Source organism: Anguilla rostrata, chromosome 3 (assembly GCF_018555375.3).
Source record: "Anguilla rostrata isolate EN2019 chromosome 3, ASM1855537v3, whole genome shotgun sequence".
In the NCBI taxonomy this organism is placed as follows: domain Eukaryota; kingdom Metazoa; phylum Chordata; class Actinopteri; order Anguilliformes; family Anguillidae; genus Anguilla; species Anguilla rostrata.
In genome coordinates this window covers 37872376-38016554 of record NC_057935.1, presented here as the reverse complement: position 1 = coordinate 38016554, position 144179 = coordinate 37872376, and the positions used below count along the sequence as shown (strand labels likewise).

Sequence of the window (144179 nt, the reverse complement as noted above, 5' to 3'; positions counted from 1 at the left end):
TGGGTTGGTCAAACCAGATGCACTGGCTCAAGGTCATCATCGTACTGCACTTGCAGGGGTCTTCTCTCTTTTTTAGGGCGACGGCATTATGTAGCACAAGCAAGGACTAAGTCACAAGCACTGTCAGGTGCAACCCTCAGACCAAAAATACGCTAAAGTCCTGCCTTTAGTTGGCCAAAGGTCATTTCAATTCAAACCCTTGTGTGGGCTTGAGCTGAATTTTACTGCATTTGTGTGTCGAGGAATGGGGTCATGGGGTATGGCCTGCAAGTGCTGCCCCTGTCATCAAATAGGATCCCATCATTATGCCCTATAAGAGGAAAGTGAAATTAATTTGACACTTGAATGCATTGAAGGCCCTTCAGGCTACCATGCTGTCTGCTATTCTGTAATTAGGAGCATGGGCTGTATCCAACCTTCCTGAAATACAGCACACAGTTTGACTCTAGAGCAGAGGCTTTCTGATACAGGGGCCCCCACACAGACTCAAAGGCATCCAGGGAACCCCACCATAAGTTAAAAAGGGCTATCTATTCTGTTTTATATGTTTAAATATTTTTTCCAAATCTACATCTAATTATTGCATATCAAGTCTGGCCAGGGACCCCTCCTACAGTACATTCAAAGACCACTAGAGGTCTGCGGAACCCTGTTGAAAACCCAGGTTCTATAGTTGTGCACAGAGTCTGGCTGCAATGCCTCAACCTTGGATATTAAGGAAGTGGAGTCACAGATTATCTGAAAGGCTTAATCAATATAGATTACGTTATGCAAGTAGAGAACCAATATAGTCCATTTGTGGATTTGAATTTACCTGCACATTAATGGTGAGGAAGCTCTTTCTTTATTCGGACCAGCTGGGGCCTTAACAGTGATATGTGTGCAATCCACAGCACCAATGACATTAGAAAATGCTCAACTCTCTTCTAGCCTCTTCTAAAAGCTGTCCTTACTGCCAGTGCACCAATATCAATTGATGTCTTTCAGAAAAGGCGCAGCCATTGTTGTAAATGAATTCAAGGATAGAATAAGCTTAAATAGCCAGGATCAGTATCCAGCTGACTGGATATCCAGACTAGATAGAGATTTGCAGGTTTAAAATAAAGTAGCTGTGAGGTGGTGGCACCTCTCTCTCTGATTTCTGTGGGTTAATTGACCCTGACGAGGGGCAGGTGTATGAGTTCTATGGTGAGGTGATAGCACCTCACAGGTATTTGTCTGAGCTAATTATCCCTGATGAGGGTCAGGTGTAGGAGGCCTATATGTAGCCCCTGATTTCTGGGGTTCAGCGCAGACTCATTGTTTGTCAGACTCTTAGTGTGTAGGGGTGTGAGAATCGGCAGAAGTTACCGTGTTGATCCTATCTGCCTGATTTGATCACCGTTTAGTTTCTTCTCGAGTTGGTTATCTCTCTGCGCTGTGGAGGACATTTTGCCCTTGTCTCTTAGTTTTCTTTTTGTTTTCTACCCGCCGGGCTGTGAATATCCTTTTTCTTTTGTAAGTGACCCCACTCTGTTTTTTCTAGTGGGGGTTTTCTTTTTGGGCAGCTACGCTGCGGCGGTGTTTAATTTCTTTTAGGTTTCTGAGCCCGCTGACAGAAGTTTCAGTGAGTGGAGAGAGCGATTACTTCGCTCTTTATTTGTTTTTTCCCCTTCCCTTTCTATCGCTCAGCGATTTGGTGGTTATCCCTCAGGGTTAACTTTTAGATCCCCTCGGTCCGCAATTGCGTCCCACCCTCCTCAACCGTGACAGTAGCTGTTCCTCTGCTGACGAGTTCAGCAAACTTTTGAGCTTGGGTCCAGGAACAGAAAATTCTGTGCTGATATTAGTTATCCACAATTAGTATACCAGCGAACCGAGTAATCCACACACAAGGAACAGGGCCCTGGTAGTTTAAACCCACATAACATAAACCACAAGGGCAAGTAAGAGGGTATATGATGCATTGACACTGATGAAGCCCTGATGGGTAATAAGTCTGTTAAAGTTACAATCTCGAAGATTTCTGTTTCTTTCTCTTTGGCGGTACCAATGGCGAAAAGCAGTAATTGCAGGTGTTTTTGGACCTCACTTCCCAGAGATCCAACCGGGTCCAGCCAGTGTCGCCTGTGTGACGTCAGTCATTACTATTTACTGAATAAAAAATGGTTGTTATAACATTCATTGTCTAACATTTGGTTAACTTAAGCTGCCTTTACACTGCCGAGCTGGGTTAAAATGCTGTAGCAGACCTGGGGTAGAATTAGTGATGATCAATTTCCACAGACGTTCTTTATCCACCTTTTGCCCGGTATGAACATCTTTACACTGCAGAGAAGAATTTGCGGTATTCGCTGCGGCTGGCACAATTATGTATCTCGTGCACACTAAACAGTCTTTCTCGTGAATGACTGTTGTGTGATATTTTTGAAACAACTGCCTTGCAAAATGTTTCTGGTTTTGCTAGCAAACTGTTTGAGAATAAAGCGGAGCTGGGTGTTAACAAGAATAATAAAACAAAAACAAAGGAGATTTCATCAAAAAAGGGCAAGGCTGAAGGACCATATGAGGAAGCGTAATAAAATAATAACGCTAATCCATACTGCTGTATTCTTTTATTTAGTTTTCTCCGGTTTGACATTTTACACTGAAATCAGACCTGGCTCTGCTCCACCTATACCCCTGGTTAATAAAGACGGCTTTATTCCGATCATTATAATATATTGATGAATTTGATGGCAATTTAAATAACGGTAACGTTAAGGCCAATTCAGATCAATGATTCGCAACGAGACGAAACAGGTTTAGAATGTTACCGAGAAAATTGCAGTGGTGTGAACTGGTTAGTTGCAGAGCGCCTGAAGCCGTTGCCTGGGGTCTCAAAAGACCCACCTTGTCAAATCGTCAAGTGCAGTTAGAACGTTTACAATCAGACGTCTTGGAATTTTGCAAGTTGCATCCAGTCTCGTTGCGAATCGTTGATCTGAACTGACCTTTAGTTAGCTACATTGCAATGTTGCAACAAGGTAGCATTGCATTCGAGAGACGTTTTGCGAGGTCGGTACCAGTCGGTAGCATTAGCTAGCGTTTTTTCTAATTGTTAGCTGACATTAAATTGTGTTAATTACATTAGCTAGCTAGCTAACGCAACGTTACCTGATATGAGAGATGGATACTGTGCGCAACGTTGTCTAAACTAAACTGTTGCCTTTCTTGACATGGTCCGGCAGCTAGCGTTAGCTGTGCAAATAGCTAGGCTATGTAATTTAGTAACGTTACATTGTCATCAAATGTAATACGAAATCTACATCAACAAATAATATGACCTCTCATGTTACACAAAAACATTTTAGGGTTCCATAATCCCCCCCCCCCCTTCTCTGTTATTGTAACGCTAGCAGACACCGGAAAAAACAGTACACCGCTCACACAAGTGAGTTGAAGAGCGAGCCTGTTGCATTAGCTTCGCCTACCCTCTCTGGCGGACCAACCACTGATGGGTGATGGAAAACGCGTCACTAACTATGCGGCGCTTGTGATTTTTTCCCGGGAATGTCGCCACAGACACCCAGTTCTTTAATCATAAATTATTATATTAATAATAATATAAATTAATAGGCTCAATCACCATTGTGTTACCTAATTCGGCGATAGATAGTGACTTAACAGACATTTATTTTAATGAAAATCTTCGAGATTATTACTTTAAATAAATCTGACTGAATTACATCAATGGTAAATTGACTGCATTTATATAGCACATTTATCCAAAGCACTTTACAATTGATGCCTCTCATTCACCCATTCACACACACACTCACACACCAACAGTGAAAGGCTGCCATACAAGGTACCAATCGGCTCGTTGGGAGCAATTAGGGGTTAGGTGTCATGCTCAGGGACATTTCGACACTCCCAGGGTGGGGGATCGAACCGGTAACTCTCCGACTGCCAGACAACCGCTCTTACCTCCTGAGCTATATTCCTCAGTTTATTGTATGTCACTCAATAAACTATTCAGAAGAAAAGTAAGTGCATGAAGTTAGCCCCAATTTTATATTAAATTTTTATTATTCAATCAGAACACTGTACTGCTGAAATTTTACAAGGTAAGCTCCTTAAAGTTTTATCTTCAGCATATGAAACGTGTTAATTAGAATTCAGATTGGGTTACTGACTAGCTTTATTGGCTTTGGAAAACTCCTTTGTTGATTAAGCGGTATGTCTGGGATCTTGCTGTAGGGCGAAGCACCATCCAATGAGTTTGAAGGCATTTGTGTGAACTCGAGCATACTCCTACCACCATGTTTCACAGATGAGGTTGTATGCTTGGATTTTGAGCAGTTCCTTTTGGCCGCCACTCAGTGCTCTTGCATCACTCATCTGTTCAGACTTTTTCCAGTACTCTACTCTTTCTAGATACTCCTTAGAAAACTATGAACTGGCCATCCTGTTTTTGTGGCAAACTAGTGGTTTGCATCTTGCAGTGTACTACCTGTAGTTTTATCTGTGGACAGTAGTCACTGACATATCCATGCGTGACTCCTGAAGAATGCTTCTGATATGTCGGACAGGTGTTTTGGGGGTTGCCTTCATTATGGTGAGAATTCTTTGATCATCAACTGTAGAGGTCTTCCTTGGCCTATCAGGCCCTTTGCAATTACTGAGCCCACCATTGTTCTCTTTCTTCTTAATGGTGTTCCAAACAGTTTATTTCGGTAAGCCTAAGGTTTGGCCTATGTTTCTCACTGTTTTTTTCTTATTTCTCAGCCTCATAATGGCTTGACATTCATTAACACAGCTCTGCTGACACATGCTAATAACAGACTCCAAGGGCAACCAAAAGCCAAGATTGAAGATTAGGTACTGAAAGCTTTCTTATACCTGCACCAAGGCAGCAACTGAACACGCCTGACTAATCAGAAACACCTGTGAAGCCATTTGTCCAAAACATTGTGGGGCCCAGAAATGGGGGACTATGTATAAAAAGTGTTATAATTTATATATGGAAAAATCAAAATGTATAGAAATATCCTTTAATAAAACCAGAGAATCTGCAGTTTAACCAAATGTGGATTGTTTGATTCTATCAATTGTTGGATAAAACTGTGAAGTATAGCACCAAATCAAGAGAAACATTATGGTGCTCACTATATATATTATCGCAAGCCAAACAGGAAATATTTATTGTTCTAAGATAGATATTCATCGAACTTTGATATACTCTATTTTTCCCAAAGTATGTGGACACTTGAACATCACACCCATTTTTCGAGTTATTCTGTGAGTGGGTCGCCGAGGGACCAGGAGGGACAGTTCCATCAGCAAAGTTTCCAAAGGCTTGATGACACTCTGAACAATGAAAAATATTATAATCATATATTGATATATGAAATATTATTATAATATCCTTATAACAAGTGAAAACATTGTGAGTAGCGGTGTTATCTATATCTATACCGAAGAATGACAATTCAAAAGCAAACCACCTTGTGTCATTTTACGCTATCAGAGAAGCCGTAGGCCTATTTTTGATTAGATGAGGCTGACTCTAACGTTCAGTAAAATTTCATTTCAGTGATGATGTATGTGTACACATAGAAATCTGAAAGTACTAGCACCACGAAGAAAAGCATACAGTACCACTGACAAGACAGCTGTGGCTTTTGAAATAAAAAATAACAGCCCATCAGCTGGCATTGTTGGTCTAATAAAACAGTAGCACTGTCTAGCACTGAACTTCCGTCACAAAGACTGCTCAACTGGCTAGGGTTTCAATAGGAATAGTGACTAAAGTGACATCTACATTTAGTTCTATGGGAGAGACATTAATAAATACAATCAGAAATTGTGGTCGAAAGCATACATTTGATGACCGACGTATTGTACATTAGTGCAATACGTAAGGAGAGCAACTTTTCCTCAGGTTACTGAGAATGTCAATGCAAGTCGTGATCAGACTACGTCAACAAGTATAGTCCGTCGACATCTACTTAGAGAGGGATATTATTGTTGGGTTGCCGTGCATAAACCCGTCATTACGAAGACAAATGCACATCAACAGGGCACAAGTGGTCACTGAATGGTTTGATGTGTATGAAAATTAAGTGAATCATAATTATGCTATGGCCTTTGCAGTCACCAGATCTCAACCCAATTGAACACCTATGGGAGATTTTGGACCAACGACAATGCTCTCCACCACCATCATCAAAGGGAATATCTTTTAGAAGAATGGTGTTTCATCCCTGCAGTACAGTTCCAGAAACTTGTAGAATCTATGATGAGGTGCATTGAAGCTGGTGGCTCGTGGTGGCCCAACACCTTACTAAGACACTTTATGTTGGTTTTTCGTTTAATTTGTCACCCGTCTGTATGTGTGTGTGTGTGTGTGTTTCTTTCATTTGATTTGCTCCTTTTTCAGGTAACAAGTTATTTGAGGACCTGGTGTTTCTTCCTTCCAATTTGGTTGTATAATTGCTCGCAGTGTGTCCTTTTGAAAACAATAGATGGTAATGGATAGCAATTCAGTTTGAGTTTCTCCTTTGAGGTTAATGAGGGGAGAGCTGGTTTCGTTTTCAGTTTAAGATCCTTTTCCATGAATATCATGTGTCCCAGGCCACATGCCTTACCCGAACCATGAGTATTTTTTACAGCGTACTTATTTACCTTTCTGCTTATTCCTGCTCAAATCAGTCGATCCCCACTGGTGGTATTCATCCATTTTGGCTCTTTTCTGACATAATTTAGCATAAAAAAGCATGTAGAATAGAATGACTGTGCCCACTGTGAAAAGAAAGTAGCAGGATGACATTTATAATGGTGACATTTTGACTAAAGGGTGATTATTTTTCTGCACAGAGCCATCCCTCCCACTTGGCAGGTCAGGCACTGCGCCTAGGGCCCCACCTTTTTTATTATTATTTTATTTAACCTTTATTTACCCAGGGTAGGTTCGCTGAGCACAGATGTTCTTTTGCAGCAACACCCTGCTCACACTCATACACATTCACACCTGGGAGCTGCCCAGTACTACCACAATCCTCTGCTGTTGGCCACTGAGCAACTCCACTGGAGGGAGAGAACATTTTTTAGCCAATTAAATCAGGGGATGAAAGTGGCAAGTTTTTTTTTTTTTTTTTTTGCGAGAGTTTTGGGATGTATTAAGCCTTGTCGAACATCGACCGGGAGACCCCCTTAGCTCTCTTTGCGATAAGTGTCATGGGATACTGTTTTAATGTATTACCACAGTGAGTCAGGACCTCGGTTTAATGTCTCATCCGAAAGACGGCATCTCCTACAGCACAGTGTTCCCGTCACTGCACTGGGGCTTTGGGGTTTATTTGACCAGAGGGAAGATTTCCCCCAGCTTTTCTGTGTACTTAGCAATTAGTTCAAGCAAGCACTTGGGTCAGCTAGCTATTATACAAACAGCTGTGTTTATTCTTTAAACAGGGTTATGTTACCATCAATTGGTAACATAACCCCAAAATAATTAGTCAGTTAACAGTGGTAGTATTTAATTTACGCTATGACAATATAGGGAAAACCTATTTCAGAAAAGTTATAGATCAAATTATGTTTTATGTTATAAGCCCCTATGGGGTTTCCCTATGGCTGCTTGTCATAATACCTAGTTATGTTATTATGCTTACCTGAATCCTACATTTCTAAAGAATTCAGAGTATGATTTGACCAAACTATGAAATATGTAATAATAATGATGATAGTAGGACAAATAATGACAACATGATCAATAATAATAACAATAATAGTAATCATAATAATGATGATCTTTTCATAAAAAGGCAGCTGTTTTGGAGGGGCCCCTAAATTATTTTTTTCCTAGGGCCCCCAAACGTATAGGGATAGCTCTGGTGCACATTACAGGATATGAAGCAGTGCACAGAAATGACTAATTTTGAAAAAACACACTAATAATTTTCATATTGCTATTAATTTTAATCAAATGTATTGGAGTAAGGACAGGAAGTTGAGAACTGGCTGAAGAGGAAAATTGCACTTTTGAGTTCAAAGAGCGATTGCATGTACTGATCCATAATTTCCACTAGAGGGCTGTATCAACCTATCCTGTTATGAAAAGTGCTCCACATGCAGGCATGGTGTCAGGCACCAGAGGATGACTAAATTTTGTTCAACCTAAGTTCAATTTTAGAAACATATTCTAGATACATACAAAATAACCACAAAACACATTCATTTATTTATTTCATGGTGTGAAACTATAGAATGTGTGAAAACTCTGTAGAAGCTACAGGCTGGAAGCAACTGATTTCCAATGTAAATTCTGTGTTCAGGTGGGCTTGAATGAATATGGTCAGCCATTTTCCTGGATAACATTTTATCCCAAAAAAAATAACGCTGGAGAGAGGAACCAGACAAGGTAGCCCCCTTTCTCCACTACTTTTTGTCTTGACAATCGAACCTTCAGCCAAGAATTTCCTTTAGCCAATCTGCCAAGAGCAGAACTGTAATCTCTTTGCTGATGATCTTCTTTTATATTTGACAAATATTGAACAAACCATGCCATATCATCTATCAATTTTTAAAGAATATTCTAAGGTATCTGGCTATAAAATCAATAAAAAACAGATAATGCCAAACAAAAATAGAAAGATATTTCAGAAAATCTGAATACATTCAGATGGGTCCCAGAAAGTATTACATATTTAAAATAAGTGACAACAAAAAGCAATTGTACAAGGACAATTTTATTCCATTACTGAATAATATGAAAGATGAAATAATATTAAAAATAGAAAAATCTCCCTATAATATTTATTATATTATTATTTAATTACTTTTTTCAAAATAGCTTGGCTGCCAAGTTTTTGTTTGTATTTTTTATGACTCCTTTGACCACATCAAAACAATAGATTAAAAAACCATAGATTAAAAAGACAAATCCTTCATCTCTGAAAATCACAAGGAGGGTTAAACCGTCCAGATCTTCAATTATATTTTCTGGCCTCTGGACTTTTTTTCTACCATATAATCCAAAGTACTGAAGAGGAACGGTGGATTTATGTTGAGAATGCTGAAGTGTACCATCATAATTTGTTTTCATGTTTATTTTCTAAACATAAGTCCCATAATGTAAACAATGCAATAATGAAGACTACATCTAGAGCACGAACTAGAGAAATGAAGGAGCTGGTGAATGAACTGATAAGTATACCTAGCAATACAGAATTATGGATTACCCCATAATGATGCAGAATACAGCTATAAAGTGGCCAACACTGGAAATAAATGGAATCCACTTCATAGAAGACCATGTGAATGAATGCCAGTGGATTGAAAGATAAATTAAATTTGTCTGATATGGAGACATTCAGGTACCTTCTAATGAAGAATTTTGATTTAAGCAATTTTGGGAAAACAGCCTCATAATGATATATAGTCTGATTCTCATAATAGTGTTAATTTAATAGTAAAATTATACAAAGCTCTAGTGGAATCATATTCTAAAGGTAAACTTCTGATACTAGCTAAGAAATAACAGATTTGGAATAAAAATGGATAGCTGGAGTGTGTGCATAACAAATGATATTACAGTTGATGACAATTTGAAATTGATACAATATAAACTCATGACAAGAATGTACTGTACTAGAGATATGATACAAACATTTGATCATAGCACATCAGACGTATGTAGTAAATGAAAAGCTAAAGGTGATTCTCTGCTACATTCCTTTTGGTAGTGCAAGGTTCAAAGATGGTGGATGCAAGTAAAAAGCCGGTTATGATCTGCTCTTAAACTGTACAGGAACATCAGCTATCGGCCTGTCTCTGCCCACTTCTCAATTTTAAAGGACTTGAATTGGGGTCAAGAGTGAGAGCACAGAGGGGGAGGAAGGAGAGGCGATAGAACCTGTTGGTAATGTATCATGGGCATGGAGGCGGAGCCAGGGAGGGGGTTATCAATCCCACATCTGTTAAAAAAGAGAAAAAAATCCCATGTCTCTCACTGTTCTGAACAGGGACCTACTGTAGATCAAGCAAGCAGCAATTGCTCTTTCAATATGTCAGCAAATTACTTTGAATCGTTGTTTCCTAAAGACCGGCAACGGTAGTGTAGCAAAATAAACCAAATATGTCTAATTGATGTGCTTATGCCATTACAAAATAGACAAATGTTTCAACTGTCTAATTCCCTGACATCTTCTGTCTTATTTGATCCACCGGTATGGATCCACGTCAGCTAAACTATGATCCATGACCATGAAAAGTAAACAATCTGAGCCAACTGAATGGTTTCATTTTGAACATGATTGAATGGCTTCATGTTGAACTTTCAATTGCAAAAGCAATCTTATTCTTAATGACATAATTTTTTGAGTAACTTAGTCATGTCCTGACAGCCATGGATGAGTGAAACCCATTTTAGCTATCTCAGCTGAAATTAAAAAACAGTAAGACTTAACCTACATGCTGGAATTGAAACTAAAACAGGAAAATATTGAATTTATAATAGACTAACATTACAATTAAAACAGCACTGTACAATTATTAAAACTAGACTAGCTACCAAGTGTGTCTTAACAGTGAACAAACTATAAAATACTGAAGTTGCTACTAGCTATTAACCATACTAAACAAACTATTAAAATGACAAATATAGAGGTAAAATACTATTTAGCATATGGAATTGGAACGGAATGACTAAAAAGCTAAACTAATCTAGCAAATATAGCATTGTCCAGACTGTCATATTTTGACAGCAGGCAGTTTGAAATGAGCTGGATAATGTGTGCTGTCGTATTAGATTGGTTTGAATATATAATACTTATCCATCAATCAAGAATATGGGCAGAGATGGGGCATTGACTTGCTTATGTAGGAGCACATGTTTACCTACTTTAACATCTTGGATGTGGGCTGGGCTCCAAACTAAACTTTTCACCTTTGGGTGGCAGTGCAGGGCTATTTTCATTTTGCACAAAATGTGCTGGCAGGGCTACATGAGATTTTTTCTTCTTTACAAATGGAGACAGGATACTAGGCTTTAGAACCCAAAAAAAATGTGATTTGGTGTTTATTACCCCTTTAAATGTGATATCATCACAACTCTTTTTATGACATGACTCCTCTTATGACTGTTCGCTGAGATGTCCTATGAGTTGGATAATCTTTCAATTAATCCATAATTCTAAAGAACCTCTTGTAAAAAGAAAAAAAAAAAAAACTTAAAATCAACCGTGATTCAATGTGTAATGTGCAGTGAGTAATATTTTCACAATTTTTTTCTTTTCTCCTTATTTTTCTCCTTTATCTCCTCATTTTCTCTTGGAAATGAGAGTGGGAATGGTATGGGAAGAGGACAGCCTGTGTATTTATTTACATATTTATTTAGCCTTTTTTTGGGGTTGTTTGTCAGTGAGGGGAATACATTCCCTTCCAAGGGGCACACCCACCAGTCAACTCAACTAGAAAAACTAGAAATTAGGATATTGCATTTTAGAAAGGAGGTAATATTAGTGGTGGTACTTTTCATTTTATTTTTTTTCTCTTAGAGAAGGTGATAGCAATTGATAATAATCAGAATGAGAAGTGAAAATGAATGGTTCATCCTGGGGTCATTTTTGTTTATTTATTAATTTATTTATTTATTTTGTGTGTGATTGAAAGTTTATGCATCCAGTTATATACTCTTGTTTTACATCATAGTTTATGCAACACTCTTTTGGAGGGTGTCTGTGATTTGTCTTTTTTTAATTGTGTTGTTGTGTGTATTTGAGTCAAAAATACTAAAAATAAATAAAAATGTACACAACCTTTAATCAATGGAGTACTAAGTAGCTATTATACACTATTCTCACTTTTACTAAGTTTGCAGGGATGAAAACTATTATACAAACAACACTGAATGTGTGACACCACCATCCTTGGTTCAAGGCAATCAAGTATATAGAAAAAATACAATGATAGCTTACAGTATGGCATTTATTAACTCTGACTGAACACTGGTGATAGTTGTGTGGACAGATAGACAATAGTACAGAAGGGTGAAACAACAGCCCTTCATCATCAAACTGAGAATAAGAGTAGTATTCCGGTTGCAACAAACTTAGAGCAGGAAGCAGAATGCCAGAATCTTGACACAGCTTACATAATTCAAAAATATGTGTTTAGTCACGTACATTTTGTCTTAATGTCCATTAATCAAGATGATGATTTGTTTTAACAACTACCGTCATTTTCATAATACATTGTCCCATGCTTTGTGTTGGGTGATCCGTAGCCACATGTAATAACAGACTACACATTTTAAACACATCCATCATCTTAATTATGTCAGTGCTGCATTAGCATTAAAACCTTGGTTATTCATATGTACGCCAACGTTTTGCACCAGCTATGATTTGCTGTATCACTGTGAGGCTACATTTCCAACATTAGGCTGCAAATCGTATACCTTGTTACACTGTCCATTTTAAACTCATGGCTGAATTATTTATTTATTTATTTATTTATTTATTTATTTATTTATTCTAACCTTTATTTAACCAGGAAAAACCCCATTGAGATTGAAATCTCTTTTGCATGGGGTGCCTGACATAAAACACAAAGATACAATGTTACATAAGACAGCAGACAAACAAGTTAAAAACATCAAATGATGATCATTGAAATGTGAAATGTGTCTTTGGAATTAAGTTTGTGTTGCATTGGAATCTGTATGAGCATGTATACATTACCAGTATCAGGCTGGTCTTTGAGATCACTACAAGGCTATATTATGGTGAACAACTGCAACCACCATGCCACATCAGGCACATCATTTTTAGTTATGGCTTCAAAACAATGTGCCACTGTCCCTATTCGACTTCTGGGAGATAGTCACTAGGTAACTTGTCTGTGGCAGTATAACCACGTCTTTAGGTCTTCTGCTTTAGGTCTATATTGTGTCAAGGTTTAAACTTCCTTCAATTGTATGAGCAACCATATTTGTTTAAAGTGGGTTCTGTAACATCACTGGTAGGACACGTTAGGGTTGCAATAAACTGCAGCCAACATACCATGCCAAGTTTCAATTTTCAATCCATGTTTTGCGAAAGATGTGGTGATGCCTCTTTTCAGCTTCTGGGAAACAGCTTTGTTACGCAAACTTGCATGTGATGGTGTCAGCACATCTTCTGATCTGATCTTTTAGGTCTATATTACGTTGTGACTTAAACCTCAGATCAAAAATGTAACCAATATGGAACAGGTGATGGGTAAGTACTGGTATTAATCATAGTAGTTACTGTAAGCTGGTGAAGAAACAAATATTATTTTCATATTTACCCAGAAACACCAGGAATCAGTTGACCAAATCAATGCACTCAGTGAAGGATTCTGGGATGGGATGTTTAGAGGTAATGGAGGCCTTGAAGTGTTAGGATTTAGTAGTGTAGGTCTGTCTTGGAAAGACCTAGTGAAAGAATATAACTAGTAGCAATGGAAGCAGCAGCTGTAACAGTAGTAGGAATCGCAGTTCTAGACATAATAGCAATAGCAGCAGTAGCACTAGTAAGTGCAATCTCACTTCAGGACCTCCAACAGATGTGGTATCAGTCATGATGTTGAATGCAATACTCCCAGCGAGTGAGTTTAACAGGACGCACACTCACATTCACAGGGTCCAGGGGTTGAGAAGACATTAAACTGAAGAACAAACGGCAGAATTTTCCTTTCACTCTGTCAGGGGTCTATCACTGCAGTGCATGTTTAAAGGGGAACAGGTAAAACATGGATAAGCCTGCCTCTGTTAGATGTGGAGGTTTTGTGGGTGGACCCTCATCCACACACAGTAGTAGATTACAGAGCAGAAAACTTTCATATCACACGTGTGCATTTTTGCTGGGCCAACATCCGGAAATACCATATGCCATGTTCCATTTGTGCGCAGTTTTTAGTATATGTACTGATAAGTGTTTGTTTATTTTAACATAGTTTTATATAAAAGTGTACATGATAATTTGGTAGACTGTCAGTTCTCTTCCTAAGCATGTGTTGCTGTGCCACCATTCCCTGCTTCATTTCAGTACACAGTTCCCCTCTGTCATGGCACAAAATCAAATTCACATGCAGTTGGCACAGACCCAGGGAGGTCAGTAACATGCAAAGAAAATCTTACCAAAGTCGGTTCTGCCACGGTCAGAATACACAAACAGCGTGATTCATCCACACACTGCAACTGTACATTAACACGATGAGCCAGAATGATTTGATATGCTTCATAAAATGATAATTGCCATTTTAAGGGGAGATAAGAAGGCATGATGTTATGTTCAAAACATAATAAAATAAAGGCCTGTGGCATTTCATTTGAAAGTCTGTATTCATTTGAAAGTAATTTAAAAGAATGTGTTGTGATACAATTATCAGTTAAAATAATAAAACTTTGCATTAACTTTTATCATGCAACTCCTCTCTCTGTGTGGACCAACCATTTTGGATGTCTCCCATATTCACTTCAATAGCAAAGACAATAGAATGGGAAACCTTTGGAAAGTTCAGGGTTCAGTAAACTTGGGGATCTAATTAACAGACTAAGCCCCCAAACCATACACTGTACATAGATCCTTTCAAACTACTTATACATATGTTACATGTATCCTGAATGTGTTGGCAGGATATAAGACGCCAACAAAACAAAAATAACTTATGTGGATGGTCAGCAACCAGGGTACAACCTGGGAGAAGAAAAGAAGCAAAGTCAACAGAGTAGAGCTGTGGCAAGTGGAGGTAGCAGGGCTGGATGTGACCGCCACCCACCCCGCACCCCCACAAAAAAATTATATTTGAATATTCAATTATTTTCACCTACCCATAGTTCAAAAATACTATACTTTTTCAGGTTAATATTCTGACTTTGTTTCCTACCCTTTCTCTGCTCAGGAGCCAATCATGATGATCTTTTAAAAATAGCAAATTATATAATTTAACTACATACAAAAACATATAAGGAAAAATACATTTAAAAAAAAAAACCTTTTAGACATTACCTTGGTTTTCACAGTTCTTGCTGAGAACAGTCCTGTGGTTCAGTGTAATAGCTTTCATTGATTGACAGTGATAGGTATCCTGTCCCTTTTATGGATAGCCATTCCACTGTGCTGCCATCCTGCATACACTCAGCCATGCTTTAGAGTCTGTGAAGCATAGTGGAGGTTATGGCATGGGCATGTATAGCTGCTACTGGAACCGGCTCACTTCTTTTAATGCTATCAGCAGCAGGATGAATTCTGAAAAGTAAACAAATCTCTTATCTGCTCAGATCCAACCAAATCCCTCAAAACCCATTGGATGATGCTTTACTATACAGCATGAAAATGAGCCAAAACATATTGCTAAAGCAACCAAGGAGTTTTACAGGGCCAAAAAAATGTTCTTGGCTGTCAGTCAATCACCCAACCTAAATCCAACTGAACATGCATTTCACTTGCTGAAGACAAAAATCCCCTGAAACAAATAGAAACCAAGGACAGCTGCAGTACAGGCCTGGCAGAGCATCACCAGGGAAGATATCCAGCGTCTAGTGATGTCTATGGGTCGCAGACTTCCGGCAGTCATGGAATGCAAGGTTTTGCAGCCAAGTACTAAATATGACAGCTTTATGTAAGATTATGTTACTTAGTGCAATTATGTATGGTCCCCTAACATGGGGGGGCGGGGGGTTGATTTATAAAAATGTTGTAATTCCTACACTGATCACCCAATATGGATGTAAATGCCATCCAGTCAGAGCCAACAGTCTGTGCTTCAGCCTCATTTTCATTATTTCATTTCAAATCCAATGTGCTGGAGTACAGAGTCAAAACAATAAAAATTGTGTCACTGTCCAAATACTTCTGGACTTCACTGCATGCAGCACACATTGTAGCATACAAGGAATGAAAAAAGTATATAAACTGTATGGCAGACACTGTGCCACGAATAAAAAGTGCACCTCAATTAGAGCAGTCTAGAACCAGGGCTGTGTGGCAGTAAACCACACTGGAATCTAAGGACATTCTGAAGGAACATAGAGTAGTTCCAAAGACATATGGCATATGCATGTCAGGTGGAAACTGTGAACTCCAGAGTAAAATATTGACAGTAAAGGCCCGCTCCTCTTGCTATTTTATTTTATTTAGTTGTTTTTATTTTTTGCTTTGTTTTTTGTTTTGGTCTTGTATTATTTTATTTTGTGTTGATGTAGCGGGTTGTAGTTTGGAAAGGGATTTTGTGTTTGTGGGTCTTCATTTTATTTTTGCAATGGACTGAAGGTATAGAGTGAGCCTCAGAAGCAAGACGGCACTTACCTGGCGGCAGAAAGCAGATTGCGTGTGTGGGTGTTTGTGGGATTTGATCTTAATTTGGGTTGTTGTTAGGCCTGGCATAGTAACACAGGCCATGGCTACATCCCACTGGATTTTTATCTTTTTCTGTTCTGTTTATGTGTACGAGGTGAGTGGTTGCCTGAGGATCTGCTGCTCAGTACAGAAGGGTTTCACTCCTAGAGGTGAGTTGTACTGCAAGGGTTGGAGAGGGATTCACCATGTGCTATATAAGGGTGTGCTGTGAGGGTAAGCGTGGGATTGCACAATTTAGTTGTTCAGTAGAACTGATTTTTGTGGAAGTCAGTGCCTGATTGTCATTGGGTTATTGGTGATGGAGGTTACCTCTCTGAGCTTCTGGCATGCACAGTGACAGGGATTTGTGAAACAGGGTGTATTTCATTACAGAGCCATTACTGGACCGAATTGCCATTGTTCCCCACAAGCTGGGAAGTCATAAGTGAACCAGGGGTAATTATTGCAGGAGTCAGGGTTTATTATTAATTCTGAATGTAGTTATGTGGAGCAGAGAGAAGAGTGGGCCATGACTACATCCTAACAGCTACCTGCCATGCACAGGCTGCAGCTGCAGCGCCTAAATTGCAGCCTGATCAAGGAGGAGGTGCCCTGTCTGGGACACATAGTCAGAGGTGCAGGTGGCCACAGACCTGGGGCCTCATTTATATCAATGTTCCTCACTTATAACAATGTTCAAATTTAAAGGTGATCTTCCCAGATAGATAGTTAATTTCCCAGGTTGTCAGTAGGTTTGATTTATAAAAATAAGTGTGACCGAATAAAGTTGCTTACGTTGCTTCAAGGTGGCGTATCATCGTTGCATGCACCTGTGATGTTTAAATCTCAAATCAACTTCGATTTGAAGCTGAATGTCCTTTATAATGACCCTGTCTAGTAAATGCAGCCATTTTCTCTAAATAATGTTGCATTTTAACATTTATTGCACTCTTCATGCCTAAAATTGATTAACGATTTAATGTTATTCTTGAAGCGCAAACAAAGCCCACTTCAGGGATTTGTCCATGTGCAGTACCGCTGCATAATCAGCTGGTAATTAACTTACGTCTCGTATTTCACATAGAGATGTGATCATATCAAAGTCGGATTTTAGAAATTACTGCTTAGTCATGGTTTCCTGCGTAAGCCACTAGTTAATACAATTTGAGAGACTGTAAGGCCGGTTTATCAACGAGGCCTCAGGCGAAGACTCAGACTGGCTGGAGCCTGGGACAGTGATGCAGGTGAAGATGTTTCTAGGGTTCCCCAGGTACCACAGGTGCTTCATCCCTGCTTCCGCAAAGACTGCAGCCCCACTTCATCAGTGGCTGGTGGGGACCATGGTTCAGGATGAACAGACACAGTGGGTAAAGTGGACGTGGGCATTCAATTATTCAAGACTTTAAAATGTGCCTTTCTCACCACCCAGTGCTCACATATGGGTGGTCTGGGAGCATTATGGTCATTTGATAGGGTATTTATATGCTAATGGGATCCAGGCAGCCCTACAGTGGTGGTTCTTCTGGCCAGGGATGGGGGCAAATTTGTGGAGATGGTCTAGGGACAGCGAACAGTGCGTTGTGCCCAAGTCTGCATCGGAGGTAAGGCCCCCCGATTCCACTTTCCACTTCTTATCTGTTGGAGGTTGGCGGCTATGGACCATCTCGCTTTGGGGCACTCTAGTGACCAAAATCAGATGGCAGTGATCACGGTGAAGGTCCTATGGGGCACGGTGGTGTAGCACTGGGGTTGCCCTGGGCAGCATTTCAGTCCATAGCCTCTCTCTGTGACCTGTAGGGCTGTGCTGAAATGTGCACTACCCCCATCATCCACAGGGTAAAAGAGCCTGCAAACCATTCAGTCAGACTCTGCTGTTGCTGGTTGTGGGGGGAGGGGCACCCAAGTAGGCCTGAGCATCTGCTGACCCCATGACAGGCTTTTTATAACACCATTCACAGCAACACGAGGCTGGCGCTACATTCTGAGGACGGGATGCCGAGCCTGGCCCCCGGTGAAGGTGCTGCCCCCGGCACAAAGAGGGACCATGGAGGGGTGTGTGAATCCCCATTACTGTACCCTTCCCTGGGCCTACCAATAGGTGGTGGCCCGTGCCCAGTGGCAGCAGCAGTAACAGAAGGATAAAAGGAGATACGGTCAGACCTGTGCCCAGTGGCAGCAGCAGAAGGATAAAAGGAGATACGGTCAGACCTGTGCCCAGTGGCAGCAGCAGTAGCAGAAGGATAAAAGGAGATACAGTTGGACTGTTGCCCATGCGCAGGCGTAGCAGAAGGATATAAAGGCGTACACGGCAGCTGGACCCAGTGGAGTGCATGTTCAGGTAGCAGAAGGATAAAAGGAGATACAATCGGGCCTGTGCCCAGTGGCAGCAGCAGTAGCAGAGGGATAAAAGCAGATACAGTTGGACCTGTGCCCAGTGGCAGCAGCAGTAGCAGAGGGTTAAAAGCAGATACAGTTGGGCCTGTGCCCAGTGGCAGCGGTAGCAGAGGGATAAGAGGAGATACAGTCAGTGAGCATGTAATCTGCCTTCATTGCCAGGTGCTGTCGAGGAAATTCAGGCTTGTGCATGGTCAGCTGCCAACCCCTAATGGATGTTGTTGTTCAATGGGTTACAAAAGCAATAAATAAACCTAGCTTTAAACAGCAATTCCTGGGTACTTTCTAGTAGAGGTAAAACCAAACCTGAATATACTATTGAGAAATGTATAAAAATTGCATTTTATAGAGATAATTTGTTCCAGTAGCTGACCAAAGATATTTTCATTCTATGTTAATTCTGTACATTTCATGTTACAACACACAACAAGTTCTGATTCAAGAAAAAGTTAGTATTAAACAGTTAGTCACATTTTAGAATGCTAAAAAACTGTAAATACAGCTCACTCTGTTACTGCATGTTGGGTTCAGCTAGAATCAGCAAAGTCCAAGGGAACTGCATTATCAAAAGAAAACAACAAATGTTTTTGCACACAATAAAATTTAAAAGAATTTCTTAACACATTGACAGATGCATGTGTTAATTGACAGTGCTAAAATTAATTTAAGCTGAGCTGGGTTGTCAGAAGCCACCTCAGCATCTGCAGACTGCTTTTCAACTTTCAATGTTCCCTCACTGACACCTGGTGTTTTTTGGCATGGTAAGAACCATCCCTCACTTTATTTTGATCTAACAGTTATGACCTATGTATCCTTCCAGTGTGTTTCTTAATAGCATTAAGTTGCTCTGTATTTGACACACATATTTTCTATGACATTAACTAATCCAACAGTTTATAAATATTTTAAATTTTGAACACTCAAGTATGGTAGCATTCTCGAGCAGCTATGAAATATAAATATGTTTATTATCATGTGGTGTCTTAAAAATAATTTGTTTCCCTATGAGATCCCACTTTACAGCTTGTTTGATTAACTTAATATTATTAATTATTATTTTAAAAAGGTTTATAACTAGACATGTAAGGCCAGAGTAATACAAGCAACCATTCAAATAAATGGCTTAAAAGAAAAATTATTCTAATTTTCACTTTACTTTTATTGATAAAACTGTAATAAAATAACTGCTCTTTCCAATGGTTTCATATATCTGAGGTTACACTGTAGAAGGGAGCTAAGAGCAGATCTGCTGTAAGGACATAAAGTACACAGACAAGAAGAGGTAGAGGGACAGGCCTCTGTGAAAATCTGCTTGGTTACATTCACATGCTACCAAAAATACAGTTGGCTATTGGTTAGTTTCTCTAAACTGAGTAGTGTTTTTCTGTCTACTTTTAGTATACAGTAGTTCAGTTATATACAGTATATACTCTTGTCTTGAATCATCAATATCCGCTGTAAACATAATCTGTGGGAGAGAAGACATGTTAGTGAGATTAGTGGTATTACCTAGCTTGCTTGCTTTCTTGCATGGCTATGTATCTATCAGTAATCTGGTAGCTACCAAGCAACAGTCTAATATCGTTCTTTTTTTCTGACTGTTAGCAATGTGCTCCCACAGGAACTTTTATTGTCTGTTATGGCTAGAGTGGCCATTAGTGCTCCTCAGATATAGACTATAATGAAGTTATAGTTGTATTTAAGGGGTAATCGCTTAGAATAGTGGTACAAACTTGGTCCTGGGGGGACCACTGTGTATGCTGGCATTTGTTACAATTAAGATTTCTGAACACATGTGTTCTATTTTTCTTAAACTTGCTAACATAATGGAGATTTGGCTTGTTATCATTTGCTTTCTCTTTGAATTCATCATTGTCTGCCATATGGTTAGTTTTAGTGGCCATGTGTCCACACTTTCACTAATTAGGAGTCTATTCACCTCAGTCTTTAGTTTAATCAGTTAAATTGTTCTTACGCATGGGCACAGTTATTGGCTTAGAGAGTGGGTCTACAGGGCGTGACTGTTGAATGTTGGACTTCTTGTGACCAGATGCGAGGAGCGCATAGCAGATAGCACGCTGTGCTGCTGGAAAATGGGCTGGATTATGCTGAATATATTATCAACTGGATAATAGTGTTGCAACTGGGTTCAGTCATAGCCAATCAAATTATCTCTTTTCATTCCCTTTAAAAGCCGTGTAGGCCGTGCTGCCAATTTCTGTTGGAAGATGTGAATCGGGATAAACTAATCTGACATTTTTCCCAAGGCATTCTTTTGCGAAAGGTGCAGAGTTGGGGTGTCACTTTTTTCAAAAATTGAATTTGACCAAATCTAATAAATCAGGGAAGTTCATTTCATGAGATCGCCTCCAGACAAAACAATAACATGGCTTGTTATTTACCAGTCAATTTGAAATTGAGCACTACCACATGATGTTAAGTTTCTTCGCGAGGAGATAACTAAAGCAGTGAATGCATGCAGCTTGCAGATACAGTCATGGCACAAATTATGGAAACACTGTGCAGGTTATTTTTATCAGTGCCCTTTCTTCTGTAAAATGTATTTGAAACAGTAATCTTCTTGACCACAAGTGGTAATGACATTCTGGGATCATCAGTAATTTGAAACAAACACAAGCCAAAAATGTGTCTTTTTTTCTTTGCAGCAATATTATAGTTTATGTAGAAAAATACTGGACAAAGAAATGCGTGTTCAAGCTAATAATAAAATGTCCATCAGTAAGATGCACTAGACTGCTCAATTATGCTGCTATGAACTAATAAATATAGGAAGTAATTATTATTTATTTTAATACAAATGCCAATCATTTCTTCATTTTTGCTTTATATGTTGATATTCTATTCTATTTATTACATATTACAGTTATCATGGCAAAAAGATTAATTGCATGCATTGATCATCCAACTTTATTAACATTTATATGAAAAGGCACACCAATATAGTATTGCCCTCTTTTGAAGGAACTATAGAATAAAAATAATACTCATATAGAGTTTGTTCCAAACATGCTGTGCATTATTGAAGATGGCAGACAATGTAACCTGGCGTACATCACTGAATCTCAAGTGCTTATAGATGATAACTGGGACTTTGCTCCAGTAGGAGATCTGTAAAATTATGTATAGACAGGATACAAAGTCAGGCTTAAAAAAGAAAGGAAAGGTATGAAGTGTATTGATAGATTGAATGACCCTAGCTATGTAACGCTTCACTAGCTATCCAAGGCTCTCTAAAGTACAGACTGCTAATAGTATAGTGTACTTTTTTACGCTTACACTATAAGTGCCCTTACTACCAAATGAGATATTACTGTGATCCACCTCTTCAGTGAAGGGACCAAACAGCAATCCCAGAACACCCCTTCACAGCAAAGGCACTTCACAGTGACAACACTTAAATGGTTTTTATAGGCTTGTAAACATATTTTTCCACATTACCAACTATAACAATTGTGCCATTAACAAGCTGTAAGCCTAAATACTATTAAATTGTTGTAAGCCTATATGCATCTAAATAGTTTGAATGATTGTTTTTGTGACTACATGACACTGAAACTAGTCATTTTGCATAAAAATTGCTCGCATGGTAGAGGGGCAGCGTGATGATATTCAAAAGGCTCAAAAATGATGGGGGGGGGGCATTAAAAGTTATGAATGACTTAAGTTACTCTAAATATACTGATTTCTCTAAAGTATTTTATTTTGTTTCATGTTTCAATTTAATTCTCCAAATATATCCAACTCAGTTTTAGTTCAATGATAATTTGGTTCAATCTGTGTATTGTTAAGAGCTTGTATTTCCTTGGCAAAAAATATCTGAAGTTCTCAAACTTCCAAAAACATGATCTGCTGAAGTATACAGGCCATAAAAATGTAACATTAAGATTAAAGTATCTGCTAATTATTATTATTATTATTATTATTATTATTATTATTATTATTATTATTATACAGAACCTTAAATTATATAGGCTCTGTACATGGTTCCAAAATATGTGGTCCAAGATATCTTAACAGCAGACGGTCATCAGTCTTCAAGACTTCAGAGAAAAATAAATACACTACTGGTTTAGAAAACAATCATTTTGATGGAAAGTAACTCAAATCTGAGCAACGCGTATGAATAAAAGATTGGCAGCTTTTTGACACAGCATCACCGTGAAGCAATCTTTGTGGCAGCACTGCCTGGGGTCGGACAAGGACGCACATGTCACACCTGGAACTGGATCCCTCGGTCATCAGTGCAGATTATCTTGCGAGTGTACATCCAGGGCTAATTTAGCCCTGCTTTAACATCCGATACAAACTGTGTGACTCGCACGACTCCAGCTGATAAAGAGGTTCCTGTGTCCAATGGATTGACAGCTGTTGTAATTATGTGAGGAGTAAAATGTTCGCTGTTGCTCTGTTGGTAGGGGTAATGACCCGAATGCATCCACCAAATAAGGCCATGAAACAAGATGAGAGAAAATCATGAAACTTCATACTGCGTAGGTATATTTGCAGTGTCTACTTGATACATTTAGGGACGTTTGAATTACAGGGCACCATCTGTATGTAGTTTTCAGATATCAAGCTTCAGAAATCTCAAGTTCGATGCCATTGACTTGACTTAAAAAGTTACAGTTAAAGTTTTAAAAAGCTCATAAACCATTCGTAGGCTAAATTAATGGGGTTTATGAACTATTTAAAACTTTAACTATAGCTTTTTTTGTCACATTTAGTAACACTTAAGCAATATTCCATTAGATCTGCTAATTATAATCTCTGCTCTAAGGCGATTGCTATCATTTAATAACTGAAAAGCAGGTTTAATTACATTTCCATGGCAACATAATGATTTAAGTGACATATGCAGTTGAAGTTTAAAATTAGTTTGGGGCATTTGACTTCTAGACGTATGTGAATTCATAATGCCTGTCTTTTGACTTTCAAGCTCACACTTACCTTTGAGTGCACTCCTGTTTATGGACATAAACATCAGGTGACAATTGGAGCTCACCTGAAAACAAATGGACGTGTACTTCTGTATTGGAAGCAAAGGCCATTGTCTTGTGCTTAATATGATGTGAGCAAGGACAGTATATTAATGCATATAACAATGAGTTTGGTGTTTCGGTGGCTCTCTAGAGGCCTATGTTGCCCAGACAGGCTCCGCACAAAAGATTCCCTTGAGTGGACAATGCCTAGCAGCCAGACTGAGAGAGAAAGAGAGAGAGAGGGCTTGTCTGTGATAGCACAAACCTTGCTGTGATACAAAAATGAAGGCTCAGACCAGTCCCCTCTGTTTCACCATCATCTCAATTCCAGAGTGACTGAATCCCAGTAATGTCTGAGTTTATGGTACATTACCGCCACAGTGCTACTATTTTGAACCGGCACCATGTTCATATCAAAAACCTCGCCGCCTATTGATAAGGGCTGCGCACGCCAGCCCACGGCGGCGGCTGTAATAACTGAATCGGAGCTCGTTAGTGTAATGTAATGCCAGGTCCTGGTGCACGCAACACCAGGCCAAATGTAAAACCAGACTAATGGGGCATACAGAGACGGGGAATGCATTAAACTCTGAGATGGCTTCACATTCAGAAAAAAATAAGGAGAGGGTCCGCAGGGATAGGCCAGTTTCCATGGTTACATCAAATCACACTGACTGGCTGGAGAATTTAATGAGGTAATCTGTCCATCGAGTGCTGCCAGCGGTTTGACAACAGTGGCTCATGAACTGGTTCTCTGGACCTTCTGAATAAGAATCTTACACTCAAAGCTCTGTTCCATTTTTGTACCCTAGCATGGAATTGAAAATACTGTACTTCTGATTGGCGGCGAGAATGGAACTGACCGAACATCAGTTCAAACCTGCCCTCTGCCCATCTCTGAGGAAACCAGATTCTTCTATAAATTTCTTCCACTCAGAGTGAAGGAAGCACCTTAAAGCTAAGTTGAAATAGAAGACGGCACAACTTGGCATGCTTGATTTTAATTTTCCTCCACTAAAGTAAACTCATTCATCAGTTTTCTATCTGGGGAATAAAGCAACCCAGCATGTAATTACATGGGCATCAGCAACACATACAGTTTGAAATATGAGGGCATCTCCCACAACGATAACGGTGTTTCTAAATGCATGCCTGCTTCATTATTATACAGTCTTTCGATTGCTTCATTACTATATAGTCTACCAATGAATATTTTTAATGTGCTTACTGAGAAATTTTCTGTAACACTTGAGAATATTTTCTGCATATCTAGGCATTCAATAGAATATTTATAACTCCACTAGTTACTATTAACAAGTTCACTGTTGAGCTTAACTAACAAAAATGTTACAATAATAAACGAATCAAATAAAATTAACGAATTATGAAACATCATGATATGTTGTTTTGGAGGATGGCAGGGTTTCTAGACGTCTTCCGAATATGCGTTTTATCAATTCTAACTGTTCAACATTTATCTCCTGCACTATCTGCTTTTGTAACAAGTGGCAATAGGCAGAAATCGATTCATTCAAGGGCAAATGAATCCAAACTGTGACTGATGTACTGTCAGCAGGCAGCCCAAAACGCTTACACAATGTTTTCACCTCAACGGCACGTTTTGCTTGTGTGGCAGTCCTGGCAAGGTTTCAAAACACTGGGGCTTCTAGCATACCCTTCCCATGCCAGCTTCACACTGCGCACCAACAATAAATAAAAAGGTGTCTCACAGGGCCTGGTGACGCCTCCTGTAACAACGAGTCAATAAAATATGGTGGCGGTTTACCTGAGCGTGATGCCCCTATGTGCGAGAGGGCTATTGCTATTGCACAAGACTGCCTTCCCATGAGCCCCCTGCCCGGTTTCCTGAAGGAGGTGACGCTGGATGTGTCCGTGGAGGTACTTCTGGTCCAGAAGTCGTATGGAAAAAATAAGAAGCTGGAGGTGTCTCTGAGCCCAGCCTCAGATAGCAGGCCCTAGGTGGATGGAGAGCTTTTCACCAGGAGGGCCCAGCCTCTTTGTCCATGCTTGTGCGAGAGTGCACTATCGTTCTCAAGCAATAGAACCACTTTTAGGCCTATTAGGATGTGACAATCAATTCACCTACTGTTGTTCTGCTGGAATGAGAAAATCTATCCAGCAGTAAGTTTTCATTTCACACAGCTCTCGAGATTCATTACAAAGGCTGTGAGTTTCAAAGGTACAAAAGACTGGCTCACAAGAAAGGGGTGGGGGGACTTTTATCAGAGGGCCAGAACCTTTGAAGTCACTGTATGTCACATGAACAAACTCATCTGACAAAAGGCCAGGACTAGTGCTGTTTTCATTTTGGGCAGATGGTTGTATGTGTGAGTGTGAGACAGAGAGAGAGAGAGAGAGAGAGAGAGAGGAGGGGATATATATATATATATATATATATATATATATATATTAGGGCAGTCAATTGATTCAAATATTTAATCGCGATTAATCGCATGATTGTCCATAGTTAATCGTGATTAATCGCACATTTTTTATCTGTTCAAATTGTACCTTAAAGGGATATTTTTCATGTGTTTAATACTCTTATCAAAATGTGAGTGGACAAATATGCTTGCTTTATGCAAATTTATGTTTATTTATTATTGGAAATCAGTTAGGCCTAACAACCCAAAACAATGACAAATATTGTCCAGAAACCCTCAAAGGTACTGCATTTAGCATAACAAAATATGCTCAAATCATAACAAGGCAAACTCAAGCCCAACAGGCAACAACAGATGGGCATATTGACCTGCTAAATGTAACATTACTTAGTAATATGAGTACTCACACAATGTAGTGTGTCCAACTTTACACAAAACGATGGACCTCAATGCATCGCAACAACAGACATGTTGTACAACAGGTACATTGGTCAGCAAAATTTTCCATTACTTAAAGATCATTCCCTGGATCCCTCGCACTTCTATAGCAAATCACACAATGTAATTGTGTCCAACCTCACATGGGGAAAATAAAGGCTCACAAAAACATCCCCTTCTACTATGTGGGATCAAAACAGGATGATACAAAATAAAACAAATAATAAATAAAGTGAGCAGGAAACAGTGGAAAGGGAGTATAAAAAAGAAACTAGGACTCAAACTAGGATATTGCAGTTAGGCTATACTTCCATTTCTTTGGATACAACAGTTAGGCTATACTTCTATTTCTTTGCACCGAGCCAGTTGCTTAAACAGACAAGCCTGTTTACATTGTCGGACGACAGGGCAGCTCTGAACAATATGCCCAGACAATGAAGAACTGCGTTTGCGCTGTTTTACTCGGGAAAACATGGATTCCCACAGAAAACGCTGCTTTATTTTATTGTTAAGGAGTATATTAAATGAGTAGCCTAAATAGAGTGAAAGCGCGAAACTTACGAAACTTTCATTACATTTTTTTTTACTTCAACAATTTGTGTTTGTTTCTTGTTTACTTTGGCAATACGTACTATATGTATTTCATGCCAATAAAGCTCATTGAAATTTAAATTGAATTGATAGAGACAGAGAGAGAGAAAGAGAGAGAGAAAAAAATCTGGGGTAAGTGCAGCACTTTAGTTTGCTGTATGTGCTGGTGGATTATTTTCGAGCTGGGACAGTAATGGTATGGGTGGGAGTAAGCTCTCTGCTCTGCTGCTTTTGACAACTGTCAAGGCTCGCCCGAAACATGAACTGTGAGAGAGAGAGAGAGAGAGAGAGAGAGAGAATGCCGTGAAACCTGGATTACAGTCTGTTCCCAAATCACTGACAGATTAAGACAAAAATGAATGGATAGAGAGAACACTCCACAGTGCTCATTCACATTATACTCACTTTTTTGTAGCGTTCTGAAAATATTTATCTCCATTTGGAAGAAACAATGTGTCGAGTAATAACTAAGGTAACAATTTGAATATATACACGACACAATCTAAATATAATCTACATATTAAATGTGCTGAGGAAATTGAATATGTTCTCTCAGATTTTCTCCTGGGTTCCAACAACATTCAATTTTAACTCAATTAATTCTAATTTTACTTTTCTATTTGCTAATAGGTGAATTCAATCATCAAAATGAAAATGATGTAATTGTAATGAAATAATATTTCCAGTTATATGAGAGTCAAAACTAAAGGAAATCCTCATCAGTTCAAGACAATAAAGACTTAAATAAAACATTTGCTCTTGTGAATAACTTTAAACAGTCTTGTTATCAGTAGTAATTGAAATTACAGCATATGCATCCCAGAAGATTATTTTCCCAATTGAACTGCCATTTATGAGTTCAGTGGATATAATCATAGTGATCTGCTTACATCTCTCTCCAAGCTGTCAGTGACAAAAGCTTTTCAATGCAAGCTTTAATATCCTGCACATTTTGTGATTGAGTAACTCTACTGAATGAATATGTCAAACTCAGATTTGTATTAGCTTCTGCAGTATGTCATGACTTGACTGGGTCCAATTTGAGATCAGAACTGCTAGGTCTATCATGTTTTTAACATAGCTGCACGTGCTATGAGCATGTATGCACATAAATGCACACACAAACATTTTGACAATCACAATCACATATGCCCTTGGATTTACTACTGATCTTTCAATTATCTCTTTATATTACCATGGATTCACTGTATTGTACATACCATAAGGAGCACTTGTCAGTTTATCAGGCAAATCCAGTACCTTCACTCCAACAAGATTACAACTGGATCAGCAGAAAGTACTGTCATAACCCTTTAGTGACTGACTCATATTCTACCAAGCAGCACAGAAATTGTACATTCAGTTAGGGTCTGTCTTGATAATGGTCACTATGTGACTTAAAATATATAAATATGCATTCTATAGATATCAAAGCTTAAATGCCATGATGCATTACTTCCTCAGTAGCTCGTCTTATATGCTCTACTGAGAACCTTTGAATATTTTAAAACAAATGTCTCTGGATCAAATATGGGATTTCTTCAAGCAGCTCCAATGTCATTAGCTAAGGTGATTTCCCCAGATGAGCAGATAACATTGCATTAGGCACATCTAAGACATGCAATCATTCCACGGGAACTCATGGACTCACCTTGACAGTACTCATATTACTGTAACATATCCCCCAACTGGATATTCCCCATTGGCCTGCACTGATCATTCTGGCTTCATGCACGAGCTACTTAAACCCCACTGTAGCACTTAAGGATTAAGGACTGGCACTTCACTGATAATGTTGCAAGGGTGAGGTCTGGCTTTGGGGTCGCGGGAGGTGACAAGAGACAAGGTTTTCTGGTTCGCTCTTCCAGACAACTAGGCGTCTCGACATCTTGATCACCTCCGCCACCTGAAAACAGATGGAATGATGCAACTGTGTATGTGGAGACATTCCTCTCTAAATTTAACATGAGTAAAGTGTCACTCAAGGAAAATGGTTGTTCTTCGCAGATTAGCAGATGGCCAGAGACCTGGCAGATTTATCCAAAGAGATATATTGCCATCTTGTGTGAATGCCAAAGCCAGAGATGCCATATCTGGTATTAAATTCATCAGAGCAGTTTGAGACCTATGATGTGGTTTGTTTGTTAAATGTAAAACCACAGACAAAATATATAACCTTTCAGTTCAGGTATCCCAAAATGTTCTTTCCAAGAAAAGGGTTCAAATGAGCGATGCAATTAAACACAAGATATTCAGTTCTGAGTATATTGTTTCACACATTTTGTACAATTTTAAAACTTCAGTCTTGATGGTGATTATGATTACTAGAACTCATGCTATGATCCATGCCAGTGCTTAAGTACTTCATGTTATTTGGCTTTATTTAAGAGTCGTGTAAAACAGCCAGTAAATTGTGAGATTACATTTAAATATTTATTACAATCTTTTTTTTAAATAATGACAACTAAATAGTTGAGTTTACACAGTTTTGTTGTCCCACACAAGATTCTGCTTCCATAAATCAACCAGTGACTGGTTTCACAGACCTATCATAAACTGGCATGTGGCAATGAAATTGATTACATGGTTTTCAGCAATCCAGATGCATTAAACAAAGCTTTTAAGTCAGGGTAGATAGCATTACATCTGCACCAACAAGCACAAACATTAGGGAAACCAGGCCCTGAGATATATCAGGAAATGTTTTATATAAAGTTACCAACTGGTTTCATTTAACCATTGCACATTAATTTTTTTAATCACCCCAGGAAACACTGACAGATGCATAAAAAATATTTTCCTTTCTATTGCAATTTTCCATAGAAAATCTATTGACAGTATAGTTATATATTATTAACATGTATTTTATTTAACAGTTTCACTCTTTCACTCTAGTATTTGGGGCATATTACAGTATATGCTAACCATTTAAATATCATTAAATTCCAATGCAAATTCCAAAGCTAGCCATTTTCAAATGAATCGCTTAATTATATGAAGTGACACTTACCTATCTGTGTTCAATAATTACCACAGTGTGGTGATAAGCAGTGTTGTTCAGAAATATTCAGAAATTTCATTGGATGCTCATCCAGATGCTGTTACAGTTTTTTACAATTTCTTTGACTCATTTTGCACAGCATAATTTCAATGTACAAAACTCAAAATGCAAAGTGCCAAACTGACTTTTAAAATTCATACTCTAAGACATTACATCCTATGCTGCCATACAAAGTGTAAAACTGTTTACGCAAAGTGCTAAACTGACTTGCAGAATTCTTACCTTAAGACACTACATCCTATGCTGACATACAAAGTGTAAAACTGTTAACGCAAAGTGCCAAACTGACTTTCAAAATTCATACTCTAAGACACTACATCCTATGCTGACATACAAAGTGTAGAACTGTTAATGCATAGTGCTAAACTGACTTGCAGAATTCTTACCTTAAGACACTACATCCTATGCTGACATACAAAGTGTAAAACTGTTTACGCAAAGTGCAAAACTGACTTGCAGAATTCTTACCTTAAGACACTACATCCTATGCTGACATACAGTGCAAAGTGCAAAACTGTTAATACAAAGCGCCAAACTCTAAATCATATGCTCCATTCGCAGAATACAGCCACCTAATATTACAACAATGTTCAAATGCTTATTAGTACAAAAGCAGATCACTAAATCAATTCAACAGGTGTCTGTAGTCTTGTCTCAGTACTTCCAACAACCTTGCCCAGGTGAGTAGCATTGCAACACAATTGATAATCTCTTCGCCACTACATAAAAGGCTGCTTAGAAACCTGAATGGCAGTTTTTGACAAAATGGAGCAGGTCGGTGAGGTTGAGGTTGGTAACGAAGGACAGGTCCGTGGACGGGGTCGTGGTCGTGGACGGGGTCGCGGTCATGGCCAAGGAGGCAGAAGAGCAGTTGTGTCCACCTTACTCCCCTTTTCTGAACCCCATCGAGGAGTTTTTCTCGGCCTGGAGGTGGAAGGTATACGATCCATGTGAGCAGGCAACGCTCCTTCAGGCCATGGATGAGACATGTGATGACATTACAGCCCAGCAGTGTCATGGGTGGATAAGGCACTCTAAAAGATTTTACCAGTGCTGTCTTGCCAACGAAGACATCAGATGCGACGTCGACAAAATTTTGTGGCAAAATGCAGCGGAGGGGCAAAATGCTGCTTAAGCACCAAAAAGCTGGGTTTTTTTTTTTACTTCACAGTAAAGTTTGTTGTTACTGTAACTGTTTTTGCTTTTACTGTTGTTTTTGTTTTTACTGTACAATACAGTTGAGTTTACAGTACTGTAAACTCAATGTAAAGTATAATGTTTCTTTAATGATTAAACTTCATATAATCTAATCTAATATTTTGTTTGTCTTTCATAAAAACATAAGCGCTATACTGCAGTCTATCACAGGGGATGCTTGCTGTACATAATTTCAAGTACTTATGAGGAAATTACCATTGCATAGTCTTTTTTGCTAACAAGTATTTTGTGTTTGACCGCATTATTTGATAATGGCCATTGTATTTGAAAATACATCAATAATTAAACTTCAACGATGGACATATCCACTGTTCTGACACTATGATAAACTTTAGCATGAAATACAATCTAATTTGGTTCAGTTGTTTCTATTGTGCATGCTATATATGATTTTGAGCCCAAGATTAGGAGTATAGCATATTGCATTATGACCAAAGAACACTTTCAAACTCTTTTTTGATCAGAAGGATTTTGTGTTTGGCAGCATTACTTGATGATGACTGTTGTGTATTGAAAATCCAGCAATGATTTAACTTCATTGTTTGAAATATCTAATGTTCTGGTGCTGTGATAAACTTTTGCATATAATATTCTCGGATTTGACACTGGTATTTTTATTTTGCATGCTATATTACATTTTGAACCCAAAATGAGCAATATAGCATTCTGTGTTAAGAGTTTTGCACATTGAAACTCTGTTGTGCAAAATGAGTCAAAGCAATCGTAAAAAACCGTAAGAGAGGGAGGGCCAAGAGTGATGTATGAAAGATCAGATGTAATTTCTCCCCATACCCAATGGCATGGGAATCATCTGAGGAGATCATCTGCCTTCAATTATGTACATGACAGGGGCCAGTAAATATTGCCCTTGAACTTTCATTACTGGAAACTTGAGATATAGCTACAAATAGTCAGCATATTGAAGTTTTCAGCATATTGAAGTGAGATTTATTCGTATGGACCATTTCATTTAAGGTCTCTGATCCACTGATATCTGATGACAATTTCTTAAAAGACTTTTTAATGATTGCCTATCCCCAGTAAATTATAAAAGCATGGACGTTTTCACAAAAATTGTAATCAATAGAAAGCAGAACTAGATCTTAATATTAAAATAGATTAGAACAGGATATAAAATAGTATTTTTAAGTAGATATTTATTATCATCGTATTTCTGTCATAGTATTTTAGCTTACTATGATGTTTTTGTTTCTTTCTCTCCATTTTCATTACAGATGAACCAACATCAAGAATATTTATTAGTTTTAAGATAACTTATTCTATGTAAAGTGAAACCTGCATTTGCCATTGTTCAACAAACTCTTTAGTTTAAAAATGTTTTATATTTTAAAATTACTTACAGGTTTTTACGATTGCTTAAGCACAATTTTGAAAACCACACAACCACACACACAAGTAGCAGAACACCTCAGATCTTTTGCAAAATGAAACACTGTGTGTAGTGTTTTGCAAAAAAGTGTGAGGCTGAGAATGTGCTTATAGTTGTGCAGATTTGGGCTGAGGTTTTGCTCCTTGAGTGTCATGTTATTGGCACTGTGTGTTATTTTTGTTAACTGTGTGTTATTTTTTATTTTAGTGTGTAAGCAATCGTAAAAAACTGTAATAGAGGAAAGGAATTGAGAATGACGGGTCTTGCTAATTTTTCATTAACTCTGTAAATGTGTTCCAGTATATTGAATCAGCCTCATGCTCATGATTAATTTCTGCCATGTTCTATGAGTGATGTAAGTAGTTTGAAGCCTTTAGGTAATTCTGAAAAAAAAGAACTATTATATAAATTATTACCATTCAATAGCTTCACAGAATGACATATCCTGGGGCAAATTACATGTTTCACATCCTCTCCATTTTTACAGCAGTTTATTAAATAATCAGTATGCCTTGCTGAAGGCTATAACGGTGCAGTTATAATTCAAAACTTGTAAAAATCTAGTGTGTGCGGTGTGCGTCTATGTGTGTACGTGTGTGTGTGTGTCTATGTGTGTGTGACATGCAAGTACAGTGAACTCAATAAATATAAAATATTTGGGACATATTTTTTTCTTTTTTCGATTTGGCATAATGTTTGGGACATATTAATGTTATGTAAATTTAAATAGTCATGTTTAGTATATCATTTACATGCAATGACTTCATGAAATCTGTGACCCATAGACATCACTATGCATTGAGTATATTCTCTACTGATGCAATGCCAGGCCTGCACTGCAGCCAGTTTCTGCTCCTGCATGTTTTAGGGGTAGTTGCCTTAAATTTTCTCTTCAGTATATGAAATGCATGTTAAATTGGATTCAGACTGGGTGAATGACTCCGCCTGTCAAGAATTTTCTAGTTTTTAGAAGGACTCCTTTGTTGCTTTAGCAGTATGTTTGGGATCACTGCCTTGCTGTAGGATGACGCCCCGTCCAATTAGTTTTGGTTGAACTTCAGAAGATAAGATGCTTCTGTACACTTCAAAATTCATTCTGCTGCTGCTATCAAGAGTTACATCAGCAATGAAGACAAGCGAGCCAGTACCTGTAGCAGCCATAAATGCCATACCAAACCATAATACCACCAATATTTCACAGGTGGGGTGCTTTGGATCTTGGTCAGTTCCTTTTTCCCCCCATACTTATCTCTTGCCATCTCTCTGAAACAATTCACCTTGAGCCGCGTTTCCACCGCAGGAACTATACCCCGGAACTAGGAACCTTTTGAGGAACTCAGTGCGTTTCCACCGCAGGAACTAGGGTCTAAATTTAGTTCCTGGGGCTTTATTTTACCCCCCAAAAGGTTCCTGCTCGGGGGGTAGTACTTTCCGAAAGTACAGGAACCTTTTGGGTGGAGCTTGCAGCGCTGAACATTTCTGATTGGTCGAGTACTCGCAGCATTTTTTTGTGTTTTTTGTTTTCAGGCGCCATGTTTAAAAATAAGCAGGCGCAAACCAATTTATTTTCATAATAACTTCAAATCAAACTTGTATGTTATGCGGCGCAGTAGCCTACTTTTGGTTATAGCCTGCCAACGTCTTGGAATTATAACGTGTGCTCTTCTGCTCTTTTCTTGCTTTAGTATTCGTTTTATAAAATGCTAAGCATTCGTGCTGGGACAGCATATTACGTACTAAAACATTCAAACGGATTAATTCGGTTGCTGAATATTTTCTTCCGGATTTTCTTTGTTAGCCCGTTGTAATTGACTCAAAACGTTTGATACAGTTACGTGAGGTATGCGGTAGTTCTGCGTAATTAACATTGGTGATACAGTAAAAGCAAACTGGAAATCACCTTCCGCACTTTTTGTCAGGGTAAAATAAAAGGTTAATTCTAGTAACCGTCCCTTTAGCTTTTTCAGACTGTCGTAATTTTACTCCATTTTACTGCCATTCTTCAATTCCACGAAAAGACCAGGAAGACTATGGACTAATTTATGGTGCATGGTTCGCATCTGGAGGGCACACTTCGCTGCTCGGCTCGCAGTAACTTTGAAGGAAAGCAAACGGCTGTACCACTACTAATTTACATTTTCACGCAAGTCCGAGTTTTCGTTCTATTCTTGTCATTTTGCGATTAGCCTATATGGAATTGACGACGAGAAAGTAATCAAACAGCAAATTGTTTACAACGTGTGCATGTTTTCTGCTGTTGTTGCCAGTTATAATGTGAATGCATTCTGTCGCTTCGGATGTCAAGACATGAAAGCGAATGTTCGCATAAAAACATAATGAATGTGTTTGAGAGGATATATGAAAATCAATAAATACAAAAGTAACCATATATAGTAATTGTTGGTAACCCGTTGTATATAAGTGGAATAAACCCCTCCGGGCTGTCCCGGTTATTAGAAAATAATGTAGGCTACTTCGGTGGTAGTATGGGGTTACAGAAGAAATCATATGACAGATGGACCGACGACAACGTCGCTTTTTCATACGTCAGTGGGCTAATTTGCCTAATCTTTGCGGTACTTTAGACCCCGGTGGAAATGCAGACAACCATTGGCTGAAGGAACCTTTTAGTTCCTGGTAAAGTAGTTCCTGGGACTGAAAGTTCCGGGTAATTTTGGTGGAAACGCGGCTTTGGACTCATCTGACCTTTTTTTTTTTTTTTTTTTTTTTTTGCAGGCTCTTTTAGGTACTTATTACAAAACAGTTACTTGGCCATCCTGTTTTTGTGGCTAATTAGTGGTTTGCATCTGGCAGTTCCGACTCTGTATTTCTGTTTGTGATGTCTTCTGTGGACAGTAGTCACTGATGCATCCATGCATGCCTCCTGAGGACTGTTTCTGATCTGTCAGACAGGTGTTTGGGGGTTTTTCTTCATTATGGTGAGAATTCTTCTGTCATAAACTGCAGAGGTCTTCCTTGGCCTATCAGGCCCTTTGCGATTATTGAACTCACCAGTGCCCTCTTTTCTTCTTAATGATGTTCCAAACTGTTGATTTTGGTAGGCCTAAAGTTTTCCATATGTTTCTGACTGTTTTTTTTTCTTTTTCTCAGCCTCATAATTGCTTCCTTGACTTTCATTGGCACACCTCTGGTCCTCGTGTTGACAAACACTAATAACAGACTCCCAAGGCAATCGAAAGCCTAGAATCAAGACTGGATACTTAAAGCACTCTTATACCTCCTATAAAGAAGCAATTGAACGCACCTGAATAATAAAAAACACCTGTGAAACCATTCGTCCCAAACATTGTAGCACCCAGAAACGGGGGGACTATGTATAAAAGGTGAAATCAAATTTATACATGGTGAAATCAAAATGTATTAATATACCCTTTAATAAAAGCTATGAATCTGCACTTTTACCATATTTGAACTGTTTGATTACTAATGTAACATGATGGTGCTCACTGTGACATGTAAATATGCTGAGCAAGATCATCAAGACAAACCGGATCTGTTTTAGAACGATCAAACATTGCATACCACTTAAGGCAGCTCAGCTGTTTACGTATATCATGGTATTCTACATAAATTACAGTATTACATTGTGGAGCCAGGCTTCACAATCAGCAATCAAACTAATTAGATAATTATATAAGTAAGCACTGAAAATAATGCATAATAATGCATTATTACTGCATAATTTTGAAAAAGTATAAGTTGCTCATTTTTAATAGATTTATCAAATGTTCCTTCTTCAAATGGATTTTTAAATGATTGTCATTAACATGGCCACAGCCATACTTTGCCAGTTTGGGTCAATACAATGAATTAGTAATCGAATCCCCACAAGAGGCACAGGAGGTTTGGTTAATGGCCACAGCATAGAGTGGCAGGAAGTAAAACAACTTTACTTTTGATCTGTCCTCTTTCTCATTAAAAAGCATACATCTACAGAATCACGTACCGAATAAATTAAAAACTCAAACAAAGCACAGTGATTTTAATGATAAGGAGAAATAATAGCTAAAACAGAATCGTTCGCTGATCATGGAAACCCCAATGTAAATTATTATAAAACATTGTAAATTATCTGACTTATTGGTAAATTATTGTAAATTATTCCACTCATTTGTTTTATTCATTATACATTTCAGTTGTGATGATTGTAGCTGATGTGTGTGTGTGTGTGTGTGTGTGTGTGTGTGTGGTGCAGGTGTGTTTTTGTGCAGACAGTGAAGGCAGGTCCGTGTGTAAGCTCCAGGGTACCTGTGCTCAGTGGACTCCAATGACAGACAGCCTGTCTTCTTTGTCAGTGTTTGTTCTCACGGCCTGTAGAGAAAGCCCTTGATCTGTTTGCGCTACTTTCATTATTCATCATGGCCATGTTTCCATTATATAACATATGACTGCTTTTCTCATAAACAAAGCAGAATCAGCCCGAAGCTTTGGTTCAACCATACAGTACAATTCATGTATTTGAATATGAAATGTGTGTAACTTATAAGTATGCTCAAACTTAAACACTGAAATGTGTGGAAATATATAAATAATGGTGTATGCTCTAAAGGTTAAAGTAATATATGGTCATGAGCGTCCAATTATGGCATCTGTGCATTAAGGAAACATTTGTTCCAGACAACATATTGTCCTGTAATTTGATTCATACCCATGTTTTGCCCTTCACAGTATAACATGGGGGATGGAGATGAGACAGCTGTAGACTTTATGCTTAGGCCCCTGCTTTGTGTTTGCAATACAATTAGAGAAAGGGATAATATTCCCATCGGTACTAATTGAGTTACCTCCTGTCTGTCACCTAGTAATATAAACTTAATGTGTAGGGGATATTCAATTTCTTTTAAGAGTTGTAACATATCTATCCCTTTCAATACACTTTATATTATTATATACTGCTTAACAAATGAGTATTATGCTAAATTAATGCCTGTCGTTCACTTTTAATTCAACACTTTTTTTTCACTGTTTGCCCAGTACATGCACTGCATGAACAAACACTTGCATTTATTTCTAAGTCTGTTATGGACACACATTTAATCCAAGAGTTTGTGTCAGCGATTTTATGACATTTTGTCTTGTCTTTGTTTTGTCTTTCCGATATATATTTCTGAGCAATATACTGTAGGTACTTTTACAAAGTCTAAAATGAAAATATTGCTTCAAGTTTCATTTTATCATCCATGATTACGTCTTATGAAATGTGTGCGAATATTTTCTTATGCACAGTGTATTTAATATATGAATTAAATTATATGATTGTTGGTTGCCTTGAAACACACCACAAGTTTCATAGCAATGTCCTAGTGAAAAAAAAAGAGATTTACTTGCACAGCAACAGCACGTGTTGTTGCCTTGTAGCTACTCTAAAGTGTGCTTTTCAACAAACATGAATTTGTTGAATATTTAGGCCTGCGAACACTTATAAAAAGTATGTTATTGATATGCCTATATCAAACCAGCTGTCTTTCTGTCAGTTATATTACTAGGACTGTAGGTATAGACGTTTGAGTCGTTGGCAGGATTTTCTTTTAGGATTCAGTCATCTGTAGTTCACATTCAAGAGACTACTTTGACTCGCCCAGAATCGAAACACATACTTTTTCTGCTATCGTTTTCATAAAATTGCGAATCTGAACATCATCCATGGAACAATGCCCAATGATAATTTTGTTAAATGTTTAATAGAAATATTACATTTAATACATAACTAAGGGGACCTATGCTTAAAATCAGAATTTTCAAAAACCATACCCAGTAAAGGTTAATGCTCTGTTAAGGCAGGAGCCGCTAAGGCAGTAGCCGATCTGCGTGAATGCCATGCACCGCACAGTAGCTAAGGGCACCCTTTTTTCGGAAGGAGGAAGAGCCGATACAACAAGTTTGTACGTGAGTGTGTGTGTGTGTGTGTGTGTGTGTGTGTGTTTGCGTGAGTGTGTACATGATTTATATTGTTTCGCTCATACAATAAGGTTAAATTCGACGGGATATCCTAAGAAAAATCCGTTTGTGCAACATTACTGCAGGTTCTAAATCCTATTTGTGAATTTGCATTTGCATGCCTCGTTTCACTCGTTTTCTCAATGGAGCAGATGGGTGGGGAGCTATTTGAGAAATACATAGACAGATGTTTCAATATAGTATGAGGGGCTTTTCGGTCAGCGCACATTTGCGTTTTATACGGCCCGACTATGCAGCTAAACTGCTGCCCCCTGCACGTGCTATTTCATCTGATTTGAAAGTAAAATCCATTCAGTAAATTTGAATTATGTTGACTCAGAAAAATAGATCCAGACAACAATTATGTAAAGTCCAAAATCCAAACCTGTAATGTCGACCTATATTGTAAGAAATGCAATTCGTATGCGGTTCACGACATACATGATAACGGGCTATTCTTTACTGGTGCAAGTGAAATTTCAGGACCATGGACAAGTCCCTCCAGTAAGAAACGTCATAGGAACAAAAGCCTGATGCTGAAGAACATGACAGTTCCCGTTCGTCTTTCAGAAGTTTAAAATAACGATCGACGAAGGGAATTACATTGGAAAGGAAACAAACTGTCAGACCTTGAAAACACTGGGTTTTTTTAATGCTGATATCACCAGTTATAAAGATCTCCTGTTCTCGTGTCCATTTATGCGGAAAAGAAATCCACGTGCTACAGGATGTCGTGAGCACGGCAGCTCGACCTTGTTAACTATACCTCGCACCCTCCACATTCTAGAAACAGTTTCATCCCAGGCAATCGCGCTGAAGGCTTGCTCTAAGTACTAGAGCTGAGCGCCACGCACAAAACCTCGAGGGGTAACGTCACTCCCCCTGACAGATCCGCTTCAGTCTTCCAATCCCCGCCGCCACATCGCTTTGGAGAACGGCAAGATCGCATCCATTTTCAGTGTAATTTGAAATGTTCATCAAACAAATTCTGACTCGACCTCTTTTTCCCCCATTCCTCTTTTTGGTGTTGGCAAGGCATTCTTCAAACGCAGGGTATGCGCCCTGGCAAGAACGTATACGTAAATAAAAAGGAGAAGGTCGCAGAAAGTGGAGATCGCATCGAGGATGATTTGTGACAAAGGGGAGACCATACAGCTACAGGGGCTTTAAGTTAAGAAAGCGTTCATCGCAAAAGCGCGTTTACTGTTGGACTGGAGCTATTTTTTAATCATGCCTGTTCGGAGAGGTCATGTCGCACCACAAAACACGTTTCTTGGCATAATAATACGAAAATTCGAGGGACAAAGTAAGTGTTTTGCATTTAATAGTTATGACATCATGTTGCCGTAAAGTGTTTTACACAGTATGAAATGTGTTTAAAGCGTTTTCATTGCGTTTTCTAGAACGGTGCTAGCTAAAGCCAGCTTTAAATGATGCTCGGATTTGAAGCTCGGCATTAATACTATTCATATGATTGTCATTGGAAAGGTTAAATTACTTGCCTAACTGCCATTTACTTTTACCTATGGACATAAATATTATTGCAAGGCTTTTGCACATGCTGGAAATATACGTTAAACGTACCCAACGGGCATATATTAATCATTCTGTTTATTTATGCAGGACAATTTGTGATTGCGGCTGTATTTGGTACACACTTATTACCAGTGAGAAGAAAGCAAGGAATTGCTTTTCTTTATTTTGGATTCTATTAGCGCTCAGTTAAGCTGTTAGTACCACTATTTAGCTATTTACGCACTATATATATGGAACTGGGCTGTGTTTATACACACTTATTCATACATACAAAGTCCAGCTGAATGGTGCGCATATCCTTCAGTGACATTTAAGTCATTGCATTAAATGGCGAGGAACAAGTTACTTTGATATTACTTTAAGGCCCACATTTGTTGCCATGCTTTGATCGAAATTATCGGCTTTAATGTCGAGACGTTTCAAAACGCATTGGGTTTTGTTTAACACGTGTTTTTAAAGGCATATTTGTCTGTTTTTGTTTTTGTAACATTTCTTTGGCTGATAATGAAATACCAGAGGCAAACTAAGACCACGTTCAATCTACCTGTCATGGTGTACATCTCTTATTAAATGTTTAAATATGGCGTTGAAAATGAGTACACATGTTGTCATTTTTTTATTACTGGAAACCTAAAGAATTTCTGTTTTCCTTGCAGATAAGAAATTCATAATAGCCAATGCCAGGGTTCAGAACTGTGCAATCATCTACTGCAACGACGCTTTTTGCGAAATGACCGGATTCTCCAGGCCAGATATCATGCAGAAGTCGTGCACCTGTGATTTCCTCCATGGAGAGCTTACGAAGAGACATGCTATTGCCCAAATGGCGCAGGCTCTGTTGGGCTCCGAGGAGAGAAAGGTGGAAATAACCTATCATCGCAAGGATGGTGAGTGTCCGATCTGGGTCGGCGTTGATCATGCTTTTGTGAGACCCGCGCTTTTGTTTGTATTTGAGATCACGCCAAAGGGAAGCACGTGTTTGTTTTCATATTGATTCTGGCAGTAATAGCTAGTTGTAGCTCAGATGTACACGTAACTGTAAATTTGTGGCTTCAGTAATGTCTGGAATGCTAAATCAGTATGTGGACACATAAAAGCTGAACATCAGCATTTATGGATACACTCCCTGCTACACTCTATTGACGGGCTTGAAACATGGTGACGGTAACCAAAGTCAAACCTGGTTCTAACCTCAAGAGGCACTGCCTCTGTCTTTTTAGAGAGTGATTGGCTGTATCTTTGTTAACAAGAGTTCACAGGCAAAGCAAGCATGGTTTGATACATTAAAAGCAATTAGACTGTTGAAAATTAAGCAAGGCCAAATTTAGCCCCAGCCTAAAATATCAGAGATGAATTACAAAGATTAAGAAGAAAAACAACATCCTGACAGGACATATCGACTTTCATTGTTTTGGGAGAAGTACAGTACACAACAGAGAGAAAGTTTTAATCAATGGTATCGTATATCTGAGAGACGGTGAGAGACAGTTGATTTATAACAACGATCCTTCTGCCTGAAGAATAAAATAAACCGACCATTGCGTAACAAGGGAGCTGTAATCAGTGGCTTTGCAGGTACAGCAGCTGAAGGCTGTGTACTCTGGTTTAATATGATCCAGGCCTGTTCAGCAAATTATGTTAAGATAAGTATGTTATGTTATCATATTTATCTGTACATGTTGTCCATGAGCTTTTATTTCCCAAGAAAAAATAGAGACTGCTAAAGAAGACATTGCTGCTGTCAATGTCGTTGTGGTGTAGTTTACATATGTCTGATCCTAAATTAGATCTTCTGTAAACAGGGATGTCTTATATGATTGACTTTAGTAAGTGGTAGAGTGTACGATTTGAAGTCTGAAAGACAAATGACATTGTCATGTAAACCCTAAGGGCATTCAAATTCCTGTGACCAGTACTGTATAACACCATACCAGGAGAGTAACTTAATATCTTTAAAAAGTATTCTACACAAGGATTCAGTTGAATTGCTTCACCCAGATCTTTTCTATCAAATTTCCCAAAAAATGATCAATGACAATAAGTGAATTCACAGAATGGTGAAAGATCTGCAAACTGAAATGTTAGCATACCCCAAGATTTATCTAATGATATCATATAACAACATATTATGTTTATATCAACCAAAGGACCAACATAATTAGTTAAATAGTTCTTGGCTGCATGTTTGTATTCAGGCAGAGATGGTGTCTAGGTGGGTGACAATGTCATCAAACTGGACCCATCACCAGAAGGCTGTAAGTTCAAGTCCCAGACAGCCTTGTAATTTGTGACAATTGCTCAAATTATGCAACGTGCCGGGCTTTGGTGACAACAGACTGCAGTATGTCAAACTGAAGAGCATGAAAGTAGCTAATGAATGTGTTTCTAGGCCCATGAATAGTGTAACTCAGTGCCTGCTAAAAGTAGCTGTGGAGCACTGTTCGGAGGCGTTCACTGACAACTGTGCGTGAGACAGCCGAGAAGGAGGGATGTGCTGTTTCGGGGCTGTGTTTTTCAAATGCACAGTAACTCACCTCTGTCATTCGCTGCTCTAATACGTTTTTTTAATGAGGACACAAATAGCTTACATGCCATTGATTTTGTAATCCTTCACGACAATGAAAATAAAGCAATGTGCATCCACCGCATTCTTGGTGCAATCTGAAATGTAAAAAGCTGAGAAGTACCGGAGCATGCTTTAGTTAGAGACGGCCGACTGAAAACATGCAACGGACTGCCGCAGTGAAAAAACAAACAGGAAATTCAACCTGATAACAAACAGTATTTTTTTATGAATTTCAGTGTAGTTCATGATTGTTCTCTTGTCGCCGGGAGATATAAAGTTTATTAAGTACTTCCTCGCCTTTTCTGAAATTGAACTAATGCTTCTCTGAGATTTCCTTTGTTGCCCTTCTGGTGATCCATAAAAAGATTATTATTTCCGAGGTGCACCGCTTCCTTTTGTTCTGCGAGCGTTGTGTTTCAGAGAAGTGGAATACCTTTCTTTCCCAGCAGACCCGGCTGCTTCGCGGTATTATTTTATCCGTCATTAGGCTCCCTGTGTTTTATTGGATTTTCTCCCCTTTGTAAGGCATTCATTTGCATGGAGTGCTCCATTAGTCATAGTTCTGTGTGTTATGTGCACATCGTTCGGCAAACTCGGAGCTCTTGCAGCTCACCTCAGGGGTGTGCTGCACGCACAGTGACGGCTCCTGTTCGAGTATCTGATTCACATAATATTTACATGCCCCCTAACCCTTCAATTAAGGATACAGTGCCTGACAGTAAGAAGGCGAAGCCACACAGTTTCTAAGTGCCACAAATTATGACAATCAAGGACAAACACGGGACCCACAACCAGAGAGTCTCTTGCCTGGTCTCATGTTCGCGACACATAATTCCGAATGATCTGTATTGACCCGCGGCTCGGATCTCTATTGACCCGCAGTTCGGGTGTCATTGTCCAGATCTGTACATTTCCAGTCTTCGGGTGGTACCAGTCAGTCAAAAGACTTTTCCCATGTGAACCAGGTATTCTTCCAATTTTAGGAAAGATTGTTCCAGTTTTTACATAAACTAATTTGAGTGAGAAGGGGCTTATAGAAAATGTACGTACACCATTTAAATTACACAAGACTATTTTCTGGAGGCAGTTTAATTCTGTTCTGTGTAAAGTTATTTATGAATTTATTTTTATCAAGTGATGGAAGCATGGTTCAATTCAATAAACTTTATTTATCCCCGAGGGGCAATTCATTGCTGGGCATAGCTATGTAAATCTACATATGGTAAATGGGGATTAGACCAGGTTGTTTCCCATCATGCATTGTTCTCCAAGATCTGCCACGACCTGTTCAATGGAGAGTCGGTTCAGTGAGAATTTGGGCAAAGGGGACCGGCGAAAGGCCGTTTGCCACATTCAAATCCAATTACCTTTTATCTGCATTCCAGCATATGCCTCAGGACCCTGCATGGTTCCCAGGAAGGCGTGGATCTAATCACCGAGGGTGCGTTGAACCCCCATGCACCTGCCGCTGACAAGGAGTGAACAGCGTTCAGCGTAGCATACAGGCATTGAGATTTGTGTGAACAGACGCCGGCCTTTGGCCTCTGCACCCTGAAGAGTGAAATACGAGATTTTCGGAATTGTTGAGACAGGGACTCTCATCTGTCTCCCGCCTCTGACAAGAGTATTCTGGTGCTGAGGGAGAAGGAGATTGACTGGGCCGCACGCCCCCTCTTCAAGGAATCGTCTCTCTTGCAAATCAATTAAATGTGTCGCCCGAAGCCGCGCTTTATTATACTTTCAGATTGATTCGATCGAGGCGGGGATCCGACAGCCATGGATGTGCGTCGCCGCGGCCCGGTCGTCGCGCCTTTCGAGCGCCGCGTAGCGTAAGGACACGTGACTCCCATCGCGCCGATGCGCAGCGGATATCAGAGAGGCCGGGGGACGATCGCGTGCCCGGCCACACCCTCTCCGGGAGTGAATTAGCCCGGCTGGCTTTGTGTTTCCCTCTCTCTTTGCGCCCTCCTTCCTTCTCTCTCGCTTACTTTTTCTTCTGTTTGCGGTATTATCGCGACGAGGGGCCCTGCTGATCGCATAAATCCGATGAGATCTTTTTACAGAGGGATTACTTTGGCGGTGTCGAATTGTCAGCCGGAAATTTCCATTTTGATGCCCTCTAATGACCAACGGCACGCTTTATCACCGAAACCTATAAAGTGCACGCAAGATCTTCAGTCCAGCTGTGCTAGAGTATCCCTACCCAACAATTATTTGTCAATTCGCGCAATGTGCTTACGCAAATAGTACCCAATGGGACCGTTAAACTGTACCGGTGGCCTCCAAAGAACCCCTTTGACAGCAGGGTCTGCATTCTTGGCTCATTTTGTGGACTGATATTGGAAAGTTAAGCTGCTTAAGCATGCAGTCTGCCTGGAAATTAAAACAGAAGGACAATGCAGACTGCAGTAATACGGACAGAATCCCTCTCTGTAAAAAGTAACTCTATTTATAGTTTCTTCCAAGCACTTTGACAATAAGTGATTATTGACATTAATACAGTTGACAGATATTGAAATTTATAATGTATTTCACAATTTTAACTGTACATCCGTGGTCAATTTTGGCACTCAATAAATCTATTTATTTATTGCTATTTTCTTTTAGTTCAGTAAAACTAGCTCCTTGGTGTTAGTGTGATAACACTTAATTCCATGGGGTTCCTTAACAGGGAAAGCCGACACCGAGCTGGGGAGCTCTGAGCTGCTATTAAATGGTTAATGAGTGCATGAAGACCCGGGCGAGTTTAGCGTGGCGGCTGGCCGTATACGATACGCGGGCGGCGCTAGCCGTTAGCGGGTGCTGAGTTTCAGTGGCGCGGCCCCTCCATTTCCCCCGCTGCGGAGTCACATCACGGGGCTTGAGGGTGCGGGTGTGCAGTCTGAGACCCGGATGACTGCTCTTAAAAAAGGGCCACGTGCATTTTTCATGGATTTTGGCCTATCTGATTACACACACCCCCCTCGCTCTCCCCCCGGTCCGTCGGTCCTCGGTGTGACACTCCGCTGTTCTTGGTGGGGGTTCGGTTTTTATAAGAGCAACGCTGAGAGAATGGCAACCCGGTGAAACGTATGGCATTTCATTTTAGCTGTGGTGACAGTGACTGACCGCTGCGTTGAGAGACCCACACGCGGTGACTTGCCGGATGTGGCAGCTGTTCACTCCGGTTGACGACACAGTGGCTTTAAAGGAGAGGAAAGATTTATTTTCGACCAAACAAAGTGAGATCGACACAACATTATACCCTATAAAGCCTGATAGATGTCGTTTCATTTTTGTCCCTTCTCAATCTGGTTTGTGAATGGCGCATTGCTGAAAGGAATCGTTTACACCCGAGAAATTCAGATATTGCCGTCGCACAGATGTTTCCGTCTCGGGGAAGCCTCCTTGAATCCAGTCCAGTGGCTGCAGAGCCGCCAGGTTTAATAATGGATGGGTGTCGCTTTCTCCTCGGGGTTCGCCGAGCCGAGCGCCCTGCGTCTATCCGCGTTTTCACTTCGGGAGCCCTTCCCTCGGCCACCGGCCGAACGAGCGCCCGCTCGGACTCCCCGGGTCGGAGGTAACGAATGGAATGTGACAGGAGCAAAAATGTCAAAGTTTGGCCGGTTAGCTTTGACTTCACGTCACGCCAACCTGCGTAATTACGGCCGTATCGCGATAAACAGCAGAGCTGACCGCAGCGTTTCCACCTGGATTTCAGCTGGTAAATGCCTTTGCAAAAAAATAGAAATAAATAAAAAATACCCAGCAGCAACATACTGCTGCTATATTTGGCTCAGTCATTCTCAGCTGTTGATGACAGGCCAGTCAGACACTGCGGACCCTCCGGCAGAGTTTTACACTTTGTCAGATGACTATTTCGCTGAACGTTTCCCTCAAAACATTTGCGGTCTCAGCAGCAACGTGCTTAATGTTGCCAACTGCAGCGGCAATGCAGACCTGATGCAAGGTCACATTTTCTCATATGATCAGATGGCCATTCCGGGGATAAGAAAACCACGCAGTAAAAAAAAAAAATATCAGTCAGATTATATCAACATTAAACATGTTAATCAGATTTAAGTCTTTAAAAATGTTAGAATCGGAAAATCTGAAATGTGTTTACAGAGTTATTTTTGGTTGTCGTTATCGTCAGCCGTTTGTCATGAAACGTGGTGGGAGTTAAAGAGAGCCACACGTGAGTCATTGATTCTGGTAATGTGGAGAGAGAACCCATGCATAATGATCCATTAAGGTAGCTGCGTGTTCTCTCAGGGGTGAACACGGAGTTCACTTATACTGTACCTTCTCAGGTGTTGAGGGGTTGGGGGGGGGGGGGGCAGGGGGGGTTAAATTGATGACTCCTGGTACCTGCCTACAAACAACATGACAAAATGAAAGCATATAAAAGCGTATATTTTACTTATATATTACTGAAAGACCCACTCGCTGGCTGATATAACCCACTCAGCCATCAAAAGTATATCAGAATGAATCTTTAAATTTCAGCTTTTTCAAACACATCAAATAGTATACTGTATTTTATGTTGTATTCAATAGCTCAGGATGTCCTGAAGCTTAAGTCGGGAGTAACTGCTTTCATGCAAAATACATTCGTACCTTTATGAAATACAGTAGTTTCTGCAGTCAGTTAATTTGGATGCAGGAGTAGCCATTCTGTATAACTAATGCATAAGAAGGAAAGGTACAGCAATGCTGTCATCACAAAAAAATATTTTACATTTTTCTGTGGCAGTGTGTTGAATGACAAAAATAGATATCACACTATCAGTGTCATCCATTGCCTTTTTTATTTATTATTAATCTGTTTCATTCTAAAACATGTTTTTGATGTATGGTGACAGAATGCAATTTTTACGTTTTTTGCCTCCTGGTTTGTTTAATCCTATGTGGTGGATTTCCTTTCAATGCCAATATGTGATGTGCAATTATCTGAGGTGCACCGTGACGTAGCCATAGCAACAGAATTCCAGCAGCAAATATAGAATCATATTTTCATCTGGTTTAATTCATGGTGACAGATTTCTTCCAACTCAAGGTGAGGGCACAGGTCACAGACTCGCTGGTATTCATTTTTTGTAAATATTGCAATATGTATTTTGTGGACAAGATTATATATAGATGCAGCGGTCCACTCCCTGTTTAAAATAGCATCATGAAAGGACTCTCACACAGCCAACAGCTATCTATACAATGTACAGCTGTGCTTTCATACATATAATATCATTTTTTAACTGGAATGAATAAAAATTTCTAAATTCTCCAGGAATATGACTAATGTGTGGAATATAAAAAGGAGATCAAAGGTTTAATAAATTATTGTAAATATCAAAAATGTATTTTCAATATGATTAAAAATGATCTCATATATCATTAAAGACCTTGCATTTAGGGGATTATGGGCATTTAATGATTATGCCTCAAAGGTACACATGTTCATGTATGATCAGTACTGTATTGAAAGTGAGTGTGTGTGCAGTTATGTGTGTGTAGAGAAGGGTTTTTAATTACTTTTCTCTTAGAATTCCAGTGATGGGAAACAATCTATTGCCGTATAAAACAATGAAAGAGGTTCTTATTGCCTGAGGGCAGAAGTAATGTGATATAGCATGAACAAATGTAGAGGGCCGCTGCTTGTTTAATAATGCAGATAAATCGGTCACAGCAAATCAATCTTGTTTATACACCTTCAGCTGGGATCTGGGCCAATCGGATGTCAGTTTGTGCCAACCAGATCATTGTATATAATACTGGTAAATATTCAATGATATTTACTCTATTTATAAAGCTGATGTACTCTCTTAAACCATTATCTTCAATTTACAGTTGCTTTCAAATGAAGCAAGAAATGGAAGCATTTATTATCTGTTGAAATCAATTACTAATGTCTAATGTATGTTGAAAATGTATTACAGCAAAACTGTGAAGTTTTTAAAAGGAGGTTCATTATTATTCATTCCTAACTGAATAACAGCCCCCTCAGTGTCTACTGGCCTTTTATACTTGTTTCAGATATTAGTAAGGGTCAAATAGGACTAACGGGATGTATCCCTTAATTCAGGTTCACCCCTGCAGGTGATTTAATCATCATTGTAGTACATTAATGACCATATAAGGAAAAAATGCATTTATGTAACTAGGTTCAGGGGTGGAGTTGTGACTGATTTATCTGACCAATAATAGTCAGCGTGTGCGTTTTCACCCCAGTGAGATCGGTGATATAAGGTAATGAATGCAACACGCTGTGCATTATTTCTTTGGGGCCAAGGTCATTCACCCCCCGCTATATAGGATTTCAAGTGATATCCCCAGCATGCCGTAGAATTAAAAATCCTTCCACTCTGTCCGTAGCAAATTGATTCATTCAAGATGGAAGCCAGATTGTAACAACAGCATAGTATCTCCCCGTGACAGGCGAAACCAAGGATGTTGCGCGTGTGAAAGGGAGCCCATCCTAATGTCAATCTGCGGTCAGATGTGGTGACTTAAGGCCACATTGATTAAAAATGAATGTAGCCTGTGCTGTCTGGCTTACACCCGCCTTAATGAGGTAGGAGGAGGACAGGCAGAAAAGCGGGCAGCGAATGGGTTAACCAGCCAGCCAGCCGACCCACCCCACCCCCACCCCCACCCCCACCTCCCTCCAACCCTCCTCCTCCTCGTTCAGCTGATGGTGTCTGAACTGGGATACAGCCGTGCGCTCGTCCTGGCAGCCATGATGTGCACATCAGGCATCATCGGGAAGATGGTCTTTTGGGGACTGGGGTCTCACTTAGATATTGATGTTTATTGACCTTTTGGAAAAGGCTCCAATCGACTAGTTTTGCCATTTGCAGTACTGTTTAGCTTAGCCGTGCTACTTCAGACCTTTATCTCAAAGTCAGGAGGTCAACTGTAGTGATTCAGCAGGCATGTATCATCATGCCTAACATGTAACAGTGACTGTAGATGTGCTCTCACTATTGTTATGTATGTAGGAACTGCCGCCGTGGGCTATGCATGGCAAATTGTAGTCACTCACTCACGATGAGACGACCTTTGAGGGACGTTTTGTGGGACGCATGCGCGGGTGGTGCCAGCTAAAACGTGTCTGCGGAAGTGAGTTGTGCCGTGGGTCTGGACGGTTCTGTGCCTGTTTTCATGGTTGTTGAAATGCTAGCTATATCAGAATTACACACCCCGCAAACAGGAGTTTCATCAGACGCTGTATTTGTGCTTAAATAAATGTAATAGCATAGAGTAGCCGTCAAGTGGAGCAGTGATATGAAATAGTGGCTTGTTGGTCTTGTCTGTTAATAAACAGTTGGTCATCTGAAGAGAAAGAGCACATTTCTACCATAATGAGCTGAAAAGACAGGAGAGTAACTTTCCTAATGCTGCAGAAGAGAGGGTGCTGTGGTGGCCATTTTTTATCCTTTATATCTTGGTTGAGGATAGAGCAGAAAAACTACTAATGTCTTTGCACAAACCACACACAAGGGGATAGGCAGTCTCTTGAAGGAAATGGATTAACATTCTCACCAATATAATAGTTTCTTATTGCACATTACGATCGTGTTTTCATTAACTTGAAACCACAGTCTGTGGGAAGAATCTCTGGTATAATGCATTGCATTACTAGCTTTCTTGCAAAAGTTTACAATATAGACTTTTCTCCCGGCAATTACAAAGCTGGCTGGCAAATTTGTCTAAAAACGACATTAATTCAACACAGTAATGCTTGTAAATGCTTGTTTCCGGAAAGGTTGAAAGATGATAATAGTAGTTCCAGCTTTAATGATTTCAGACTCTCCAGTTTCAGAAGACGTCAGGCTAAATCTATACGCAGGGAACTGAGAGAATCGATAGGCACCAGAAGTGAAGTGCTGAGACCCCCATGGATGTCTGAATGGATTGCCGATGTCAGCAGTCCCCGTCACTGAAATTCACACTGTCATCTGCCGACATAAACATGTCCCCGTCGCCAGAGAAATTAAATGTGAGTGGCCCAGGAAACAATATCAGCCATCTGCCCTGTATGGAAGATTGCACAGGCAAACACACACACCAAATTAATAATAAAAGGCTGTGTCAGTGAACATAATAAATTCCAATAACAGTAATAAGGGGATAAAGGGGGGTGGGGGGGGGGGTGAATGCAGCTACCCCCATTCCCAGGTGCTGGATAATATCTGTGATGGAGGAGAAAAAAGCTTATGTGCTGCATAAAGCTAAATGATCTTTTGTTTTGTTCTCATTTATCTTTATCAAAGAAATAGATGTTAAGCGTCTAACACATTTTATGCTATTGTACATTCTGGCTATTGCCTGGGCATGTTTGTACTGTTATGGTAAATTATGTAAATAGAACTAAATCAACGGTTGTCTTGTGGAAAAGATCAATTCAAGCCCCTGCACGTTGAGCAATTTGCCTGCATCCACTTCAAAACATCATCTCATTTGCTTTGTGACGCACTGCCTGGTTTTGAAAATGTATGCAATGCCCTTGTAGTTTCCATTGACGCAGTATCTGTCCTGTCAGATTTTGCAATCTGCCTTTGATATACACTGTACTGGTTAGCACAATGCACAACTTTGGTGCTAATCTGTATCCTTTCAAAAGTCGTGAAATGATTTTTCTACAGTGATGAGATACACAACACAAAAAATGATCAGGATCCACTATTATTTTCATTATAGTTAAAAAATATCACAAATCATGTGCATTTTGGAGCATACAGACTGGCACCTTACAATGATTAGAGATGATGGCATCATGTCATTGTGCCTCTGTGTGGCACACAGAATATTTTCCAGAGACAAATTGAGTTTACGTAGTTAGGAAATGCAGACGGAAAGGCCTTTGAGAGTGAGTGTGTGGCATTTAAAAACAGGGACATTTTGTCGCTCATTGTAGTTCTCCTCCTTGGAGACTTTGCAATATTTCTCCCTGACCATTATAACCGACAGAAAAGAAATGAACTGACAACAGAGGATATATACAGCTTACACAGCTCAAATAGTTATTTGGGGGGAAAAAAAGACCCCCATTCTGCCCTGGAGGACTCGCTGATGGTTTTCCACACTGTTCAAACCACAGGACAGTTTTTCACCTCGGGGGTATCAATGAAGAGTTTGAAGATGCTGCATTTTCAACACTGATTAATATCATTTGCCTTCCTCTCCAAGAACACAACAGAGAAGCAGCATTATAAAACACCGTCATTTTCAGAGTCAGAGTCATTTTCGTACCGATGTTCTTAAGCTTAAGGGATTGTTGTTGTTCTGTTAGCAGAAGGCTAATCAGACCTTGCCTGATACCTAATAATAATTCCCAGCTGTAATTCAAGGAAAATAGCAATTAAACATTTATTCTGAACCTTTTTTTGGAACGTGCTTCCTCATGTGAAGTAAAGCTGTGTTTACACTTCACCCTAGAGAATGGCTCAATTTGCAACATTGTTTTAATTATTGATAGTGGAAATAGAATCTGATGAAATTTCCATCTTCTTGAAACTGAAACCAGCTTATCTATTTATGTTATAACGTTTATATTTATATGCACAGAAAGGCCACTCCAAAACTACTGAGCTGCTGAGTAAATATACTTGTCCCTCTGCAGTTATTGCTACTGGCTGGTTCTGTGAGGTATAAGGATGGGATTGTTGGGTAATTATTGTTTTCCTGATGAGTTTCTGTAGCACACTTTAAAAGAAGACCACTGATGTAGTTATTGCTACCTGTCAATCAAGTATCACTAATTTTGAAGTAGCTACTGCACAGAGCTGATAGGAAATAAATATTAAACGTACAATGAATACATGAAATATGTGTAATTATGTGAAAAATGCATTTCTGGTACATTCACATTTCTTTATTTAATAAAGTCTGGTAAGATTGCAATTAAGGTTAAATGGCATTTTGTCATTACTCAACTAAACTGACTTACCGATAACCAGGTTTTTAAGTATTCTTAAGTGGTAACATGTGACTGCTGTGACTGCTTGCCGATAGGCTCTTTTTGAATATTTCTAATTGGAGGCAAAGAAAGAAAGACAGACAGACAGACAGAGAGGCAGGCGGACTAGGGGTAGCATGGTGGTACAGTGAATAACACTGTCACCACACAGCATGGAGGCACTGAGTTTTGTGTGATGTTTTGGTGTTCTCCCCTGTCTGCATGGGTTTCTGCTTGGTACTCTGGTTTTCTCCCACAGTGCAAAGATGTGCAGTCTAATTGGAGACCCTAAATTGCCCATAGGTATGAATGCGTGAGCGAATGGTGTGCGTGCCCTGCGACTGGCGACCTGTCCAGAGTGCATTCCTGCCTCTCACCCACTGCATGCTGGGATAGGCCGCATGTTCAAAGCTCACCTTAAACCCAGCTAATACGCATATTAACCAGGGATTTAAGTTGCCTTTTAAATCATTTTATTTCGCTTAAAATCTAAACACGCACAACAGAACACAAACGGAGATTTGTGGTTAAATATTTGTTTGTGCTATTGCAGCCGTGAGGAATCGCTGAACGAACCCGTGCTGAACAAATGCAGCTTCAGCACAGACGATGATTGACACCAGCGTTCCCCACACTGCCGCATGCTGTGTTCAGGTCACAGAACCGCAGTTTTGCTGCTGACATGTTTATATGTTGGGCGGTAACTTTTTAAAAATATGCAATGGGAATTAGAATAAAAATTATTAAATAAGACTAATCATAACAATCAAACAGTTTGCAGCAGTGTAGGCTTAAAAAATAGAAAATGAAAGGCTACAACAGATGAACTCAAATGGAATGAAAATACAAGGATTTAATTTGCTGATTAAATGTGGTCATAGTCAACTGTTTAACATTCTCATTGGTCGTTCTTTGGTGGGGCTTAGTATACACTTGTCCATATTAAGAGACACATCTCTCTGCATTAATGGGGCTGGTTGGAATGAACAAGTATCATTTTTCCAGATGTGTGGTATTTGGAATGTGTTTTGCCTGTGGCCCAGAACTTGAGTGTCAGTGCAGAACCTTGTTCGAGTGGCACAAAATTCTGCTTGGACATCAATTGAAAATCTTTTTGAGTGAACTCATTAATTTGTCAACTTTTAGGAAATGTCTAGATCAAATGCTGCTCTAGAATGTATATTAAAATATATATTAAATGAACTGCATTTGCCATCCAGCCTTTGAGGGTTTCATTGTATGCTTTATACAGGTAAACTGTGTTGTCCAAGACAAGTACAGTTGTATTGTTGAAATAAACCTAAAAGATCAATAGGCATTGTTTGATGCTATCTGTGACCGAGCTGTAACTTATGGCATCAATGCGCACAGTGCGGGGAAGAATAACTTTTAAATCAGATACTGTATAATTGATTTTCCTTGCAGAGAAAATAAAATGTGCAAAAAATAATTGCCTGTGCCATCTGTTGACTCATGTGACCATGTTTGCTTGCCTGCAGAATGCACTTCTGCCTAAGCTGTTTTCTGAAAATATTCCTACCACGTCTTACAAGCCTATTTAACATGCACATAATTTAGAATTGGCAACTTTTTTGGGTGGATTATGTGATGGCATCACTCTACTGTTCATCCATCTGTTATCTTTACCCGCTTATTCCTGGTCAGGATCACAGGAGGTACTGGAGTCTATCCCAGCATGCATTGGGCAAGAGGCAGGAATACAACCTGGCCAATGTGCCAGTCCATCACAGGGCACACACACCATTCACTCATGCACTCATACCTAGGGACAATTTAGACTCTCCAATTAATCTAACCCACATGTCTTTGGACTGTGGGAGGAAAACCAGAGCACCCGAAGGAAACCCACGCAGACACATGCAAACTCCACTAAGAAAGGGCCACGTGATTCAAACCCAGGACCTTCTTCCTGTGAAGAGGGATTCCCTCTGGTTGTTTATTTAAGCAACTGACGTTTTTTGTCTGTAATTGTCTATTTTTGTGTAAATTATGCTAAATAAATTGAGTCAGTTGGTGTGGAGTGTTCCAGGATGGTACTGTTGCACCTGTTCGCCCAGACTTTTTTTTGTGTTTGACATTCGCCTCACGCACGTAGAAGTTTTATTGGAATGCCTTCTGAAGGCAGCATTACATGTAATTGGTTCTCAGTTCAGACCTAGAGAATGGGGTTTTGGAGGAAGGCAATCTTAGTTTCTCTTGTTTTGTCATTTTTGTTCATTGATTTTAATTTTGCCGGTGTCCCCTGTATAACACATACACAAATGGGTCTTGATGGGAGATCAGGCTCACACTTCCTACTGCAAATGACCCCACTTCCTCCTTTTTCTGATAGAACCAATCCCACGTAATGGTTACCTCAGAAGGCATTTCAATAAATGTAAGTGCTACATGCTCCTCTTACCCGTGGTTGCCTATCGCATCAACTAGTTAGTTTTATGGGGTTACAATTGATCACTAGCTGAATAATTAATCAGGTGATTCATTCATCAGGTGATAATTAGCTGGCATTACTTGGTGTCCTTAGTAATGGGAAACCAAGTGTGGTGGCATTTAAATCTTTATTTATATCTGTATGCCATTTTAGCCTGTCATCATATTATTCATTCAAATATAAAAGTTTAAATTGAATCCATTTTATAAACCATTGTCCAAAAACACACGAGCTGTCCTTCCATATACCGGTTGATGGTTACAATTTCACTGCCTCCCGGGCTCATTTCTGTTATGACCCTGAATCAAAACAGGAATGGATAACCACTCGGTTAGAACATCAATTATAAAATTGTTTATCAAGTACTGTACTACTAGCTATCTGTCTGGCATTTGTGGCAACCTAAGCTAATATATGCAAAAATATGAATGTCATTAATGTTGAGAGTGTAGCACTAAGGGAAGGTGAGCTAACCTCCACCTGAGATAAACACGGGGCCAGCTCCCCGCAGTGACACCTGAGGCAGCCAACCCACAATTCTCACTTGTTGTTGTTTAGTCTTTTAAAATGTTCAGTTTGTTTCGATATGTATTTAATTAAACTGTGAAAACTTCAAACTGAAGCCCAAAGAGAAGATCCTTTCCTTCTCCTTGATGGCATCTCTTCCATTGTTCTTTCCTTGGCTCCATCTCATTGCCCTTTTACACCACTGCCGTTTTACATGTGTCCTGGAAGGCAACCTCCACCCTGACACCAGTGGACGAGGTGTGTCAGTGGACGGGTCTGAACTAAGGCGCAAGCCTATCTGTAGTCATTCCTAAAATCTGGAGGCGGAAAATAGGATTGTAAACTAGCATATATGTAACTTAGACAAAGAAAACCAAACGCAAGAAACAAATGAAAGGAAAACTGACACTTAAATGGACCTCGCCAAGGATGAAGCCCCCCTGCTGCCTGTCAGCCAAAGGCGTCTTCACTGCCAGCCTGGTCGGCCTGGTCAGTCCCATCTGCTCCGCCAGCTCCAGTGGTCTTTGTTATGCTCAGCAGATTCATTGGCCAGCCCTGCGGTCTTCATTATGTTCAGCAGATCTTTAAAATAACAGTTTTATTTTTCTTTAAAAACCAAAGCCAGGGGCATACTGTAGGGGAATGGGATTGCGTATGTACCGTTCTTGGCATGTTTAACGGTTGAGCTGCTCCTGTATGTATTCTATACCCTTCATTGTCAATCTCAGTATTTTACTGAATTACTACATAAATTAATATTGAAAATTAACAACAAAACCATGAGCTGATCAGGCATGTCCCCTCTTGAGGACAAACCACATGCCAAAACCTTTTCCACATAGATTATGACCCCATTAGGTGGCCCCACCCTCCATGGGGCCATTAGATGCATGATTATGTAAACAGCACCTATTTTCCACATTTATGTGCAGGCACCATCACCCAGTATTGGGGAAGCTACTTTGAAAGCATAGCTTTGCAAGCTACCAATTACTTCACATTGGAAGAAGTTGAACTACAGAAAAGCTACCCTAGGGAGAAATCTAGTTTGGTTAACTAAAGCTACTAAGAAAAATTAGTTCAAACTACTTCATAAAAAAAAAGATAAAATTGACAATGTACATGTGATACGAAATTATAACAAAATATAATACAAAAAAGTCACATGCCAGCAAAAAATGCCACTCAATTGAGTTTATTGCAAAAAGTGCCCACTTGTTCACAGGTCATACATAAACCAAAAAAATAAAATACCCCACAATTCATGGGAAAGTGCAAGGAATGTCAGCTTTGGTTTTGTATACAATGTCCATCAGTCAGACATCTGCCTTCCAGAAACTAGAGTCCAGGTGGGGGTATTGCACCAAGCAGGATTACTCAGTTAGCCAGGTAACTTCTAATATAAAATAGCATGACATTTATAATGGTCCATAGAATTACCCTCTATATCACCAGATCAACTTTAAATAAAATTGTATGCTGTTACAATATTAACCTTAGGTGGCAAAAGAACAGCAAGCCAACCTCAGCCTAGTCAGACCTTCATTTGAATGATTCTGGCTAAGCTATTCATAGTATTGGATTGTAGATACTTTGGTCAGCAAACACAGGTGATTGTAATCTAATAGTAGGTGATTATCATGAAAGACCAGTCCCGTGCATTTCGCCATATTGTATGGGCAGCAAAACACATCATGAGAATAGTATGACTAGGTCAGCTAACGTTAGCTAATGTTTGCTTTATGTCAGCAAAACTGATATTAACTGGTTAGCGACATGTTCATTTTTGATAGAATATAATTGTTGTCAGACAACGATTATATTCTATCTATAATTCTATACAATTAACGCTACAGACTTTATTTAATTAGACTAACGTTAACGTTCAGTGAATTACATCACTTGCCCGTATGTAACATTACAATGTGGCTAACTTATGTAAACTTCGCTAAATTGGCTAGCAAAGTCAATGTTAATACACTCACTTTTATATGTGTTCTTAGATTTGTGTTTGACGTCTTTGCAGTAGAGAGTGTATTTGCTCTCGGCTTGCATAGCTCACAAGTAAAAACGTATGTTTTGTCGGTGGAGCTAGTCAGTGTCATGTATTTGCTTAAGTATGGCCATGGTGATGCTTCCTCAGGCTGAGATTTGGGAGGCTGTGTGAGCACTGAGCAACCCCCGCCCTTTTTCACATGCACTACACAAAGGTCAAGTGTGTTGTGCTGGCTGCCTGACGAATGCATTGCCTGGGCATGCCTTCACAGCTGTCAGGATGAAAGAAAAAGGGGGCGGGGCTGGTCAAAGGGGGTTCAATTATAGTAGAGAAGCTATGGTAAAATAAAAATAAAAAATCATTCCTTTCCTTTTATGGCCCAAAATTGTTTGTAGCTTCAGTAGTTAACTACACAAAAAATGGCAAGAAATGTAATTTAAATACTTGAATCACTATGCAAATATGAATGTAGTTGAACTACCAGCAAGCTACTGGAAAATGTGGTTAAACTACTAGTTTAATTACATGTAGTTCACTACTCCCCAACAGTGCCATCACCATAGATTAACCATGATAAAAAGTATGTCTGGAGCCAGGATTTGTGTAATTTGGAATTCACCTTCTCAGTTAGACTTCCCCCCAAGTACACATCCTGTGGCTTCATGCCCATACAAACTGAGGGGACAACTGCACCTGATTTTTTAAAATTTATTTTGGCCTCTCTCAGACATAAAATTAACATTTTTTAAAATATTATTTAGAATTTTCTTTTTAAATATTCATGATGACTTCAGAATATACACCACATGGTCAAAAGTATCTGTACACCTGACAATCAAAATCTCATCCAAAATTATGGGCTATAATATGGGGTTGGTCCACCCTTTGCTGCTATAACAACCTACTCTCTTCTGGAAGGCTTTATACTAGATGTTAGAGCATTGTTGTATGCTTCCATTCAGCCAGAAGAGCATTAGTGAGGCCGGGCACAGATTGGGTGATTAGGCCTGGCTTGCAGTTAGCTTTCCAATTGATCCCAAAGGTGTTGGATGGGGTTGAGGTCAAGGCTCTGTGCAGGCTAGTCAAGTTCTTCCACAGATTCTCGACAAAACCATTCCTATATGGACCTTGCTGTGTGCCCAGGGGCATTATCACGCTGAAACAGGAAAGGGCCTTGCCCAAACTGCTGGGGAAGCACATAATCATCTAGAATGTGATTGTAGCATTAAGATTTGCCTTTATTGAAACTAAGAGACCTAGCCCAAACCATGAAAAACAGCCCTAGACAAAGGGGTGGCCAGATACATTTGGTCATATAGAGTTTGATTCAAAAGTATTATTCTAAATATGGCAGAGTTAATAAAACAATCACACGATATTATTTCAATGGGACAGGGATGTACATTGACCCACAATGAACATTAACACCAGATAGAACTGAGAGGATGTGTCATCAGAACACCTTTGTGGGTACCCGACAAAGAGCACAAAGAGGGTGTTTGGTCAGGCAGTTGGCAAGCTGGAGTGGTGACAATGTCTGCAAAGGTGGCAAAATAAACATTGAATCATCTTTCAGTTCCCTTTGCAAAATGTCTAGTTAGCTTGGTTGCTGGTTGTCTAGTTTGGTAAAATTCTGGTGGCTTCTATCGTCCATTCAGCCAGGTAGTTTGAAAGCTTGGAGTTAACATGCATCACAGAAAACGTGGAAATTCAGAGACAATGAATGATGCCAATAAAGTGAAGCCAAACATGCTGCAATATGACATCTTTGGTTTGGGATATGTTAAATGACATAGTAAAAGTCGCTCACAAAATTGTAGGTAAAGCCGTGTTTTGGGCTGTGTGTTGTTACTATTGGAAGTGTAGTACTGTCACTCTTAATAATAAAATAGGGGAAACAAATGATTGAAGAAAAAAATATTTGTATTGTGGACATAAACCATCTATATTTTGTTTGAGCTTGTGCCTCCTCAAGGGTTTTGGGTGCACTACGCCCCTGTGGACATCTGCCATATGCCCTCTTGAGTCACCCAAGCCAGGACTCATGTCAAGGAAAATGAATTTAACTGGTGCAGAAATTTGAGTTCAGTGTGTATCTCAAGCTAGGATCGGGCCCTTAGTCACTATTGTTTCAGATTTCACACTTACCAGGCAATACTTGATTATATATTATTTATCGACTCTGGAGCAAAATGAATAATAGATCCTTTCTCAAGGATGAGTTATGTGATACCAACTCAGAGGGATTCTACAGTTCAGTATGGGGATTTCATGGCGAGAGAGTGAGAGAGAGAGAGGGATAGAGAGAGAGAGAGAGGAGGGGATATATATGAATGAAAATATGAATGATTTCCATTCAGTCATGCATCATATCAATGCAGTGCAATGTTTACAGTGAGAGAAATCATGGAAGAGCTGATGAAAAATAGTGTCATACTGTATTGCTGGCACCACACGGCAGAGTCACCATTTAATAAATTCAGGCTCCATCTGCAACAATATGTCTGACAAAATAGAAAGAAAACATGGCCCATATGCCTAACCAGCGCAACACTGCAGCCTGCATACACACCTGACGCTCTTGCTGACAACTAGCTGATAAAAGCTCTTTCTGTGAGCTTCCTATTTAATCCGCACAGATCAGAGAGGAAACAAAGCTGAGCAGGAAGTGTTTAAATCGATAAGACCTGCATCCACCAGGGGCCTGGGATTTCACATTCACTGAGCACTGAGGGAAAGTGGAGCCGGTTCAGTTCTCAGTTTGCATGCTCTCATGTTTGCTAAGCAGACTTGGAAAGGTGGGGATAGACCTCAAAGACAGAGGACGTCAGCTAAGCTTGAGGGCTTCAGCTGAATTGAATTGGTAATTAGGAGGCACACGGATGGCCGGTGTGAACCACAGCAGTAGCTAATTACATTCCCAATTACTGAGAGTGCAGGAGGCCCATTTATTTAGCTCTGCAACACACTTTTTCCATGGATGTCCCAGAGAGCCATGATAGGAGGATTATAGATGCACAGAGATTTTCATCCTATCTGAGACCCAGGAAAATTCAGTACACCAGTCCATATGTTTATTTAGCTTTATGTGATGATACCATAGGTGTGCTGAAATATTCCTCTCATCCATTATAGCAGATCTTTTTTGCATAAACAGTTCACTTTGAAAAAAACATTTTTGTTCCCAAAAAATGCAGATGATTGCATGATTGTGGCATGAGTATTTCTTTATTAATCGGAATACATTTTAATCCTAAATTAATTTTTACTCGTAGAACATGGGGTGTCAAATGCAACTCATTCTATCAAAAAATTAGACTCACATCCAAAATTGCTTTGTTTTCATTGTTATGAGATTTTTAAAAAAACACCAAATATTAAATCTGCAATAAAATTAAATATTTAATACAAAAATATGTATTAAATATAATATATTGCTGCTGGGCATTGCTTTGGAATACAGCTTGTTTAATTTGTGTGGTGTAAGATAGCCAATATTGTTTCTTGTAACTTGGTGTAATTTTGATAACAATACTTTTAATGGAAGGCCTAGATTTAGCCTGTTTGAATGAATGACTTATAAACAGTGATTTGTACGTGTGAGTAACTTGGCATTTTGTACGTTGAAAACATGTTCATCGGATATCATTTCTGTTTGTATATAATATAATAGGGGCTATCACTCAATAACATAAGAAATGCTAACTTATGTCACATGATCAGCAAGGACAGCTGATGTTGGGAAGGGATAGGTTCTACAAAATGACTTATTTTATAACAAAGTGTAATATTCCTTTAAGGCCACTGGCTGCTGCCAGTGCTGGCACTGTCACCTCATTTCTTCATATTTATTCAAATATAACTGACATAAGTACTTACAAATTAGTTCTTAAAATTAGGTTAAATCATTCAAGAAATGTATTAATTATTCATTCAATATGAAAAATATAGTAAATGAGAATAGACAAAGATGAATTACATATTTGCGAAATGTATGACATATCTGTTAAATGTTTACAAACAATAAATTATATTTACTGAGAACTGATTTCTGTAGTATTAAGCTTAAGTATTTATTTTTGTCTGAAATATACATTAGGAATACATATTTGTATCAGATGTTTACATGTTTTATTGATTAATAGGTTTTTTGGGGGGGCATATTGGATGCAAAAGTACATTTAGTTTACATGTTGACAAAAATGCTTTAATGTAAAACATTTGCTTTAGGATACCTTTGGCACGCTACTGTTCAACTACATGATGTCTGGTAAATTTCTTAAAGAGCTGAAGCTCCCTGTATCACCTGAAGGATGGATAATTGGCTTCCTCTATGCTTTGTGACACATCACGTCTCTTGGGCATAAATTAAGAAACACGAGAAGAGGATTCACCCTGTCTGTTTATAATTAAGGAAATTTGACATCTGAGACCATACGCCTGGATAGCTACACACACTGCAGTGGAAAAAAAAAAAAGTTTGCAATTATGGAGAAGAATCATAACTCCTAATACTTTTTGTGACATTTTAATCAGTCTCTCACCAGAACAGTCACAATGTTCTTCACATTCAGTCTTCCAGTTCAGTTTGCTGACATTTTAATAAGCGGTGCTGGATCTCTGTGAAGATTGCTCTACATTCAGCATCAATTTGGCCAAGCTAGCTACTCCATATGCCATGTGTTTAGTCACATACAGGATCAATGGACCAGAAGATACTCCGTTCAGACAGAATATACAAGCATACACGTCCTGACAATCCCCGTTTATGACAATCAAGGAGATTAGATTGAACTGCTCTCATCATTCACAATGGCCATCACTGATTTAAGGTGGAAAAACTGTGTTTTTTGATAATCACAAGTCATTCACTGGCCAGTGGCCCAGGGCATCTGTGTGAGTCAGGGGTAGTGACAGTTACAAAATATGGAATGCTGATATTTATCAATCTTTTATTGGGCCTTTGGCAAATAATTTGTTTGTAGTGCATAGTTATATACAGAATGTACATTTGAATATATTCAGAAATCAATTTTAATTCCTCGACCAGTATTAAAGTCAAAACATTTTTAAAATATGTGTGCTCTTATTCTGCTTGAAATCTGCAGTAGGTGTATTTGTTTGATTATTTTTATCTATTTTTAGAACCTTTTACCAAGATGTTCAGAAAACTCATTTCATAGATTCCACGATGTATTGTGCAAAATAAATTAAAAAATTAAAAACATATATGAATAGTCATCATATTCGGCCTTTGACATATTCTAAAAATTAAGCCCTATGTCTGATTCTTCCAGTGTTCAGCTCTATGGCATTTAAATGTGGATTTCACGCAGTGAATGACAGAGCAAGGAGGAGATACCCATATGTCTGCAGTATTTTCTATCTCATACATTTAATTCGCAGGATATTTAACTGTTAGTCCATTCATCGTAGTCATGTATCGACACAGCACCTTAGAATGGGGCACATGAAATTACGCCTTCCTTTTAGTCATCTTGCGTAAAGGTGACATTCAGCAGGGGACGGGATGAAAGAACCCCCCTTGTTCACATTTTCGCTGGTTTTATCCATCTGGCAAGGATGAATTGATTCCTCAAAGCATGTTTCTGGTGTAGTGGCTCTCTGGCTCGAACCGAGGAACCACATGTAACCATGTTTTTACTGATATGACTTTAATTTCTGTAGTACTGTTCAAAACATGATGTAACACCACCATGCACTGTGGGCTACTATTATTACTGAGTGGGATCTGTAAGGGAGGGGACTATTTTAATATTTAACAATAAAATTCTTGTTTCAAAATCTCCAGCAGTCTTGTTCTAACAATGCAAGGAAATAGGCAAGCTTTAAGCTTGGCTATTTCTCAGAGAAATTACCATACTGCATTTCAATTGAGGTGGTACTGTAATATATCTGTATGTCTGGAAAAGGTAATGTTCCATGATTTATTTTTTGTAGCAGGGGAGTACATATTTGTAAATGATGTATTTGCTCTGTATAATATCTGGGATGCAAAAAGCATTCGCAGTATGGTGCACATAATTTAGACTCTGCACAGGTAAAATGAAGAACAGGAAAAATATAAAAAAGAATTGTTATTTAGTTTTTTGTCTTTGTATTATAAAAAGATATAGGCGTAGGTTCCTGGCCTGTTGCTCAGTATAAAGGATGGGCAAATGGAACAGATTGACCTTTTCCTCCACAATCTAAGGGGCATTACAGTTTAAAAATGTGCTTGCTATACTAATCTTTTACATTCCCTAAACTAAATGGATGATTTTCCCATTAGACAATTTGTGTCAGCCATAATGACTAATAAATAAAGCTGAGCATGCAATTAAGTTTTTTGCACTGGTTCTTTGAAAGTCATATAGCATTTCATGGCCTTAAATAGATTCAGTGCTGTTTTAGAGGACAGTCTAACCTTACTGACTTCTTAAACCTAAACCTCATCAAGACACTGGATACATGCTTCTCATATATCCAGTATCGACTGGACATTGAAACTATACTGTCTGTTGTCACTGAGACTGCGACTGATTTCCACATTGCTCGGTCCAGTCACATGCAGTTGAGCACTTGGTAACACCTGCTCAGCAATGCGCAACCCTGCAGGTGGGCTACTCTGATCATAAAATTGGCAGTCGCTTGCAATGACAAACTGATGTACGCATTTAGCAAACAATACGTAATGCTATACTGACCATGCTATGGAATATTATCCATGGACTTAGTTCATTATAAAAAAGCACTACAGCACATGGCTTTTTAAATCTAGGTTAGCTCACATAAATACACTCATTGGAGAAACCCAGCCTAAAAACACCCTATACCCTACAGCTTACATGAGAACCCTGTTAACTCTGAATAATTAACTACAGAAAAAAGATGTCTTAAGAGACACAAAGGGGGCATTCCTGGATGTAATTGGTGAGCAGCTAAAGCGTTGAAAACTAAAAGGCATGCATTTTTAATGCCTGTGCATTATCCTTTGTGTGCAGGCTTTAACATGCCTGGACGGTGATTGGTATCATTTGACCTCAAAGGAGAGCGGCAGTGAGACCAGTCTTTTCGTAACTATAATACCAAAGGAGGAAAGCTGGTGTGTTTACCTGTGCAGTGCTTCCACCGCTTTCTAAACCAATAAAAGAACCAGGTCAAGATAAACCATGAAGGAATAAGCATTGTGTTAACCCTTAGACTGCTAGCTTATAAGGGTCAGACAGGAAGGCATGCTGTCTCCTACGCACAATAAAATGCTCATTCGAACGAGGACAGCAGAGATGAAACAGGACGGCAAGACAGATCTGTCTTTTTCTCCCCCTGTAAAGGAGCGCAGGAGAGAGGCTGTCAAAGATACCATGGCGGTATATTGTTGCAGCAGTTCTTTACAGCAAGGCCACGTTCTGAGAAAGGATGGAAAGATGTGTTTTGTGTTATCTTGCCTTTCCAAGGCAGGCTGGGGCCCTATTAAAGCCCACCATGCACATCCAGCCCAACAGGCACTCGTTATATTTAGTTAGACAGCGAGAGCGTTCTGCTAATTATTGCTGCTAGCAGGCTGAAGCGAGACAGCGGTTCTGGGGGAGAGCACTCACGAGCGCCATTAATGGGCCTTCTGAGTGGTGCCCGTTTGCAGAGGTACCGCACAGGCAGAGATCATTTGCATTTAAGGCACATGGGGGGTCTTTTGATCTGCCCGTTTATCACGCGTCTGGTGTCTTCCCATTAGGGGGATGAGGGAGACCGTTTTCCTTTGTTTTTGGACTGAGGCGGTGAGGGAAAGGACAGAAGGCACATTCGCATTAACAGTAAATGACAATTTCTTGATGACATGCTGATTTTTTCCCCCCTCTTGCTTTTGGCAAAAGCCCCAGGAGTCATCCTCATCTCTGCACCCCTGCATTAGATGGGATGACAAGCTGGTGTTGACTCATCGTTTAGGAAGTGGGCATTCCAGTCCTGCGGGCAAACAAGCCAAACTGTCTCGTGTACACTAACTGTCCTGAGCCTTTCAGCTATGCGAAATATATTTTTGCAACTAGCTTTTGAGTAGCTTATCCACTCTGCCTTGCCATGAATGTCCCATACTGTTCCATTTATTTTCTCACGCACCGTACGAATTCAGTATGGGACATCGTGAAGATTTTTTTTTTCTTTTACAAGCTCCTCCAAAATATGCACTGCTTCATTTCACATCACAACCTCCAAGCCAAGTATGCACTGATGTGAGCTGGAGGAAGATGCTTCATGCGCAGCTTTAGCAAACAAACTGTGGCCGCCCGATTGATCAGCAGGGATCACTAAAGAGCAGTGAGATGCAGATCCTGGCCAAATGAACCGTAACTAACCCCAGGTTGATCCTACCACCAATTTTGTCTCGCCCTCTGGGGCTACCGACCGCAGTCGGCACTGGCACATTTGGCATTCCCCAACCACACTCTAGAACAGTGGTATCACAAACATTTTGAACTACGAGAGATCGCAAACCTTGTTGTTTTCATGTGCTTAGAGAACAACAGTAACAGCCAAATAGGAAAATACCTTGACCAAGGTCAAATTGTCTTTATTTGCCTCCTGTCTGTAAGACAGACAGAAGGGTCCAGCATGTGGCAGTTTTTTTACCCTTATGTATGTGCTGTAAACATGTAAATTATGAGGGGTTACTGATACGTTGTGGTCCTCTCGCACGGCATGCCTGTTGTTAGAAGGCTATGGGCTGGGCTTAACAGTACCTCATCATTTCTATACATGCCACCTGCTGTCAGTCTTGCATTGATTTCACAGGTTGTACAGGAACGACATGCACAGGAAGGGCTGCCATCTGTGACCCACTATGGTAACCAATAGCTCAACAAAAAATAATGCCTGTGTAACCTTTTTCTAGTTGCCCACATTTCCCCAATTATTCCCTCCTTTTTTTTCAAGGGGCCAGTCGAACCAAAGCCTCGCACCACTGTTTGTCGTCAGTAACCTCATCTGCATGGGCAGCTGCGTGGGCAGCTGCATGGGCAGGTTCCTGTCAACAGACTCTGAGCCAGAGGACTTTTTCATTTCTGCCAAAGCCTTTCATTTTTGAAAAAATAAAATCAAAGCGAGGTTTGTCTGCAGCAAACACTTTGTCGGGATATATAGAAAAGTAGAACGAAAAGGGTCGTTACCCTATTTTTGCACTTAATGGCAGCATGAGGTTTCAGCTGTGCTGGAAGAGGGGAAACAAAATGTTGTTCTGTTGGTGAGGCGGCCTTACTGCTTTATTAAACTCTGTTACACTAGATTTCACCACAACATTCAAGCTGGCATGAGGCATGCATTTGAAAAGAGCCAACCGCTGAGTCTTTCATTTTCTGAAAGTCATATTCTGTGTGTGAATATGGGTGACCAGAAGATAATTTAAATGTTTTAAATGGCTACAGCTGCAGCTTTTAATATTTCAAAATACCATGAATGTGTGTGGCAGGAAGCACCTTGTGAAACACAGACAAATTTTCCCACTTTTTAAAAATAAAGAAATTCAAAACAGCTTCCCTTGCATTATTTCACATTCTGCCCTGTAATAAATACATCTGGGATGGACGACCCATTTTTTTTCTATGTGCTCATGAAATTTATGATAACGCAATCCAACATAACAGACACTGATGTACTACTAAGGCCAGAGCAATGCTTAGCCTAGCAGATTCTAGTGACTCTGTAGATTTATTTACCCCAGAACGTAGAATTTTCCATGGTGTTATTGTTATTGTTGTTGATAGATACAGGGCTTGCATAGTTTATATTATCAGGGGTCCAGATGCCTTTTGGGGTTTTCGTCTGTCCACGAGCTATAAATAGCTTTGTTTGGACAGCAGGCTTCCGAGCTCAGTATGTGGGTGCATCTGAAGCCCTTCAGCAAATGCTCATAATATGTACATGTATTTTCTTCCCTCAGGAAGGCACCGCCGCTCGGCATGTTCATTCTATGTTCATTTTTGCCACCAATTCATGCCTGGATTCTGCATTGTACAACTTGAGTTGTTTCTTACTGAATGGAGTTTTAATGAATATGTTTTGATACAAGTGGATGTGAGTGTTTTTAATGATATTTTAAAAATGGACTTTTAGTTGTACCAGCATATGCACCACCCTCTGGAGTACGTTTTTATGCGATGTGAGAAACTGTAGTAAGAATACATTCCATTAAAATATTTAGCAGATGCAGCTGCAATCTGATTGCATGCGACGTCCCATTGTGCGTTACACATTAAGTCCCATGGTGCATTGCACTTAAAGTGCAACGGTGCATTACACATAAATTCCCATGGCGTATTGCAGCCAAAATCCAGCTTTGCTGGAGCTTATACATAAGCATGATGGCTATTTTCCTTATGGGAATGGTTGTTCATATCTATAATCAATAATCAATTATAAAACTCAACATGTTGAATCACTTCACAACAGTTGAGAATTTCACAACTATAGGCAGCACAGTGTCACCCTCTCCATGTGCCAGGAATCCCAGAGTGATACTCGATAGCAAACTGTTCCTGCCTGAGAACATCATGGCGGTTTGTTGGGCGTGCAGATTCTTCTTCTAAAGAATCTGCCCCTTCTTTACCATCCACTCAACCCTGTCAGTCCAGGTCCTGATCATTTCCCACCTTGACTACTGCAACTCCCTCCTCATTGGCCTCTGCCAATGTCTCTGGCATCAGATCTCTGCAGCTCATCCAGAATTCCGCCGCTCATCTGATCTACAACCTCCCCAGACTCAGCCATGTCACTCTCCTTCTCATCTCCTCCCACTGGTGACCTATGTCAGCTCACATCAAATTCTTAGCCTTCGTGGTAGCTTTTCAGGCAGCTAAAAGGAAAGCTCTGTTATATCTTCAATAGATCATCAGACCCTGTACACCTACTGTACCAGATATTCTGTTACCACTTGGCATCTGGTATCTCCCTGCATACCTGCACTTTCAGGTCACATCTCCTGTCTGTTCTGGCTCCACAGTCATGGAATGAGCCACTGCAGTCTGGAGAGCAGAAACCCTGTCCATCTTGTTTTTTATATATATATATATTTCTCCCAATTTATTGGTACCGTTGTGCTATGCAATTCCCCATGAACTGCTGAGAATTCCCTGCTACGCAACCCCGTCAGTTGGCGATAGGCAGAAGGTCTCCACGTCTCCTCCGAGGCGTGACTCTTTTAGCCTCTCTCAATGCACCGGCCATACTCGGATCTGGCAGGGCCTGGGCTCAGTGTGCAACTGCACTGAATCCAAAGCCAATGTTTTGACCGCTGTGCCACCGTGGCGCTTCAGCCCTGTCCATCTTCTGATGGTGATTGAGGACTCATCTCTTCAGATTGCATCATGGCTCCTCTGACCTTTACATATCCTTTTTCTTTTTTCTTTATCTGGATTTCCTCGGCTAATGTTATCGGTAGACAGGTTATCTGTCCAGCTGTGCCTTCTTTTGTTGCAATACAATTTTTTGTTTGTTAGGTTCACATTACACTTATTACACTTATAAATCCTCTGGGAATTCTTGGCGATACTGCATTTTTGTATTCCATAGAATAACAGTGATGTTTTCCACTACTGTGCGTCACTCTGGATAAGAGCGTCTGTTCTTAACATAATGAAAATACACCTAATATGACTAATCAGATTGACGCGCACATAGCATGGATAGATCTAAGAACACATGAAGTTCTGGTCTTTCTGTTTTAATTATGCCTCACCTATGCAAGTAGTGCTACAAAATGCACTGACTTAAAAGCCAGGTAATGTTACACACTACAGGCGACACAGCAATATTGGAAGTACTGATCAGAGGAGAGGACTATCTCTCACTGAAGAGAACTGGTAACCTGTGAGTACTTAAGGACACCTGGCTAACCTAAACCCCCTCACCCACGGTGAGATAAGGTTAATTGCGTCTGCCACTGTGCACCCCCAAAGATGGTTAATGATGTGGCCTCAGACTCAAGTTTGCAACTTTAGGTGTAAGCACTCTCGCTGACTAAGCCACAGCCAAGCCTCCTGGTGCCATTTTATTTCGCAGATTCATTCACTGGAAATGAGGGCATTGAGAGACAGTGAGAGCTTAGATTACAGGAAGGCCGGCCTGTACCAACATGCCCGCGACGTAGCCAACAGCATCATGGACAACAGCATCAGGGCACCATAACTGTCCTCATGTTAGAAATACCCATCCAGTCTTTCCTGCTCTGAGCGCCTATTAATCAGGTCAGCATAAGTTATGGTACTGTTAAGCCCATACTGGCCTGTAGACTTCCAACAACAGCCATGCTGCCTCAGCATTCTCTAACAACTTAATTATGTTGTGTAGCATACAGACACTTCAGGGCCCTGCACGCACTCAAAATGCGCTGAACACGCACACTGGAATTGGGTCATGCTGGCCTAGTTCAACCACATATCCAACCACACTCCCAGCATCACTAGACACAGCACCTGGCCATTTTGATCTGTTCACCAGCCTACTTCTGGAATAAAGTTTCTATTCAAACTAAGTCTTAATTAATGCTACAAAGGCCAGAGCCGTCGAGCCTTCGGGCACTTTGACTTTAAAATGTGAATTATTGCAACATTGCAAATGCAATACGTTCCTCCTTACACAGCTTTTCCTAAATAGTAGGGCTTAAAATAACTGCATTGTTAGAATTCTAAAACTGAACTCATTAAAAAAATACTGGCATTTTGTGCCATTTTCTTCCCAAAACCCCCCTACCAGACAATAGGTAACAGATGCTGATACCTAGGTGTGAATGGGTTGCTCTCTCCTCCTGCATGCTATTCAGCAACTGAATGACCGATGCTTTGATTCAGTCAATTGCTGGATCAAGTTCTATCGAAACTAATTTTGCATATATAATCACACAAAATTAATTCACTGCAATCGTTTGCTGAGGAAGATTTACTTTAATTATTGACTTCAGCATGGATATCAATAATTGTAGGCATTGTAGTCATAGAAGTGATGGGTTTGTAACTCCTTGGAGATAACACCTCCGACATACTTTTAGTTTTTCAAGGAAACGGTGACTTCAGACAGACTCTGAATAGACTACAGGATGACAAAATCACGCAAGTGATTGGGACCAGAGGGAGCACTGGAATTACTGATGAATGACTTTGTCAATGACCTGGCATGCAAGCTGCACGAAAATTACTTGAAGTCAAAGACAGAAGCAGCAGCCGCCGAAGCAGCCATGGTCGCAGCGTTACCTTGCACACCCATCACTACGCAGTGTTCAGATTGGCAAATGCAGTCCGAATAAGGCTAAAGACAACTGCGTGAAATGCAATCAACTTGTGTGCGGTCCCCGCTCACACAAACAACCAAAGCTGTGCCTTCCCTTTGGAAATGATGAGTAAGGGGAGAGAGACAATACATATCAATTGAAATAGTGGTAGCACAAATGAATGACGATATTTGTATTCATGTTCTGATCACATGGGGTGACAACTTCACGGAGGTGTAGCAAAGCAAAGGGATGGGAGAAACGAGCAGAATTCATTATGACTGAAGAAATTACTTTTTTTTAAATATCGCACTTTGTATTTCTTTAACTACTTTCTCAATTCTGTGCTTTGCTTGTATTGCACATTTTAGCGCTTTTCTTAATTACATTACAGGCATTTAGCAGACGCTCTTATCCAGAGCGACTTACACAACTTTTTTTTTACATAGCATTTTTACATTGTATCCATTTATACAGCTGGATGTATACTGAAGCAATTTCGGTTAAGTACCTTGCTCAAGGGTACAACAGCAGTGTCCTACCCAGGAATCGAACCTACGACCTTTTGGTTACAAGTCTAGTTCCTTACCCACTGTGCTACACTCCGTCCGTTAATGTGTCTGCAATAAGTGTTGGTGCATTTTCCCATATCTATATAACAAAGCATTAAAAAAAACATAAAAATGTTGAAATTTATACAGTTGCGTCCTTTATTTCAAGAATATAGTTTTGAAATGTAGTGTTTCATAATCTTTATGAAATTAGATCGCTGTGGGTGCTGAAATTGATGCTGTAATGCTGGGACAGCCAGACGCTGCTGGGCGTCAGACTTGGTGGTTTGTCAGTAAAAACAGCTTTTCTAGTGTCAATGTGGTACATTCACAAGTGTAATTAAGCATTAAGAGTAGTAATGGTATGCAAGCTTGAAATTTAGACTCATCCATGCAAAATGAATGACAGATTAGCTAATTACCAACATTGGGCCTCATTCACCAAGTTTTCTCTTAAATTTGTTCTTGAGAAAGGTCCTAAGAAAAGTCTACGTCAGATTCATGACGTGTTCTTAAACCGAAGAATTGTTCGCAACCATGTTCTTATAAAGATGAATCCCATTGACCTCGTAAGTGTAAAGCGCGTGCCAGTTGTTCCTAATTAGCATAGGTAAACACCACGCCAATCCCCATAAAAGGGCACATAAAAGGAGACTGCAGGGCCATGTGCACACATACAAATCACACACAGAAATTGAATAGAAAAGTTGAGAGAGAAGTCAAGAATGCCCAAACAGAAATCTAAAGACGGTGGAGCACCGGACTCCAAATGTAAGAAAAACTTCAGTAGTTCTGAAGTGGAGGTACTGCTGCAGGAAGTGAACAGCAAATGACCTGTCATGTTCAGTAGCGTCAGTAGTGGAAATAAAATAACACAAAAAAAGATGCATGGGATGATATTACTCGTTCAGTGAACGCTGTATCCGGAGAAGGTCGCACAACTGATGAAGTAAAAAAAATGGTTTGATGTCAAATCTGCTGGTGGGAGTGGGCGCAAGGAGTTGCGTGTTATGCATTCAAACGACGAAGCGCTTCTCGTCACATTCATACCGCTAATTAAATCAACCGGCAGTAAACTGCTGTTTCAACCCGTCGCTGCACAAAAAATGTATTGCCAGTCATTTTGGTGTCACCCCCCTCTGATGGTGTCACCCAGTGCGGTCCATACCTCCCTAGTGACACCTCTGAATAAGTGTTCTCTTCTTCAACATGTCCATGTGTTTAAAAAGTGTTACCTAAGTGCTTAATTTGTATTCAAAATTTAAACATTTGCTTTTGCAGTACAGACCAAACATTGCATAATTGAAACCCCCAAAAATAAAAGGTCACTACAATGGTTTGATTTTTATCATTTATTTACAGATGAACACTGAGGCAACCATCATCTGAGGCGGAACCTGGCACCTTAATGCTTTGTAATATAACGAAAATAATTATTAAAAAATATTACAAATGATAAAAATATTATTGTAAGTTAAATCCTATAATATTATACAACTGTAGAATTGAAGAAAACACAATAACCAATTATTTTGCACAAACACGTCAGCACTCAAATGTGCGTAAGTGTGCTCTTGAGATTCCGTTCTTACCTAAGAACAAATCCCAAATGAGAAAACATGTCAGAATCTTCATGAAAACTGCATAAGTGGGTTTTAAGAAGAAAAATCTTCTTAAGAACGGTTGGTGAATGAGGCCCATTGTTATTACTATTATCATTTTTATGTTAGTTTTAAAAATGCATAAATAGAGAGTGAATAGCATATACTAATAATAAACTATAATGTCATCAGTGAGTTGGAAAAGAACACAAAAATATGTTAGCTATTTTTTTTTTTTGGAAATAAATGACCATCTTATATTTTGCAATATAGCAATATGAAGACATTTCAATTTATTAATTTCCGAAATTGGTGTTCCGTTTTATTTACGATAAATTTATGATGAAGTGTTATTTGCATATGCATAGTTATAGGCTTCAAATTTATTACGAAAATAAAATACGAAAGTAAAAATTATGGGTGCATAAAAATGTATCAGACTGTATAGTCTAAATGTGTCAGACTCTATTGTCTGAATTTGACAGACTGTATCGACTGCTGTTTAAAACTGATATCCATTTCTTTCAGGATCAGATTTTTTGTGCAACACTCACATAATCCCTGTGAAGAATGAAGAAGGCGTGGTGATGATGTTCATCCTAAATTTCGATTACGTTCTGGAAGAAGGAAGCATCGGCTCCTTAGAGAGGCTTAACCATACGTCCCCTGCCAAATCTAACCACAGTGAGTACAAAACTGGTTTTCCTATTTGTGATGTGGGCCTTGGGATTGGAGCCTCATGCATTTCACATCGGGACATGCCCATAAGCATACCCTAAGATCTGCTGCACCGGCCAGATCCTCTTGTTTTGCCTCCTATCTGCATTATGTTACATTATTCATTGGATTAGCTGGCAGCCTTAACCAGGGCATCTTCCATTGCGTACAGTGTTTATAAAGTTGGGAACTGTGTTACGGCACAAGAGCAGGCTTTGAGCCTAAAACCTGCTGGCTACAAGCCCAGTTCCCTTGTCACTGCCTGACCCTGTGATCACCGTGCTGTTTAGCTAAAAAAAAAGCAGTCCCTGTCCTGAGAAACTTGAAAATCATAATGAGCATACTGATGACTGAAAATAGGGATAAGGTAAGGGTTATAAAAACAGTAATCGTTAGGGTTGAGGTACAATCTGCATTATGTTTTAAACTGTGGAAATGATTAGTGGTAGTATTTTTTAGTATTTTATTTTTCAATGAAATACATTTTTCTTACTGACTGACACATTTCCTTTTGTTTATTTCATTGAATGGATTATATTTACTTTGTTTTTTCATCAAACATAAAAGAAAACCCCAATATTTAAAATTTATTGTTAGACATGGGGAGGGGAAGAGTTAATCCTTTATTATGGGCAACCCTACATTTTTCACTATTGGACTATGTCCTTGTTTAATTTGAATTCTTTTCTTAATAAATGACTTACAAGCAAATTTCCTCATCATTACTTCGTGTTAAGCTGTTTTTCATCTTAATAGCAGGATCCAATATTTAAAATGACTCTTCTGGCAAGAAATAGGGTAAAGGGATTGGCTTAGGTAAAAGGCTCTGTAGACTTCAAACAAATTCTAATTTGGCTTTTAAAAAAATGGCAGTTTTCCTACCCAAACAGAGCATTTGGCTTCTCTCGCCACAAAATGTGTGCAGGCTAGCCAGCCGGATTAGCCCTAATTTCCATACAGCCTTATTCACTGCCCCCAATACACCATTGCCTGCAAATTGTGAACATGTCACATCATCGGTTGCATTTTGGGCCGCATGTTCCCGGTAACCTGTCTGTTTATATTGCACCTACTTAATTGGTTGCTCCCCCATCTGGCATGGAGCGTCATTAAATGAACAGATCTGAAGTCGCAGTGAGTATATATTTGCAATTAATTCAAAACAATTCAATTAATAAAATAAACAAAATAGCCATTATAAACCTATTTTAGAGAAACAGACCACTGAAGGATTTATTGAAAAGACTAAATAATAATAATAAGTAACATTGCTAAAACAAAGTGCTAATTTACACAGGGTTCATACGTTTTAAACTACATCTGACACGACAGATTCAATTACAATTTTAGATTCAGAGAGGATCCAAAATACTTTGAACTAACATTTTAACAGTATCCATAATCAGTAATGATACTTTGCTGCTTTGTGATTAATGTCATGGCAGGCTTAGTTAGCAAATTAATTAATATCATGTAAGGAAGCGTTAAACTGAATTATATGTTAATGTTTCTCTGCTTAAATTATCAACATTCTACATGGCTCTTCTTTGTGTCTCCACATTGGAATGATATATCTAAATTTAAAATCTTTAACTGGTAACCTTCAGTTGCTAACGAAATAAGAGGTGTTCTTCAGTATTTCTATTCTATAGTTCAGCCAGAAAGATGGCTGTTTTCATGTACTAAGTATATGAATGTGAACTTAAGTGATGAACAAGCTAGAGGACCAAGCGATTGGGTCTCTCTGCAGTTTAATTTTCCTCAACTCAAAATAAGAGCAATTTTACCTAAAAATAAAGATCTGGCTTCAATTTTTTTACACACCAGAGTAGGGGGTTGGCCTGCGTGATTTATCCACCAGAAGGAATATTTACCTGCATTTGGCACTTGGCGGGTATTAATTTTGGACCCTGCCTCTGTCACTTTCCTGTGCTGCTCTGCAACCTGCACCCAACCCCTGGATGTTTATTGTTCCTCATTTCCTGAACTGCAGCAGCTTTTTGTTTGCTTAGCCAGAGTGCCAACACCATCGCTGTCCCAGGCAAATGCAGTAGGTGTGGGGCGGACGGACCTTGATGCACCAGCACTCGCAATTGTTCGTTTAATAGCAGCAATTCTACAGGTGTGGTAGGCACAAAACATCCAGGGGCTCAACAAATAATTTTATTTTTAGTTCAAGTCAGTTGGAGCAGTACCATTTCCCCTCAAGCCACCAGCTTATGGACAGTTGCCTTGAAAAAGAACATACTCGAAGCAATAAAATAATGACAAAACAGAGACTAGTTGAATTACAGAGCCTGGCAAAGGGGATGTTTTATACCTTCATGTCAGGACTTTCCTGGCAAATCCTTTGTGGTTAAATCTTCCTGTCCAGTAGCAAGCTTCCATTGGCTCCCTTGCTGATGTAGTGCCTCGTAGAACGGAGCAAGGTCATCGCTGGTCCACATTAATTGGACGGAAAAGCCTCCTTGGCTCTGCGTGCCATCAGATCAGGCCCCCTCCCAGCTTTATTAAAGCGCCTTCGCCAAATGAGAGAATCCATAATTGGCTGTTATATGAATAAAAGATCATTCACGCTTATCTGGATATCGTAATACTGTCTATGGACGGAGCCCCCTGTCTGGAAGAATCATTTAGCAGCTGTATTTATGTCCAGCTTCTGGCTCCGATTGCCTTCATTCACATTTACCGCTGCAGAAACGACACTCCCTACATTGGCCATTCACCCCGTCGAACAGCTGAATTAATTTAATGGGCAAGGTTAATTTTCCATTATGAAACGCATATGAGGAACATTGCATTCCCGTCAGTGTTGGGTCAGTGTGAACAGCAGCAGGTACGCTGGGGCTGTCCACTGGCGGTGATTGAGCTGTGACGAGCATTACGATGACAGGGAGGTAGCACTGCGCCTGCACTGCCTGGGAGCTGCGTCATTTGTCTGGTCTTCGCAGGTTTACAGTATATCCTCAATTAGGTCTATCGCCACTTCTGGGATCTCTCTGGTTTTCCGTGGTAGATGTAGTAAAACTACAAAGGCATGGCAGTTGGACTGAGGGCGATGTTTACTTAACACCCCCCCCCCCCCCCCAGTTGCATGTCAGGAGGTGTGAATGTAAAAGAGATGCCAGAGGGCATGATAATCAAAGACTGCTTCTTACCATGTAAAGCTGCAAGGCAAAGCAATACAGTGCCGAGAAACACAGTGCGGCATAATGCAGTACAGTCAGTATAATGCAAAATGGGAAGCCTAGTGTGTCTATGGCAGGAAGTACTGTGTGTGTCTGTGTGTGGACCCACGTGTGATGTGTATGCTTTAATGTGTGTTAGCCACAAAAATAATCAGATCTGTTTGCTGGGCTCTAAGACTGACAACCTTACAGTGGAGGGACTGTGTTTGAGGGACAGAATGACCAATGGATGGGGGGACAAATTAGCATGTGTGTGAGGCCCTGATAAATAGAGTCTTCAGTCCATGAAACCCATCAGCACATTCAGACTAGGCATCTCCCAGAAACACCGAAAGCACACTTCCCATGAAATATGCTTTCATCGCAGACTCATATTTTAGAGATAATGGAAGGAATCAAATCTAATTATTATTCTGTGCAAATGTATCTTTGTGTAGCATAGCAACAAGAGTGAGTGCATGTGCAATGGAGTATATTCCATTGATCCTGTACTGCATCGTGCATTGCGTCTTCAAAATTAACAGCACAACCACAGCTGAACCTTTACCTCAGATTTCGAACATCACCTTTAGAATGCTGGAGTACATTCAGTGGCCACTTCATTAGGTACACCTATGCAATACTAGGTAGAACCCCCTTTTGCTTCCAGAGCAGCCTGAAATCTTCGCAGCATGGATTCAACAAGGTGCTGGAAAAAATCCTTAGGGGGTTATTATTTCATTTGATTCGTGCTCACTCAATAGCATCATACAGTTCCTGACAGCTTTTGGCCTCACATTCATGCTGTGAACCTCCTCTTACACCTCATCCCAAAGGTCCTCTATTGGACTGAGGTTTGGGGACTGTGCAGGCCATTAGAGTAAACTGAAGTCACTGTCATGTTCGTGAAACCAGCTTGAGTGCGCTTTGTGACAGGGAGAATTATCCTGCTGGAAGTATCCGTTTGAAAAAGGGTAGACTGCGGCTATAAATGGGATGCACATTGTCAGCAACAATGCTTAGGTTTGATGTGGCATTTAAAGGATGCTCATTTAAGGGGCCTAAAGTATTAAAACATTCCACACACCATTAAACCACCACCTGTACCATACCGTGGATTTATCAAATGCTGACCCTATCATCTGCACGTCACAGCAGAACTTAAGATTTGTCACACCATATATATATATATAGTACATACTGTAAGCACAGTCCATGTACTTTCAAGTATTGTATTGAATTAAATAGGACGTTTTTCTTATAAACTGTTTCATACTAATCCTGATACACCAATTATTGTAGCCAAGGAAATTTTATTATGCAAAGTATTTCTCTCCCTGTTTATTTTAAATGGCATACACTAATAGAAAAATCTGGTTGCTTGGAAATATTGGCATGATGAACCGAGGTATAAGTAAGAGTACAGAAGTACTGTTGTCAGAGAACTAGTCTATTTTCCCCGGCCTTTTAGTTGTTTTCAACAAGACGACCACAGGAATTGTATGCCCCCATTCCAGCTGAGATAATAGAAGACAGTGGAATGAGTAATGCAGTACAACAGGCCAGTTAGCCCAGTGATGCAGAAGGCTCTGTCACTATCAATGTGTATAGATGTCAGTCCTCCTTTTTTGCTCCTACACGTACCAATAAACGGTCTTCATCATGTGCGAACATGTAGCACTTGTTTTGAAAATAAACCAGTTGCGCCATTATGGTGATTCCATGTGCATCAATGATTAACCATTTGCCATATGCGCACATGCTAGGATTTCCATATCATTCAGTGTTGAATGCTGCATATTATGTATTCATATTTCCTGAGCCACTTCTCTTTATGCTGTTCACTGTGTACAATAGAAAGTCAATGTGACGATTAAATGTCACTCTGGGTCATACTTGTGGGTATGGAGGGAAGGAGTGGAGTTGGTCTAATTAGGCTGTATTAATGAGTGCTATTATCAGCCTTGATTAAGGAAATTGCATCATGATTTTCCAGCTGTCAGTCTAGCCAGAATGAATTTGAATGTCATTGACTCTACCCTTAGCCCTCACATGTCAATATTTCTTGTGACATACAGAGTAAATATCGGTTTTGTAGTTTTGCCTCCATAATATTCATACTTTAGGAAATATTAGCCTAGGACAAACTGTGTGGACTGATATATTTATGTAGCTATTTAAGGTGGCCGACCGTTATGAGGTGGCATGCCATTCTCAATTAAATGATGCTTGTGCTGAGTGTGCGATAAATGCACTCGGGTTCGAACCGTCTGATGACTCGAAGAAGGAACAGTAACTGTAAAGAATTTCCACGTATTCCATGAACATAAAAAATGGTAAAAATGACTCTCTGCATACCTGCACTCACTTTGTGCTAAGTGTCACAATCAAAATGAAGATTCAAAAAGATCTGAAGCACACCATTTCCTTCACTGCTCTTTTAACAGGCCTTCAAAATGACTTATAATAATAGAAAATGTAGCACAAATGCCTTCTCTTGTCCTTTTCTGAATGGCAATAAAACTGCATAATGCCAACCTAAATGGAACCTGGAGCCTTCAAGCAGGGGCATAGGAGTGAGTTTGACAATTGGGGAGTAGGGGGTGGGAAGGGGGGCACATTTTCTCCTCAGCCCCTACCCCCACCCGCGCCCACAATAAATATCATAGAAAAGTACATTGGTTCCCCCAGAGCCCACTATGGGTATTAAAGATGCAGACACATGTTAGTCTCATCCATTCTCACCTGCAAAAGTTGGCTTTGTTGTTTCTTTATTGTTCTGTATGTATGTGAGATATCTCCTAGGCTAACAGTAGACACTCTCAAGAGGGCACAAGAATGAAAGTATCATGTTTAATCAACTTAGTTAAATCGTATTTAACCCTCTGGTATTGAATTGAATTAATACATCACAAATGTTCTGTTTTTAGACACATACAGTAAGTAAATCGATACATAATAAATGCTCAATGAATGTTTAATATGATGTGTTGCGCCGGATTCAATGTTGGACTGGATCCATTTCTGGACTGCTTTTGTTGCCACATTTTTGGATGAAGGAATGCTGAAAATAAATTCAGTGAAGACCACCAAATCAGTCACTGGACCATCTGACTTTTAACCTGGCTCCAATACTTTCAGCAAACATTACAATGCATTCCAGCTTCAGAAAAGTCCATTCATAGCTAGATTCATGATGGAACCTAAACCGGTTCTATTCTTTGATACACATAAAGCACCCAAAAACATAGTTAATTAATATATGTTCAATGTATGATGTAGTGAACAATACATATAACTATATAATACAATTTGAATAATGCAAACACCTTATTTTAATACGTTAATATTAATAGCATAGTATTCACGTTACCTTTCCTCCATACGACTGCAACCCTCCTCGTAATATATTGCGGTGCACAATTTGAATGGGGGAATTTTTAAAGACTGATACTTTAGCCATTCAATAGTCAGATTGCATCCTAGTGAGTCTACTGGTTGGTACTGCTCAATTTGAATGGGGTAATGTTTTAATGATTGGGCTCCATTAATAGGCCAACTGATATAAAGAGTGTAGAGAAAAAAGCATTTGTTGTTATATAGTTAATGTGGGGGAAAATGCAATTTTGTCGTGGCTCATTTGAAACTACAGTCAGTAAAAACTGTAATGAGCCTAAGACACATACGCAGTAATAGATCTATAGTTACTGAAATGTTCTGACTCAAGAGTAACGAGAGAACCAGAGTCCCATTCCATAGACGGTTCGCCACAAATATGTACCTTATGAGCCAATAAAAAAGACTTTACTCTCCACAACAAATTTACACATAACTCAATAGTCCCACCCATTTCTGGTTCCAAGAAGCATTGCTCACCCATTTACCTCGAAATATAGTGATGGATGAGTGACATCTCTTGGAAACAGGGTGGAAATTCATGGTATTAGAAAAAAGTGAGGCCTATTTATGGCATAGAAATATTTCCTTCACATTTTTTGAGACAACAACTCTGGTTTATTGTTCCAAAGAAAGCGATCCTTCATTTATTGTATAAGGAGTATTACAAGGAATATTTTCACAATATAATACATTGAATTCATTGCAAACATTGCAACAGGTTAATGGCTGAAGACTGCATTCCCTAAAAGCTAGTTTAGACATTTGTTTAGTTTGGTCTTTAGGGAACTCAAAATAAATTAAATTACATTTTCTGTTTGATGTAGCATCTGGCCATTTTGAGGTAGAGTGAAGCAATATCATTCAAAAGTATTTTTGTGTTGTGATTCAGATGGCTGTGCTATTTTTAGAAAAATTTCACAAGGGTATCTGCATGCTGCATAGAGCCCCTCATCCAAAAGTGTTTTATTTTTCACTCCTTTAGGAAAGGGACGTTTTTTCCGGTTTCGTCTGCCAGCCTTGAACCTTCTGGGCATCAGCAAACAGTCCCTCCCCCAGGAGGACCCGGACGCTGTGATGATAGACTCCCCCAAACTGAGCGACCGCTCCGTTGCCATGGAGGACTTCAAATCCGTCACCAAAGAGAGCTGCAGCCCCTCCGACGTCGACGACACCCGGGCCCTCATCGGCTCCAGCCAGAGCCCCGCCCCGCTCGACGTGTCCGAGCCCCTGGACCGGTCCTCGCCCAAACGGCAGTGGGGCAGGCTGTACCCAGACCAGCACCAGTCCACCACTTGCCTGGCCCACACCGTCTCCCAGGAGACCGTGTGCAGCATGAGGCGGGCCTCCTCAGTGCAGGACATCGAGGGCCTGAGCTCCAACTCCAAGGCCGTGTTCAGGGACCGCCACGCCAGCGAAGGTACAGCACCGAGAACCGTTTCATTAACGCACTCCCCCCACAGAACCCCCAGAGAGCGCTGAGTATGCCTTTGAACCTAACCTTTTCACACAAGTTCATTATGCACAGTTTGCTGTAGACATCACAGTGACTGATTGGTACTTGCTCTCTTCCTATATAATTTATGTCCCATGTTGTAGTATTTCACCTACGCAGATGACACCAAAGCGATATTACCCCTGCTATAAATCATGAAGACAGAGGTTACAGACTGTGTTTTATATCCGATCTTCTGACAGAGAAAAATCATTTTCCTCCGTAGTTTATGTATTCCTCTCCCTTCTTTTCAACATTATGACGCTGCATTGCAGACAATGGTCGCAATATCAAAGGTAACAGCAAGCTGCATGCACAAGCTTTTTGTCATTTTGGATTTTTGTCTGTTGCATGCACTGTTTAAAAAAAAAAAAAAAAAACCTAAACCAAGAGTAAAATGCACTTGCTTTGTATTATTTGGAATGTGAGTATTTTGAATAATAAGTCGTAAAGGAGGATCGTGGTGGTAGAAATGAAGGGGACCTGTCCTAGAATGTGAGCCTACAGTCTGCTTCTGCAATGCACTAAACTAACATAAACCTGCATGAACACGAAAAGTGGCTTGCTTTTAATTTTTATTTGACTGATAATCAATGAACCGTGAATGCTCTGTGTCTGCACCCGCTTTGGCCTGTCTTCCCGAACAGTTATTTCAGTTGCTATGACTCATAGGAGGGAAAATATTGCAGTTCTTTTTTATTTATTTCATTTTATAAATAAAATATGAGCTTGTCCCACGCAACGCAAAATACACTGCTCCTTCAATTTATGATTACTACAGCTGAATGTATATGTTAATGGATACTGAACTCGTTACAAGCTCACAATGCTTATTATGAACTAAAATGGTCTGTAGCTTTCCCTTTAAATCCCATTTATTCTCATAAACACAGTGCCAACAACCGACCAAGCATTTCAGTAATGGAGCACCATGGCACCATGACTAATAACTGCAGGGACTTTAAGAATATAAAACGATAATACATGCAATAATGCAAAAATACCCATTTCGCAAAGACGTCCACACACTACACTGTATCCAGAACTGTTTACAGCCTGATCATGAATACCCAAGGTCTTCCACAACAAGTCCCTCTGAGCTATCGCATGCATTAGTAACTCTTTTTGTGAAGTATCAGTGTACACAGGGGTGGACAAATCATAAATGCATGCTGTAGTCCTCTGGGCTACCAATCAGCCAAACCTACACAGATATATATACTGGTATAAGTAATATGAATATTGTGTTGCAAATTTACCATGTCCTTTAGTCTACCTTTCATTTTCTGACCATTAAATTTACAAGTAAATGGACCAAGTTTTTAATTTCCTAAAATTCCAAAATGATGAATGAGTCTAGTATGACACCTATTTGCTTTGTCAAGAAAATGATACTTAGTTCTAATGATGCTTGTCGAATGTTCTCAGTTTGTCTGAGGATTACATTTTAAACAAACAGAATTGTTTAATTAACTAAGACCATAGAAGGTGGCTTTATCTTATGGCCTGAATAGATCACTTTCTGACTGCACTAGCTGCTCTGTACTGTTTCCATCACATGATTACAGCATCTCCCAAAACAACTGAGGATTCAGATGAGATAACTTATTTATCTAAGTTGACTAAGAAAGGAAATAATTATTATATAATATGTCACAACAGCAAAATCACACATCTAGTGTTAGTTCTGAAACAGTGTATTCATAGTTAGTGAACTTAATTACCAAATTGGCTACATTGGCTATGATGGTACTCACACTGCTCACCACAGGAGTCTGTACAAATGTCATGAAGACAAAGACCGAATATGGCATGTCTTTATTGTGGCTTCTTTAGCTTTCATGCCATCAATTGCAATTTTACACAACTGCCAAGAGAGATGGCTGCATGACCGGTCAGGACTGCTTGAGCTAGTAAAAAAGGAAAAGGGGAACTTCAGAAATTCAAGCTTTGTTCTCTTGTCAAATTACTAATCTGTTTCATGCAGTTGGGAGCTCCTGCCAACCCATGTAATCAGGGGAGAACAAATTAAATTTCATTCTATAGAAATCACAATATCAGACAATCAAATTTTTACTGTTTTTTGTAAACTACCAGAGCCAAAAGATGATCTACTGGTAGTCCCTGGACCCTGAGCTTTGTACCATAAAACTTTGGTAGTTCGGCATAAAACATTGGTGGTCCTGCGCAATGAAACTATAGATTTGTCCACCCCTCAAGATACCTTTTAATTTCCACCTACACTCTCGTTTTACTGACAGAGGGCATATAGTCCAAATTTGAGGCTAAGATTAAAAGATATTGTAAAGCAAAGCTGTATACATGTTAAATTATTGTTTTATGTTATTTCTGACAGAAGTAATCAAAGGCATTTGCCTCACATTTCATGACATCTTTTTAGTCATGTCTTCCCTATAATACCTAAGGAATTTAATACTGGCATTATATCACTACTCTTGACCACTGAATGCTTTTCTCTTGGTCACATTTTTCTTTCTTTCTCCTGAAAAAACTAGTTTCCCGTTCCTGGATGGCAGGGGGTATGGCCTGTGCTTTTTCTCTGTGTTTACCTTCAGACCACTTAGCATGCAGTCAAACTCTTTTATTTGAATGTACTTCCTGTCCAGTCCAGTCTTTTCTACAGAATCACCCACTGTATTTCTCCTTCAGCACTCCTTGAAAAAGGGAAGTGGTGCATTGTGGGACTGTTTTTTGGTGGATAAGCCATTTACTGCTGAGTCTGCATCCTGCCAACGCATGCACCACCTGCTTCTCTTTTTCTCCAATACTCACCTGTGATGAGTGTGTGTGTTGATATAATGCAATATTTAACTGTGTAATTATAAGCGACATAAACAGGGCTTTGTGCCACTTCTACATTCCTATTGTAGAAGTATTATTGTGGTGTAATATATATGTTTTCAATTCACCATTTCAACATTTTATACGTAGATACAGTGGAAGGGAGCAATAATAAGGGGAGTAATAATTTTACATGACTAATTTCTTCAGTCAGGGAGTGGAAATCATTTTATAAAACACATCTATTTTATGTTTCATTTTTGAATATATATTCAAAGGCATGTTTATTAAACGTTTGGTCTAGTTTTTGTAATCTATACATATACGCCTGTTAATGATAAGAATGCATCTGAATTTTGACTTGAAATGTGCATTTTTAAAATGTTATTTTGGGTTATTAGTTGCATTCGAATTCAATATTGAATTAGTTTCCTTGTTTAACAAAATAAGTTTGTAGTGGGTAGTGGAAGTGAATGTTAAAAGTACTGCCAGGAAAAGACTGGTAAAGAGACCAACACCTAGCCTCTTCTATTCCTACCCAGGCAATATCAGTGTAGGTTCCCCTGCATTCCTTGCTGCATTGCACCTTCATGCATCCCTCTGCTTTTCAGGCCCCTTCAACCATATCAAATCTAGTCTGCTGGGCTCGACGTCCGACTCCAACCTCAACAAGTACAGCACTATCAACAAAATCCCGCTGATCACGCTCAACTTCTCTGAGGCGAATAACGAGAAGAAGGCGGCCTCTCCCCCATCCTCTGAGAAAACCATTATTGCACCAAAGGTCAAGGACAGAACACACAATGTCACAGAAAAGGTCACTCAGGTAAGAGTGATTGCGCATCACTGTTTTCTGACTTGATTTTGATCTTTAAGACAGGGTTCATCTTCAATACTGTGAACAAGTATTTATATGTACCAATACAAGATTTATTATGATTATTATTATTGTTGTTGTTGTTATCATTTTATGCCAATTTTCTCCCAATTTCCAATACTCAGTTTGTGTGTGTTCATGCTCATCATTACAGCCTCCTCTATTATCACTCAAAACTAGCTTTCAATGCATATATAAATATGGCTTGAACTTCTACAATATAAGCATTAGAGTTCAAGCAAATTTACAGAGTTTTAAGGTATTTAAGAGGGCTGTGTAGATGTTGAAATACATTTTAAAGCTTGAATGAGTTTGAATCAATGAGGTGTAGAATAGCATTGAGGTTCTTAAAGGCAACAGGCAGAATGATGTATTGCATCATTAACCATCTAATGGAAGAGGACATTGGCATGGAAGTGAGGATTAAGTAAAATGTGTTTAAAACAAAGATTTTACAGCAGTTTTAATTGCATTCGCTTAATGTTCACCACTCTGAATAGAGAAAACAAGCAGCATCAACAATTAAAACACATCACTTATCCAACACGCAAAATAGATTTTATTTAATTTGTTAATTATTATCAAAGTTATCAATTAAATCACCAAATTTATTGATAGGCAAAGCAACTTGTTAGAGCAACTTTTATGAAAATGTAAAACTCACAACCAGATTAAAATTGAGAGATTTAAGTTAAGATTATGCAACTCTACGTTTAAAGAAAAAGGATGACTACCGTAAAGAAAAATAATTAATAATGTCACAGACATACACAAGTTATAGCCACAAAAAAAATGAATGAAGGAAAATAGCAAACCACATCTTGCTCTTCCAAGTTAGTCCAAATACCACCAAGATAAAAGTTCCAAAACCAAAAGACAGCCAAATATTCAAAAAAGCCAGCGATGAAAATGTAAAAATGTCAGGTGAGCTGTAAGACAAAAATGTTAGACACTGCATACCAGATGCCAAGAAGCCCATGGCCCAGATGCAAGGTTCAGATTCCTCAGAGCAGATATCAACACCCAAATTTAAGCACCAAAAAAAAAGTTTTTTAAAAAAAAGCCCACCTTTTATGCTGTCACTAGAGGGGAGGAGGGGGGGTAAGGGAGCATGGCATGGTTCCTCTGATTGGCTGAGATTTTGAAGGGTGGAGGTGTGTGTAGAAGATGGGTCAGACAAGGACTGTATTATTTGAAAGCTGACAAATTTGCTCATAAAAATTTCCTTATGTTGTTGGAAGCAAGGCTAATCATTATATTATTATAAAAATATTAATTAAAAAAACATGGACTGTACTGCATCTAACAAAAGAGGTGACAAACCATTGTCAAAGCCAGCCAGTTGTAATACCTACCTTTAGTCAAAATATTTTCCATGGAACAACCAAATCACACCGTGTTGGTTTCCACTTTAAAAATGTCAACAATCATCGATCTCAATGAAATGTCACAGTTTGCATTCAAACTTAAAATCAAAGGAACATTTTTGCAGCAGGTCTTTATGTAGCGTTCTCTGATCTCTGGGTGTCCTGTGTCTCTTCAAGTAATAAAGTAATACAATTTCAAAGGACAGACTTCAGGGCCGTTTTTATGCCTTCCGTGGGGAGGGGGAGAAATACAAACCCCTCAACTTGACTCTAATTGCCACAAAGATGTTTCCTTTGATGTTTGTGGAGAGGGGATCAAGGAGATAGACTGAGAGAAAACAGATAACATTCCAATGCTCACAGAAGGCAAATTTGGCAGAACAAACTATATTGTCTGTTTCTCAAAGGTGATAATGTAAAAATTAGATATCTGACACACAGACACACGCACACACACACACACACATTTCCACCTCCAATAGCTACCTGCCCCCCAATTCCGGCTCTCTGAGTCTTATCTCTTGGCCGCTTTGGTCTGGCCCTTGGAACTTTCCTATGGTCCAGAACAAGCCAAGTGATGAATTAGGGATCAGACAGCAGGGAGTTAAAAGGGGGTGCCTTTTTAGAAGTCACTGCAGCTAAATAATTAAATTTGAGTGGATTGAATTTGTAAAGACGGGGAGGTCTCTCACTGGTGTTCCGTACTGAGATCATCTGGGAAGCTTTCACTTCCATCAGGCATAGCATGGTACCTCTCTAATGCATCAAGTTAAAAGGCCTCGTGTTACAGTCTGGGGCAAAGAGCAGTTTCCCCAGCAGAAAAGGTGGACCTAGAATTCCAGTAATGTGTCTCTAAATCAGGACAGCTTCTCTAGAAGGGCCTCAGTCTAATTACATTTCTGGGACCCATGGAAGCCTTTCCCAGAATCTTTCTCAGGGGATGCACAGTTCATCTTCTCAGTAGCCAGTTGTCCTTCACCCACGATGACCACCACAGGGATTCATCGTAAATACAAAAAGATGCAGCTTCTGCTTTACGACCGGGAACCATCCTTATAGTATATCCATCAATCATCAGAAAAAGACATCTCTATATAACAAAATGAAAGATATGTACCATCTGCCATTTGTAGAGCCAGTTGTAACAACATAATTTACAAGTCCATTAATATTAATGGATCACTGAAAAGGACTGAAGAGTATGGGCTTTCAAATTCAACTTAACAAATTTCCATCGCTATAATTGAGCAAAAAAAACAAGTGTACAGTAAATGCCACTTAATAGAAGAATTGCTTTCCTACGTAGATTTCCTTTAATATAAGGATTAATGAGGACATTTAAAAGATAAGTATTATACCAGTATTACTCTAGCTTCATCAGAACCAATAACCATTGGACCAGCTGTCTTTCTTACTTCATTTTTCATGGGCCAACTCTGTAATTCATCTACCTACTCTAATTAGAACTATTTATCTAATTAATCTAATGCATCCTCTAAAATATAGTTTTAATTGGCATTATAGTAAGTCTTAAATACAGACAAGTGCTAGAGTCAAATTCACTTCAGCTTTCTGAATTGCCTTAAAAATTGATATAGAGGAGAATGCTTTATCTTAAACAGTCACCTTCATCCATTAGACTTTATTTGCTGCACTGTATTTTTCCACACGGACTGAGAGAAGCAACTTGCCTCCACATCAGAACAATGCCAAATCCAAACCAGTCCACCACTCGCAACAATGCCAGAGGAAGCTAATTTTAGCTGTTTTGTCTTACAAAAGGAATACAGCAGTCTTTACCCATTTTTTTTTTTTTTTGTTTGTGTATAACACTGTCAGCTATAGGACAGATGGAATTTATTATAGGCAGATGGCATTTTCATTATTTTCTGTTGATGCTTGATGTTTTTAAATCAAAAGGTGGCATTCTTTTTAAACTTTGACCTTTGCATTTTCTCATTGCCTTCATGGCAGGATTGGCTATGTGTAGTGCACCGTGGGTCTTGTGGATTGAGCAGAGCAGATGTTCAGAATTCATTCATATTCCAGCATTAGCATTGTGGAGACGTTCCCAGCTTGACACGCTTTGCCCACAGAGGCATTTGTGCAGCTTCGGAAACAGATGGAAATTTAACTGTGCGAGGCTTGAGCCGTGGCTTTGAATAGATGTAGTTTACATATTACTGAGTAATATACTGCAGCAGTCACACACTTTACTGTACATTATGTAAAGCCTGTGTGTTCTCATTCTGATTTACATGCATATTCAGGTTGAGTAATATGCCTTTCATTAAATTCCATGCCTGTGCGTGTTATTGTATGAAGCAATATTCATTTTCATCTCACTCAATCCCCTTTTTTAGCTGCGACCGCAGCTCTATAGCTCTGTCAGTCGGTCGGTCGGTTGGTTGGTCGGTTGGTCCACAAAATATGTCCCACCCCTTAGCAGCCACAGTTTTCGCCCCAGGAGGCTGAAATTTGGCATGGACGTTGGTCATGACCGAAGGTAGAGCTGAGTAACTTTGAAGGCCGATTGAGTACTTGAGTACTGTACTTAAGTACATTTTTCGAGTATCTGTACTTTACTTGAGTATTTATTTTTTTGGAAACTTATAACTTTTGACTCCACTACATTTCTATGAAGGTTGTTGTTCAGCAGTTGAATATTTTTTTCTTTTCTAAAATGCGATTGGCCACACGCTGTGTTCCTCACATAAGAAAAACCAATCACAGTAGGCGACTCCTACTACGCTGTCGGTCAAGTTCAAAGTGCTTGCTTGTTGCACCAGTGATTGAACAGTTCAATTTGAACTTGGCGGCGGTAATGATGGCAACGGCAGAAGATAAGGACGATTCTTCGCCACCTTGGCCATATCTCAAGTCTATGTTTGAGATTAGTGAAAAAATTCAAAAAGATTCATATTGCTTTAAATGTTTGCTCTGCTTACCGCGCACAAACTCCATCGCTGCATTCAAAAACTCGCCGTCCAACCTGAAAAAGCATGTTGAGCAGGGGTTAAATTGGGGGTGGACGTGGGTGGACGGGTCCACCCACCTTTGGTAAATAAATAAATAATTTTGACTGGCAGTTTTACAAATAACTATGACAATCCAGTCCATTTTTCGTATGCTCCAGTCCATGTGTTCCCTCTAGCCAGTTACTCGCACAACCAATCAAAAATCTGAAGAAAAAAAACTCAGGAGGAACAGTCGTTTATATAGACAGGCACAGAAAGAAAATAACGTTGATTGTTTGGAAACGGACGCGGTAGGTAATTTCATCTATGCAACATTTTAAAGAGAGATGAATAAACAGCCCCCACGAACGCCGGCTATTATTAATGGCAACTTTGATTGCTTGAGCAAAATAAGCAGATTGCTGGTCAGCAGCTAAGCTAGGATTGAATATTTCCCACATACTGTTTTATTCAGTGGCGACTGGTGAGCTGAAAATTGGTGGGGCGCAAAACTTTCCTTTAAACTAATCATTGATCTCAACCTGTTTTCATTAGTAATTTTTCGTTTATTATCAAGCGTGCCAAAGATCGGACTAATCATGGCAAGTAGCCTTTTAATCACCAAGTAGTCTACACTTAACAAACAAGATACACCAGTCATCTACCGTGTTGGCTTTCAGAATAATCAGCAAAAACAAAACCTGCACTTCAATTTTGTTTACAATCTACGAATTGCAGATATTTGCTATGAATTAGAGTGCGAAGAAAGATGTGCATGTATCCACAAATAATGTTGATTAAAAATGTGCACAATTTCATACTGCAAATTAAAATAAATGTAGGCTATAAGGCCTAGGCTACTCGCTAAAAATGCCTATTTGGGGAGAGCTGGCTATATATGATAGTATTGCTATTGAGTAGCCTATTTTGTGGATTAATTGCATTGATACTCAAGGAAAATCAAGGGAAGATTCCGCCACTGCTTAGTGATTAAAACGGATTTTTCTAAATCGCATTTATCATTTAATCTCCCTAACACAATGCAAAGAAGCTGTGTGTCCCTTTCCAATTGCTTAGTCAGATCGTTTGCATGCTTGTTAATCACTGAAAATTAATTAAAACAGTTTGAGATCAATGATTAGTTTAAAGGAAAGTTTTGCGCATCACCAATTTTCAAGTCACCAGTCGCCGCTGGTTTTATTTCATTTCAATTCAACAGTTTAAGAAAGATGGATAAAGGAGGAAGAAAGGGAGGACAAAAGAGGAGGATGACTGATTATTTTTGTGGGTAAAAAAATTATCAGCATTAATGACACTCAATAAACTTGAAATATTTTATGTAAAAGCTTGCATCAACAGTATACATTCTTTTTCAAACATTGTTTTCCTTAATTAAAATTATGTGCACAATACATTAAAGATACAACTATTTTGAGTTGAGACATTCATTCGTTTGTACTTTTTTTCACCCACCTCCCACCAGATCTCAGGGTCCACCCACCTCCCAAATCCCAATTTAACCCCTGATACCGAGGTATGTAAACGTTAGCTAATGGTAGCCCGTTTGCTAATTATGAAGTTGTCTGAGCTTTGGTCAGATGAAATTTTATGGAATTTGAGCGAAGGGTCATCCAACTGTTCCACATTTCAGGCAATGCTATCTATCATGTGTTGCTATCTAATAACAGTAAAAATGCATCTGTAAATGAGCTTCTGTAAATGCATCGCAGAAACAATACAACAGTGCGTTGGCATTAAAAAGAAAATGTACTTTTGAATACTTAAGTATTTTTAAAAGCAAGTACTCCAGCACTTTAACTCACTTGTAGTGGAGTAATATTTGACCAGGGGTATCTATACTTTGACTCAAGTAATGGGGTTGTGTACTTTGTCCACCACTGGGCGTGGCCTATCACAAAAAGGCGCATAACTCCCGAATGGATTCACAGATTTGCACAAGATTTTGTGGAAAGGTTGGTCATGAGCCAAAGAAAAGGTCATGTGTTTGTGTGAGGGTGTGTGCTTGGATGCATGCACACATGGATACATGCACGTGTGCGGTCTCAGCTATTGCGGATTCGCGCTTGTTTAATTATTGCCTTTTCTCATTGTTGAAATAGCCAGTTACTCTAAAATGTCATGTCTCCTGCTTCAAATGCTTCACCATTGGAGTCACTTGAGAGCCACATCTTCTCCACTTTTGATGAATGGGTTTTAATCTGCAATAATTCATAGTGTGACTGTGTCTTGTTAATCATAACCTGATATGACAGACATCCTAGTAAATTTTCCAGAAGACACATGAGTAATTATTCTCGTTTATGTGTCACTGCTCAACATTAGGATGGAGCAGAACCTAGTGCTTCATTAAAAATGGAAAAGTAAAGCAAAGGCTTGTTCGTGGAGGTAATTTGTCTAAATCAAGGTTGTACAAACTTGGTCTACGAGATCCTTTAGATGAGCTGTTTTTGCTCAAATCTAAAAAGCAGTCACTAAAGTAGAGTGATCAGGGACAGACAAGATGGTTAACAGAAAGTATAATGGGAGTGCAGGTCCAGGGCTTGAGGTAGTGACTACAACTGAATTCTTTAAAAGGTTTCACCATTTCCTTACCTAGTAACAGTACTGCTCTCACAATGCATTATTCAGGAATGCGGTACTGTGAAATGGCAAAGCCACAGACATAACAACCTAAATGTACTTTGTTTGGGACTTTCAATCCAACACTCCTGGATTTAAAGCCCCAACCCTAATTTGAGTCAGCCCTCCAATCCCTACACATGGCCTGTATTAAAAATGCAAACATAAGCAAAGCCTTTAAATTCTCCCTATATTCCTCTCTGAATGATTCAGATTTATGTGTCTGAGTGATTCCAAGTTTGCTTTGCCTGCATCGCCTGTCGAGGCATATGGAAAAATCCATAATTCATAGCTTCCATTGCTGTGAAATGTGCTGAGGCAACAGGAAGCAAAACCAAACGTGCGACTACGGTGCTATTAATAAGCTACGAGGCTTTGGTGGTCTGTCAGAGCTTATTAAATTCAGGCAAGAGGTAAGCACCTACTGAGTGTTCAATTACAGCGTACTGGACAGAGAGCAATTCATTAACAAAGTCAGAATCATTCATTGATTTGCGTGACTGGTAGCAAACACTCAAGATGGAAATTCCAGTCTTGTTCACAACCGGCTAGCTCTGCGGCTCAACAGGCAGACTGGGATAGGCCCAATACACACAAAGTGTACTATGAGTTTAAAGCCTATAATCACTGCCATTGTTTATGCATTGGAAGTAAACCAGGTAGACCTAGCATCTATGGAATTTTACTGAAAATTCCTATCTTATTTTATTAAATTCATATTTCTTATTTTTTATTAACAGTTTATAGGTGGATGCAGCTTATATGCATTGAGAATACAACAATAGTATGGCCCCAGATGATCTCCAGCTCTAGAGTGCCTGGGAAAGAAAGTTGCACTTTGTGAGACAATAAAATCCTGCAGTTTTATTCGTGCCTCCCCTCTTTCTAATTTCATGCCTCCCCTGATTTGCACTTCCTCTTGTTCCCCCAAAATTAAAGGATTGAAGGCTCATGCCAGTATTCATTACATCACTGCTTTGAAGGCACAGAAATGACTATATTCAGAAACCTCCATATCAAGATGTGCTTTTCTGGTTTCTGATGGAATATGGAGAGAAAAAACTTATATAAATCAGGCCTGGTTTATGGTATGTGGTTTATTGTACATATATAATTTGTCATAGGTAAAAGTTAATAAAATCCTATTTCACAATTTTGTTTTAGGCATTAAAATCACGTCGAAATGTGAGATCTTGCATACATAAAACTAATGCGTTTCTCACTATTGCACAATACTTGCTTTCTATATGATATGTATTGAAATTTTAGATATTCTGCCTGCTAGCTACACAGGTTAACCCAGCAAATAGTTTTTCGTTTACCACCAACAATAGGAGACTCACACCATCTTGATTCATCAAAAGAAGTAACTAGCCATTGGTTCATTAGCACATCCCCTAAGTTTGGAGGAATTATCTCAGATCAGAGGGTTAACCTGGTCAGGCTCAAAATACAATAGATTATAAACCTGAAAGTGGGGATAATATACCAGTAATCTTACAGTGTGATATACACAGATAACATTTCAATTTAGTATTGATTTATACAGTTAAATTTTTAAAAAAGTATTTCAGGTTATTTGTATATCAGGAGTGATCCTCCTGGGATGTGACCCTACAATTTTCTAATTATATGTCCAGATACATTACATGGCTGCCATGCCCACTGTTTTATTTAACTGTATTGTACTTTTATATGGTCAATTAATTAATTTATTGAATTAGTTAATATATTACATTTATGCAGCAATTCTTAAAATTGTTTAACAATGCAAGTTTTGCATTTTCTTTATTAAATCTTCCATCTACTGTAGCAAATAAAATACCTACTCATATTCAACTCTTTTGACAGAAAGGAAACCTTAAAATGCCTCATGGTGCATTGCCCTTCCTTGCATAAAAAAACAGAACCTTACTTGGAGACATGTAGTTGAGAAAGACGTGCAAACAAATATAAATTCACATTTTGCTCTTTGATCATACCAAAATAAAGACTGGATGTATTTTTTAGATCATTCTGGGATTTTCTATGGAATCATTAATCCTGGTCAGAGCAATATATTTTATACCTTGCCAGTTTGGCATGACACGATAAAAATGATTTGTGTAATTACCTCTGGTCTAATGAAATCTGGCCGTGCTTGCTCAGACACTGTAATACGTCATTTTTATTTGTGTTCTGTGGGGCACTTTTTCTCTTTTCTCAGATCTTGACCAAGTCCAGATTGGGATTTTTTATACATTACCCCTTTGACATGTGATAAAATGAGGGCGAAGAAACCTTATATATAGTTCAATTATTTACACCCCATCTTGAGTATCCTCTACTGAAATGGGGATTACACTGGTAATCCAGGACTAGACAAATGCACAGAGACATTGCCTGTAGAGCACAATTCATTCCCACCCCCTCCATTGCTGCTGTGCCTTTGAGCAAGCTACTTTACCTGGATTGCACCAGCAATAGCCAGCAATATTAATGAATGCTTTATATAAAAGTGTCATTGAGCTGAATTAATATTTCTATGAAGTGATGACAATAACTGCAGAGGCATTCAGACATATTTTTAGAACATTGTTGATGATTAATCCAATATTACTGTGGCAAGACTACAACCAGTAACTGTTCACCATTTTGTTCCAACATAAAATTACTTGTATTTTAATGCTTAAATAAACCTCAGATGCAAAGCATAACATGCAACAAAGCTAATATGCCTTGACAGGCAACAACATTATTTCAGGAAGGTAAACTTGAATGTTAAATTGTGAACTTGCGTTATATTTAAACAAAATTGCAAACAGACAGGCAAACATTGTGGGGTTTTAATTACAGTTTTAGTGTATAAAAATGATGATTGGACAACGTTCAACAGCTTGGAGAATGTTCATTGATGATGACAAACAATCATATATTAGGCTGACCAGATGTCAGATGTGCTTGTTCCATAGACTGAATATAAACAAACAAATAGACTAGTGTCATATTCATGATGCCTGTCTGCCCCTGCCTTAGTGATATCCCATATATGGTCACTTAAATAAAACAAGACCAGGTCAAAACCTAGTATATGGCTTGACTGGCCGACCAATGGTGTAACTTCATAACTCAGCCAACCAATGGTGAAACTTCATCACTCACTCAGTCACTCTGTCACTGTCAGGAATTAGGGGTAAGGACCCAGGTACAGAGTGGGAAAACAACGCAGGACTCCAAAACGAAAAATAGAAACAAAGACTTTACTTCCAATACAGGGAAGAAACAAAAGCAGAGAACCAAAAACGAGGCCACGCAGGGCAACTCTCAGAAAACACAAAAATCTTCAGAACAGAAAAAACTTGAAATACAAAACACGCAGAACAGAACTCGGGCAGGGCGGAATACAGGCTGGCAGAAACACAAGCAGGACAAAACTCACAGGCAGATACACAGGAAGATACGCAGACAAGGAACCAGCACCCGAGTCAGGGAAACCAAGAACTTAAATAAACCAGACACAGGTGAACTCAATACATAATCAGACCAGAGAGGGAAAGGATAACGAGACAACCAAAAAACAATAATTGAATAATTGAAAACAATAATACAATTAAACACAGGGAAAAGCAATGAGGGAAAAATGAACAGAATTACAAAGCTGAAGTGCTGCCATCTGGCGGCCCAAAAAAGGAAAAGCAGAAACAGAAACACAAAACCATGACAATCACAGACATTCGCATTTATATGGCTGGCCCCGCTGTTGCGGTCCAGCCAAAAAAATATATACCACCTTATCAAAGAGATGGAACACATATTAGACCATTTTAAAAGATCCTGTTTGATCCGCTGAGCCTCAGACGCATTCATTTGTAACGGCTTATGAAATTCAACATGTACTTCTGTACGGGCAGAGTTTCCATGGTAGGAATGTAAAGCACAGAACCCACTCTGCAGTAATGAGCTCAGAGGGGCCTTTTGTCAATGAACAGGCTCAGGGTGAGAAATCTGAAAACAGCCAGTAACAGCATTGACCTTTTTCAATGTGACACTAAAGAGGTATCTTTGTTATTAATACTGAGTTTTACATAAAGATTACACTCGCCAACAAAACTGTACCTTTGTGCAAATAATTTCTGTTATGAAGGCTGTATTTCCATGACACTGATAACTCTGCTGCTACCCATACATATGAAGATAGCCTCTCAAAAGATGTGCTCCATTTTATTATGCAATGTAAGATTAGGTCTCAGTTTGTATAATGTTTTCCCTGTAAGAAGAGGCAAGGCATTTAAGGGGAGAATTGTACTCACCATGTTCTCTCTTTTGCTTTGTCTGTAGGTTTTGTCTTTGGGGGCAGACGTGCTACCGGAATACAAACTCCAGACACCTCGCATGGACACATTCACCATATTGCACTACAGCCCATTCAAGGCGGTGTGGGACTGGTTGATCCTGTTGCTGGTCATTTACACAGCCATCTTCACGCCCTACTCCGCTGCCTTCCTGCTCAACGACCGCGAGGAGCAGAAGAGGCGAGAGTGTGGTTACTCGTGCAGCCCCCTGAATGTGGTGGACTTAATAGTGGACATCATGTTCATCATCGACATCCTGATAAACTTTCGTACCACCTACGTCAACATTAACGAGGAGGTAGTAAGTCACCCGGGCAAGATCGCCATCCACTACTTCAAAGGCTGGTTCCTGATCGACATGGTGGCTGCAATCCCCTTCGACCTGCTAATCTTCGGATCAGGGTCGGATGAAGTAAGCAGCCCCACTTCTTCTTTACTTCTGCTTCTTGCTAATACTAGTAGCTACTCCCTAAGAACAGTAGCCCCACGGTATGTTTAAACTTACACATCTTCCACATACTCCATCTTTGTTACAGCTCTGAGCCTCCAAAGCTCAGCATTTGTAGAAGAACGGCTTTGTAGAAAATGTCCTCCCTTCGTATGATGCACTGTAATCTGATGAGATGCACCCAATTCTGGCACCTGAATGCTCAAATAATGTGCATTGCAACAAGAAAATCTAATCACAGATAGAATATCTGGCTTATGTCTAGGTTTTTTTTTTTAGTTGAGTAATGTGTCACTAATAGACCCAGGATGACAGGCCAGCTAACTCACCAGGCTATCTAGCTAGCTGGTGCCTAAGCTAGCTTGTCAGTGGGCCAGTTATCTAGCTAGCTAGGTTACCAGGCTAACTCACCAGGTTCAACAATAACAGAATAGTGACACAAAGATCATGTTATTGAAGAGTGTTTTCTTTTTAACTTAGGCACCAGCCTACCTTAGTTTTAAAAGGCAAGCTTATGCCAGCTATTTTCTTGGATCAGTAATTTTTCTCCTCAGGTATGGATGATATTATCAAGTCAATAGCATAGTTCTCCAACAGGCTGCTAGCAAAGAGGTGAGAGCAAAAATAATTAGTCATTACAACAGTTTGGTAACTATATGCATTGCATTACATTTATTTAACGGACGCTTTTAGTAATGTTCTGTGCAAGGACCCAAACGCAGACCAGGGAAATCCAAAAAACGTTGTCTTTATTCAGTCCAAAGTTCAAAGCCAGGTAATCAGAGATAGGACGGTACAAAATTGAGTTTCCAAAAGAATAGTGGTAAACGGGCAAAAAATCAAAAACCAGGAGATCAGATAGGTGAAGGAAAAAAGGAACAGGCAAAAGAGAAGTCAAAACAAAGCGAAGGTCAAACCAGAAAGCAATCAAACAAAAGGGGCAGGCAAACTCAAAGTCGTACGGAAAGGGTGTCTCAGGAATCTCGATAAACAAAGGCTTACAAAACATCAGCACAGTGAATTCGATCAACGTTCTGACAAGGAGCTGGCGGAAAAGACTGACATTTATACACTGGGGAAGGTATCAATCAAGGAGGGGTTAAGTGAGTGAGGGCGGAGTAACAAACAACATCCAGGTGAAGAACATTAGGATAACTAATTAAATGACAGGGGACTGACAAAACGCGGACTGGAATCACATAGACAACAATGATAACGGACGGCCTGGGTTTAGCAGGAAAAACACGTGCAGAGAGAGAGAGGTGCAGTTAGAGCAAGAGACAGGTGCAGGCAATTGCAGAACTCAGCGTTAGGGCAGACTAGAAAGAAAAGGGGAGGAGCTACAGCGCAGCATGGAAAAGGGGAGAATGGTTAATGTATTAGTATAGTGATCTAAACTATCAAAAACCCAAAACTAGTGTTTGTTAGTCCATTAGTAATATTCACATGTTAGTATATTAATGAGGTTAGTACTTTACAATCTATAAGTTAGTAAGGATTAGTAGAAATTAGTAAAACTAGATATAAGCAGGAAGTAAGTAAAACGAGACTGGAAAGAAGGGGGGGAACCACGAAAACCCGGAACCACCCGAATAGTGAAATCACGCAAATACAGGGGAGTGAAGCAGCTCAGGGAACACAGACACAGAGACAGCACTGGGGAGACAAGTGACCGGGAGAACGAAAACACTGGGATGGGATGTGAAAAACAATAAACCCACAGAAACACAAAACAAACACTAACAGCAAACATATACCAATACAGACTACAACAGCTTTTATCCAAATCGACATACAAAAAGTGCATATTATGGTCATTGGACAACTACAAAACACAGGTTCATTAAGGTACAATACTAATTTTGTACAGCTACTTATAGCCAGGAACACAGTTCAGTTCATGCAGTGAACATTATTCTGACCCAACTTATGCAAAGCCAAACTAGGGAGAAGAACAAGCTGCAATATTAGGACCAATACAAATTACAAAAATTGCTGGAATGGGGGTACATGTAACATGAGTGTCATGAAAGGGGGGATTTAAAGTGACACGATTCACAGTGGTGGCAGTTAGTCCAGGTATAGACTGAAGAGATGCATCTTCAGACCACGGCGGAAGATGGGTAGTGAGGGGGAGAGGTTTGAAGAGGGACAGGGAGATTGTTCCACCACTGGGGAGCTAGGGTGGAGAAGCTCCGTGATCCCTTTAAATGGGCGGGAGGGGGTGCAAGGCGCCCTGCTGCTGCAGAGTGGAGTAGTCAAGCAGGCGTATAGAATCAAAACACGTCCTGCAAGTAGACAGGGGCTGTCCTGTTGGCTGCAGTGTAGGCGAGGGTCAGGACATTGAACCTGATCCTGGCAGAGACCAGTAGCCAGTGAAGTCTTTTTGAATCAGCATTTTGAATCATCTGTAGTGGCTGTGTGGCACAAGCTGGCAGGCTTGCAAGGAGAGAGTTGCAGTAATCAAGGCGGGAGGTCACCATAGCCTGGACAAGCAACTGGGTAGAGTGCGTAGTCAGGAATGGTCAAATCCTCCTGATGTTGTACAGAAGGAATCTGCAGGACCGTGATGTTTCCTTGATGTGCTCCTTGAGGTCCAGCTGGTCGTCCATATGCAATTAACCTCTTCAAGCAGATTGCAACTGGCATCAAGGTTCTTTTCACTGTTGTGTTTATGTGCAGAATCCTTTGACACACTTGATTTCCCCCCATAAACCTAATTAAAGGTAATCTTAAAAAAAAAAAGTCAATATTGTGCTCCACTGAATACAATTCACTTGATATTTATGAGGCCCAAAAAGGCTAAATCCATTAGAATAATCTGCAGTGTCACTGGTGTGTGCCAGCTGGCACAGGTGTATGAAAACAGTCACATCTTGAAAGGCCAAAGTTGTTCATGAAAATACAGTCTTCCGCTTTCTCCAAAATACTGTTAAGCTTATCATTTTCCTACTAGACCTGCTTTTTTAAACTTTGTAATAGCCTGTGGCTGCATCTTCCTGCTGAATCTCTTCCGTATCCGCCCTGAAAGGCTTACAGTATTAAACCGCAGTGTTTTTTTTCTGAATGGTCCCTGCTTTGGAGTCCGTTCTCATGGATTAATGGCTTACCAAATGGCAATAAATGATGCGGTTAAATGAGGAGTGAGGTCATGTGTAACTGTGGGCCCAGCTTACATGCACATGAGAGAGGGACGCTAGGTGGCTGGCTGGCAGTCATGCTTATTAGATTGTGCAGTTCCATCCCCATAGGGGTTGACTCATGGTGTGCTGCTTGCATACCGGACCAATGGGCAGGGCTACAATTTACAGAAATAATGACCTTACAGGTTTGCGGAGTAAGAAATTATTTGTGACCAACAAGAGAGCACTGCTGGTTGAAATCACCATGCCATGCTACGATTCTTTATTTATTTTATTTTATTTTATTTTATTTTTTTGGGTGGGGCATAAGTGAGCCTGGTTCGGGTAGTGGTTAATATGGCCAAATTAGAGTAGTTTCTCCACCTAAAATTATCTGTTAAAGGATTAATTCAATGTGTTCACATTTTCAGGGTAAGATTAAGCCATTGTGACTGTGTGGCTTAAATGATTCACAAAGGCAAATTGGTATTGCAGATACTATTTAAAATTGATGCTATCTGCACAATTAATGATTAGTTCAGGGTGTTTCTGAAACAACAACCAAAGTAATCTTCTTTAAGAGGTGAACAGTAAATGACTTGTCTAGAGTGACTATGCCATTTGTATTGTTTCTCAAAACCGCATTTAACCAAGATAAATTCTCAGTGCTTCAGAAAATTGCACAGATAATTCAATATGTGTGTCTTCTCTACCAAATCTTTTTTAATGAACACGAATAAAGCTATTTTCCCTATATCTCCTTTGAAATATATATATATATTTTTTTTAATGCTAGCGGTGTAACATGCAGCCCTCTTCTCAAAGCTCTGTAAAAAGCTTTATGTTTTTCGCTGCTATATGTAATTGATGACAATCTGTATCTGTTTCCTTTACTGATCAACTGTTGCAAGGTAGTGGAACTCATTATCACAGACAGCAGGTGGTAATGCATTCATATCTCTGACATTTCAAAGCACAGTCGGGGTTCCAGACAACAGGAGAATGGTATTTTATAGTCAAGGTAGGAGCATTGTGTCAAAGGTCTTCCATTGCCTTGGCTCAGAATATATTCTTTATCAACTAAGGGGACATTTTAAACTTGGTTATCCCGTGGGTGCAATAAACAGCACATCCACAAGCCAGTCACAGAACCCAGAATAAATACCTACACATTTGTGCATGCTTTGTAACTATGTCAGCCCACATAATGTGGTTAGAAGGTTTTTGTTGCCTGTACTAAAAACACTCTAAAATATGAAAACAGAGATGTCATACATATTACTTCTCCAAAGCAGCGCATCACACTGACAGACTCATTTCTAATTGGAATTAGAAGAAAGAATTGTATGATGGTCAGTTCTGACAAATCTAAATTTAATTTAGGAATGTTTTGAACAACCCACTTAAGACCGATATGCTCTAGCTGTTCATAGTCTGCAGCAGTGTCTAATTCCCCACTATTTTATTATTTTGAGATCTGAGAAACTATTGTGATAGAGAGATGAGATGATTATCTGAGTGCCTAGCTGTGCAATGTCAAACGACTTGGTCTTCACACACAGATGCTGCCAGCCAGCTATAGGTTAATGTGAATGCGATGTGAATGTAAGCCTAGGGCAGATAGTTGTTTCAGGAGACAACCTAATTTATAGTATGTCGAAGAGGTGGTTCAGCTCTACTGTACAAAGCATATACTGCAGAGGCTGACGTGAAGGTTTTAAACAGAGTCTGATAAAAATACAGACATATACTTCCCTGCATTTAGTATATGTTTCCTCCCCTTTTTCATACAATGGTTGTATTTTGAAGCCATAAATATGCATTATACTAAGAAATAAATTATGCTTTATTGAGCATATATCGCATTGTATTTCACTCATTCACATCAGGTTTTAAGATCTAACTAATACACCCACTGACCTCTAAGGTCATAATTGGAAGGTTCCAGAATCATAATTGAACTACATGTTCACTTATAAGATACAAAGCTATAGGCAAAGTCTAAAAAGAAGCAAGCAGATCATGCCATGCCAATTTGTAATTTTTAAGCAACCCAGGAACCATGGGCATATTGAGGGGGAAACCAGCCCAAAAGGGAAAATTCAACCAAAGCCGAAGGGCATAATCTTCTGTCAACATTAAAAGCGTGTGGTGAGGCTAATGTTACCACGTCCACAACCATGCAACAGAGGGAGGCACTGCAATATCACAACCTATAGGTATTCAGAATCAGATGTACTGTCTGCAAAAAAGCGAAAAAGGAGAGAGCACACATGGAAAAATGTATAAACACAAAAATATCAGTGCACAAGAGCTAGAGTTGAAGTTGCTATAATATTTGGAACTAAACTCTGCTGCCAGGGGTGGTATCTCAAATGAATTATAATCCAGTCAGATGAAAGAACACATTCTGAACACCATATCTGAATGCATTTTGCTTTTTCCAAAACTGGTTGATTTCTCTGCAAGAAGCTAATGGCACTAAAATGGGCATGGTGCACACATCTGATCACTCTTGTGCAAATATAATAAAACTCAATGGAGACTTTAAAAAAAAATGTTTCTTAATTTAGTAGATCGAGAACATGACTCAACTGCAGAAGCAGTATACACAGCCATAGGTGCCAGCTTGGCAAATAAGAGCAAAAAATAATAACTGTTATTTTTCCTTTGGAACAAAGTCATTTTTCATAGTTAGATGCTTTGCCATAACAACATGGATCACAGAAAGCATTATTTGAGCACAAAAACATTTGCACAAGTGAGCACTGTTGAAACAACTGAATGAATAGTGACATGCAAGAGAATCACTTCTGCTACTAACAGCAGATTCACTAACGAGAGAACCATCTTAAAAAAATAAATAAATAAACCTTTGCTTACCAAGTAGCTAGCTAGTTGGCTGTCTTTAAACTTTAAACATTAACCAAATATCTTTGCTAACCCAAGCTAAACATGCCACGAATCCAGCAGGAAAATATTAGATATCCACTCCAATAGACCAGTAAGACCAACTTCACAAATAAACGCAAAACAATTTTTCTCACAATCAAACCTGAACCTGATTTTATCTACCCTTTGTATTAATCAGCTGTCAGAAACTAAATCTAGCCATATTCAATAAGTTAATGTGATAGGTAGCTTACTTGTCATAAAATGAGTCAATAACATTCCACAATATCTTTCCACCTTTGATAATTTAACTTGCTTTACATTGTGGTATTATTTTCTGCTGGCAGAGGCAAAATCTACCTAAAATGAGCACAGAGTGAGACAATTTAATGAGTATTATGAGATTCAAAGGCTTCCACAGAATGATTTTTTTTAACCTCACATCAGTGTTTGTGGGGGCAGGCTGCTTTTGGAAACTGATACCTATTGCATAATTCTCACCTGATATTTTTTGGCTACACATTCTAAAACTAGGCTACTGGTATTGAAACTGCCTGTAGCCCAGTGGAAACCAACCCTCTTCCTACTGTCCTGTAGGTTTTCACTCCCTGAACAGTATGGTATCCTTGAGCAGGCAAATGTGGAGATAAAATGGAAAATGTTCAAAATCTTCTGTCATTTCAAAATTTAAATTCAGACTTTAGGAAGTTAAGGACATCATTCAGGGTTTTGGGAGAATAAAACACTGTTTGTTTTCATTGTGTCAGTGTCCCTGTAAAAAGCGCTACACAGATAAAATTATGTTTACTTGAATATAAAAGGCACATAATAATAAACGCCCAGTTCAGCAGTTGAACAACACAAGATCTCCAGAAACAGACTAATAACTGACTTAAAAACCATAAGATCTTACTTCAGAAGATCAAGTTAGGCTGAGAAACTGTGGCTGATGGTCAACACAGCCCGAGAGGAATGGAAAAGTACATTCTTCATCAATGTGAAAGTGAAAGTCCGTGTTAAGATAACAAGACCAATACAATACATAGGACAACACTACAATGTTGACTTCATTGTTGTTTTTCTCTCATACTTTCAGTAGTATTCTTTCCAGTTCCCCTATTCAGGTTATGCATTTTTGTGTGTTTGCCTTGGATATAAGTGGTTTCTGAATGGAAGCCCTGCCCTATACAGTATATCAGCTTTGTGAAGCTCATGATGCATAGTTTATGTTCAGACTGGGCCACAGATTCAGTTCTGTAGTAATTATTGAGGCTCTGCTTTCAGTGTGTTCAGCAAGTATCCTGTTAAGTGTCTGAGAGCTTTGACTTGTGACACTTTTCCAATGGAGGTTGTTTGTGTTTGGCCTATGTTGTCATAATTCAACACTGTTCTCATTGCCGTTTTGAGCAATTTTGCTGTTTTTCTGACAGATGAACCTTCTGTTTGTGCATCATCTATTTAGCCATTTTGTAGCTCTTTACAAGTGCTGATTGTCACATAATCAAGTTTTATTTAAGAAGTGTATTTTACAATGCATTTGCCACAAATATGCTTCACAGTATTCTACGGCCTAAATCCACCCACAAACCAAGCCAGACATGACTGTGCCAATGGAAAACTCTCTGAATGACATGTAGGAAGAAACCATCTGAAGACCCAGCCTCAGTACATTACATTACATTACATTCATTTGGCAGACGCTTTTATCCAAAGCGACGTACAAAAAGTGCATTTTCATGATCGTAGACAACTGCTGAACACGGGTTCAGTAGGAGGAGCCCATCCTCCTCTGGCCAAAAGGAATTGTCAAACCTCTTTTGTAGCTGATACATATTGCTATTTGGCATTCAACGTAATGTGACTCGCCCAGATAGCTGCCTTTGTCATTTTGAGTGTATTCCCTTGGCACAGTCACCTCTGGCTTGGTTTGTAGCTGTGATTTTGTTACATCAAAGTTGAAGTTGTTTTCCATGTGGTGTTTCATGTTGACAAACCCTTGACTTTTTGTGTATGTGTGTGTGGGTGTTTTATCTAGATTCAAATAATATGAGTAATTGTAAATTAAAATTTACAATTATAAAATACGCAACTATGGGAGCCAAAATAAGTTTGATGCATATTGTATTTTTAAGCTTTAATATAGGTACAACACTGCAACCTCTGTTTATAAAATCCACTGTAGAACATGGGGTATTCTACCAAGAGATACATTCCTGACAAATTAGCTTGAAATGGGTGCATCTCACTCCTCCATACTACAGGTTTTTTAAAGGCTGTAGAGTTCTCTGCCTATGCCTTGTGCATTATTTCTGCATTCTGAGACACTGCACTGTACTCTATGACCATTCACATTTAGCAATGAAAAACTTTGCCATAAATAATTATAATTGACTGAATAAAACCCACTGCTAATAAGAAGTGCACATTTCTGTTTCCTCAGACGACCACTCTAATTGGCCTGTTGAAAACAGCACGACTCCTGCGATTAGTCCGAGTTGCCCGGAAACTGGACCGCTACTCTGAGTATGGAGCAGCCGTATTGATGCTGCTGATGTGCATTTTTGCACTGATCGCCCATTGGCTGGCCTGCATATGGTACGCCATTGGGAACGTGGAGAAGCCGTACCTCGAGCACAAGATCGGCTGGCTCGATAACCTGGGTGTGTCTATCGGCAAGAGGTACAACTACAGCGACCCAAACTCCGGCCCCTCCATCAAGGACAAGTACGTCACCGCACTTTACTTCACCTTCAGCAGCCTCACCAGTGTCGGTTTCGGAAACGTCTCTCCCAACACCAACTCGGAGAAGATCTTCTCCATATGCGTCATGCTGATTGGCTGTGAGTCTTGGCTTTCTGGCCTTCCTTCCGTCAGAATGTAATTTGCAGTCAGATGTTCTCCAGTCTACAGTCACAATCAGATGCATCAACCAGCCACAGTGCATCAGCTCCTGAAGATCAACCCATGACTCTGCCCATCACTTACAGCAAGGGATGGTTGTGTGGAATAAGTCAAGCTGCACATGCAGGTATTGACGACTGTAATCTTGGCTCTGTGCTTCTTTCTTCACAGCCCTCATGTACGCCAGTATTTTCGGCAACGTGTCGGCCATCATCCAGCGGCTCTACTCGGGCACGGCCAGATACCACCTGCAGATGCTACGCGTGAAGGAGTTCATACGCTTCCACCAGATCCCCAACCCGCTGCGGCAGAGACTGGAGGAGTACTTCCAGCACGCGTGGACCTACACCAATGGCATCGACATGAACATGGTACATGTCTTACAGCCATGAGCCACCCCTCATCTTAACAACAACCCATCCCTCCACAGTGGAAGACCTGTACAATGTACAGTGACTGAGCCTGGTATCCTTATTTCTCATTCTGTTATGTCATTTCCTGTAATTATTAAGTGTGTCTTAATCAATTCTCATCAGTTCATTTCACTAATAAATGTAACTACTGTATAGCAAGCAATTATTCTCATGTAGGCTATTTGGCTGTAAATAATATAACAATGAATTAAAGATAAATAATTTTATACCCATTAGATTAAATACACTACATAATATGATCATTAAAAGTGTGCTTGTGTTCAATGTACTTAAAAACACTTGTCTTTTCCATGTTTGCTTCATTACAAATGGAATGACTTCGCCACTCTGGTAAGAGCAGGAGGTATTATTTTTCAAATAAAACTTACTGCCACCTTCGTAACAAAATAACAAAGCTTTCCTTAGGGAAATTTTTTGCTCTCAAAGCATCTGCCTTCATCTTTCAAAAATTGTTTCCACAATAACTTGCACTGCTGACTCATCCTGTAGCTGAATGGATAAGAGCAGAATGGATTACCCCAGTCTCATTTCAGGCTGAAATAAAATGATTCAAAATATTCATACATTCGTTTTAAGCTGAACACTTTCTTTTTCTAATTCACAAAGTCCTGCTTATGACTTGTTTCCAGTACTGGTACTTATTCATTCAGGGAGTTATATTGGCTAGAATAATAAAGATTCACGCTCTCTCACATATCCACACTTGCATGCCAGCATTTAATAAGTATTTTTAGTTGAACGCCATGCCAGGTTCAACAGCAACACTTGCCTGGGGAAAGAAAAATATGGCATCGTAAAACTGATTGGTCACTTGCTCGATAAACAATTAAGTTCAAATCTCCTTTTAGTAACACTAGGCTAGCTCAGAAGCTGATTTGTATATTAAAAGAAAATGCTGAGGCAGGCTGATGCTGAGGCAGGCTGACATTGCTTCACTGAGACCAAGGACTAATCATAGAATCAGAATGTTAGTACAACAGGCTCTTGACAGAATCCATATCATTACATATGGCATCACATCACTTTTTAAAGATGAGATAAAGTTAAATGGATTTAGCAGAGAAATTTGCTTTTCACGAGGTAATGCCACTTGGTTACAAAATAACATTGTTAATCTAGCTAGCTAGCTCATACACAGTTCCATTAGCTAGTAGTTTCTTTTTAAGCCTTCACAGGGACTTAGTATGAAAATTAGCTCAATAGTTTACTCTGGCACATTTACATGATTGTGAAAATTGAAAGGTTGATCAATGTATATTGTCTCTGTTATAAATTTAAAGTTACAGAACATGACATAAAATAAAAAAATACCACTTTTCCAGTTATTGTGTCAAATGTAGGCAAGTATCATTTTATAGAAAATTGTCTGGGGCAAGTAGATTTCTTATGAATTTGCCCAGCTGGGCAAGTGTGAGAAAGCTTTAACGTTGAACCCTGCATGTGCATATGTCACAGATTGGCTTGCGTGTGGCTGACCATGGTTGCTTTTGCATGAGGTCTGTGCAGTCAAACCTGCTGCCATTATTTTAGATTCTGCTTCAGGGACTGAATTAGCTGTGCTAATTTGGCCGCCCATCTGAACAATGCCAAGGTTTTAAATGTGTAGAGGTTACGGATGTGTGGGCTTCTAAGAGATACTTGCAATATGCACTTGAAAAATGCACTTGTCAAATGCCACCAGACATTTCCTTTTCAAATCTTTTTGCCATAGCTTAATCTCAAGAAAAGAAGTTTCCATTACAAACACCAGCGCATTCTAAAACCCTTTATTGAATCTTATCATTGTTAAAACTACAACACAAAATGTGCCACTTGGTCACAGGTTCTATTTGTTTTTATGTGCTCAGTGAAAGAAATGTCTCACATATAGAAATGTGAAATGTGTTAGTTTATTCCAGATTTGATCCTCACAGAGGTAAGTTTTTTTATGATCTAAATTATATATTCTCATAATTTAGAATTATTACTCATGAAGAAAAAAAAGCTCCATGCGACATTAAATCTGTTTACTCATAACTAATAAATTAAGATGGAATCATGCATAAAATTGTAGTAAAGAGTAAAGGCAATATTCTTTACAGCAATACAAAGTTACGATAATACAAAAACCTTTTAATAAACTAAAATTGGTTTGTTTATTAAGTTTCAGACTAGGTACTCACATTTTATGCAAAATTCAAACTTTCAAAATTCAAACTGTTCAACATAACAAAATGAAGACTTATTTATTATTTACATCCCCTAATAAGAGCTCACACATTTCACTTCCCGAACAATGATTGTTGCTGATTTCAAAAACATATTTAATTGCTGAAACTATGATTAGGAATGGCTAGGGATGACAAATGCACATTCTGTGTTTAAGCATCTGTAGGTGTTTATGTGGGTTTTATCAAGTGCAAATGAGTGGGTAAATCAGCAATTAACAGTAATTCTAAAACAGCCTCACTCTTGAAATCCATCCAAATATACAATATATTTGGATTGAAATTTGAATTGTTATTTTAAACTGTGAATACCAAGTCAGCTAGTCAAATATTACTTCCAAAAATACAGGCTCCCTTTTGGCTATAAAGATGTTGAGGTCATAATAGTACAGCTTGATCCAGCGTTGCCTCATGAGCCAACAATGGCTATTAGTGCATCAGCAGGATATTTTCGCCGCAATTCACAGTAGGCTTATTTCAGTCGAGGTTCCTCTGGTGACCCCTGTATTATTTCCTCCCAACATTGCATCTGGTATCCACAGTAAAACAGTTGTTGTCATTGAGAGATACTCTTCTGTAATCAATGTACATTTAATGAACAGTGGTTAGAGAGAAAGGTAAAATTAGTAATTCCAAATAGGAATATACTAGGCAAATTCACATGCAGATACAAGCTATTTGTAATTCACAATCAGGTTGTGTGCTTAATGGTACCATTTGCATACATCAATTTTACAATGATGTATAGAGAGAGGGTGGGCAATTTGCGGTTCTGGAGGGCCGGTGTATGTGCAGGTTTTTGTTTCCGCTAATTACCTTGGCTAAGTGAGCTAATTGACTGTGTACACCAGCACTGGTTCCCTTTTAGATTAAATCACATCAAAACATTTCATGTAGGGACACAAGAACAGTTCTTGACTGTCATTCGTGCACCTATCAAGAAATGTAGCTAAATGTCAGATGGCGTAAATGTCAGGGCTAATAAAACAATTAACACCAGAAGTTGGCATGAAAACCAGAAACAGATATGGCCCTCGTTGCCCACCTCTCATATAGATGATCATGTGATGGATCCCTACTGGATGCAATGCAGTTATTTTCTGCACAAATTAGAAATTTTTGTAAAGGAAAAAAACTGACATGGCAAATGTGTTCAGTGTTTTTGAACTGCTTGCGCAAGGTTTTCAAATCTCCAGAAAAGCCCATCACCCTGACTGCACGTGTCGAGCGTTGTCGCATATGAATCTCACGTCTCTGCTGGCTGCCGCCTGTGCTCTGACCTTGTGCTTTGCAGGTCTTAAAGGGCTTCCCAGAATGCCTGCAGGCCGACATCTGCCTGCACCTCAACAAGACCCTGCTGCAGCAGTGCAAGGCCTTCCACGGAGCCACCAAGGGCTGCCTGCGCGCCCTGGCCATGAGGTTCAAGACCACCCACGCCCCTCCCGGCGACACGCTGGTGCACGGCGGCGACGTCCTCACGGCTCTCTACTTCCTGTCCCGTGGCTCCATCGAGATTCTGAAGGACGACATAGTGGTAGCCATTTTGGGTAAGCGACACAAGTCCTTTTCTCACGCTTTTGGTGGTCCTGGCTGGAGATAGCTGTGGTTCATCTCCTACTTCAGACAATTCAGCAATGCGGTTGTTTCCTTTATCTCACCGCTATCTTTAACTCCGTGTTCCAGTACAATGAAGGATCTTCCATACTTCATATTTCAAATGCATCTCATTTCATGCTCCTAATCCTGGCTCTGTGGTTCTTTTATTCTGCTTGGATGACAGACAGAGAAACGCTGCCAGCTAATTTTGTTATATAAACACCCTGTTTAAGTGCAGATGGAAAGATTCCGTCTGAAATGATGCTAATGTTGTGTAAATATTGTACCTCGTATGATACCGTTTCCAAAAGCACACAGCTGGATCATGAATATTTCAATCTGCCTCTCATTTGATTGTGCATTCTTAATTCAACGTGTCATTAAAACCACGAATGTCGGGAATTATAAATTGTCACAGTCTGTGCACACGGTTATTAGCCGGAGTTAACTGAACCTATTCCTCTGGGGTCTGTGGAGAGCCCCGTATGTGACAGGTACACTGTGCTAATGTGGGAGGAGCAGGAGATTAAGTAAGGGAAAAAGGTATGTGGTCCCCAGTGAAAAGCCATGATGTAGCATAACAGGTTTCAGGGTGGGGGAGGGGGGGTACATAAACAGAGATCTCTCAAGGTGAATGCCGGTTTACTTGCATGCAAACGGCTAACCACATCCTGTCGTTGTGAGGGGTGGGGGGGGGGGAGCAGCAAAGAGAGCAAGCTGGTATGCAGCCACATCTCCCAGTTCCCCTCCTGCTGCTTGTGTGCACGCACCCGCCACATTTAACACGCTGTTTTAGTCAACAGAATTTTGGGAAGCGGCTGTGGTTCTTTTAGCGCCAGACGAGGCTTGCGCGTTGCTCGTTAAACAGCTCACATTTCTGTTGTATGGCAGGGTTTGCTCCGACTTCCGCGGTTGAGGGCCAGAGAGAGAATCCTCAGGCCCTGCTGTTTTTAAAGTATTGGCACTTTTCTGTGGGACTGACGGGGAGGCATGCCGTTTCCAAAAGGCGGCGAATCACGGGAAAACCTGGCGTCTTGAGAGAACACTGCGTAACAACTGCCACTGCATAGCTCTGCAGTAGGTCTTTTTTTAGCAGAAGGCAAGAGTGGAGAGCGGGAGAGATGAGGAGGGGGGGAGAGATTTTGGATCTTTTATTATTTTGGTTTAATTGTCAGCTCTCTGTGAAGAGGTGCAGGAGAGGACGGCGGCAGCTGCAGCTGCTGATCTGCGGTGTCATTGACAACCCCAGGATGCAATTAGGGGATATCTCCCCCGTCTGTGTCACACAGAGAGGCAGGCAGGTGTAGCAGGCTAAGCCTTATTTAAACGGCCCATTTCTCACAGAATGAATACTCTTTGGCGAGGCCACTGATGTAATGGGGTCAGGCAGAACCTGTAAATCGCAAGCACGACACTGCACAGTGACGCAAAGGAATTATTCTTCTCAGGGCGAGTTACACAGACTGCTGATCTTTTTTTTTTTTTTGGCATTCATAAATTTACACAATCATTTATTTTTTTTCTAAAAGGAGGCCCGCTAAGCACAAATTAGAAAAACGGCTATAAAACTGATCGCACCAGCGCTCCGCGTAACTGCAAATTGCAGCCGGAAGGCACCTGGCTCATATGCGAACCTCTGAGAACTGCTTGTGCGGCATTTTTGAAAAAATAAAACTGCCCGTAAAAGAGTAGGGGCCAGGAAGAGGACACAGAGTCCCTCAGAGTTAGACTTCCTGTCCGCTGTGCACTGAGTCCCTCAGAGTTAGACTTCCTGTCCGCTGTACTAGCGGTAGCCCTGGGCTCTTGTCCGTTACACACACGCCAAGCTGACCCAAGGCCTGCACGCGTTTACATGCCCCTGTGCTCTCTCCCGTGCAGCGGTGGGCCTATATGCCCGGTGTGAAGCCCTGTGGTCAACCACTCTGTGTAGATCACATCATACTCGTGCTGCTGCCTGGGCTTATACACAATATTCAGATCAACAAGCCAACCATGACTGGGCATTTACCCAGACCTGGAACCAGCAGAAACCAGTCTCCAGAGGTATAAGATGCCCTTTAAGACTACTAGTATAAGACTCCATAGGAAGTGGCCCTACTTTAGGAAGTTGCAACTGTATCTCTTCAAGTAGTCAGTTTTCTAATCAAATGTATCCAATGTATGCATTTGCCCTATTGAATCATCTGTGTTAAAGATACGAAAATACAGCCTAATAACAGGCTAGAGCCAAAGTGCTTCCGATTTCTGAAAATGTTTCTATTTAAATAATGCAATAGGGAATTTTATATATACTGAATATTTCTGATAATTCTTAAAAGGTGGCCATTGCAGTGCTGATACTCACTCACAGAAAACAGAACCACAGTAGTTCTGTCAATGCTCACAGACAGAACACAACCACACCAGTGCTAATAATACTCAGAGAGGCCATACCTTGCTGGTGCTGATAATTCTTACAGAGAGAACCACACTGGCTCTGATATTGCTTACAGAGAGAACCACACTGCTGCTGATAATGCTTGCATAGAGAACCACACTACTAGTGATAATCGTTACAGAGAGAACCATACTGCTACTGATATTGCTTACGGAGAGAACCACACTCATGCTGATAGTCTGATTGTGCTTACAAGGAGAAGACTATTGCTAGTAATGCCTGCAGACAGAATTGTATCAGGTTGCATACTGCACACTGTGGTTACCTTGCCTGAACTCTGCTCTCTTTTCCAGGAAAAAATGATATCTTTGGGGAGATGATCCATCTCTACGCTAAGCCTGGGAAGTCCAATGCAGACGTTAGAGCTTTGAGCTACTGCGACCTGCACACAATCCAGAGGGAGGATCTCCTGGAAGTGCTGGACATGTATCCAGAGTTCGCCGACCACTTCCTGACCAACCTGGAGCTCACGTTCAATCTGAGAGACAATAACGCAAAAGTATGTTCGTAAAGAGCCATTTTTCATCAAGTTCCAGGCCTCTCCCCAATACTGCACTGTTATTACCCAATATAGTAAATGCATTTTGTAACCTATATATTTGTATTTGTACAGACTAGCTATTCACAAGCAAGCGATTCAGATGAGGAAGACGTTAAATGTAGAAGGAAAATTTCCTTTCAAAGAAAATCCTCTGCAGGTTGGTTACACTTCATTCTATTTTCTTTTTACCGTGAAGCCATATTCATTGACTGAATTCCACACAAATCCAGTGGTTAATATGTTCAATGGTCAGTGTCCTCTTGCCACTATAACACAGTGGATCTCACAAATCTCAGGTGAGCCAGACTTTACATGAGATGAGGGGCACCTCTGTATTGACTGATTTATATCAATACAATATAGACCTGTTATGAGGACATTGAGGGAGAAGCAAAACTAAACTGTGTACGTTCTTTTAAATTCAATTCAATTGAGCATCTTCAAAAGAAAATCTAAATTGCAGTCTGGCAATGGCTGTGAAGTCTTCACCTTCGCAATGAATACTTCTGAAACATAATAGATATCCAGCTACCCACAGAAATGATACTTCTGTATGTGCTGGAGGGAGCAGTGTGGGCAATCACACAACTATTAATGATGTAAACTTTTTAATGCTGAAGTGCTTCATTCAGACTTTTCTTTCCAACTGCATTGTAGACGCACACGGGCGACGGCCGTCCTGGTCATTTTTCAGTTGTTTTCTGAAGTTCGAAGGAGAGGAGCAGAGCGATTCCCTGGAGTGCAATTTACTCCTTATTGATATTTTGCACTGAATGTCATACCCTGCAGAAGCCTGTGCTCCAGCGAGCGTTTCACCGACCCTGTTCTCTCCCATCGCTGTTTCACAGGGGGAAAGAACAAAGAGGCGGAGAATGATGATGAGAAGGAGAAGCAGCTGCACTTGTCTTCCAAGAGTGCATCGGAGGACAAGAAAGACTCGGCGGAAGAGGAGATGCCCCTGTGCTCGGGGATCATGGGATACCCTTCGGTGCGGGATCACGCCCTGGGACTCGGTCTCCATGACAACAAAACCATCCCTGTGAGAGACAGCCTGGCCCAGAGTGTGTCTTATAAAGGTAAGGCTTTTAGCACTCAGACTTCCCACGTCACTGCTCCTGAAAGCCTTGGGGCTCTTTGTAACACAAACACTTACCTATCCACATAAACTTCTAATTAAAATGATTTATTTGCCTCAGATTCAGATACCATTAAAAGACCCTCTTGCGGAAGCAAGAAGCAGCCTATATGGTTGCTGTCGTAAATATAGTGATGGCAGAAAAACACAATAAAAGTAGGAGGCTATTTTTATTATTCTGCAGCATTTTTCAAGATAACCGGTAGACTATTATCCTTGTTGGACATAATTTTTGTCTAACTGTCGGTGGTGGTGGTGGTGTGAATTGTTTTGAAACTTTTTAGAAATAAAAATGTACCCATTTTTTATTTCTAAATTTCCTATATTCTCTGAACATGATTTGGCTAAAGAACAAAATAAAATGTGTATTATTACTGTCATCAGTTACAGATCATCATTTTATTTGTACAGCACTGTTTACAGAAAACTGTCACAAAGATGCGTTACAGAGAAGCAGAAAAAGAGCAAATAAACAGGTCTGAACCCCCAAATAGCAAGCATGTGAGGCAAAAAAAAAAAAATCTCTGGGGAAACCCAGCTACAGAGGGGAAGCCCATTCTCTATTGGCCGGCCTGGGGTAAAATCAATCTGTGGTTTCTCCAGTGATACCACTTCTGTTCTGTGCCTTTTGTCTGGCGTTTTAACGTGATGTCGCACCTGGATGCTGATGCGGAACCTTAAGAAGTTTTTGAAGCATGTTCATCAAGAGTTTGTTTTCATAACAATGGTGAAAAGGCCTTTTGTCCCATCACAGCCTGATTAGAGCCTGCCTGTATTTGAGGCTGCTGCTGTCCCTGGTTCTGAAGGATGCACAGGCTGTGAGAGGAGACGACCAAAGAGGAGAAGCAGCCCCCCCCCCCCCTTCTCAGCATCACAGGAGGATTACATCATTATGGGGTGTGGACTGCTGACACATCCGCTTAAGCAGATATTAAACTTCATCCTCCATAAACTCTCGGCAGTGGTCCGTAAAAAAAAAAACATTAATTAAAAATTATATTCCTGACTTAGTTAAAGTATTACAAATGCTCAGGACCAGCCGCATAATTATCCAGCAGGCGACAGGACAGCAGCCAGGGCAGAGTCCGTGAGACAGCGCCGACTGTGACAACACACCGCTACGTAAGAGAAACCGACTTCTGCCGCTGAAAACAAAGCATCTGTCGCAGCACACCGCCTGCTGACTCTGCACAGGTGGGGAGGGGAGGGGGGAGGGGAGGGGTGTGCCGTAGTGGTGCTGAAAACGGGAGCAGAGGGAAGCCTCTGCAGAGCCGGTTCTTTTCGAAAGCTTAAGTCGCGCCGCGGCCTCGTTTTAAAGGCTTTGGCGAAATCCGCCGCCCCGCCGCCTTCGCCGAATGCGTCCCCGGCGCGCACGCGGCGTTCCGCTCCTCTCGTCTGGAGGACGCTAATGCCTCTGTGCCGCTGAGAGGCGGCGTGTCCTGAAGTGACTCCTTGGGAAGGGGGGAGGTCCGTGATTCCGCCGCCCCAGCCGTCCGGCTGCTCGTCACGCCGCGCCGTCTGAAGCTCTTCCTCAGAGCGCTTTCTTTAAGGAGATTAGAGGCCGCGGCTATCAATGGCGGCGGTTTCACGGTGCTGTGTCGTCACGGCGCCTGCTGCCTCTGCTGGGGACATCGCTGGCTACGGGGTAAACACCCGTAGACATCGGACGACTTGAATTGTAATAATTGAAATAGCGCGGAATGTATAACACTGATGCTGATTCATACCTGAGAAGAGTTGTTTTCTAAACTGTTTACTCCTGGTCATGGTCAGCTGGGGGGGGGCATGAAAACTCCACACAGAAAGAGCCTTGGCGGGGATTCAAACTCAATACCGTCTTGCTGTGAGGTGTTAGCACTGCTCACCGCACCCTCTTTTGGAAACAAATATACAGTAAGCTCTATCATTTTTGGGACAAAAACTTTTTTATTTTTTATTTGGCTCTGTACTGTATTGTCTCAGGTGATGCTCTGCCTGGTCTGTATGGCAGCCATCTTCAGCTCCTGCTTGTTTTGCAGCTAGTTGCCTTACATTTCCTCTTCAGCATATAAAACGCATGCTAAATATGATTCAGATCAGGTGAATGGCTTGGCCAGTCAAGAATTTCCCAGTTTTTGGCTTTGAAAAACTCCTTCACGGTTTTAGCTGTATGTTTGGAATCATTCCCTTGATTTAGGATGAAGCAGATAAGATGCTTTTGTGCACTTCAGAATTCATTCTGATGCTGCTATCAGCAGTTATATCATCAATGAATACAAGTGAGTCAGTACCCGTAGCGTATTATACCCCAGCTTGCTAGTGAACTGTATGTCACTAAGTATGTGTGTACATACATACATATATACATACATAGCACCATACAGCTTGCAAGCAAGCTGGGTGTAATACATTATACCCTTTGGTCTTACAGTTAGTGATAGCAATGATTTATATAACATTATAAAGGCCTATAATTGCCTATGAGTTGTTATGAGTGCTTATAGCAGTGAGGCACTATAAATACACCTATAAGGCATTATATTATATTATGTTTTGCTTCATAGAAAGTGCTACCAAAATATTTCCCTATAACACTATATTGGAGCTCACTGTATAAATACATAAATTTAATTAAAAAGATATGCTTAAGTTTTTGCTCCTTTAATCTTTTGTGGCAATTCTATGAATGTGGGTGATTAAATAGATATCCACTGCTATAGATATATGAGCTTATCCTCAAACAGTTTAAATGAAAGTGGCCCTTCACACACATGGCTAGTAAACTTGCAAGTAGAACGAAAGCTGAAAAATCTTTTGTTGCTGTAAGAAAATGTGGGAAGCATTGTTCTGAGAACAATGGCGTGTTCAGTTTCCTGAAAGATATGGCTGAAACTTAAGATAAAGGTGAAACTACTCCTTTTAACATTGAAAATGCTTTTTGTTGAGATAGATTACATAGAGTAGGTGATTATAAAGCTCTCACTCAAGCACAAACATGCGCACACTTGCACAGTGCCAGTCACAATTAAATGTTCATGAGTTCATGAGGGGGCTATGAAATTGGATTGACACAGCAGTGGGTGATTCTTGCCCTAAATCATTTTATCGCTGAATCGTTCCCAGCAGGAGCGTTTTAACATCTGGCTCTTTCTGTACCGCTTTAACTGCCGAGCTGCTTGAGGCCCATCAGGCCGAGCGTTCCTAATTAACGTTGTCTCTTTCCATTTTATCCCTTTTTAAATCCATAAATGACCGATGTTCTGGGTGACACAAAGGAATATAGCGCTGCTTATGTCAGAGATGCCGGTTCATAGCCAGGCTTTTTTAGCGCGGGTATATAAGAGCCGTCCGGTCGGCCAATCCGGACCCGCCGAGCACAATCGGTCGCATCGATCAGCGTCGGGCTGGCTTTCGCAGGTGTCCGCTCGAGATAATCCAACCGGGCCTGCGCGTTCCGGTCACACGCTGGACCGCTGCGTCCCTCTCTCACCGCAAAGTCCTCAGGCGACGCAGAGCTAATGAATTACTAACGACGGGGCCGAAGCAAAAAAAAAACGCCCCGGGGAAGATTAATAGCGCTCTATTTCGGTTGGCTCGCTCGCGAGTGATTAATGGCGGTGGACCCGCGCGTAGAAGCCCGCCGTTTGCATTCGTTTGCCCGTTTCCTCCTCCGGCAGACCTGCACGTTGAGGAGTGGTCCTGCGAGAAGCCCAGGGAAGATCCGGACGAGTCGGCACGGCTGCAGGACGCGCGAGCCGCGGACGAGACGGAGAGCGAGATCACGTACGGGGAGGTGGAGCACCGTTTGGACCTGCTGCAGGAGCACCTGAACAGGTGAGCGCTCTGTGGGTTGCGTTCAAGACTGGGGCGGCAGTGTAGCACAGTGGGTAAGGAACTGGGCTTGTAACCGAAAGGTCATAGGTTCAATTCCTGGACACTGCCAATGTACCCTTGAGCAAGATGCCTAACCTGAATTGCGTACCCTGTTGCAAATAACCGCACCCTGTTGCAAATAACCTAGGTTTATACTCTCAGTTTTTTTTATAAGAATTTTTCACCAGTTGCATTAGCATTTCTCAGATCCATCTAATTAATGTGTGTCCAGTTTATGCTTCCCTCCTCATGACAAGATATAAGGAAGGTTAACAACGGCAACAGGCCGTTCCACCTACTGTACCTTCTCTTATTGTTTTGAAAGTCTTTTGCAAGCATCTAACGATGTGTCATCACAGTCCTCTGCGTCTACTATGTCTCTGCAAGCGATCCCGTGTTTAAAAAAACCTCTCAAAAAACAACTTAGTGTCAGTGCACGGTGTACCTTTAATTAATGTCCACCTGCATCTCCCTGGATAATAAAAGCAGCCATTAAAGAGCTCGGAGGCAGAACACGCGGCGTCGAGGTCCAAACAGCTCCGCATTAACTGCTGATGTGCTCTGGTTTGGCTGGGTCTGAAACAGGCCCGGAAGGGAAATATGAAAGCATAACACAGCGGCAGGCTGTCACAAACGTAGCCCGCGGCAACAGAAACCTCGCTCCTGGGTAAATATCTAACTGCATCAACATCAATCCCCCCAAAGCACATGATTAAGCAGAGAGCGGCAATAATAACAAACCGCTCTCGCAAAGCGGGTCTGATGCTGCCTGGTATTTATAGCAGCGATGATCACAGCAAAAACAGAAAAAAATGAAACCAGGTGACACAGCGCTGGCAGAATCCTGCCTCAGCACACTTCCCCTTCTCCGGTCTCTGACACATTTCGCCGGTCTACTCCCCCGACACACGTGTACACTTGCGCTGTCTTTCGCCCGCAGTTCTATCCAAAATCGTGACTCTCCTGTCTGTCTTGAGTTTAGCGAAAGGTTGAAATTGGAAAATGTTTGCTATGTGAAATATTTGCTGGCACAAGGGGCCCTATTCTGGTGACAAAGGTAGAGTTACAAATTATTTTCCCTCCTTTCTGATTTGTCTGGTTTTAAATAATTGAAATCATTTCAATTGAAATTTTACTTAGATCCCTGTGACTTTATTTTAAAATGGGCTACTTTCATTTTGTAGCCATACATCATTGTTTGAATTGGCCAATAATCAAACCAGGTGTAATCCAGGTCTTTACCTTCCTCTGGCCAAACAAGCAATGATTCTGAGGATAAGTCCACAGACATTTCCACCAAATTCAATGACTTAATATGAAAAATCACAATTGTGGTGGTTAAGAACTGGTACGCCGGTAGTGAGTGTGGGACTAACAGCATTGTTCCTGAGAACAGGAATTGACTGCAGGGTTGAGTTGCTCTAATGCAGCTCCACATTTGTGCCCTTCAAATTTTATTAAACCACAGTATCATGCCGATTGCAGAAACAAAGATGATTTGCCACTCAATGGCATTTTTAACCACACAAGGTGTCATGAGTAGCCTGTTAGCACAACTATACAAGAAAATGTATGTACTGGTAAATAAATGTGGCTTTTATTATATTAGGGAGTGTTTCAGTTAGCCATACCACCACGCACTCTGCTCCTGCCGACTGGCTGAATCTAAGCAAGTGTGGGCTTGGTTAGTACTTGGATGGGAGACCACCAGGGAATACTGTGTTGCTGCTGGAAGTGGTGTTGGTGGGCCAGCAGGGGGCAATCTTCCCTCTGCTCAAATAAACCCCAATGCCCCAGTGCAGTGACGGGGACACTGTGCTGTAGGAGATGCTGTCTTTTGGATGAGACGTTAAACAGAGGTCCTGACTCACTGTGGTCATTAAAGATCCCATGACACTATTCGCAAAGAGTAGGGGGTTCCCCGGTGTCCTGGCTAAAATCCCAGATCCGGCTCTCTCAAAAACTTGCCACGTAATCATCCTCTGATTTAATTGGCTAAAAAAATGTTCTCTCCCTCCTGTGGAGCTGGAGTGGACCACTCATTCTCAAACTCCTATTTTTCAGATGCTTCACTATCATCTTCACTAATTTATAAGAAAGCACTAAAACTGTGTTTTCTGTTTCATTTCTTTGGCAATTTTAACTAGCAAACTGCAAACCATGAGCCATGCTTTTCGGGCAGTTTCAGAAAATGAGGAACAACAGGAAGTGGTGCTAACTGAGTGATTTAAATGCAAGACAATTAATGTGTTCTGGAATGTTCTGAAGAAGTCTCTCACATTTCTTAACTAATTTGATATGACAGTAAGCTGAGGGGCATTTTTTACATCTAAGAATTACACGGTGACCTGCTTAGATGTGCACAGCAGAAAAATACAAATAAATATTTGTGCATGCATATAAACACATGAAACTGAGTAGGAGCAACACACCTCATCCTTTGCAGGAAAACTCTATGCTTGCTGCTCAGAATTGCAGATCTGCAATGGACAGTCAATACTACTACAACTAGTAGCACAAAAACTGTAGGTCTGTGTGTTCTCCAAAACAAAAACATAACAAGCTGTACAGTAAATCTTATAAGGCATGTAGCCCAAGTATGTAGATACTGAAACTGAAATATGTTGTATTTCATGTTTCATGTGAAATGCATGTTGAATTGTAAACGAGAAATTTCCACTGTTTTCTTATGCTACTTCTCATGTATCCAAACTCACAACTTTTTAAAAATTTTTGTTAGACCTAATGTTATAGAGGGAGTTGAGTATTTATGGTTTATCAGTCCGTAACACTGAGCTCTGTGTCTCTGAGGTTCTATTTTATTTTAGGCTCAACCACTGCTAAAATGAGAATATACTGAGTAAACACACATCTTGCTCCTCTAGTTTATAGGCTGTCTTGACAACATAATTTGTCTAAGGAGGCTTTTTCAGTTGCCATAAATGTGTATTTCGGGACAGGGATATCGAACATGACAAGACTACCAATTCACTATGACCTTTACGCACAGGAATTAAAGTGAAAGATATCAGCCAGTCGTGTTGGACATAATGAAACCTGGTGCATTACCATCTAGTCAGGAAATTACCACAATTGTGGTGGATACACCTTCATTCACAGTTTCACAGATTAACCTTGCATACAAAATTAGGGCCTATTTTGCTTCTTGTCATGCAATAGACACTGTTAGCCGTTGTCCAAAGCTATTGGCAGGTAAAATACATTTTTTTAAGTGACTGTAAAGGTAAATCCGTGAATGGCTTCAGACTACATTGTATGGGGTTACTTTGTATGTATTAAGCATAAGCAAACAGTAAGAGAAATCAATTGCCTTGCAATGACTTATTTCAGTCTAAATATTTCCATCAGTTCCTATGTGTGGATTGAATGGGTGGAGTTCAATTTACCAGGCGCTGAGCTATTGGGTTCATGACGTCATGAAGGACCTGATGTAATGGCCAATAAACATTTTAGTCTCATTGTATATCGCCTCCCATAGTTTGAGGCAAATAAAAGTATTCTATCCCCCTAAAACAGCCTCTTTGAGCCTGAGCGAAACACTCCTTTGCCATAGAGAATTGTTGTCGGCATTATCAATATAGATATAGATATATATAGCTATCAATATAGATTATAATATAGAATATTCTGCTCTGCTTACAGTTTCATTTGTATGAGTTAGCAGATGGTGAACAGCACCAATAAAGTTCCAGGTTCGTAAAATGAGGGTCAGGTACTTTACTGGAACAATCATTTATTGTAAAACTGCACAGAAATAACAGAAATAAAGTTTGTTACAAACTTACATTGTTTCAATGTTGTGGGTGTATCTAAACTTACAACAATATATCGGAATTAGCATATTATTACTAGCATTCATAAAGACAGGAGTTTTTAAGAATAATATACTTTCTAATTTCTCTACTTTAATACACATTAAACTATAGATAATAATTTTGTTAAATTTAACAATCAACTTATTAATCATAATATTTATAGCCATATATCGCTCAAGGCTAACAAAGAAAGTGGAGACATCAGCATCAATCGTCTTATCTTTAAAAATGAAAGTATGTAACGGTCTCATCACGAAGCATTTTAGCAACAAAGAGACATAACAAGTAACTTTTGTAATCTTAGGCTATATTTTATAATAGGCTATACTAATGTTAACCACACAAAGGAGCTAGCTGCTTATGAATTGTGCAGAACATAGAATGTCAGTTACTTCAGTGCAGAAATATATAAGAATTTTGAAGGTTTATTTGCAGCCTACCAAAGCATGCGCTGGAAAATATTCTGTAATATTGAGAAGCTGGCTATAGACAATTGCTAATTGTTTATGAGGTAGGCTGCAGTAGACTATGTAGGGTCTCATAATTACTGTTTTGCAGAAATCACAGACGGAATCTTGGTTAAAAATTGCAGAATTTACACATAAATGGTAAATGGACTGCATTTATATAGCGCTTTTATCCAAAGTGCTTTACAATCGATGCCTCTCATTCACCCATTCACACACACACTCACCCACCAACAGTGAAAGGCTGCCATGCAAGGTACCAATCAGCTCGTTGGGAGCAATTAGGGGTTAGGTGTCTTGCTCAGGGACACTTTGACAACCCCAGGGCGAGGGATCGAACCAGCAACCCTCCGACTGCCAGACAACTGCTCTCACCACCTGAGCTATGTCATCCCTACATAAACCGGAATGCCACTGAATTGTGATGTCTCTCTCTAAATTTTACAAATTTTTTTATTTATTTAACCTTTTTACCCAGGATAGGTTCGCTGAGCACGGATGCTCTTTTGCAGGAATGCCCTGCTTCACACTCATACACATTCACACCTGGGAGCTACCCAGTACAACCACAATCCTCTATTGTTGGCCACTGAGCAGCTCCACTGGAGGGACAGAACATTTTTTAGCCAATTAAATCAGGGGATGATTACGTGGAAAGTTTTTGCGAGAGCCAGATCGGGGATTTTAGCCAGGACACCGGGGAACCCCCTACTCTTTGCAAATAGTGTCATGGGATCTTTAATGACCACAGTGAGTCAGGACCTTGGTTTAACGTCTCATCCAAATGACGGCATCTCCTACAGCACAGTGTCCCCATTACTGCACTGGGGCATTGGGGTTTATTTGACCAGAGAGAAGATTGCCCCCTGCTGGCCCACCAACACCACTTCCAGCAGCAACTCAGTATTCCCTGGTGGTCTCCCATCCAAGTACTAACCAAGCCCACACTTGTGTGGTGGTATGGTTGCTGGCTGTGGTGGTATGGCTGCTGGCAAATTGAATTGGGTACAGTTGAACATCGGGGATACCATTTGCATATGTCTGGTGTGTGTTTGTTTAGCCATGTGTGTTTGTTTACTTGTGGGTGGTTGTTTGTACATTAGTAATATGTAGTAGTAGTAGTCCAAAATTAACATGATGGCATCAATGTGGGAGCCAACATTTTTGAAAGTGACGTTGCAAGCTGGTTTGCTCATCAAGTATTCTGTAATGTAGCTAAGCTACTGTAACTCTTGCATAGGGGTTGCCTGCATCAGTTCACTAAATCACTTTACCACTGCTGTCAAAACTCTTGCATAGGGGTTGCCTGCATCAGTTCACTAAATCACTTTACCACTGCTGTCAAAACTTTATATATTTACAGCCGAAAACAGAAAGCATAAAACCTTACATTAGCTTATCAATCAAGAGTGTTGACATTTCTGTGAGTGGATTAGAGATGTGTGTTTATTTTGTAAGCTAAATGAATGTGCGCCTTGCCAAATGTGCACCTGTTTCCCAGGTGTTTGTAGACTACAGTCTTTGTAGAATATACAAACTCTGCTGGATTTTCCAAATGAATAGATATTTCTTAACTAAAAATTTAATTGAATATCAGGATTAATATACTTACATTTTCATAACTTAGCACACATTTATTCTTAATTTTTCATTTTTTCTGCTTGAAAAATGCAGAATTCTGTGTCAATGTGACCTCTGGTGTATGCTTACGCTTGCCAGAATTTTTTCGAATGTTGGCAGCTCCTTTAACATAAGCAATTGCTACCAGAAGGGCTGCCTGAAGAGACAGCCATTTAAGGTCAGTGCTCTCTGAGGGGCTGAGAGGTAGGCTTAGAGAGGGCCTTGAGGAGACTCCAGATCCCCCTGAGGTCCTTGTTAGATGGTGAACCCCTTTCATAAAGCTAATGAAGCATAGCTTGAGTCCCGGTGGGCACTCTCATCACGGCAGTGGCGGCTAGACTCTCTCCTTCCTGTCTCCGGGAGACACTCCTGGAACTGCGGAAATGCTGAGCTGCTTTGATATTCGTTGCACCCATCCTTTGCTTTTCATGCCACCATTAATAAAACTGCTATCTAAAAGTGTTGTAGTGGAGTAGGCTCTAGTGTTCTGCAGTGATTTCACCATGTGTTGAATGCCCAGGTGGTACAGTGTGTCAAGGGTCTGTGTGGGGTACCTCCCATGCTTTCCTGACAGGAAGAATTAAATTGTGTGGAACCATCTGCTTGTGGCACAGTGTGTTGCTATCAATATGAGCTTGGACTCATTAGAGGCATTGACCGCAGTAATGTATATTATTGCTTTCCTGGCCATTTGGGTTAGGAGACAAATGGACCTAAACTTCCATAAAGCAATGCCTAATGAGATCCATCTCCTGGGAGTCTTTCTTCCTTGAAGAGAAGCTATGAAACCATAACAAAAAGTCCATGCATGTCAAAAGTGCTCACAGAAGCTAGGTGTTTGGGGACATATTCGCTTAATTCAAGTAAGTTTTAGAGAAGGAGGGCTATTCTGATGAGGCAAAAAATAAGTTTTCCAGGGGTAAATAATCTTCCCTGGTTTCCAGTAAGTTTATATACAGTTGGCACTGGGTAGGTGGATAGACTCCAAACACCATCGCAGACGCTGCATTTCTACCCAACCAAACAAGGAGGCACCAAAGAAGGGTTTGCGAGGTTAAAGGCCCAGTGGCAACAGGAATGTCAGCAGTGCTGTAAACCTCCATCTGATCATGTTGTACCAAGTCCAGGGAGACAAAGATGGATGAGATATTCTGGTGTCTGTAACATTGATTCTCATGAGGAGGTGTAAGATGGCTGTTGTCTGGCAGTCGGAGGGTTGCTGGTTCGATCCCCTGCCCTGGGCATGTTGAAGTGTCCCTGAGCAAGACACCTAACCCCTAATTGCTCCCAAGAAGCTGACTGGTACCTTGCATGGCAGCCTTTCACCGTTGGCATGTGAGTGTGTGTGTGAATGGGTGAATGAGAGGCATCAATTGTAAAGCGCTTTGGATAAAAGCGATATATAAATTCAGTCCATTTACCATTTGCCATGACTGCATGGCTCATCTTGTAAATATGATTTAATACTATATTTACATTAACTAGAACCTGTTAAAATACAGGGTCTGTGGAATCTGTGGCACTATCAAGCCTTGGCTCACCCTTGCCTGGCAGAACTATGGAATGCAGAATTGATCTGAACTGCACTGTACCAGCCTCACCAGGCCTAAAGACAATTAATCCCTGGTCAAAAAAGTCTGCATATTAGCGGAAGATTAGGAACCCTCACTAGCGGCTGGAGCTGAGGTTATAATCCCACCTTGGCTTCTGAAGTCTGAGAGTCTACTGGGGAGGCCATGTCATTATAGTCATCCTTCTTAAGACTGACTTCAGGGGAGATCAATTGTTCTGGGCCTCAAATTACTGATTTGTTGCTTCTCTTTGGTTTCCTGATGTGCGAGAGCATCAGGGTGCCTTGTTTTTCAGGCTGTTCTCTGCTGGTTCTCTGCTGGTTTGTTCACAGCTAATCTTTCAGATGCATGGAGCACATTCAAATTCAGACTTAACATGGAGTACATTCTGCAAATGCTGATACAGTAATTTTGTTTCTTCAGACATACTGTACCTTTGTTTTCTTTCATGACATTAATTGAATTTTTTTTACATTCCACCATAATTATTCAGTATAATACTTGCAATACATGTATATCCCCAAAAAGTCATCTCTACATCAACAGCCTCACTGGTTGTTTTCAAAACCATGCTCTTTTCAGAAAACCAGAAGGTACTTAGGAAGTCGTATTACTGTAGCGTCTGACAGGAAGAATTGCTCAGAATTGTTTAAAAAACACAGGTTTAGTCAGATTATTGAAAGAGATTGCAGTTTGCATTACTGCAAGCAGAAATCTTGTGTGTGATCCCAGTTGCGCTACAAATGTATAATTTCCTAAATGTTCAAGAAAAAGTATTACATATGCAGATGCTTTAATAAAACTGTAACATAGGCTGAGATAAAACACAGGCTGCATTGTTTTTAAATAGACTGTTATTAAATTTGTCAAGAAATATCAGCAGACAAACAATTGTTTGTAAGTATTAGACTGAAGCTGCACAGTTAAGCTCTCCAATCGTATTAGAAGCCGTGATTAAATTTTGAAAACACGGTTTGGAGTCTGTTTGGTAAATTACTTGAGTATGAGCACCCCCTACAGTGATAAGAGGGTATTACTGACAAGACATACACATGATCACTTTAAGAAATGCCATTCACGATAAGAGTATCATTGTACTAATTTGAAGAAAAAAAACTAAGTAGCTCTAGGTAAGAGCATCTGCTAAATGGCAGTAATATAATGGATGCATGTGACATTATTTCTATTTCATTGTTTTTCTGGGAGTTTTTCTTGAACAGCTGTCTATGAGGTAGGGAACCCTTTAACAGTTTTACTCCTTTAGGCACTGGGTTTTGCTGTTTTTTCATTTCTATCTGGAAAACATTTTGTTCAGCACTTACTGAGCATCTCAGTTAAATAATGTGCAATAAAAATGTCCCCCTCCCCCCCCCTTTCAGACTAGAGTCGCAGATGACGTCAGACATTCAGACCATCCTTCAGCTGCTGCAGAGGCAGTCTACCCTGGGCCCCCCCGCCTACAGCACGGTGACGGCTAGTCCGGAGTACCAGAGGTCTGCCATCCAGGTCCAGCCGGTCACAGCCATTAAGACTGACCGGAGATTCAGTCCCACCTCAACACAGGTACAGGCCTGAGGGACTTACAAACGCATCCAAACCCATCCCTTAATAACAACAAGGACGAATACTGTACCAGGTGGTTTTGAGTCTATTCATAGTAAACCGTTTCAATATTTTTATATACGCTAGCGCAAAACAGTCTGCTTCCAGTGGAGCTATTACAAGATAGTAAAAAGTAGATAGCTGGTCAAAAGACCAGCCATTTTTAATATAGATGAGTGAAAAACCAAGGTTGAAATTCTTATCTAATAGTTTAGAAAATATATTGAATAAATATTACTGATAATAATTTAATGATATAATAATACAATAATTGAGAGCAGTGGGGAAAATACTTTTCTGTTACCATGGGAACTATGGGGGGGGGGGGACTTACAGCAAACAAAAATGAATAAAATAAGAACAAAGAATGTTTGGTCTTTGAAGCATGCCTCGAGACAGACAGACAGACAGGCAGGCTGGCAGGCTGGCAGACAGACAGGTAGGTTGGCCTGATGTGTAAAATACCTCAGTGTTCCCAGCCTTTTTATGTGATGGTGGAGCAGGCTTCTTCTCATTAAGAAGACCACTAAAGACTTGTACATAAAGATGTACATGAGTGTATATATCAGACATATGATCATATATGGGAGGGGTAGTGTTGGGATGATAGACAATTCTCCACCCAAAATTGACGGTTAGATCACAGGGAATCATTCACATTAACAAACCAATATAGGGGATCTACACAGGTCTCACAAAGGAGAATTTGACAGGCTGCTGGTGCTGAATTTTAACTCCCTGCAAATGCTCTTAATCTGGTCTGAATTGTGAGGGAGGGGGGAGTGTCGGAGGAGCACACGCACTGTACAGGGACTTGAAAAGCTTATTACTGAGGTGATAAGACACTGAGGCTAGAGAAAATGAGGAAGGGGGAAAATAAAACAGACTGACATGAGTGAAAACTCAAACTCCCTGTCAAGCCTTAAAAAACGGCCAAACCGAAAACAACCTTGTAAAAACAAGGGCAAGAAACAGAGAAAGAAAAACACTGAGCACCACTCAGGAACGAAAATAGTTGGGATAGAAACCAGGGAAACCCAACGTAACGGAGTCACAGCTCAGACCCAAAACAAAAAGGAAAACTTGGGGGTCGAACACCGAGATACCAAAGAACCTAAGACGCAGCTTAGGAAAACGAAAAGGTAAAGCTCTAACAGTCTGCCGGCACGAAGCCCAGAAACACAGACCGAAATACAAACCTTTTGAGGGAGAAACGCTTCTTGAGAAGCGAGAGAAAAGGAGGCTTTTAAACAGGCTCTGAATACCGGCTCAATGTGAACTTAAGTTGACACTGAAGCAAGGACTGAAAGTTAGACAGCGTCTTAAATAGCCTTGCATGACGCAGGTGGCCGAAATCACAGCATAGGGAGGAATAAACGGAAACAGGCGCGTCCAATGAGGTAATAATCAGGCCGGGGGGCCAAAATCGGAACTGCACCCCAAACCCATGACATGAATAGTGAAAAAACCACACAGGCATTAGCCTGGAGGCTAAGGCATCTGTAGCAAAAGCTTCTTGCTTCTACTCTCCCGACAGTTATGTTTAATGTCATTATGTGCTCACTGTATGTTGAATTAATATCGAAGCTTCTCAAACACAGCCAAATGCTTGTAGATGTCATTTTATGCATTTATTGTAATTTAATTAAAACAAAGCAACAGACACTAGCAGCATTTTCAATATACAGAATGTTCCATTGTAAATATCAGACTAGCACGTCTGTACTCAGCAGGGATTATTTTACAATGAGGGCGCCAGTGTCCACACATTCCAAAGGGCTAATTATAAAGAATATAAAAATGAACTATTCATGAAAAGCAGTAATTAAAATCTGTCCTTACAAGCCTGCTACCTTCAGATTAGTCAAGAATTCTATTTTTGGACTGTGCTGTGCACACAGAAGCCTAGCAGTGCTATCCACTGCACCATCGTGCCGCCCAATGATGTTCTAATGGATTAAATTCATTCTAATCCATCGGAGGGCAAACACCACTCACTCACACACTCATACAATATCGACAGGCAATTCAGACTCTGTTTTTAAACATGCGTATATTTTGTTTTTCCTCAAAAGTATTACATTTCTCAAAAGCGTATATACAGTACATACATATAAGATCTGCCCTTTGCTTTTGCATATCAAATCTAGGAAATTTGTCATAGGTATTATAATGAAACTGATGCACTCTGTGTGGAGTGTGGCAAATGTGGTGCATAATATTGAATTGTAACTGTGTTTTGTATTGGTCAGTTTTTTGTGAATTCTGTGAAAGATGTTCGCATTCTTTAACTGAATGTTCATGTTGAACATCTCTTTTCCATTAATATTATTTTAAAATATAATTATAGTTAAATCCATTATTTATAGTGCTGTATAATTTTGCTGTTAATCCTTTTATTAAGAAAAATTTGATCATTATCTTTTCAATTAGTGTTTCTGGGAAGATTGGAAAGTTTTGAGAGTAACAGAATTGATTCAATTCCTTATCTGCAAATATATTTTTTAAATGGGTATCTGGTAATCTCTCTTAAATAATTAAAATCAGAAAATGTATCATTGTGGCATTTCCGTATAGCGTTTCCAACTTTTTTAGTCCCTACCTTTTCAATTCCTTTCTCTCTTACTTTCCCCTAACCGCTACTTACTTTTCTAAACATGCTGCAATGCCTTCCCATATGCAGATAGGACTGACACAGACTCTACCATGATCACTATCATGCACCATGCTAGTTCACTATATGACCAAAAGTATCTGGACACCCCTTGGTCAGGAGCTGTTTTTCAGAGTTTGGGCTAGGCCCCTTAGTTCCAGTGAAAGCAATCTTAATGATACAGCACACAATCACATTCTAGATCAAGGGCGCGCAATTCCGTTCTTGGAGGGCATGTGTATGCATGTTTTTGTTTCCACCAGTTACCCTGGCTGCATACAACAACACCGGTTCACTCGTAGATTAGATCATAGCAACACATTTCATACAGGGTCACGAAAACAGTCTTCGTCTGTCATTCAAGCGCTTATCAAGACTGTCAGATTATGTAAAAATTAAGGGCTAATTGAGTAATTAAGGCCAGAAGTTGGCATGAAAGCCAGAAACGGATACAGTCCTCGTTGCCCACCTCTGTTCTAGATGATTCTGTGCTTCTCCAACAGTTTGGGAAAGACCCTTTCCTGTTTCAGCATGACAGTGCCCCTGGGCACACAGCGAGGTCCATGTAGAAATGGTTTTGTCAAGATTGGTGTGGAAGAACTTTACTAGCCAGCACAGAGCTCTGATCTCAACCCCATCCAACACCTTTGGGATCAGTTGGAAAGCCAACTGTGACCCAGGCCTAATCACTCAATCAGTGCCCAACCTCACTAATGCTCTTCTGGCTGAATGGAAAGAAATTCCAGCAGCTATGCTTCAACGTCTGGTATAAAGCCTTCCCAGAAGAGTGCAGGTTGTTATACCAACTCCATATTAATGCCTCTAATTTTGGATGAGATATTGGATGTCAGGTGTCCACATACTTTTGACCATGTAGTGCATCTTTGGAGACATATAACATTTGATCTTTCAGCATAGCATAGCATGAGAGGAAATGGCAATGAGTGTTTATCTGTATGTCTGTTTTACAGTGTCCTGAATTCGTCAGCTTAGAGGTGTCCCACAAGAAATCCAAAGAGTCCTTGTCATGCACAGTCCAGATGGACACAGCTCCTGGCGAGAACCCCACAGCACCAATGGAGCAGAATTTAGAATCAGACCACGGACACAAACAGGACCCAATGCCTGCCCTTGATCCGCAGCGGCCTAAGCCTCCCCTGCTTCCAATGCGACACCCCTCCCTCCCAGAATCCTCCCCCAGTAACACAGGAATGTCTGGACTCCACAGGCCAGTTTCTGATCCTGGTCTTCCAGGGAAGTAGTATTCTGTTGTCTCAACTCTATTGACTGCCTATCTCCATTGCGAATCAGAATCCTCTACTGCTTGACTCAGGGTCTAGAAGGATACTGTATTGTCATATGCAATGAATACTGTAGACTTTCTCCCTATCTTTCAAATATGTTAAGACATGGTTCATCGTACATAATTTGTATTTGTACTGCAGGCGTTTCACTGCCAGCGACACAAGGCACCTTTCATGCTTGTTACAGTACAGAAATGCACGCTGGGATGTATTCCTTGTTGCATGTCCAACATAGCTCATTTCAGTGGTAATCAGGTGTTACACTGGCATGCTCCTAAGCAATTAATAGCACTTTTATAGTTTGTTTTGGTTTTGTAAAGGACAAAAGTGTGCAATGGCACATCAGTGCTTTAATGTTCAAATATCCCAGCGCGCTTAGACTCCAGTTTATTGTACAGCTGAAAAATTATTCAGCTGTTATAAAAAATGTTAACAGATGCTAAGTACCATATTTAGCCAATTAAGAGGCTCTCAATCCAGATGGAACGTTGTGCCTAATGCTGGAGATTAAAACATTTATGCTTACAAATGAAAAACTGGTTACGAACCCACTGACAACAAAATCATTAACTTGCAGTAAATGTTATGCTGTCAAAGGTTAACACCTTGTCCTAAAATAGACAGTTTTATTGGTGCAAACCCCTGTGTCATAATAAGGAATATTAGTTTTTTTCATCTGAATCATATGATTATAATATTCTTACCTGAAGTTTCTTATTGGGACTAATAAAGCAATAATATGTAAATTAATTATTAGCTGGAACTGGGGGATTACACATTTTTAAAGAATTTATGGAACAAGAGAGAAATCTGGCACCAATACATGAATATGTAATTGAACATTATAATTTGACCTTCAATATTAACACCTTTCAATATAAACATTATGGTAATTACCATTGTCTATTCTTCATTTATCCAACTATGCTCCTAAATTGGTGTGCTGTCCTGTAAGGGCACCATTTGACATTATTCTGTATGCCTTGCCTTATTTTTCTTTAAGGAAAAACATGCTTTACATAAACATCGAGTTAGATTTAAAATTGAACAAAACTTTCCAAATATGATATAAAGGATGTATATAAATAATGTTTCATTCACATACTTTTAAAATACTAGCCTTTGCCTCTGAAAAAGTCTGAGTTAACTCACTTTATTAAAAACAGACAAAAAGTTCATAATAGTCTCGCTGGGTTGCAAGTACATGGATTCATTTTAGGGCTTCCATCTTTGTAACAGCAGAGTAGTAATAGTTATCAGTACTCCATTATACCTTAAACACTGACATCACCCACCAGTGTACTTCCAGAATATTCCAAATATTGGGTGCAAGAAGTATACATATTATGAAAAATGAATAAATTGACACATTCAGAATTAGAATGTTAAATGACTTGATTTTTAGAATGAGTCAGTTGCTTGTATGAATGAATTGCATGTCTTTGCCTGAATATTCCCTGAAATTAGAACGTTTGCTCTTATATCATATATACTCTAGCATATTTTCTACCATTCTATTGGTGACAGGAAATGAATTTTGTAACAGCTGGTGGTACTGGTTTGAATGGCCTTTTCTGCAGTTAAAGGGTTGATTAAATTCAGGCAACTTGGTGGACAAAGCACGTCTATTGAAATTCAAATAATAGAAATTACTTAAATTAATTTGGCGATTAATTTAAAGTCATAATATTCCATCAAGGTTTCATACTTATTTTCCCAAAAAATAGGTCTTGCAAGTATGTGAATATGTACTAGTGAAATTATTTTTCTCTTACATCCAACAGTGTTTGAATAAATCAAGCCCTCAAGTGTTGGGTAAACAAAAATATATAGTTATACATTTATTAGGGTGAACATAATGAACTGAATTAATGATTATGTGAATTTTGAGAAACTTCCATGTCAAATAATCATTAGGGTCTGGTACCTGCACTATTAATACCAGTTAGGCTGCACTGTTGCTTTAATAAGCTTTTGAGAACTGCAGAAACTGCAAAGATGTAAAAGGCTCTGGGGTATTATTTACAACTGTTTCTTACAAAGCTATTAGACTTGCAAACTTTTGCACATGAATTTCAGACTTGTACTGGATAATATGTAACTTTTTAATCTTGTGTGTTTCAAAATTGTTTTTATGCATTTTTAAAGTTTGCCACTGTATATTTTATACAATGCAACACTTTACAGCTGAGCTGAATGTTTCTGTTCCTTATACAGTATATACATACATGTTTAAACAGTGGGTTTTAAATGAATTCATACCCTTGATAAAAAAAATTTAAAATACAGAATATTGGTGTAACAAAATTAATTCAAGTACACAAGCAGTATTTTTTTGCATGGAAAAAAAGGTATGTAAATGCACAAAGCAAATGTTTTAGAAGTGATTGCATGTTTTATTTAGTTTGAGCCACAAATGTTCTAACATCACTAGAAAATATTAATGGTAGCCTTTGATGCATGCTTCTGAGAACATTGCTTGCATTTTCCCTTAACAATTTGCTTTTTTCCCCAACCAAACTTAAGATTCAAAGCAGGAACCTGTTTTATTTTTAATGTACTTATCTGTATATGAAACCTTTTCTCCTTCATTGTAACCACCAGTTCACCCCAACAAAAAAACCTATGATTCTCAAAGTAAAATGCACTGATCATATGCAGTGGAATTAACACTGGTATTGCCTTTTTATCACCAAAAATACCAATGATGAGCTTGTCCATAACTATATTCCATTAGACTATAAAATATGGTATCAAGTGTTATTAAGATCTGCCATTTTTCATTCATTTTTTGTCATGGTTCCCATCCTTGCTCCTCAACCATTATACTATTCACACAACCACCTGATTCAAGTATCCCAAACTTTCTAAGATTTGTAAACACTGCCCATGGTCCTGAGTTTGCCTTAAATTTGTACTGTTTGCTGGCTGTACATGTGTGGGTGTGCATCTACGTACTGTACAGTGCAGTCCACAGGTATTTAGACATTGACACAATTTTTGTTATTTCGGCTCTGTAGTCCAGCTTATTGGATTTGAAATGGGACAAGGGATGTGAGGTTAAAGTGCAGACTGTCAGTTTTGCAGGCACTTACATCCACATCATGTGGTAATTACAGCCTTGTTCATACATTTTGCCCCCATTTTATGTGAGCATAAGCAATTAGACAAATTAACACAATCTAAAATGATCATACTTGGTTGCAAATCCTTTGCATCCAAAGACTGCACAAAGTCTGCAACCCTGGTTATGCTCTGCCAGGCATATACCACAGCCATCTTCAGTTCCTGTTAGTTTCTGACAGGCAACAATTTAACCTCACATTCAGTGATTCATTTCAGATTCAGTGTTGCCACTATCCAAATAGAGTGAGCTCCATAATCTTTGGGACAAAGACTTGTTTTTTTTAATTTTTTTTTTATTTTTTTTTGCCTCTACTGTGTAGATTCTCTGATTTAATTAAAAGGTATTTGTATACATTTTGGCTTCACCATGTAGAAATGACAGCACTTTTTGTACATAGCCTTCTGCTTGTTTCAGGGGCTAGTTGCCTTACATTTATCTCTTCAGCATATGAAATGCATGTTGAATTCAATTCAGATCAGGTGTTTTCTTGTTTTTGGCTTTGTTGGATTAGCAGTATGTTTGGGATCATTGTCTTGCTGTAGGATGAAGGACAGTCCAATAAGTTTGGAGGTATTTGCCTGAACTTGAGAAGATAAGATGCTTCTGTACACTCAATAATTAATTTTGCTGCTGGTATCAGCAGTTACATCGAAGAGGTCAGCCAGTACCTGTGGCAGCCACACATGCCCAAACCATAACACCCCCACCACCACGTTTTAAAGATGAAGGGAGAGTGCTTTGGATCTCTGGGACACTCCACACTTTGCTTTTACATTACATTATTACATTACAGGCATTTGGCAGACGCTCTTATCCAGAGCGACGTACAACAAAGTGTATAACCATAACCAGGAACAAGTATGACGAAACCCCTAGAGAGAAGTACCGGTCCAAGTGCAGGGAACAACTGCATAGTTCAACTTGGACCCTGATGGTTAAACTGAGAACTAACAACGAGAACGGCAACAACGCAATCTATGGAAAATATACAAGTAGTCGTTAAGACAGTTAATGCACCTAAGTCACCTACGAAACAGCCGCCTAGTTACAACCCTAAGTTTAGTCATTTACAGGGGGGAAGGGAGGGATGGGGAGAGGTGCAGCCTGAAGAGGTGAGTCTTCAGTCGTCGTTTGAAATGGGTCAGTGTCTCAGCTGTTCTGACCTCCACAGGGAGGTCATTCCACCATCGTGGGGCCAGAACAGACAGGAGACGTGTTCTGGAAGTGCAGGTGCGAAGAGGGGGAGGTGCTAGGGATCTGGCTGGCATGTAGGGTTTGAATATCTTGTGGAGGTATGCTGGGGCTGATCCCTTGATTGCCTGGTATGCTAGGACCAATGTTTTGAATCTTTTGCCATTACTCTGATACAAGTGGATCTTGGTCTCATCTGTCCACAAGACCATTTTTCCAGAACTCTACAGGCTCTTTTAGGTACTTCTTAGCAAACCGTAAGCTGACTGTCCTATTTATTTGGCGAACCAATAGTTGTTATCTTGCAGTGTAGTCTCCATAGTCCTGATTGTGACGTCTTGTGTGGACAGTAGTCACTGACACATCCATGCCGGCCTCCTAAATAAAGTTTCTAATCTGTTGGACAGGTGTTTTTCCTCATTATGGTGAGAATTATTTAGTCCTTTACTTCCTTTGCCTACCAGGCCCATTGTAATTTCTGAGCTCACCACAGTGCTCTCTTTCTTCTTAATGATGTTTAAACAGTTGATTTTGAGAACTTCAGAAACTTGTGATGTGTAGAAGGACTGTTTCCTACAAAGCTATTAGGCTGAATTTCAGAACTGTATTAGGTAATATGTCTTTTTTTTTTTTAAATCTTGTGTGTTCAAATAGTTTTTTATACATTTTTAAAGTTTGCCACTGTATATTTTATACAATGCAATACTTTACAGCTGATGCAAATGTTTCTGTTCCTTATACAGTATATTTATTTTTAGACACCTAAAGTTTTGGCCTATGTCTCTGACTATTGTTTTTTTATGTTTTTATTTCTCAGCCTCATAATGGCTTCCTTGACGTTCATTGGCACAAATCTGATCCTCATGTTGACAAACACCAACATCAGAAGGGGATCAAAAGCCTAGAGTCAAGAATAGATACAGAAAGCTGTCTTATACCAGTACTAAGGAAGCAGTTAACCACACCTGACTAAGCAGAAACACCTGTGAAGCCATTTGTCCAAACTATTATGATGCCCTGAAATGGGGGGTGGGGTGTGGGGGGGGGGGTGGGCTATGTATAAAAAGTGCTGTCATTTCTACATAGTAAAACAAAAATGTATAAAGATACCCTTTAATAAAAACCAAGAATCTGCACTGTAATCCCATGTGAATTGTTTGATTATGAATCTAAAATTGTGGTGAATGAAGCCAAATCAAGAAAAAAATATATAACTGTCCCAAACCTTATGAAGTTCACTGGACTTACTGCACTATACACACAGACACACATTGTTATTTATATAAAATTATTCAAGGGTATGAATAACTTTTAAGCCCACAGTGTATATACATATGTCTGTGTGTGAGTGTGGGTGGGTGTGTAAATATAAACATAAACAGCATATATTGTACATAAGTATGGTTGATTTAGGTAAAAAAAAAACTATTAATAATTGCATAAATAAATAACTTTAAAGCATAAGAAATAAAATTGTGAGTTTGTTTTTGTATATTGACCATGTATTTTGAGTTGCTGACATTGACAGTCACAAAGGTTCAACACAAAGCGGTTTGACAAGAGACAATGAGTAAATATTATCATTAAATATGATTTTATTTTACCATTTGATTCAGGCCTACATTTACAGAATCTCACAGCAGGCAGTTACATAAGTGAAGGTAAAGTTGTGCTCTCAACAGTTTTTGTTGCTCACAGCCGTACTGCATCAGTTCTGCGGTCATTTTGAAGCCATTGCATTGGCGTGTTTAGCAACTATCCTGCTAAGTGTCCATCTCTGTCTCTGTCCCTGTTGATTGTCCCTGAGGTTTGAAATGCAACCAGTTCCTCTTTTTCCATGCACTTTGTTTGCGTGGCATATATTTCCATAATGTTTGGAATCATTGTCTTGCTGTAGGATGAAGGACAGTCCAATAAGTTTGGAGGCATTTGCCTGAACTTGAGTAGATACAATGCTTCTGTACACTCAATGCTGTTGGTATCAGCAGTTACCTCAAAGAAGTCAGCCAGTACCTATGGCAGCCACGCATGCCCAAACCAGAACACCATTCCCCATTAAATAATTATCCAGTATTTGTGACCAATGCACATGCATTTGCAGAGCTTATATGCCTCTTTGGAACTCTGTTACCTCATGTTGCTTTAATTTCTGATCGTCAGACCTCTCACTCCCACTCATTAGCTTCCACTTCAATAGAAGAGAAAAACAAGGGTGCCCTATGGAGTACCTGGTGCTGGAACTCCTTGTGCAGGGCTCTGGTTTAAGGTCTACGGTACTGGTTGTGGAGTACATTCTTCTACCAATGAATGAATGAATGATTAGGACAAGGGTACTAAAACAAGGCTTTAGATGGTTCCTTACCAGGGGATTTAATGAGTTAGAAGATGTGTGGAAATAGTACCTCTGGCCACAGAGCTGGATCATTTGTCCACCCTGTAACCACATTAGGACAGCACTCCAGTGTTCTTCAGATTATTTTGCCAAAAAATCCTTTGCTGTTTTTCTCCTCTGGAAGTAGTGACACCATACAGTATCAGGCAACACTAAGGGCATAGGTTGTTTATGTACAAAACAGATGTCATTAGGGAAAAAAGAGTTAGGCCCTTGCAGATAGGATGGACATGCATACCAAGTCAAGGCCCCAGAGGGTATTTAAACTAGGCTGGAAAACCAGTGGGGATGGGGGGAGTTGCTGTACCACAAACTTGTGTTGTGTTACAGTGACCTTCTCGCTGGCCAGCATGATTACAATAAACTAAAGTGTTTGTTGTCTTGGTGAGTTCCTGCATCATCCTAACTTTAACTCCATGGGAAGAAGCTGGATTTAAATATTAGGAAACACTACAGTTTTTTTTGATTGCTAAGACACATTTAATGAAACAATTTTTTCTCAGAACTATTAACACAATCCCAAAACTACACATCAATTAGCACAAACCTCAAACATCCATGCCAAACTCAAATTATCTTCTCAAAAACATATACTCTTCCATCAAAATTAAACTTTGCCTTCAAATGGCACACACAAGCCATCGAAAACACAGACAATGTAGATTACCCATAACACACCAGTGAGATAAATTCAAAGCACTACTGCAAAAACCTTTCATAGCAGTGTGTAAGGAGTTATTTTCTCCTGGTTATTCTACTTATTTTATGGTTTTCAGATTTTCATCTTTGCAATGTTATACTACTAACAAATGAGGGAGTGTGCAAATTTCCAAATATTTTATCTGTAGTACTGAAAAGTGATGCTGAGTGAAAAGTACTGTACAGTAACCAAAACACAGTTGAAGGAACAAAAAAATGTAGTATTTTCAAAGGAGAGTAGCATTCATAAAAGGAACTCAGTATATGCAGCACTATAAACAAAAACAGCAATAAAATATAAAGAACATATCGTCTGTAAATACACTTCAACATTACATAGACAGCATATCTTCTCACAGTAGTACAGCAGATACAATACGTAACATTACAGTAAATTATAGTACCTGTTTTCTTGTCTGAAAGTATGGACAATGGATGCCACTGTGAAACGATTCAAGTTTGGCTGAACTCTCTGTCCAGCTTCCCTCATCATCATACCATGCACCAGCACATGGTCAAGGTGGCACGTATTTTGTCTGGGACAAATTGTCTCCTGCCTCTTCGTCTCCTTTGTCTTCCTGATCTTTGGACAACTTGTCCATTTTGAGGATCCATTGTTCAAAAGCACACAGACGCAAACTGTGGCCCTATTTACTGATCCAGAGATTGTGACCGGTGTGTAAACAATTTTGCTGCCAAGTGTTTGCACCTAGAGAAAGGTGTGTTACCTGAGTTTAGGTTGTGATGACTTGAGTTAACTGTTTTGACTACTAATGTTTGTTGCATGAGCACAGTGTGTAACCAGTGATTCATGAGAGCATTTGTTTGTAGAGATTTGCATCTGTTAAAATAAGTGAAAAGTGTTTATAGTTTTGAGAGATGTGTTGGTCCTCTGAGAACTGAAGTAATAATTTGGGAGTTTTTGCTAAAAGAACCAGTTTCAGTGTGTTAGCAATCGAGAAAAACTGTAATACAGAATAGTTTTCCCCTTGCTCGACTTGTTCTGAACATGACAAAATTTGAATGGTGTTGAATATCAAGCATTTAAATCCAGCCTACTGTTTTGCCTGTGAGTACTTCCTTTGTGTTTTGACCCTGCCTCCCAACCATTCTTTGTCCTTGTCCATGGCTCCAGTTGCCAGTAAGCAGCTTAGCTGCCCGACATTTGAGATAGAGACTGCTGTGAATTAGTTTCACTCAACTCTGAGCTAGTTTTTTTTTTTTTTGTCTGTTTCCCTATTGGTTTGAAAACAAGAGACATTTTTCACAATAAAAGCCTGGCGAATTTACTGAGGAAACTCTCCTTTCCTGTCTGAACTTCAGTAATTGCACACATCACACTCATTCCCCATGACTCACCCGTTCGCTGTGTTACATATGGTGGAGAATGGGGGCATAGCACCCCTACTGGCCTTGTGTGAACATGCAATTTAAAACAAAATAAAAATAAAAATGGAGGCCCTGCTATAAAAGCTTGTCCAAGCCTCTCTGAATCAACAGTGGATGAATCAGGAACTTCTGGAGGAGCAGAGGAAACAGTATACCATGGTTTTTGAGGAGATGAAGAATCTGACTGTGACAGCAGCCAGACAGGAGTGGACCCAATCGCCATGAATTCCAGTTGAAGATGGGTGAAGGGGAGGATGTGGAGGACTTCCTCCTCAACTTTGAATGCACCACCATTCAGCAGGTGTGGCCCCAAAAGAACTGGGTGGGACTACTGGCACTGCAAGGTCCAAAAATCGTTTCATGTCCCAACTCCTGAAAAAGCAAATCATTATGGAATTGTTAAGGAGATACTAGAAAGGTGTGGATGTAATAATCAGACGAGGACCCAGTGATTTTCATGATTGGTGCTTCAACCCACAAAACTCTGCCCAGTCTGCCCAGATGTACGAGCTGCTACATTTAACCATGGTATGGCTGGTGACAGATGAAGATGGGCTTACCATCCTGCAGAGGGTTGTTCTGGACTGTTTCCCACAGGATCTACCACCAGACATTACAGTTTTTCTCAATTGTTTAAACACGTTTTCTGAAACTATAGCTCAATTTCTCAAAACTCTACACACAAAGCACAGGAACAGTTAACCTTTTGCCAAAACTACACAAATCTCTTGCAAAATGCATTCATGCATTCAAAACCATGTTCTCTCTTCTCAAAACTGACTTTTTCCATCAAAATGATTCACACAGGCCTCATATGAATAGGTCTAATTGAGCATTGATTTCACACTGGTGAGATAAATTTAAAAACAACCATCAAAATACTGTATATATGTTTTGGCCTCATGAGGTCATGTTACATATTCAAGTGTATAAAATTGTGTAAAAATTGTTTATTTTTTCTCCTTTTTTGAAGTTTTAGTTTTCTTTTTCGAGGGGTCCCAAAATAGGCTGCAATTTTACAGTAAATATAAAGACCGTTGCCATGATATCATACAGTAAATATATCATCATATAAATAGTGAATTTGCTAGGTAAACCTAAATCTAATTCAGTACAGTACAGAAAAGTGTGTGAACTGTTATCACTTTCAGTGTTGTTGTTATTGTGTATGATACAATGCACATTTACTGTATTGTCCTGCCAGTGAGGTCCAATTGGGCTGCACTCACAACCCAGGTTCCATCATGAGTCATATGAACATTGTTAGAAGTGTTTTTTCATTTTCCTTATCAGTGCAATTATGAGTTTTGCCAAAATAGATAACATTTGTGTCTTCTCAAAACTAGAACATGCTTAGACTGTGTCATTCTGAACAATGGATGTAATGATCTGTTATCATATATGAAATCAATGAACAAATTCAAAAAGGTAACAAAGCAAATCTTTATTTGTTACTGTAAAATAAATCTTTGTTCAGCAGACTGCAAAAATAAAAATCGTAGTTTGTAGGCCTGCTGTAAAAAAAAAAAAAATACGTGATCAACCAAAGTTGCACGTATTTCATTTGAAATATTAGCTTGTCTCCCTCTTCTTCGTCCACCTCTTCCACCTCGTACACGTACACCTTCTCCTCTACCTCTACCTCTCTGTGTTGCGTGTTGCTCCATTGTTTTCCAACACAATAGAGGTCACCTGAGGTCTATTTTATGCTCTGACAGATAATTGAAAAGTTTAGCCAATTGAGTTTGAGCAGGTGTGGCATGAGTGAGACCAGTTGGTACTTAGAGTTTAGCATTTGAAGGCCAGTGTTTTCCATGTGAACAAGCAAGGCTTGATTATGAAAATTGTGCTAAATGATGAGATTTTGTGTGTAGAGTTGTGCAAAAATGTGATTTAGAATTGCTATTTGAGTGAAAATAAAGGAATTGTGCTTATAGTTTTGCAGAAATAGTTTTTGTTGTTGACACATGAGCTTCAAGTTTTCACCATTGTGTGCATAGTTCCAGTTTTAGTGTGTAAACATTTGAGGAAAACTGTAAGTAGACTGTCAGTCAAGGTAATCCAAAGAGCTTTGATCACCTGGTTGAGTTGATGGAGACCCATCAGGCCACCATTGAGTTGCGGCGGTCCTCCAGACTGACCCACCCCTTTACAACCAGCAGCAGAAGACACTAGGAAAAACCACAGAGAGAAAAAATACCCGGAGGGAAGAGAAGGTAGGGGTGGGCTATATGAAGATATTAGATCGTGAATGATTAAATTGTCTCCACGATCTGCCTTTCCAGAGAGATCGGGAGTATCGGGCTACAGTGAAACTGCATTCTATGAGTTGTACTGACAACGCTCATACACTGCATCCAACGTTGTTTTCTCCGCCAAACCTAAAATCACACTATTCGCTAGTCCCTGTTGCGCCTCCCGTAACAGACACACCAATAAACCAATAATAGCAAACAGTACGTAGCGCCTTGGGTTTATTTTCCTCCCCCTTATTTATTTGACAACAGAGCGTGGCTGACACCACGGAGGAGTTGGTCCCTAAAAAAAATTTGATGTCTGTGATATGGAACTGGTTTGGGTTTTCCAAAACCGACACTGCGCAAAACACTGTTATTTGCAAAGAAAATGTTTGCACATCAGATGGCAACACGACAAACCTTTTTAACCTCAAGAGAAAGCACCCCAAAGAGTACACAGAAAGCCTAACAATCAAGGGATCTCACGTGAGTGCCTCAGGCACAACCACGCAGCTAGAGGCTAGCGTTAGCGGTACAAACTTAATACTTTGCAGAATTGCACTTGATTAAAATCTGGTACTCTGGCCCAAATGGTCTCTGTTATTCTTTTTCTTTTAGGTTTTGTTTCCTTGAAGGGCAATATTTTCTTAAATAGGGATATTAGTTTGATTGCACTGTTCATTAACTTGCAAAATAGTCTTAAAAACCAACATGAAAAAGAATTGTGATCATATCGTGGATCGTGATCATGCCTGGAAAAATTTGTGATATGATATTTTTGCCATATCGCCCATCCCTAGGAGAAGGAACAAATGCAGAGAAGACGGCCTTTGTTTGACAGCGACACCCGCAGTTGCTGTGAGTGTGGAGGGAGGGTTCCCATTGCAGCTGCCTGTCCCAGCTGTGCTGAGCATCTGCCATCCGCCTTATCAGGCGATGTGGATAGCTCCCGGGGGTGTCAATTGCTCACATCAGGTTTTTACTTGTCTCTAACTAATTTGCAGAGTAGTGACTGAGAGAATGTGTGAATAGGTGTTTGTTTTAATTCATAGTCCTCAGTCCATCAAGGACTGGATTGAGGTGGTTACATGGGCATTAATGGGGGTCTTCCTTTGTACAACCCTTCCAGTCCACCGACTCACCCTGGGGTCTTCAGAGTTAATCCTCCCATGAATATGTCAAAAAGATATAAGATACATGATACGTTTACATGGAAAAGAGATACAATGCAGAATGAAAGATAGCATGCCTCTAAATTTCTTTAGCTATGTTTTATTTTATTTTTTCAAACCCTTATTTAACCGGGAAGTCATCTAAGATTAAAAATTCCTAGAGCAGTGGTTCCCAAACTCGGTTCTGGGGCTCCCCTGTGTGTGTTGGCTTTTGTTCCAATTACAATTGCACAATTTTACAGTTTTTCTCAAATGTTTACACACTAAAACTGGAACTATGCACACGATGGTGAAAACTTGAAGCTCATGTGTCAACAACAAAGATTACTTCTGCAAAACTCTAAGCACAATTCCTTTGTTTTCACTCAAATAGCAATTCTAAATCACATTTTTGCACAACTTTACACACTAAATTTCATCATTT

General features: G+C 39.9%; 1 protein-coding gene across 1 annotated transcript; it reads left to right on the top strand.

Annotated features, from left to right (window-relative positions):
- Window positions 1-39563: 39563 nt before the first annotated feature.
- On the top strand, window positions 39564-137353 carry LOC135250769 (potassium voltage-gated channel subfamily H member 7-like). The gene is made up of 16 exons (XM_064327414.1): window positions 39564-40086; window positions 40973-41203; window positions 73710-73865; window positions 81447-81881; window positions 82232-82252; window positions 85370-85584; window positions 96917-97342; window positions 105833-106232; window positions 106465-106664; window positions 110238-110481; window positions 113261-113466; window positions 113581-113665; window positions 114357-114584; window positions 118300-118456; window positions 127369-127552; window positions 131216-137353. Exons 1-16 carry the CDS (start codon window positions 40011-40013, stop codon window positions 131504-131506), a joined length of 3555 nt encoding a protein of 1184 aa, XP_064183484.1. The 5' UTR covers window positions 39564-40010; the 3' UTR covers window positions 131507-137353.
- The last annotated feature ends 6826 nt before the right edge of the window (window positions 137354-144179 follow it).

What these genes read in the sequence shown, in the direction of transcription:
- LOC135250769 (XM_064327414.1), top strand. Translation starts at nt 40,011, where the DNA reads ATGCCTGTTCGGAGAGGTCATGTCGCACCACAAAACACGTTTCTTGGC. An exon ending in GGACCGCCACGCCAGCGAAG is followed by an intron (nt 81,882 to 82,231) that starts GTACAGCACCGA and finishes GCTGCATTGCAG; the next exon opens with ACAATGGTCGCAATATCAAA. An exon ending in CCAGAGTGTGTCTTATAAAG is followed by an intron (nt 114,585 to 118,299) that starts GTAAGGCTTTTA and finishes CTCCTCCGGCAG; the next exon opens with ACCTGCACGTTGAGGAGTGG.